Consider the following 141565-nt stretch of genomic DNA (forward strand, 5'->3'; position numbering starts at 1 on the left):
GGAGGAGAACAGCAAGCATAGCCTGGAGCATTGAAGTCGGGCTCTTGCATTGCAACAGAGGCGCTGCCATGGGGCTGCTCTTTCCTTTTGCTGTCTCGGAGCAGGAGAAGCAAGATGTTCTGGGCCATCCTGTGGGAGGAAGCCGGACAGCAGCTCCTGCCCACGTCAGCGCTGACCTTCCAGAAAACTCAATGGGGAAGTTTGGGAAGGGAGAACGTATTGTAGTCAATAAACTCTTTGCTGCTTCGCCCGTTTTGTTCAGATTGCATTTTAAGGAGCGGGATTAAAGGTTTTAGGACCCGCTTCTCACAGGGTATCCGGCTGCTTTGGGACTACAATTCCCATCATTCCTGACTGCTGGCATTGATGGCTATTCCACAGCTTCGCTCTGCCCTGGGGATCCCACCCAGGGTCACCTCATCCGCGTGGCCTCTCTCCTACGCCATACTGTCTGGCTCTCCTCTAACTTTCACAGGTTGCGTGGCCAGCAGTCAGGGACGATGGGAGTTGTAGTTCACAAAATCTGTGGGTGGGCTAGTATTGCCACTAGACAAAGTTTCAATAATTTCCGGTGAGCTGCTTTTCCAACTTGCTTGTTGGACTCTGTATACCGGAGAGACTGGAAAATCAGTATACAAAATCCTTGCTATGATATTGTTTTTATTTATTACATTTATATCCCATCCGCAATGGTTACTGTTAAGTTGTGGGTGAACGTATCAGACGACACAGCGATTCTTCAAACAGCTCTTGTTTATTCATAGGCCAGAACAGAACTGCTATATAAGCAGACAGCCTGCTTATATAGAGCTCCACTACAACGCAACAGTAACCACTTTCTGTAACTATCCAATCACTTAACGCACTTTCAATCCCTTATTTGCATATGTGGACCTGAGTGAAAACTATCTACAGTATCCCCCTGCTGGCCCAGGCTGAGAACTTCAGTACATAACAGTTACTAGCCATGACAGCTATGCATTACGCCCCTGAATACAAGTTGCTGGGAACTACAAGCGAGGAAGTGTTAGTTTTGCACTCAGGTCCTGCTTACGGGTTTTGCACACGCATCTGGTTGGCCACTGTGGTCTAGGCAGGTTTTTGGCCTGATCCAACATGGCTGCCCTTATGCTAAATGTTCAACTGATAAACCTGTCCTTGGAAGAGAGAGCTTCCCTCACCCTTTGAATAATATGTTTATAGAAATGTTGTTGTTCACATTAATGACTTTATGGTATGTGGGGTGGGTAGGCCAGGTAGTTAACTTAGTTAGCCTAAGTTAATTAACTCAGAGCTCCGGGGAGGGGCCTCCTTTTTGTGCGGTCTAACCGCCAGCTGAGGCAACATCCCTTCGCCCTGAGGTAAAAAGAAGCGCAAAAGGCCTGTTGGGCGGGAAACCTCGTCAGAGGCTCATTGGGCCGCCCATCCCCACCAATCCCCGCCCATTTTTCCCCTCCTGAAGAACATGACGTCAAAGAGACCCCGCCCCCTCCCCCCCGCCGCCGGTGGTAGGGAACACTTTATATCGATCGCGCCCCGCCCTTCATGACGTACATCCCCTTCAGCCAACCCGCTGCCGAATTTCAGGAGCCACCGCCCACGTCCCCGCCCAGAAGGGGCGTGTCCTCCTCCCCGAAAAGAGAAGAGCCGCATGGGCACTGCCCCGGCACTTCCCGCGTGGCGGAGAGCGGAGCCGGGTCCGTTCAGGGGGGGATCAGGACGGCCACGTGGAAATCGGAGCCGGCAGTGGTTTAAAGGAACTTCCCTGGGGAGAGGACTGGAGCAGCAGGAGCAGCAGCACGAGGAATCCACTGGATCCCGCTTGACCCACCTGATCTGGCCGAGGGAACCCCCCACCTGGTTCCGCGTGGCGCTTATTCCATTGTGCGCCAAATCGCATCCTGATTTTGGGAGCTTTACGCGTGGGAACTTGGCCGCAGCTGCAGCTTCTTCCTTAAGAAATTCCTTATTTGGTGCATTTTTACCAGATCTCTTTCCATTTCCGCCCTCCCTTCTTATTTTTCGTGTGCTTTTAATTGCTCCGCGATGGCGGCGGAGAAATTCCCCGGCGCCTCCAACGGGAGCATCGGGGCTCCGGCGCACGTCGGAGTGGAGGTCCCCGAGGGCGGCGGCAAGAGCAACCTGGGCGCGTCCCGCCTGCGGGGCTGCCTGCGGGCCAACCTGCTGGTGCTGCTGACGGTGGCCGGGGTGGTGGCGGGCGTGGTGGTGGGGCTCGGGGTGCGGCAGCTGCCGGGCGGCGGGCTGAGCCGCGTGGACATCCTGCTCTTCTCCTTCCCCGGGGAGCTGCTGCTGCGCTTGCTGAAGATGATCATCTTGCCCCTGGTGGTCTGCAGCCTGGTGGCGGGCGCCGCCAGCCTGGACCCGGCTGCCTTGGGGCGCTTGGGCGGCTGGGCGATGCTCTTCTTCCTGCTCACCACCCTGCTGGCGTCCTCCATCGGCGTCGCCCTGGCCTTCATCATCAAGCCCGGGGAGGGGGCGTCGGCCCCCAAGCTCTTCGGCGAAGAGGCGGCCGTGCCCGAGGCCAAGCAAGTGGTCGACTCCTTCCTCGACCTCATCAGGTGAGCGGGGAAGGGGAATTCCGGTTTCTGCAGGCGTCGCATGCTCAGAGGCACTCTTGGAATCGTAGAATTGGAAGGGATCCCCTGCAAAACAGGAACCCTGCGCACAACTGCCCCTGGCTGGGCTCGATCCGTCAACCTTCTGGTTAACAGCCAGACGTACACCTTGTTGCTGTTTTTTCAAAGTATGCTCTGCATTTTATACTTTGTACAATTGCACATTTCAGCAAACCAAAGCAGTCAGGTAACTCTGGAAAGGAGCAATTAATTTTAAAGGGAATATCACCTGTACATCTATGGCCAGAAGGCAGCAATGTATAAGGATTGAAAACCCAGTGTGAGGAACGGGATAGCGCTTCCACATAGGCACTCCTGTTTGTCCAGTGTTGCTGCTGTTGCCTACCCTCCAGGAGGAACTCCATCAAGGCTGAACCCTGGGGTTAAAGCCACACGTGGCAGGAGCAGTTAACTGCATCTTAATGTGGCGGTTCATTTCTGCCACCTAGGCGGATCCTCCTGAGAAAGCCATGCCCCATGGGTAGTGTATTCTGAAAGCGGATAGTCGAGGTTGCTTTGCAGGCTGACTGGCTGTGAATACCAAAGGTTTTTTTTTAGGCCTTTGCGTGTTAATCACTAGCCATAAAATCTTGACCATATAGTAGCTCGTGCACTTAGCCATCAAACCTTACAGTGGGTAGCTAGTTATACAATTTGTAATTTGGATGCGTTCAGGGCACCGTCTCTTTATTGCTTAAAATGCGCCACCTCTTGCTCAGATAAAGACTGGGGGAAGAGAAGAGCAACCCCCTTGAGGCTCATGTATGAGGTGTGCTGGAGGGGGGGGAGCTTCTGTGACCCTTAGATCCCTGCCTAAAGCAATAGGTGCTTCCTTTGCAGGGCAGGCGGTTAAAAAAAAGGGTACTGTATTCCAACTGCAGTGGTACCTCGGGTTACATACGCTTCAGGTTACATATGCTTCGGGTTACATACTCCGCAAACCCAGAAATAGTGCTTCAGGTTAAGAAATTTGCTTCAGGATGAGAACAGAAATCGTGCTCTGGCAGTGCGGCGGCAGCAGGAGGCCCCATTAGCTAAAGTGGTGCTTCAGGTTAAGAAGTTTCAGGTTAAGAACGGACCTCTGGAACGAATTAAGTACTTAACCCGAGGTACCACTGTATTCCTGTTGGCCAAAATATGCATTACATTAGTGGAAACAGAAGGAGCATGTGTTCATGCGTCTCCTCCCTCTTGTTTGTGGGACATGGCCCTGGAATGCTTCTTTTTTTAAAAAACCCTGGGATGGTGTGTCATGCGAGGACAAACATTGCCTCTCTCTCTTCTCGCATTTTCTTGGATCTGTTTATTCCACCCTCCGTGTCACGCATGCCTTTATGAGCTGGAATATAATCCGGTGTAAGAGGATCGCATTTCTCCCAACCAACGGGAAAGCCTCCCCTGCCCCCTTCAGAGAACCAGAGAAAAGGGCTGAAATGTCTCAATCCAGGCTAAAATACGCCCTTCCAGAAAGGCTGTTGGTCACAGGGTGTAGAGTCCTCTCCCCCCCCTCCACCGATGGGGGTACAGAATGTTCTAAGATGGTCATCCTGCTCCATTGTGGCTCTTTTCCCGTTCCCTTCCTGGCAGTTTTTGAAATAATGTCATCCTTTCTGACGAAAATGGAAATTTCGGACGGGTGCAGGCGTGGGAGGCCTGGAATGTGCCGGGATTAGGGTGGCGTCTGCATCTTCTTGCTGAATCCAGGGTGGTTGTGGTGGGCCGGCCGGCCTTCTCTGGGCAGTGTGAAAAGCATGAAAAACACGTTGGCAGCGCAGAGAGGGCTGTGGCAAGGAACAGCTGCTTCTGTAGCAGAGGGATGCGGAGACCTTGCGCCAGGTTTCTCTTCCCCTCATGCCCTCCAGATGTTTTCATCTACAACTCCCTTTGAGGCCCCAACCAGCACAGTGAGTTGTAGTCCAAAACATCTGGAGTAGCACCAGCTTAAGAGACTGCTGGTAGACGGTTTTATTGGGTGGCAGAAAACATCTCATTATACACAATTGCCTGGCAGCCCCACTTGGAAAAGGAACTTGAAGGTATCGAATCGCCATTTCTGATTACGGGCCACTTCAGCAAAACTGGATGGCAATCTTAGTAGTCTTCAACAGATGCAGGCCTTGTATTTGTGGACCCCATTCTTATTCTTTTAGCATACGGTGCTCCTGTTAGAAAGAAACTCGGATATATAAGCTAGGTGCCTTAGACCAAGGTTACAGTCACCAAAATGGAATGTCTAGCTGCCATTTTTGGGCGGCTCTTGAGTCTTATTTTTCCAAGGAAAGCCAGACTGCGGTTGATTCTCAGTTAAACATCTGGCTAGTTCAGAGGACAACCTTGAGCTAGGTTAAGACCTTTGAGAACTTAAAAGAAGAAAAGTCACTTGATCCCAAGATAGTCTACGTATATATTGGCCTGTTCCTGATCTCTTCTTCTTAATAGTGACTGCTCCTGCTACCCAGGCATCTTCCCTTGGTCGCAAGTACAGTGGTACCTCGGGTTAAGAACTTAATTCGTTCTGGAGGTCCATTCTTAACCTGAAACTGTGTTCTTAACCTGAAGCACCACTTTAGCTAATGGGGCCTCCTTCTGCCGCCGCGCCGCTGCCGCACAATTTCTGTTCTCATCCTGAAGCAAAGTTCTTGACCCAAGGTATTATTTCTGGGTTAGCGGAGTCTGTAACCTGAAGTGTCTGTAACCCGAGGTACCACTGTAGTTGAAAGCCAGATGCAAAATGTGCCTGGTTGAAAAGTCCTACGTCTCCATCACTGCTGCTCATTTGCAGGTCAAGAGAGCTGGTGGACTGAAGATGTCATCACCCGGACCTTGCCAGCTTTGTACTGAGTACTTTGTGGGGTTAGTCCAAAGATCCATTGACTGGTTAAATGCCTCCTAGGAGTAAAAGCAATCACCCAAAAGCCTTTCCCTCTTGGGCTCAACCTGCCGAAGCAGCGCTATCTTTGACTGCGTCTCCCCTGGGGAGGTGATTCTGGTCCACGTTGCTGTGGCTGCAGATCGCCTTTTATTGAAAATGCTCCCCCCCCCCCCGCTGCCCAATGCTAGTTGTGCTGCTGGTTGCTGTAGCAACCATGCAACGCTCATTTCCGCAGGTTTAATGATAGCTGTGCAAAGATAATACAGGGCTGTAATCTAATCTACGGGTCCTCTAGACAGATTTCCTCTTGTGGGAACCTGACAGGCAGAGGGGCGAGCATCTCCTGGGATGCTTGCCGACATTAACACTCACCTGGCAGGTAGCTGTGGCATGTCCAAGGCCTCTGCCAACAGGGCTGGCAGCAACAAATGTATAAATTACAAGAAAATGTTATTGTAGTTACCGAGACCATAACCTAATACAGTATTTATATAACAGGTTTTTTTGGCTACAGAGTACTTGAGAACTTGTGTAGAAACCCCTGCTCCCAGACTAGCCTACCAGCTGGAACTGACACCCCATGTGATGCATGGCCCAATGTTTTGTGATCATGTGGGTGGTTCTCTTCCAGTTTTCCTCGCACTGTTGCAACCTCTGGGCACCTGCCACGGCAAAGCACTTGCCCGGGCGCTGTGCCCCTGAGACACAAAGTTCCAAGGAGCTGGGGAAAGCTAAGAAATAGCAAGAACCAGTTCCCCCACTTCCTCTGCCCAGACACATGCTCCCAGTCCAGGAACTGTTGCAAGACCTTTTTTCCGCATAGCTTGGAGTTGTGGGTGCCACGTCGAGATAATTTCTACCCTCTCCTAGATGGGAATCTTTAATTTCAGGGCTAGCTGGGTTTTAACATTCCCCCCACCGGGGGGGTATAGAAGCCTTTTTATACACCTGCCCATTGCCAAATTTGGTATTCTGGTAACCCTTGCCCCCTACTTTCTTCCACCTCCCCCCCCAAAAAAAACCCCCTCTGTGCGTGTAACAACCTTCAGGATAATGGGGTTTTAGCTCATTTTCCACAACTGTTGGTTCTTTGGGCAGGGGCTGGAGTCCAAAGCATCTGGAAGGCAGGGTGATCTACATCATCGAGCTATTGCCTCCGCAAGCAGTGTCTTAATGCCAAAGAGAGAAAAAATAATAAAATTGTACCTTGGCTAAATTGTACCTTGGAAAATCTAATAAAATTGTACCTTGCAGCTCCCACATACAACCAGTGTTAGAAATTAGGCAGACGTGATTTGTGACCACGTGGAGGTCTCTGGACAGGGGAAAGCCAACCGTCACACAGAGAAGGATCTGAAACATTTCCCTCGAAGCTTGAATTTGTTTTGTTCTGGATTGTTTGGCTTGACATTTCAATGTGCTGTAAGTCTCTTCGAGATCTGTTCTTTACAATATAAAGCAGCATAGAAACGGAGTTAAGAATAAGAATAAATTCCATTGTTTTTTTAAAAAACGAAAAACGAAAGACGCCCAGACGTTTGGTTGTGGTGACTGTAACCTAGGTTTAAGGTGCCGTTTGGCCATTGGTTTATATATCTGAGTTTCTAACACTGCATATGATACTTGTTATATCTGCCTTTGCCAACTTGGTGCCCTCTGGGTATTACAAGTCCCATCAACTGGAGTCCAGCAACATTTGGAGGGCACCAGGTTGAGGATGCCTGGGTGGGAGCTCAACTGCATTCTTTACTGTTATGTACTGAAGTTCTCACCCTGGGCCAGGAGGGGGATACTGTAGATAGTTATGCAAATGAAGGATCAAAAGTGACGTTCAGTGATTGGATAGTTTGTATGCAAATGAAGGATCAAAAGTGACGTTCAGTGATTGGATAGTTTTAGAAAGTTGTTCCAGTAACAAGGTACTGGAGCTCTATATAAGCAGGTTGACTGAGGCCTTCAAGTTCAGTTCTGTTCCAGCTTGCAAATAAAGAGCTGCTTTTGAAGAATCGCTGTGTCGTCTGATATGTTCACCCACAACTTAACATTTACTGTGTGTGCTTCTCTCCCCCCCCCCCCCCCCGCCCCAGCTTTAAAAAATTGCACTACGTAATCCATTTCTGATGCTCTAGCAATCACAAGCCTTGAGGGGGGAGTTCCCCTGTTTTCATCAATTTACCTGGCATTGCACACAAGTGGGGTAGCTTCCTCTCCCTGCCTAGATGGAGTCTCTCTACCTTTGCTCAGCCTTGGCCAAGTCAAAGATGTGACCCATGTCCAGCTTTTTCCATTTGGACCATTTCCAGTTGAAGGAGAGACGATCTCATAAAACGGTTGCCCTACCTGCTTGCAAATGGGCTATTGACTTCGCCTTGCCTTAAGACCAGAGAGGTCATGCAGTTTCAATTGTTATATTGGCCACAATCCGATTGGTGTGTCCACCCTCCGAAACAACTGCTTGCATCACCCCGATGATAAGCCCAGAAAAACAGTTTAGTTCAGAATTTTGCCAAAATTCTGTATGGGGGAAGCTCTGCTCCCCATTTCTTTTAGTAATATTTTTAAAATTAACTTTCCCCTAACATTTTCACATCAAATAGTTTCGTAAATTGACCTCCCACTCCCACTTCAGCAGTTTTCTTACTCAAACCTTTTCTACAGCACTATATCTTTATTACACAAAGTTTCTCTATTACAGTTTTGTCATTTTGCTTCCGTTGCTTCTGTCTCCTACCCTGACTGCGATTTCGTTTGACTATAGTATTTTTTTTAATAGTCCAAGAAAGGCCTCCATTCTTCTGCGAAATGTTCATCATTTTGATCTCTTAATTTCCCCGTCAGCTTTGCCATTTCTGCGTAGCCCCTGCTGTTTCTGAGCTCGAACGCTGCAGCTCTTTCAAAATAATTTGCCGCCATCAGATTTGGAAACTTGTCCTGTAAGAGCTTCCAGAAGAGGAGCCCCGATGCAGTCGTACCTTGGTTTTCAAACACCGCAGTTCTCAAACGTTTTGGCTTCCAAGCGCCACAAACCTGGAAATGACTGTTCATTTGTGAACTACAGTGGTACCTCGAGTTAAGTACTTAATTTGTTCCGGAGGTCCATACTTAACCTGAAACTGTTCTTAACCTGAAGCACCACTTTAGCTAATGGGGCCTCCAGCTGCTGCCGCGCCACCGGAGCACAATTTCTGTTCTCATCCTGAAGCAAAGTTCTTAACCTGAAGCACTATTTCTGGGTTAGTGGAGTCTGTAACCTGAAGCGTATGTAACCCAAGGTACCACTGTATTTTGGGAAGCTGAATGTCCCAGCGGGGCTTCCACAGCCAATCAGAAGCCGCACTTTGGTTTCTGAATGTTTTGGAAGTCGAACGGACTTCCGGAACGGATTCCGTTCGACTTCCAAGGTACCACTGTAGTCTCTTGCATCAGAAGCGGCGGAGGGTTTTGTGGTGCATCGAAGCAAATTTCTTATGGTACAAGCTTACCACTTAATTAGAGATGCATGGAGTTAAACTTCTGCAAATAAAGTTACTTTGGCCTTGGGTTCACTTTTGGTCTAAGCTGGTGATAAAGCAGAATAATAGAATTGTCACTTGTGCTTTTGATAAGCTTGAGCTCCAGGAGAGCTAAACCCCTCGCTATACGAGGCAGAGATGGGAGGGAGAGCTTTATTAATGCTGACATTGAGCTTGAGCCAGGTTAGTCCTCTGCCTCTGCCACTCTGGGGGAACAAAGAGGGTGTCTTTCAGGTTGACCTCAATCTGGGGCTCCCTGTTTGTGGGTGGAGCTGTATCGACTGATTACTGCTGTGGGTGGAAATCCAGTTTTCCGCTGTGACCTACCAGTGGAAATCCAGTTTTCTGCTGTGACCTTCCAGAACCTGGGGTAATGCTGAGCGACTCTGAATCGAGCCATTGTGGACGGATGGAGCAAGCAGGCAGTGGTTACGTAAAGGCTCTGGCTGCAGAGAAACAGGATCTTTCCGGGGGCAGAGAAGACTGCTCAGCGAAAGGGGTGGGTTTCTCCAGGCATTCCTGGGAGCAGGAATGCTTTTGGGAGATCCTAACGCAGCCTAGTGCCCTCTGGTGCAGCTGGCTGAAAACGATGGGAGTTGTACCCCAAAAACATCTGCAGAGCAACAAGTTGATGAAGACTGTGATAAAACTCTTTCCCCCCCATGTCTCTGGAAGGGTCGTGGTTTTGGGTTGGTTTTTTTTTTGCATACAATAAAGACAGTGGATGCTCGGGTTGCGAACGTGATCCATGTGGGATGCACGTTCGCAACCCGCAGCGTCGCTTCTGTGTACGCGCGGGTTGTGCTTCTGCGCATGCGCAAAGTGTGATTTAGCGCTTCTGCACATGCGTGACCGCCGAAATCCGGAAGTAACCCGTTCCGGTACTTCCAGTTTTTGCCGGTTTGTAACCCAAAAAAACACAACCTGAAGCATCTGTAACCCAAGGTATGACTGTATCAGAAAATGGAATGCACACACGGTTTAAGAGTTGCTGAGTCACCACACAACAAAAGTTGCTGAGTCACGCTCAAAGGAAGGCCCTTTAAGAAGATAAGTTTTCGGTTGCTGCCTAAAGGCAAGAATGCTTGGAGCTTGCTTAATTTCAGCCGGGAGCTGATTCCAGAGAACTGGAGCTGCAATTCTCCCGGAAAACTGTACTGTTACACCCAAATTTGGCGAACAACGCTGTGCTTTGCCCTCCAAGTCGGAACCAGGGCATTGGTTCATCTTGCTTATGCTGACTGGCGGCTTTCCCCCTCTCCATCCTTACATGGAAATAGCACAGACTGACCTTGGGACCTTTTTGCATTTAATTTCTCTGCTCTCCCACTGAGCTCTGGGACTTCCCTAAAGAGGCAGGTCCCACTGCTGCTCTTGCACAACAGCCTTGAACTTGCAACCTTCAGTGGCTCTGAGCAGCCGGCCGGCCTCCAGCTGGCGAAGTGTGCCTCCTTTTTCCATTTGGGAGGCAAGCAGCAAACTGTCTTCCCGAACCAGGAAATTGGATTGAACTGGAGTGTATTTGGGGATGAAGGGAGCAGCAGGCAAGTCTGAGGCTGGGTGCTGGTGCTCAAGCCATGGTTGTAGCTGTTGCATTTGAATTTCACTAGACTTTTAAAACCCCCATCTATGGTGGGTTGTGTCAGCCTCCATTGGCCAAGTCCTTTTCTTGCTGAGCTTAAAGGTAAAGGGACCCCTGACCATTAGGTCCAGTCGTGACCGACTCGGGGGTTGTGGTGCTCATCTCGCTTTATTGGCCGAGGGAGCCGGCGTACAGCTTCCGGGTCATGTGGCCAGCATGACTAAGCCGCTTCTGGCGAACCAGAGCAGCACATGGAAACGCCGTTTACCTTCCCGCTGGAGTGGTACCTATTTATCTACTTGCACTTTGTTTGTTTTTTTTATAAAATATTTATTGAAGTTTTCAAAAAGTTTAAGAAAAAACAAAACACACACAAAAAAAGAAAAAAACCCAAAACAAACATATACCTTTCAATAACATTTTTCCTTGACTTCCCCACATCTCCTCTTCTTGTATTCCAATTCAATTTTTAGTTCAACAAGTTCCTGTCCCCAAATTTTACCTTATTATATTTAAATCCTTTTTGTTTAACCAATTTTAACATAAATCTCAATCTTAATACATCAAATCTTATTCTTAATACCTTTTTCTAAAGTCGACCCCAATTCCATTTCACGATTTCCCCATTTTAATCTAAAATAGCAAAACAGATTATTTACAAGAAAGAAAAAAAAAAAGAATATATTTATACCGCCTTTGGATAGCCAAAACCCCACTCCCCGCTTTTCCCGGTTTCAATCTCCAACCACTGTCCATCAGTCCATCTGGTATCAGCCTGGTGATCTCACATCCGAGGCCCTTAAGTCTCTCTCCTTTCCTCTCTGCCGGTTTTTTTGATAGTCCTTTGTGTTAAACGCCAGATCTCGGAGAAGCTCTGTCCCCATAAGGTCCATACTTCTTCCTGCCAGGCCACCATATTTAAAATTGTAATCCAAATCTTGTTTTTTACTTCTTTTAAGTCCAAATGTCCCAGAAACTCCTGCTTCCACTTTGGTCAAATTTGTCTTTCCCTTTAAGTCCATCTTTACAGGCCTCTGGCCTGCCAGGTCTCCATATTTATAATTGTAATCCAGATCTTGTTTTTTGCTTCTTTCTTCAATCCTCTGCTGCATTATAGCTCCTCCTTCCTTTCCCTCTAAGTTGTCATATGTAGCTTCTTCAAATTTCTCAAATTCCTTTTCTTGTTCAGCTGCAAGAGTTTTTAGTTCAAGGGCACAGTCTTTTTGTTCTGGTACAGAGACTTGAGTCAAGTCCCTTCCAATTTCCACAGGTTTGTTTGCTTTTTCATTCAATATTATGACATTTTTAGACAAAATAATGCTTTGTTCATGAAGTTTTCCCAGGCTACGAAAGATCTTCTCAAGTGCCGTCTGTATTTTTCCACTTACAGCCATTCTGTAATGTCCCAGAGCCCCCTCTAGGGGAGTACTGGTTACTTAGTATTCCTTCCAGTTGTAAATCCAAAAGTCCTTTATTTTCCTTGATTTTCAACAATTTGTTACCTAAATGTAACAAATATGACCAGCCGAGGCAATAGAAACAAAGTTCTCTCTCTTTTTTTTCCCTCTCAGCTTTGACAGCTAATTTGACAGCTGTCAAAGTCTTTTAAATCTCTCCAACAGGCTCCCTCGCGGATCGCTCCCGGGTCCTGGGGGAGGGGTAACAATCCACTTTCAAAATTAATTCTTATCCTCCAGCACATTCACTTATACTGCCAAAACGTGAAATTAGTTACTTTTGACTTCCCACGAAGAAGATGTTCTTTTCAACCTTAGTTATCTAGTCCTTGCTTTAAGATGTTTACAAAAGGGGGAGACGGACTTCCTCTTTGCGCCTTCCCCACTCGTGCCGAATCAAAAAAGGTGATTTTTAATATCCAATTTCCATAATACTCACGGGTTGTTACTTTTAGTCCAAATTTCAAAGGAAGAAGTCAGCGCTCTCCAACCATGGCATGCGGCTTCGCTTCGCGGAGACGGGTAGACAGCTCTCAGCTCCGCGCCGCTCACCCCCGGTATGTTCCGGAGCCTTTAAAAAGGCTCCTTTGCAGCGGGGGGGGGGGGGACGCAAATGGAGCCCGCCGAGCCTTCAGTTCACAGGCTTCCCCGCCTGTGATTTTTTTCGGGTCCCCGCTTCGCCGTAGCGGTAGAACCCTGGCTCCACGAAGCAGATTTCCTCCGGAGATCGGAGGAAATCCGCCATTACAGTTGCTGGCGCTGACCGGAAGTCTATCTACTTGCACTTTGATGTGCTTTCGACCTGCTAGGTTGGCAGGAGTAGGGACTGAGCAACGGGAGCTCACCCCGTCGCAGGGATTCGAACTGCCGACCTTCTGATTGGCAAGTCCTAGGCTCTGTGGTTTAACCCACAGTGCCACCCTTGTCCCTTCTTGCTGAGTTTATGCACCCCCTAATCCTCATTCAGTAGAGCACGGGGGTTTCAATCTCAGGGTTGTGGGTTTGAGCCCCCCGTTGGGCAAAAGATTCCTGCATTGCAGGGGGTTGGTCTAGATGATCGTTTGTGGTCCCTTCCAACTCTGCAATTCTTTGTTTATCTTATCCATAACAGCCATAGCGGCCCATTCACAAAAACAGTCAGGAGATAGCCATGTGGTCATTGGAGGATAGGCTATTCCACTTCTTAGAATTGTGAGATTCGGCTGGCCTTCTGCGAACACGATAACAAATCTAGCGTCCTTTGCCTACTGTGTTTTGGTTTTTTTAGACAAAAAGCAAATGGTTCTTGAATACCATGAGAATTCAAGAAAGGCAGAGTGGTCCATTTCCCTCTCGTTGTTCACAATGTGTCATCACCCCTCATTTCTCTCCTCCCCACAAAAAATTGGTTTAAAAAGAGCCTGATGGGCTGGAAAAACAGATAGGCAGAGAACACGTTGCTGAATTTCATCAACCCTGGGAATAAACCTCTCTGCTTATTTCCAGACAGTTCACTACCACGAGATCCTTGCGGTGGCGATGATTTTTACACGCAGAGTCAGAAGTGCCTGTAGTTTATGAGTCGCATGGAATCCTGAGTCATGAAAGCTGACATTTAAACATCTGCCATTAGACGGAAGGTGCTTTGAAAAGAGGTGGGGGAGAGGAGCTAATTCTGAGAGCTTTGTGCAGGGGGTATTTTGCGCAGGGTCTTCCAGCAATTCGGCTGCTCATAATGGAACTTGAGCACTGTCGCGGTAGGAAGGAGAGACAGTTTGCCACGATGCTTTCGTGCAGTTATTTCTGTACACCGTCTGTTTCTTTGACTCGGTTCGTTCTGAAAAGGGGGTGGGACAAGGGTGGTTTTGTCCTCCTAAATCTGATGCAACATGCGCCGGGTGTTGAGTTTCCTTGCTGATGTCGTGAGGTTGGGTTTTTGGTGTGTGTTTCCCCCCCTTAAAAAAAAAGCTAAATAACACTTCATTTAGGCTAAAAAGATGACTTATTTCTGGGCTGAGAGCAAAAGGAAAATTCCAAATTCCTGAGAACTAGGGGTGGGTGGAAATCCTCAAGAGCCCCAGGTGGCATTCAGCCAAGTTTTACTATGTGTTGAAATGAATGGGCCTAACTTAGTCATGCTCATGAATTTAAATGCATCTACTCTGAGTAAAACTTAGTTGAACACACACACTATTTTTTAGATCGGGGGTCCAAAATCCTGGGAGCCCCAGGCTGACATACAGCAGTACCTCAGGTTAAGTACTTAATTCATTCCGGAGGTCTGTTCTTAACCTGAAACTGTTCTTAACCTGAAGCACCACTTTAGCTAATGGGGCCTCCTGCTGCCGCTGCGCTGCCGGAACCCGATTTCTGTTCTCATCCTGAAGCAAAGTTCTTAACCTGAAGCACTATTTCTGGGTTAGTGGATTGTGTAACCTGAAGCGTATGTAACCTGAAGCGTATGTAACCGAGGTAACACTGTATATAAGTCTTAAGAAGCTTACATGTGCACCACAGAATGCATTCAGACCTTGGAAGTCAAACACCTTGCCAGTCGAATGTTTTGGCTCCTGAACGTCGCAAACCCGAAAGTGATTGTTCCGGTTTGCGAATGTTCTTTGGAACCTGAACGTCCGTCGCAGCTTCCGATTGGCTGCAGGAGCTTCCTGCAGCCAATCGGAAGCCACACCTTGGTTCCCAAACGTTTTGGAAGTCGAACGGACTTCCGGAATGGATTCTGTTCAACTTCCAAGGTGTCACTGTACCCTGAGCACAGAAGAAAACCTGGTGAGGCTTAGACACTCCCCCCCCCGACAAATAAAAAAGGCAAAACACTTACACTGCCCCTCCTGGTGCAAAAGGAGATGGGAACCCTCAAACATTTAGGATAAAAACCACCTCCCAGTTATAAGAAAATTAAGAGGTGAAAATTAAGAGGGAACAGAGGCCTTGATAGACATTGGGGGGGTGCTATCTTGTGGGTTGCATGGACCCCAGTTTTACAGTATGGCAATGACATTTATTCGTGCCTTGAAAGGGGTTGGACTAGATGATCCTTGGGACCCCCTCCAACTATGATTCTATGGAATGCATTATGCTGGTGGTCAACAAAAGAGGTTTAAAGACTGTCTCAAGGCAAATCTTTAAAAATGTAGTACAGTGGTATCTTGGCTTAAGAACTTAATTCGTTCTGGAGGTCCGTTCTTAACCTGAAACTGTTGTTAACCTGAGGCACCACTTTAGCCTCCCTCTGCCACCACGCTGCTGGTGCGCGATTTCTGTTCTCATCCTGAAGCAAAGTTCTTAACCCGAGGTACTATTTCTGGGTTAGCGGAGTCTGTAACCTGAAGCATTCGTAACCCGAGGTACCACTGTATAAACACCGACAACTGGGAAACACTGGCCTGCGAGCGATCCAGTTGGAGAACAGCCTTTACCAAAGGTGTCAAGGACGTTGAAGACACTCGAACTCAGAACGCAAGGGAGAAATGTGCTAAGAGGAAGGCATGCTTGGCAAATCCACACCGTGATCAACTCCTGCCCGGAAACCAATGTCCCCACTGTGGAAGGACGTGTGGATCCAGAACTGGCCTCCACAGTCACTTACGGACTCATTGTTAAAACCGTGTTTATGGAAGACAATCTTTCTCTGCTACGAGGGATCACCAAAGATGATGATTCTATGATCTAAACCAGCGGTTCTGAAATGAGGACTGCTGCTCTCTTGCTTGATGTCTTTGGGTTCCCGAGCTTTCTAAAATGATAGTCATTATACGGGAGGGTGCTTGGAAGGTTTTGGAATTCAAACCTTTCTGCTCTTTGTCCCTTGTAGCCACAATCTAACAAAGGTTTACTTGTTCTGAACTGGGGCGGAAGGTGATTTTGGAGAGCTTGTGCCAGGAGTTTCTTCGGAGAAGCTGCCTCAGACCTTGCTGGCTTTATTTTTTATATACATTTTTATTAGGTTGTTTTTTTTTTACATATCATTTCCAACAATCATATAACATAACTTCTTATCTTATACAGTGTTTTAGACTTCCGTCAACACCTGATGATTTTCCGTTCTTTATCACTTATTCTGCATTTCTTAATTTCTCTATTACTCTTAATTATCATTAACTAATAATTCCCCTCATAGTCTTTCTTGCAATATTTTCAAATAGTCCTCTTACAAAACTTCTTGCAGTCCTACTAGCGTAATCTGTTCATTACAATTGCTTTTCAAATATTTCGTATATTTACTCCAGTCTTCTAAGAATCTCTGGTCCCGCAGGTTTCGAATCCTTCCTGTTAATTTATCCAGTTCTGCATAGTCCATCAATTTCATCCACCATCTGAAAGACATTGCTGGCTTTATGCAGGCATAACCACGGTCAAATGCAAACCGCTTTAAATTGTGGTTCCCTGTGTCGGTTGATCACCAGCCTTCGGCCACGGTTCAGGCATACGGCTTAACCATGGTTAAAGCAACGGGAACCGTGTCTGTTTTGCTAGTGATTGAGACCGTCCAAATCTGGGTGGGCGAGCTGGAATGCCTGAGATCCCAGAATGTGGAATGGGTGAGATTCAATAGGATATAAAAACTACAGAAAGGGGGTGGTGCTACTTTAAATCGTCTTTCTCCAACCTGGTGCCCTCCAAATGTTTCGAACTGCCATTCCCACCAGTCCTAGTCATCAATAGGGGTTTGTAGCCTAAAACATCTGGGAGGCATGTGGAAAGGTTAATGGAGGCATTGGGAGCAATAATTTGGAAGACTTAGGCAGGAGCAAGTGCAGTTAGTTTTGTCCTCTTCCCTAAAGCTGTAAGGGTGATAACTGAGGAGGAGAAAGATGATCAGGAGATTGCTGGAAGAGGAAATGGGAGACTTCATCCCAGGGTAAATAGCTGCTCAGTTATAATAACAGACAACATTTCAGATACAATTGTGCCTTTCGGAAAGAGATAAGAAGAGACTCGACCCTTCATTCAATAATGAGCACTGTGTAGGGCAGGGCCGTAACCTGCTTTCCTCAAACGTAACATACCTGCAAGTAGAAAATAGCCTGGTTAGTGCAGAGCAGTCGCCTTGGGTTTCCGAAGAAAGAATTTCTCATAGATGGAGGCATGAGATAAAAGGGAGCGACGAGTCAGGAAGGTCAAATTCCTTTAGGTGACGGCTCAGATTCTCTGTAAGAGAGGTTCAGATGAAATCTCCATGTGGGTTGTATCCAGCTATGTTAGACGTGTACACACACACACACACACACACACACATATATATATATATATATATATATATATATATATATATATATATATATATCAGTGTTGGAAATTAGCCAGGCGCATTTTGCCAGGTTGCAGTCAGCTGGTGTGCTGGGCACCAAGGTAGCAGAAGATAGCACATTGGTTTTCTTTCTGATCTGGTATCCAGTTTCTCCCCTTTTGTGTTTCTCAGTAATATCCTGCCCCCCCCCAAATAAAATAAAATAATCTTATCACAGGATGCTTCTGTCAAGTTCTTTGCTGGAACTGCGATATCTCACCCTGGCATCTTTGCAGCATTCAGTCAATGTAACGGCCCAGTTCTCTGCATAATTTTTTTGCTCCTCTAAGTTTAGCGTCTAGTGCTGCACCCATGGGTGGCCACCCATGTCTTCTGAGCATGAAACAGAATGGCGCGTGTCCCGCAGAGTGCGCAGAATTCTGAGAAGTTCGATCGTGGTCTGATAACCCGTTTGCCTGTGGTTGATATCCTGCAGTTCTGTTTTCATGTGAAATAAAAAAAATTAAGGTTATACACACGCACACACACACATACACATATATATGTTCATAACTGCATATATAAACCACATGTCTGAAACCCCACAGAAAAAGTCCTGAAACCATTTTGTCCCTTCCACATTGACCTCAAATATTTCTCTGCAAGGTCAAAAGAAAATGGAAACGCCTCCCCATTATCTTTTTGTTCACAAATCCTGTCTTAAGGGTATGTCTGTGTATGAATAGGGTGAACCTGTGACCTGGCTCAGGAATAAGTATTTATCATTACAAAGACTGCCCAGGCTCCCCACTGGGAGTTGTTTATCAGACGAGATAAACAATGCACTCAGATTTCTGCTGTAGACCGCCTTTTCTGTGATGTAGGTATGATGTATCTGGGGGGTGCTCTTGGGTTACACCCCTTCTGTGATGTATGTATGATGTATGGAGGGGTGGTCTGGAGCTCCAGGGCAGGGAATTGAAAATGTCTATATAAGGGCAGGCACACCTTGGTTCTTTCCTGCGTGCAAGGAGAGCACCCTGTTACAACAGTTCAATAAAGATCAGGCTTATGAGCTGCTTAGCTTCTCAGTATTCTCTGGTTGGCCCCTGTTATTTTCTCCTACCAATGGAGAACCTACAAAGGACTCTATAACGGCTTGTGTTCCCCATAAGGAAATAAGGGCAGATTTTTGTTTATTACACATGACAGCCATGAAGAATTGAAAAATTATGTTTCGGATGTGAGGCCTTGGCCCACTAATGCTCTTCTCATGTGAGGTGGGGTCTGCCAATGTGGGGCACCCGGCAGAACGTCCAGTGAAAGGTCTTAGTAAATTCTCCCCCCTGAAATCCACAGCAGGCGAGAGTCCATCACACTTTCCTCTCAGTTCCCGAGGCTCAGCCTCTCCTTCTCAGGAACATCTCTCCCTGAAACATGCCCACATTTCTCTTGAGGCCAGGATTTGACATGCCCACCTGCCCATCTGTTCAGGCTGAGGAGAGATTGCAGAGCGCTTCTCTATGCGCAAACATGGCAGTGGCTCATGCAGGTGCATTTCCCTCACTGTTTGATGCGGGCGTGAGGTGCACCCACGTCCTTTTTGCGGCCCTCTTTTCTGCATTTTTAGATGGGGCGGCCATTTTGTGATATGCAGCGGCCCCCTCCCCAAATGGCGGCCATTTTGCAACTTTCTCAAAATTCCAAATGCTCCCACCGGCCCCCCAAAATGGGAAGGGCTGCTCTTCCCTTGCGGCAAATTTGGGAGAGTGCGGGAGTGAAAAAGTCCACTAAAAGCAGGATTGTTGGCGCTGGGAAAGAGCAGTATGAGGAAAGGGAAGAGATCTAGCGAAGAAGGAAATTGGGGGCGAGGGGAGAGAAAAGGAGACGCTTAAAAGCTTGAAAGAAACTGCCACAGCCGTCTGACATAATGGCTTAACCAACATAGTTGACTTGGGAATCCAGTAAATTTGGCTGCCCAGGAGCCAGTCACTGATTTCCCAGCCTGGCCTACCTCGCATGGTCGTTGTGGGCTGGCTGATAATTTAATCTATGCTAATATTGTTCAATTATGGGTTAGGTTCCTTCAATTTATGAAGTAATGATGCACTTTTATGCTCCTCAGATCTCGAGTGATGGCTGCCCAGCTCTCCTCACGCCCTGTAGCAAACCACTATTGCATCTGGCGTCCTAAAAGACAGCTAAATAGCCTTTGGGCGCCAGGTTTAACAGCCCACCTCTTTATGGAGGCTTTAGGAGGCTATATAACCTTGTTATTTCTGTCTCTGTTCCTGATCTGGATTGTTTCCTGCTTTTCTTTGCTTTCCACCGCTCCTGATGTGATTATAGGGTGCTGATTTGATTGCTTTTCCTCTGCTGATGGGTTGGTGCTTTGGCTCCTTGTAGTGAGCCGCACCTGTTGAATTCCTGTCAGGTGGCTATTGAAAAACGACGGAGAAATAACAATGCTGGCGATGTGGATTGCTGCTCCTTGATTTTGTTTTCCTTGCGCCGGGGTGACTGGGGTTGTGCTTGTGCTGAAATAGAATTTGGGGTGCAGGGAGATGGAACAAAATTCGCCGTAATGCTGCATTGCATAAAACTGCATCCGAAGTCACTTGTTCCAAATAGCAGAAGACAGCCCTGTTTAGGGAAGCTTTTAATGTTTAATAGATTATTGTATTTTAATATTCTGTTGGAAGCCGCCCAGAGTGGCTGGGGAAACCCAACCAGATGGGTGGGGTATAAATAATAAATTATTATTATTATTATTATTATTATTATTATTATTATTATTATTATTATTGCAGGACGAGTTGGGAAAGTGAGGGGCTGGTCTGCATGTGCGTAGCTCCCTGTGGGCTGGGGGGTGGGGCTTCTTGATCTGGCATGCCACTCCCTGGACCCCCCTTTCTGTGCTGCAAGAGCATAAAGTAGGGCTGCCCCCCTAAGTGCTGACGGGGTCTCCGCTCTCCAAAGTGGGTCAGTATTCTGTTCTATGGAGCCAGCCCCTCACTCCCGGGATTGGAGTCTTAATCTTGTTTGTGCTGCCCAGTTAATCCTTTGGCAGTTCCAAGCCCTGAATTGATGGCGTGGGGAGAAAAGTGGTAACCAGAGGGGATTAGGGTGCGAGGAAATTCAGGAGCCTAGTGAGCAAAGGCGAAGACTGTGATATCTGATCTATCCAGGAGTTACGGCAACGCAGCAGGTTATTCTCGGCCAAGGCTTGGATGACCCAGAGAGGCAGGGAGAATGGAGGTACACAGGCTCTGAAATGAACTGTAGCTTGTGAGCGAAGTGAGCGACTCAGCAGTGGGGAGCCTGGAAGTCCCCTTGGGGTTATGGGCTTTCTGGGTAGCCCTAGGTAGACACTGGCTACAAAATGTGGGGATAATAAGCACACTGGCACGTAATAATAATAATAAATTTAATTTATATCCCACCCTCCCCCACCAGGTATAAAAACAATGGATTAAAATACAACTTAAAAACAAGATTAAAATACAACATTAAAATGCAGCCTCATTTCAGTAGAAACTCGAACTTTTGGGGGATGAAAACGTCAAATCTTCACCAGGGCCAACTATCCAGACTGGTCCTACGTAGGCCAGAAAAAAGCCAGGGAAGTCCCCAAATAGGAGTTCCATCACAGAAGGAGAAAGGATAGAGGGGAAGGGGATCAAGTTGATTCCAAGCCAAAGGCCAGGCGGAACAACTCTGTCTTACAGGCCCTGCGGAAAGAAATCAGATCCCGCAGGGCCCTGGTCTCATGAGACAGAGCGTTCCACCAGGTCGGAGCCAGTGTTGTTCAATTATGGGTTAAGTTCCTACAATTTATGAAGTAATGATGCACTTTTATGCTTCTCAGATCTCGAGTGATGGCTGCCCAGCTCTCCTCATGCCCCGTAGCAAAAAGCCCTGGCTCTGGTTGAGGCTAATCTGACTTCCTTAGGGCCCGGGACCTCCAGGGTGTTGCTATTTATGGACCTTAAGCTCCTCCGTGGCGCATACCGGGAGAAGTGATCCCGTAGGACACAGGGGAAACTGTGACCCCATATCTTTGCTGCCTTATGGGAAATCTTTGGGAAAAGAAAAGGCTTAGGAGCAAACCCTGCACAAATCCGGAGGGGGGGTCCCTAAGGCAGTTGGATGGTGCCTTGCATTCCTCCTTCAGGCAACTCCTGCAGCCAGGCTGGGGCGAAACGTCTTGTTCTGCTTTCCTTTGGCCACATCAGTGAGGTCAAGAGGGGAGTCTTGTTGTCTGGGCAGCCCAGGACCTCCAGATACTCTGCCCAGGCTTGCATCCCAGAGAGGTCACTTCCGTGCTGCTAATGGAGTAGTTTGACTTCACCCTCAGAGGTGCACTCCATTGTGTCTCAAGACAGATGGATGCTACCTGGAAGGATCGGGTTAACCAGCAGTGAAACAGCATACTGGAATAAAAGGAGCCACTCTGGTTTGACCCAGTGGAGCCCGGACATTCCTATTAGAGGCAGTGTGGTGTAGTGGTTACTGTTGGGCTAGGAGCTGGGAGGCTAGGGTTCGAATCCCCCCTCAGGCATGAAGCTCACTGGGTGACCTTGGGCCAGCCAGTGTTTCTCAGCCTAACCTACCTCACAGGGTTGTAGTAGGGATTCATTGAGGAGAAGGGAGAAGCATGTACATCGTCTTGAACTCCTTGGAAGAAAAGGTGTCATTATATAGCTAATGGTATAAAATTAATGCATTTGGGGAAGCGTTGTGGAGGTAACGTCCTGGAGGGCTCTGTAGAAGGCTGGCGTTTTTGTCACCATCATCGAGCTTGCAAGTGGTCACCTGTCAGGGAGGAGTCGGAATTTGCTTGCAGGCAAATCAGCCTTGCAAACAAGTCTCCAAAAACCGCAATCCCAAACACATGCATGAGTACACACACACAATGTTTACAAGAAAAAAATTTTTCCTTCCAGTAGCACCTTAAAGACCAACTAAGTTAGTTCTTGGTATGAGCTTTCGTGTGCATGCACACTTCTTCAGATACACTGAAACAGAAGTTGCCAGATCCTTCTATATAGTGAGAAGGTGGGGAGGGGTATTACTCAGAAGGGTGGTGGGAATGGGTGGTTGGCAGATAGCTGTGATGAGCCTGTTGACGACTCTTAACGACTGCAATAGGTCTTACAGGAAATGTTTACAAGCTTTGCCATCGATACGCAAGACCGCGCAGCTAGTCAACACTTGTGTGTATGTGTGGATTTTCAGCTTCTGATTTGTGTGCTTTGGTCTCGATAACAGTTTTTGAGAGCACCCTTTAAGTTGGGAGAAGTTATTTTTGGAGGTCTGCAACTAGTGCATGGGGGAACCAACTTGTGGGACCCTCCAGATTAGCCTTTCTCAACCTGTGGGTCCCCAGATATTGTTGAACTACAACTCCCATCACCCCTAGCCAGCAAGGCCAGAGCTTAGGGATGATGGGAGTTGCAGTCCAACAACATCTGGGGACCCACAGGTTGAGAACCGCTGCTCCAGATGCTTCCATCAGCCACAGTCAACATGGCCAGTTGTTAGGGAGAATGATGAGTCCAGCAACATCTGGAGTACCACAGAAGGGCCACCCTTGAACCCCTAGCTGCCTTTGGGGTCTATGCAGGACACTGAAAATAGAAACTGCTGAGGGCGAAGGTTGGACTTGGGCTACAAGGGTTTGGGGAATGTGAAGAGGGTGGGTTGAGAGTACCCTGTCGATTGAGAGAGGCTATTTCCCTCTGGAACCCTGTTTTTCATGTTTGCTTTTCTCTTTTTCCACGCAGGAACATCTTCCCCTCCAACTTGGTGTCAGCTGCATTCCGATCGGTGAGTTGCTTAACTCCTCCCGACCTCCCCCATCCCCCAATTCTCCCCCTTCCATTGAACCCAAGGCAGGCAGTGCTGGATTTTGCACCAAACACTACATCTCACAAAGCAAAGCATTTGGTTACTTGTGATCCCAGAAGGGGCTTTCACAATCAATTGATTGGCTTTTTCTAACAAAGCTTGACCATTTGCATTGTGAGCACAGTGGCCTGCTGGATGGGGCCAGTGGCCCATCTAGGCCCACATCCTGTTCTCAGTGGCCAACCAGATGTCTGGAAACAGGATTTGGGCACCGGAGTGCTCTCCATCTGGTGGTTTCCTGCGACTGGTATTCAGAAGCAGTGGAGGCAGAGCCTAGCCATGGCTAGTAGCCCTCCATGAATTTGCCAAATCTTCTTCTAAAGTCATCCTTCTTAGTGGCCCTCACTGACTCCTGTGGACAGTGATGACAACCAATCTAGATAGCTTAATTCGTCTACTCCTCTTCTAAAGCCCTTTCAGGAGTTGTGATTCTCCAGAAAAGGGAGTGGGAGGCTAAGAAAACCGGGGAGCCGGTGCTTCTTTCCAGAGTGGAGGAAGCTAGAACAGGCAACTGCTTCGGTTACAAAACAGCCCGTGCTGCTCAGTTGCCAGGATACGCAATCGCTTTGGGACACAAAGCGTACCTTTGCTTTGTAAACCTGAAAGAATTTCCACGGGGAGAAGTGCAACGTGCTGGCCAGATCTCAAAGGAACCCTTCCCAGCGTTCAGCATAATATGGCATTGCTACAGAGCTATAAAACTCCTTAACCAAACCTTCCCCAACCTGCGGACAGACCTAGCCAATGCGGCTGGTTGATGAAGGCGGCCCAATACTGCTTTCTGTTGCAAGCAGCTGTCCAGGAAACGTGGGGTCAATTTTTGTAAGAGGCACCTGGCTGGACCTTCTCATCTCATCCCGCTGGACTCTTCTTGCATTCTTACGATTTCCCTGTAAACACCTTGCCCTGACTGCTGCTGCTACTACTACTACTAAACTAACAATAGCAATAATTTTATTATTTATACCCCACCCATCTGACTGGGTTGCCCTAGCTGCTCTGGGCAGCTTCCAGCAGATATAAAAACATTGTAAAACATCAAACATTAAAAACTTTCCTGTACAGTGCTGCCTTCAGATTTCTTCTAAAAGTTGTGTAGTTCTTTATCTCCTTGACATCCGATAGGAGGGTGATTCTCAGGGAGGGTGCCACTACCGAGAAGGCCCTCTGCCTGGTTCCCTGTAACTTCACTTCTCACAGTGAGGGAACCACCATAAGGCCCTCAGAGCTGGACCTCTGTGTCCAGGTTGAACGATGAAGATGCTCCTTCAGGTATACTGGGCCATTTAGGGCTATAAAGATCAGCACCAACACTTTGAATTGTGCTCGGAAACTTACTGGGAGCCAATGTAGATCCTTTAGGACTGGCATTGAATGGTCCCAGCAGCTGCTCCCGGTCACTAGTCTGGCAGCCGTGTTCCAGATTAGTTGTAGTTTCTGGGTCACCTTCAAAGGTAGCCCCACATAGAGCGCAAGGCAGTAGTCTAAGCAGGAGCTAACCAGTGCATGGACCACTCTGGCGAGACCGTCTGCAGGCAGGAGGACATTGATTTTCAAATCTGGGTTTGCAATGAGTGCCTAATTCCCGAGACTGCAAATGTATTTTGAGCAGGGAACATGAACGGGGAGAGAGAACATCAGGCGTGAGTCTGGAGAGACTCCGTTTCAGATCCCCTCCAGCCACAAATCTCACTGGGTGACCTTGGGCTAGTCACCACCTCCTGGCTTAGCCTTCCTCCCAATGATGCTTTTAACAACACCAGTAGAGCCCCACAGCTCCATCAGTCTAAAAGCCCATCTCTGGTCCAGCCCCCTGTTCTCAGTGGCCAGGGAGATGCCTCTAGGAAGCCTGCAAGCAAATTATTCGTTTCGAGCTGCATTGGAGAATTGGTATGTCTGGCAGGAGGTCTCTGGGGTCTCTCCCAGACTTGTAAATCAATATGCCTCTGGCTCCTCTGCTTGCCGCTTCGAAGACAGTGACCGAGAAGTTACGAGATTCCCTATCTGCAGTGAGCAGTTGCTTGCTACTTACTCTCACATGCTGCTGTCTTAGCAATGTGCTAATTAAACATCTTCCTTTCCACCAGAGGCTTAAAAAAAAGAGAGAGGCCTTTTGTGTGTGGTTACAAAACAATACCCTACATTAATGTTCCCCTGCTTTTTATTGACTGTTCTTTGTGATGCATTAATCCTCTTTAGGACGCAGGCAGGGTATGGGCAACGAAGCAAGCTTGGCTTAATTTTTAATAGCCTTGTTAAAGGAACAAAGGTGAATTCCCAGGTCAGATCGCAGGGGACAGATCCAGGCAGCACATGCGGAAGGACGGCTTCTGCCTGCATCTCCCACCCGTTCAGCTTGGAACTGTTGGCACATCCCTGTAAGGTCTGCTTCCCCATGGCTGAACGTCTAGTGGATAAATAATCTGAATTCTTAACAGATAAATCGATCGGTTAATCTTCCCACTTGTCGAAAAACTCCATACTGGTGCCTTTTTGAGATAATTGGCCAGTTGTTCATCCCCTTTACCCAAGTGGCCTCGGTAGGGTTCAATGAGAAGCCCCCTTTAAGAAATCATTTTCTAACTCCCCAGGACAGTAACACTCCCAGAACCATTGTCTCCAAAGGGTGCCCTTAATATCTCAGCTCCACTGAGCAATTAATCAACACCCACTGTTGATTGATTTACCGAGCAAATCGTGCCACCGAACCATCATCTTGCCAGTTGGATTGGGATTGCGGTGGGATATATTGATAATCTGTTCTTCCCCAGTCGCAGGGGAGCGACCAGGGTTTGCACCTTCTGAAAGAGGAGGTGGATGAACTAACAGCCTGCAATTTTCCTGTCTGTTTTGGAAGCATCCACAGAACCCCATGCAAGTACGAAGTGAATTTATTTTCAGCCACAGCTGACATTGTCTTTCCCTCTTTGTGTTTCTCCCCAGTATGCAACCAGTTATAAACTGGTGATAGAGAAGAAGAACAGGACAGGAGTCAGCGAGAATATCACCTTTGGTCAAAACGTAACAGTTGGTGAAACCATCGTGGAGATGAAGGTAAGAGGAATGGGAAGCTTGTTGGGCTAATTTTCAAGCACCATCCTTAGCAAACAGCTCCCAGAATCCTTTGGGGGGAAACCATGACAGTTTAAAGTGGTATCATAGCACTTTCAAAGTATGGTATGAATGGGGACTTGCTGTTCCACTTGTTCCTATTTACCCGTGGCTCACGAAAGTTAGCGATGAACACTGGCTTGCTTTCGTTTCCGCCGTGCCTTTAGCAGGTGGCACCCCTGCTTGTCTGAACTGCGCAAGAATTTCCCACACAGGCCGTTTTATGGGTCTCCTCTTTGCTATTGGCCACGGGACCAGCCACAAAGGCTTGTCCCCTCGTTGCCACTGGGTCTCTCGGCTGCCACTGTGCCTCTTCTGGCTTGGTGACCACGTGCTGCCAGGTTCTCTGAGGAGTTTGAAGCCGGGAGAAGTATGGATGTCCTTTATCTTAGCTGTTTGAAGAAGGGGAATCAGGGCTGTGTTGAGTAGGGGGGACCATTTGATTCTTTTAGCTGCGGATATGCCAAGATTTGCATTAGGGATATATTGCGGTTTTACGATAGAATTGTTGAGGAGCGGACCTGCAAAAGCCAGAGTTAAGGGTAAGTGGTCGCTTTCAATGTTAGAGCCCACTTGGAACTCCGTGACCAACTTGTATGCAAATCTTGAGATTAGGATATAATCTATGACACTACCGCCAAACTTTCTGGAGTGGGTGTATTCCCCAGGGCGATCTCCCTCTATATTGCCGTTTAATATCAGCAGGTCCCTCCATGGCCTGGGCTAAGCAAAGCCCTGGGTAGTTGCATCTAAGATCTTTAGAAAGGTGGGCAGTGCCTCTATCTAAATGGATGTCAGAGTCCAGAAACTGGTTGTAGTGGGTGTATAAGCTGTCATCATTAGCACCCATGCGTGCGTTGAAATCTCCACCAATAATGAGCAGAACAGCAGGATGGATGGATTCGAGAGACTCTATTTAGGACTCTAAATCTGCCCAAGTGGCCTTAATTGTTGATTTTTTTCTGGCAAGGAGATATATAGACGCTGACCAGCAATAAAGAGGCTCTCCTTCTTCCGGGAGAAGTATTCCCTTTCTGAAAAGCACTTGCTGGGCCTTGTTTTCCTGTGGCCCAGGGAGTTGTCGTGGAAGGATACAGAAGAGGCACTCCCTGTGGGTGAGGTGGCAGCTGGTGCTGTTACACCTCAATCGGTGGTGCCACAGATAGAGAAAAGGGTGGCAGGAGCAGTTTCGGGGGGGGGGGTAACAGTTGCTGCTGTCCTCCAGTTGTTGCTGACTCGGTGTCAGGGACTGGACTGAGGAGGAATGGTGGAGACCGGCCTCTCCCTCCTGCTGCACTTCCCAGAGAAGAGGAGACAGTATAGATTTAGAACAGTGGTTAGCAGAAGGTCACAGATCAGAGGCTGCAGAGGGGAGAAGCTGGAAAATACTGGGAGAGGAGCAGGAGGAAGAAGCAGTAGGGGAAATTCAGCTAACAGACTCAGTGTCTTTGGAAAGCGTGCCAGACTGGTGGGCATTGAGTGTAGGAGAGCAGAAAGCTAAGAGGCAGAAAGCACAGATTAGCTGATGTAGGAATGGCGTATAATAGGAGAGACACGGAGGGGGTGGGATTTGACTCGGAGAAATGCCACTGTCCAAGAGGCGACATCTCTACATCTCTCTCTGTGAATATTGAATAAAATACTTTGGTAAGAACGTCTTGTTTTCCCATTTCTGCAAACCTTCCCCCAACCGCTGTAACCTCAGGACAAAGGGCAAATTATTTGCTTGCTTATAATCTCAATGATATGGCTGTTGTGTGCAGACGTCTGCCTTGAGGGCAGGGAAACCCTCAACCGCTTTTCAAATCCCTGGCTGTTTTTGTGACGGAAGCCTTTCCTCCCTCTTGCCGTCCCCTTAGATCCCCACAGGCACAGAGGTGGAAGGGATGAACATCCTGGGCCTGGTGGTCTTCGCCATCGTCTTTGGGATTGCTCTGCGGAAGCTCGGGCCGGAAGGCGAGAACCTGATCAAGTTCTTCAACTCCTTCAACGAAGCCACGATGGTGCTCGTCTCCTGGATCATGTGGTAAGGAGGCCTCCTGGTCCACATTTCCCCAGGAGTCTCACAGGGGAACAGTGCAGGTGGAGATGTTAACACAGAAGAAGAAGAAGAAGAAGAAGAGTTTGGATTTGATATCCCGCCTTTCACTCCCTTTAAGGAGTCTCAAAGCGGCTAACATTCTCCTTTCCCTTCCTCCCCCACAACAAACACTCTGTGAGGTGAGTGGGGCTGAGAGACTTCAGAGAAGTGAGACTGGCCCAAGGTCACCCAGCAGCTGCATGTGGAGGAGCGGAGACGCGAACCCGGTTCCCCAGATTACGAGACTACCGCTCTTAACCACTACACCACACAGAAGAGTTGGTTGCAAGGCCTCTCTGGTCTGGGTTTTGTGCATTCCTGTGAAGTTCTCTGCCAAACTGAGGTAGCAAAAGCTGATTTCTGATACAGTGGTACCTCGGGTTGAGAACTTAATTCATTCTGGAGGTCTGTTCTTAACCTGAAACTGTTCTTAACCTGATCGCCGCCACACAATTTCTGTTCTCATCCTGCAGCAAAGTTCTTAAACCGAGGTACTATTTCTGGGCTAGTGGAGTAACCCGAGGTACCACTGTACACATATGTGGTGCAATCACATCTTACGCGGAAGTTTGTTTCTAAGGGTTCCATGTATACATGAAAATATCATCTACCCAAAGCCTTGGAGCCACCCCATTGCTAGCCGGTGGGGGGGGGGGGGAGAAAAAGAAGCTCCAGTATCCCCAGAGTCTGCACATCAAGCAGGCTTTGCCCTCCAGGCAAGACGGACTGTTAAAAAACTCTTTTTACACCGGGAAACCCCAAGCAAACCTGGCACAAAAAGGATTTTCAAGCTCTCCGCTTCGCTTGAATTTAACTTGTGAAATTTCAGCCTTCAGTTGCAAATGGTTGAAATCTCGTGAGTTAAACGCTTGTAAGATGCAATCGTACTGTACAGTCATACCTTGGAAGTCGAACGGAATGCGTTCCGGAAGTCCATTCCACTTCCAAAATGTTCGAAAACCAAAGTGCGGCTTCTGATTGGCTGCAGGGAGCTCCTGCAGCCAATCAGAAGCTGTGGAAGCCCTGTTGGATATTCAGCTTCCAAAAATAGTTCGCAAACTGAAACAGTCACTTCCAGGTTTGCGATGTTCGGGAGCCAAAACTTTTGGGAGCTAAGCAGTTTGAAAACCAAGGTATGACTGTATATATGTTAGGCAGACTAAGGAAATTGGAAAGATGCATCAATTATTTTGGATTTGCTAGTGGCAGTGGAGGGGCAGGTGTTGAAGTCCTGCCTCATGACTCCTAGAACTTCTCCAGCTTCTGAAATCTTGTCAGGTGTTGCTCGTGGCCATAAAGGCCACTTGGCAAGTGTTGTAGCTGAGTGGGGATTTTCTTATTTTTCTCTCCTGTGCCTGCTGTTCTGCATCACATTCACCCGGTGCTATACCAGCTGCACTGGCTCCCGGTGGAGTACAGGATCAGGTTCAAGGTGCTGGTTTTAACCTTTAAAGCCCTATATGGCCTAGGCCTCTCGTACCTACAGGACTGCCTCTCCTGGCATGTCCCACGGAGGACCTTACGGTCTTCAAACAAAAACATCTTGGAAATCCCGGGCCACAGGGAGGTTAGGCTGGCCTCAACCAGAGCCAGGGCTTTTTCGGCTGTGGCTCCAATCTGGTGGAACGCTCTGTCACAAGAGACAAGGGCTCTGCGGGACTTGACATCTTTCTGCAGGGCCTGCAAGACAGAGCTGTTCCACCAGGCCTTTGGCCAGGGCACAGCCTCACCCTCTCCTTCAGTAATCCTCACAGAAGTCTAGCCCAATGGTTGCCATTAATTTGATTTTGAACTGATTTTAGAATGAACTGGTTTTAGAATGTTGTATTATTTTACTGTTGTTAGCCGCTCTGAGCCTGGCTTCGGCTGGGGAGGGCAGGATATAAATAAAATTTATTATTATTATTATTATTATTATCATTATCATTATCATTATCATTATTATTTTATTATTAGCAGAGGTCTCGGTGGTGTTCTTGCTGATCCTCCTCTCTCTCTCCTTCCAGGTATGCCCCCCTGGGTATCATGTTCCTGGTAGCTGGCAAGATTGTGGAAATGGAGGACGTGGTTGTCCTCTTCACCAGCCTGGGCAAGTACATCTGCTGCTGCCTGGTGGGCCATGCCATCCACGGTCTCATCGTCCTGCCGGCCATCTACTTCATCTTCACCCGCAAGAATCCTTACCGGTTCCTTTGGGGCATCTTCACTGCCCTGGCCACCGCCTTCGGCACTTCCTCCAGGTATTTATGAGCTGGTTGCGGCTCCAGAAAGCCAGGAGAATGGGGTGGGGGTTTAAAAGGACACCTGTTGCATAGCCAGAGGCGGGGAATTTGCTTAGAGTGAATGGTACTCAAATGCCAGGCAGGGAGGTTGGCTGAATCTCTGCTTCATTCCCACCTCCCCGCCCCCTTAAATCCTTTATTGGAATTCATAGATATCATACAGTGTCTTAAATCCACACATACAAAGAAGAAAAAAATAACCTTACATAAATCTACAGTTAAATATTAAATTATTAGTATTATTATTGCCACCAATCTTTCTGTTTCCTGTTTTACAGTCTGTTTAAATGTCCTTAACATTGCCTATGAGTCCATTCCTCATGTTGCTTCCCTGCTTTTGTGCTTCCCGCATTCTACTTCTGCCACACATGCCCTTCATATCCCTAGAGCAGGCATCCCCAAACTCGGCCCTCCAGCTGTTTTGGGACTACAACTCCCATCATCCCTAGCTAACAAGACCGGTGGTCAGGGATGTGTGAACTCTCCATGGGGCTCACAGCAGCAGCCAATGCGCGGAGGGTAGTGTGCGCAAGAAAGCGAATGAATGAAAGAGAACATTATACTTTTCTTCCACAGACCAGCATTTACTTTAGAAAATGGGATTTAAAGTGATTTGGCAGGCAGTTTTGTCACATAGCCCCCACCCCCCAATGTAGTGGATAGTGACACCTGCCTCATGGAACGCCCTCCCATCAGATGTCAATGAAATATACTATCTGACTTTTAGAAGATATCTGAAGGCAGCCCTTTTTAGGGAAGTTTTTACTGTTTGATGTTTTATCGCCATTATTATTATTATTATTATTATTATTATTATTATTATTCTATTGGGAGCCACCCAGAGTGGCTGGGGAAACCTAGGCAGATGGGCGGGGTATAAATAATAAATTATTATTATTATTTTTTATTATTAAAATGTTTACTTACTAAAATATCTACTTACTTTTCTGTTCCCTTGCAAAATGGACCCTCGAAGGGCTACCAGCCATAAAAAAAAAATGACAATCACTGAAACAATGTCAGGAAACAGTTTCAGCAATAATAATAAAAAAGCATAGGCATATAAAGTCTGTGTGAACCCTCCCCTGGAAAGCTCATGGGCACAGACTTAATGGGGGGGGGAGCGCTCTTGAAGGCAAGGAACTGTGCAGCTTGGGTGCCACCACTGAGAAGGCTCAACTTTGCATGTGGACGGAGACAGCCCTTAGGGGGTCCTGCACAGTGATTTATTCCATGTTGGAACCGGTGGCAGTTGTGCTGCGCCTGTGAGCTGTTTCAGGAGCACTCTCTCTCTGCCCACGTTCTCAAGCCGCCTCTTCCTCCTGGCAGCTCTGCCACCCTGCCCCTGATGATGAAGTGCGTCGAGGAGAAGAACGGCGTCTCGAAGCACATCAGCCGCTTCATCCTGCCCATCGGGGCCACGGTCAACATGGATGGGGCTGCCCTCTTCCAGTGTGTGGCTGCCGTCTTCATCGCTCAGCTCAACAACAAGTCTCTCAACTTCATCCAAGTCATCACCATCCTGTGAGTATTCCGACCAGTCTCCCTTCGGACTCAAAGCATGGTCCTTAGAAGCCCACGCACCTTGCACAACCTGTTCCCTTCCCTTTCCCCAAACAGACAAAGCCCACCACCCATAGACTGTGGCCCACCTTGCCAAGCTCCAGCAGGCTGCCTTCGCTGTGTGTGCTTAATAATAATAATACTACTAATAATAATTAATAATAATTTATTATTTGTACCCCGCCCATCTGGCTGGGTTTCCCCAGCCACTCTGGGCGGCTTCCACAAAGACCAAAAATACACTAAGATATCACACATTAAAAACTTCCCTGAACAGGGCTGCCTTAAGATGTCTTCTGAATGTCAGGTAGTTGTTTATCTCCTTGACATCTGATGGGAGGGTGTTCCACAGGGCGGGTGCCACTACAGAGAAGGCCCTCTGTCTGGTTCCCTGTAGCTTTGCTTCTCGCAATGAGGGAACCGCCAGAAGGCCCTCGGCGCTGGACCAAAGTGTCCAGGCAGAACGATGGGGGTGGAGACGCTCCTTCAGATATACTGGACCAATGCCATTTAGGGCTTTAAAGGTCAACACCAACACTTTGAATTGTGCTTGGAAACATAGTGGGAGCCACTGTAGGTCTTTCAAGACCGGTATTATGTGGTTTTGGCGGCTGCCTCCAGTCACCAGTCTAGCTGCTGCATTCTGGATTAGTTGTAGTTTCCGGGTCACCTTCAAAGGTAGCCCCACGTAGAGCGCATTGCAGTAGTCCAAGCGGGAGATAACTAGAGCATGCACCACTCTGGCAAGACAGTCCGCTTTGCGTTCTTCCTCTCACTGTTCGCCGTGGGGTTGCTCAAACACCCACATTCTCCTAAGACCTTTCTGCAAAACCAGCCCACCTGATCTGCACCAGGTGGGCCTTCCAATTCCTTGGGCATTGGGTGGGGAAGAGAAGCTAGACAAGCCACAAGCAAACAGCAAGCACATTTAAGTCATTGAGCATGAGCATCAGGGCAAATATTCCTCTACATCAGCACGGTTTAATATTGTGGAATTTTGAAAGACGGAGGGCGGGTGGCCGGTAGCCCCTGCCACATCCTGGGAATTAAGGGGAAGCAAGAGGGCAGGTTGAAGAAAACAAAGAGGAGATTCCCTTTCCAAAAACGATGGTTCCCGCACAAATTTCTCGCGGTGGTTTCCTGTCCTGGAGCTCCAACAGAATTAATTTTGCAGAATTTTGAGAGGTGAATAGCTGGTGGTTTGTGGAGCTGTACATCTCTAGCTCCGCTCCCCAAATATCTCTCACACACTCTAGGCCCTGCTTGATTTTAATAATAATAAAAAAACACTCTCAACGCAGTTTACAAAAGATTAAACAGCAAAACCTAGAAAAATGTACAACCCTGCTTTAAAACTTACAAATATATCTTTAAATTCATTCAGGGAGCATCTAGAGACGCGCCCAGCAGCTAGTGTAGAGTCCTGAGCCATTGCCGCTTTTGTCAGTGACAAAGTTCTAGTCCTCAAGACTAGAAGAGATGCACTCAGCAAGGCTGCTTGAGCTGCTTGGATTTGCCACTCAAGCCCTTCTGCGCTTCTCATCCTCTTCCTCCCCCTATCAGAATGATAACTCTTCTTTAAAACTCCTCTATCAAGGTTGGAATAAAATAGGGGTCAGCAGTTAGATTGACCAAGGAAAGGCTAGAGACTTTTCTTGGCACAGGATTTTGCTTTTTTTTAACAGACGTGTCGAGGGCAGAAAACCTTTGCAGACTGTTTTTTTTGGGTGCATTTTTTTTAAAAAAGCAATTGCAAGTAAAATATTGTTTTCTCCAGTTCAGGAGGTGGACCTGTCCCTTCTGGCCTCGAGGTGCTTAATCATCAACTGTGTCTGAGGCCCTTTGTTGCGGCATAGGGCAGTAAGAAAACTGCAGGCTTAGGCAGAACTTGCGACCAGAAGGGGTCCGGGGGGCAGCTGGGAGGTTCTGCTCAAGTGACCTCTGCTCTGCTGGAGGCAGGATTTCAGCTGGGGCTGTTTTTGCTCCTGGCTGGTCATCCGTCCATGTTTGTTCCTCTGTCTTGGGTTAAAAGTGCAGGCCCCCTCCACCCCCCCCCCAAGATCCAGCTCTGCGTTCTGCAAACCAAGTTCCAGTCCAGTTTGTGTGTCTCGGTCAACAGCATCACGTGCCGCAGATGTGGCAAGCTGCTTTTGGACCCTGAGGGGATTCTCAAGAATGCTTTTGTCACTGCGTGCCAGCCATGAGGAACCCAAGCAATTCGTTGGGGCTGCCATGTGGTTTTTTTTAAGGGGTGCTGAGGAAGAGAGGGAGTGCTGTGCCCCTCTCATCACCCTCCGTTGCATTGCAAAGGATCCCACAGCAGATGAACCTCTCAGTATTGCCCCCCCCTTAACAAGACTGCTGTCTGAAATGGGTGGGGGACACACAATACCTAAGAGATTAAATAATAATAATAATAGTGTGTGTTTACCCTAAACTAGTTCTTTGGAGTCTAGACCAGTGTGATTTTCTTTTTCATTCATTCTTTATACAGTCATACCTCGGGTTACAGACGCTTCGGGTTGCGCAGTTTCGGGTTGCGCACCACGCCGAACCCGGAGGTACCAGAACGAGTTACTTCTGGGTTTCGGCGCGTGCGCAGAAGTGCTGAATCGCAACCCGCGTGTGCGCAGATGCAGCACTGAAGGTTGCAAACGTGCTTCCCGCATGGATCACTTTCGCGACCTGAACGTCCACTGTACAGTGCCATAAATGCGGGGGGGGGGGGGGAGAGGCTTTCAATTTATCATTTGATGCAGGGAGACAACTGCAGTGGAATTCCCTCCCTTAACAGGCCAGACTAGCCCCATCACTGATGGTCTTGAGGCAGGCAGTTAAAACCGAAATTTCATCTGTGTTGCAGACTACTTTAGGGGTCTTTGTTAGGATGGAAAAGTGCTCTCAGAAGCAGATTACAAATTGGTGATGAGGAGGCCTCTGGGTCTCCTTTATTCTGCTCTGTGGACTTAGGTTTGGCTATTGCAGAGCAGCCTTCGCCAACCTGGTGCCCTCCAGATGTTTGGGACTACAGCTCCCATCAGCCCCAGCCAGCAAGGCCACGCTCCCACCCACCTCTGCATCATACAGCTGTACTAGAGGGGGCTAATGGCAGTCATAGTCCAGAACATCTGGAGAGCCCTGAATTGGTGAAGGTGGCTGTTGAGCATGGGGTGAGAGTGCACCACTGCTACCCAGCTGGCTTGGGTAGGAAGACGTGTAAGAGGCGCCACAGAGGAGATCGCCTTGTTAGGGAGGAGCTGAAGGCAGCCTTGGCCAGGCTTGTGGCTTTATGGGAGACAGTGCCACTGGTTTTCTCATGCCTAGGGTGAAGAGACCGACTCTTTAATGCAGGGTGTGGTGCCTGATTCATTCTTGACCCTGCCTAGTGGTGTGTGTTTGTATTCCCCAGCTAATCTGGTTAATACCTGAAGGAGCGTCTCCACCCCCATCGTTCTTCCCATACACTGAGGTCCCGCTCCAAGGGCCTTCTGGTGTTTCCCTCCCTGCGAGCAAGTGAGGTTACAGGGGACCAGGCAGAGGGCCTTCTTGGTGGTGGCGCCTGCCCTGTGGAACGCCCTCCCTTCAGATGTCAAGGAAATAAACAACTACAGTGGTACCTCGGGTTAAGTACTTAATTCATTCCGGAGGTCCGTACTTAACCTGAAACTGTTCTTAACCTGAAGCACCACTTTAGCTAATGGGGCCTCCTGCTGCCGCCATGCCGCCGGAGCACAATTTCTGTTCTCATCCTGAAGCAAAGTTCTTAACCTGAGGTACTATTTCTGGGTTAGCGGAGTCTGTAACCTGAAGCATATATAACCTGAAGCGTATGTAACCCGAGCCACCACTGTATCTGACTTTTAGAAGACATCTGAAGGCAGCCCTGCTTTGGGAAGTTTTTAATGTTTGATTCTATTTTTAGGGTTCTGTTGGGAGCTGCCCAGATGGGCGGGGTATAAATTATTATTATTATTATTATTATTATTAGGCATGATTCTCCAGAATGCCAAGAAACGATAAATTGTGAGGGTTAGGGTGGTGCAGAGAGGAACTCGGGTGCACAAACAGGTCATAGTTTGAATAAGGAACCTAGGAGGAGGGAGATGAGGAAATCTTTGGCCAAGGGTCCAAAAACCCAGGCACCCAGTTGCCGCTGGTTACTCAAATTGGGAGTAATGCTTGAGTTTCCAGAAGGTGGTTGATCTCTCCCTACCCATCACTGACTGAATTTATGCTGGTCTGCCTAGGATCTGGCTGCTGCCTTGTCCTGTTCTCAACCAGTAGCCACTTCCTGGAGAAAGGGTTTCCCAGTTAGAGCTCTGACCTCTCTTGGCTAAGCTGTGTGTGGAAGGAAGGAAGGGAGGGAGGGAGGGAGGGAGGGAGGGTGATGAGGCCCACTTGGGGCTCTGCTATCCTTCCAAACCAGCTGCCACAAAATCTGGCTGGTGCCTTCGGCTTTGCAAAAGTTACCGTATTTTTTGCTCCATAAGACACACTTTTTTCTTCCTAAAAAGTAAGGAGAAATGTCTGTGCGTCTTATGGAGCAAATGCGTGGTCCCTGGAGACGAATTGTCCAGGGGCAAAAAGCAGATCATGCTTTTTTTTTTTTTAAAGAGGGAAGTGGGTGTTGAAACAAAGCCGCTGATCGTTTGCCGATTGGCGAGAGAGATAAGGGACGCTAGAGATGAAGGAGGCTGCCTGGGAGGGGGGAGGTAAAGACAGCAAACTTGCAAAGGGGGGAAACAGGAAGACTAAAGCAATAAGGAGAGAAATTAGAAGAAAAGGGGGAGCAAAAAACTGCTCTAGCTAAGGAAAAGACACTAAGGCAAACAAGAGGGAGGGAGTGTTGAAAGGAAACAGCTGATCGGTGGGATTGGAAGAGAGATAAGGGACGCTAGGGGAGGCTGCCTGGGAGGGGGGAGGTAAAAGCCCATGGATCATCAGGATTTTTACATTGGGTCACCCCAAATTCACCATCAGATCACATAGCATGTCCATGGCTACAGCCTGCACCGAAAAAATCACGCATCCATTGTTTCCTGAGGCTGCAATGGTGCTAAAATGTGGTTACAAAGCACGGATCCACATGGATCCTCAGGATTTTTGCATTGGGCCACCCCAAATTCACCATCAGATCACATGTCTGTGGCCACAGCATGAGCCACAAAAATCACACAACTATTTCGTTCAGCATATTTTTTTCCCTTGTTTTACTCCTCTAAAAACTAGGTGCGTCTTATGGTCAGGTGCGTCTTATGTCGCAAAAAATACGGTGCCCTCCTCTCTCCCTGCTGCTTTGGGTTTCCCCCCGCACTCTCCAGATAAAGACCAAATCCTGCACTTCAGCATCGAGAAGGACACGTCTCTTAACCTGCCCCCTTCCATCCCACAGAATTACTGCGACGGCGTCCAGCGTCGGAGCTGCTGGGATTCCTGCGGGTGGCGTCCTCACCCTCGCCATCATCTTGGAAGCTGTCGGGCTGCCCACCAACGACATCTCCCTCATTCTGGCGGTGGACTGGCTTGTGTAAGTACCGCGAGGGCAAAGTTTGAGGGAGAGGCTCAGCGACCGGCAATTTCCCTGACTGATGTTCACAGCGTCGCAGGGTTGGCAGGCTGGCTAGTCCCAACTTCCCCGCCAAAAGACGGGATCTTTTCCCCTCCCGCCTCCTTGCTAGTCCCCCTTCAGGTCCTCTTCCTCTTGGGTTGGCCTCATCCTGCAAGCAGAGAGGAGGGACTTTTGCAGCAAGTGGCTCAAGGAAAAGGCCCCAGGTTCCCATAGGTGAAGCAGAAGCCATTGCAGAGAGTCGCTGCCTTGAAAGGAGGTGGTTAGGTAACCAGTTGAATCTTCTGCAAATACCGTATTTTTTGCTCTCTAAGACTCACTTTTTCCCTCCTAAAAAGTAAGGGGAAATGTGTGTGCGTCTTATGGAGCGAATGCAGGCTGCGCAGCTATCCCAGAAGCCAGAACAGCAAGAGGGATCGCTGCTTTCACTGCGCAGCGATCCCTCTTGCTGTTTTGGCTTCTGAGATTCAGAATTTTTTTTTTCTTGTTTTCCTCCTCCAAAAACTAGGTGCGTCTTATAGAGCGAAAAATAGGGTAATCCTCCAAGGACAATTTTTTGGGGTGAGGCATTTGACTGGACAAAGCTGCCGTGGGCCAAGGCCACATTTGCACCATACACTGTTAAAAGATGCCATATAATGCCCATTCTGCATTTATAAGAATTCAATCTTTTAGCGTGGCAACAACTAAACTTGAACTCGCTGCCTGTTGACATCACCCGTGCTTCCACACTGTTCTCTTTTTGTCACCTTCCGAATTTTGTTTTATTGATCAGACAAGGCTACCCAGATGCATAGAAGGTTGATGTGCGTTTTGATCTGTTTTTAGTTTATTGATAATTTTAATTCTTATTTTTTTAGCTGTTTTTCCATTAATTTTACTGTTTCCTCCTTCTTGTAAACCACTTTGAAGTTTTTTTAAAAAATTTACAAACATGCGGTGTATAGGCTTTATGAATAAAAATCAATACATTTAAAGGGTTATGATTCCGCTTTAAACAACGGCTTTGCCCGGAAAATCCTGGGAGCCGTAGTTTATTCAGGGTGCAGAGAGTTGTTAGGAGACACTCCTATTCCCCTTCACAGCTACAATCCCCAGAGTTTCCTGTAAAGAAGGACTGATCATTAAACTACTCTGGGAATTGTAGTTCTGGGAGGGGAACAGAGTCTCCTGACAACACTCTGTACAAACCAAAGCTCCCAGAATTCTTCAGGGGAAGCCATTCCTGTTGAAAGTGGTATCATTGCGCTTTCTATGGATGGTGCAGATGTGGCCAAAGTCAGGCCGTTGGTCTGTCCAGCCCTGTAATCAGAGTGGAAGTAGCAGCTCTCCAAAGATTCAAGCAGGGATCTTTTCCAGTTTCGCTGCCTGATGAGGTCCTTTCAAGCACAGAAGCAGTGTTGAATGGGGAACCTTCTGACTCAGAGCCATTTTTCTTGCGTTTATTTTTTTTTAACCCAGTCGCTCTGGGGAGGAATCAAGCAGGCCTCTTCTCCAGCTCTCCTTCAATATGTCCCCGGGATGCCCATCCCCCCCCCCACTGAGCGGTGTGTTTTGTTCGTGGCGGCCAGAGGGTGTATTTGTCCAACTGACTTGTCCAGTATGGCTGGCTGGGCCAGGTGTGCTGAGGGTCCCTGGGGGGCCTCAGAGGAAAGGTTAAAAGCAGCTGAGCATTTAGCTTTTCCTCCTGTCGCTTGGGGGAATCTGCACATGGCGCAAGAATACAGGAAGGGCCCGGCTGGATCTGGCCCAAAGGTCTTGCCTGGTTCAGCAGCCACATGCCTCTGTGTGTTCTTAAGCGGGGCACAAAGGTCTCAGCCTTTCCCTGCTGTTTGTCTGGTTCTCACAGATAGATTGCTCCTGAACATGGAGGCTCTGTGTCCAGTGAATGTTGCTAACAACCCCTGTTGCTTAACCCCGAGCACCTCAGTCATTGCCTCTTTCTTTTGCACCAGGGATCGCACCTGCACGGTCCTAAATGTGGAAGGCGATGCTTTTGGCGCTGGGCTGCTGCAGGTGTACACCGAAAGGACGGAAGGCAAGGCAGAGGCAGAGGAGCTGATGGAGATCAAGACGGACGCCGGCAAGGAAGTGGGGGCGGAAGAAGGCTCCCCCCTGATCAAGAGGGACGGGCCTGCCCCCTTGGAGGGCATCAACTCCTGCGAAAAAGAATCTGTGATGTAAAGCAGCCTGCGAAGAGGCTAGACTTCGTTTTTTTAAAGTTAGGGTTCCATTTTTAAGGACAGCTCCCGAATCTGCTCCACCTCTGAAAGACTTCTGTTTCCCATAAGAAGCAAGGGCAGATGCTTAGGTGATGGGGAACTTCTTCGATTTTCACCCAGCACACTCCTTTCCACCTTTTTTTAATGACTGATTTTTCACACAGTGCTTTTAAAATTTCAAACGGGGCTTTCCCCCCTGAAAAACGTCAATGTTGGGGGCTTGATGCTGCCTGGAAATAGCTCTGCTTGGCTGGAAGCCTCTCCCTCTTTAAGGAGATGAGGGTGGGGGGTGCTGTTGCTCAGGAGAAAGGGCACTCTGGATATTCTCAGAGGCACAATACTTTGCACGTTCCAGGCTGAACCCTTAAGTTTTTAAATCTGCAATGTGGAAACTGGTAGCAGTGACTTTGGAGGTCTCTTAATATCACTCTTTTCCTTCTTCCAGATCTCTAGCTACCTTTGCTGCTTTTTATTTTATTTTATTTTGTGTTTTGGACCAAGCAAGGGGGGTGGGTGTTGTCCTTTCCATGTCTAGTATCTTTGACTCCCTCCCATTGTCATCACCCCCCTTTTTAGTTACATTTCATTGCAGGAAGAGGAAGCAGACTGCTTTATTTCCGGACAGATTTATTCTCCCCTGGCCCACCCCACAATTCAATAACTTGAGCAGTGCACCGCTTGAACCTATAAATACCTATCGTCAAACAGGAATGGGGGGAGAGAGAATTTCTTTCTGCCTTTTACAATTTCTTTGCCTTGCAACTTCTCTTCAAATCCTCATGGCAAGGTTGTGCGATGTGCAATTGAACATTGAGAGTCACCGCTGGGTTGCTGGAATTTCTGCCATTCCCTGCAAAGCCAGCTTTCCTTCAACTGCTTAAAACCTACGTATTTTCCTCCCTTCTTCCCTGCTTGGGTCATCACGTGCAAGAACTAGACAGCACTCCAGTGCTTTCTTGAAGTGGCAACTCCTGGTTCCAACAGCTGCGATGTAATTTAATTTATTTCTGGAACTTAAAAGGATCCGAATGGTGTTTTTTCTCTCCACACTGGAATTAAAGGGGCAGGGCAGCGTTAGGAGGTTAAAGTGAGTGAGAGAGTGGAGTAGCTTCAGAGGTGAGAGTTAACCTCTGGGGCTCCGTTTCCCATCACTTTTATTCCATTCTTGTGCCGAGCAGCCGCTGATGTGCAAGTGGGGAGGCTTTGCAGAAGGAGCTGGTGAGTGGTGGCCCCCCTGGACCAAATTTTCAGCGCTGCCTGGCCTGTCCAAAGCCCAGCAGATGCTGAAGCAGACATTGGCAGTGAGGAAGAAAGGGAGGAAGTACCACCGGCGATGGGACAGAGTAGGAAAAGTGGTGGAATCTTTGGATAGGTGTGCGTGCAGGAGGTGAACCTCCAGGGCCCTTCTGTCTTCCTTGCAGTGACTGACAAAGGCCTGGCAGCACCCCCACAGAGAACTGCAGGGCCTTAACTTAAAGCAAATATATGCTTATGCACACACAGGGTCACTTGGAAACCGTGGCCGGGCCTGCAGCCTTGTCCTTGTCTCACAGGCAGGCTTAGACTTTGACCAGTGGAATCTTTTGTATGTTTTCAAGTGTCTCTGCAATCTTGAGGACTGGGAACTTAGCTGAGAATCGTCTGATTCTCCCATACGGCCGCGGTCCAGTATACCTGAAGGAGCGTCTCCACCCCATTATTCTGCCTGGACACTGAGGTCCAACGCCGAGGGCCTTCTCGGTAGTGGCGCCCGCCCTGTGGAACGCCCTCCCACCAGATGTCAAAGAGAAAAACAACTACCAGACTTTTAGAAGACATCTGAAGGCTGCCCTGTTTAGGGAAGCTTTTAATGTTTAATAATCATTGTATTTTAATCTGTTGGAAGCTGCCCAGAGTGGCTGGGGAAACGCAGCAAGATGGGTGGGGTATAAATTAATAATAATAATAATTAATAATTGGCATTGGATTCTACCCGGGCATATCTACTTCCATACCTTGTAGCTTCCGGAGCCTGTAGATCGGAATCCAGATGCTGATGCCTTATCCCTCCACAATGCCCTGTGCAGATCCAGAATGCATACTATAATAATAATAATAATTCATTATTTATACCCCAGCCACTCTGGATGGCTCCCAACCAGAATATTAAAAACACTATAAAAGATCAAAGATTAAAAACTTCCCTTAACAGGGCTGCTTTCAGATGTCTTCTAAAAGTCAGAGAGCTGTTTATTTCCTTAACATCTGATGGGAGGGTGTTCCACAGGCCGGGCGCCACTACCTTTTGCTGATGCAAATGTGGGTTTGGCCGCAGGCGCTCATGACCTGGCCAATAGCTGCCTGAAGCATATCAGTGGACATCAGTAGAATGTCAGAGCTTTTAAATCCAACTTCAGTGTTTTGAACTGTAGATCTTATTGATTAGTTGGCTGCAGTCTCTTCCATTTTGGCCATGCAGGACTCCTTAGTAGGCTTTGTGTGTCAAAATTCGGAGGGAGGCTTCAAGTGAGGTCTAGGCAAACACCAATTGCTGCATGGGGCAATTAGGTTTTGGTCTCACAATGCACTGGAAGCAGATATTCTGGTAATGTTCCTTTAAGATCTTCCTGCTGCTGAAATGTTACTTGATGGAAGTGCTAGAGAAAGGGCTGCCTAGTCCCCTTCTTTAGTTACTCTTCTAAAGCATATAAGTTAGGGAGAGCCATCTGTTGGCAAAATTGATCAACCTGTTGTTAACCGCCCTGTGATCTTTGGATGAAGAGCAGTATACAAATTTAAATAATAATCATAATCTCTGACGGGTTTATGCTCCTCCATCTAGCAACTTTCTCCTTCAGAAGTTCTTGTGGTTGTGCAAAGGAGACTTAAGGAAGTGGTGAACAGGGCTGTGTGCACCCTGCAGAGAAACTCATTTCTGCACAGCAGAAAATGCTGAATTGGTAGACGATGTGTGAATTAAATATACCGCATTTTTCGCTTCATAAGACGCACCAGACCACAAGACGCACCTAGTTTTTGGAGGAGGAAAACAAGAAAAAAAATATTCTGAATCTCAGAAGCCAGAACAACAAGAGGGATCACTGCACAGCGAAAGCAGTTCTGTTCTTGCTGTTCTGGCTTCTGGGATAGCTGCGCAGCCTGCATTTGCTCCATAAGATGCACACACATTTCCCCTTACTTTTTAGGAGGGAAAAAGTGAGTCTTCTAGAGCAAAAAATACGGTATTTACTTTGTGAACATCATAATAATGTTGCAAGGACGGCACAAGTAGGTATTTTCACCTCTGACTGCTGAAAGTTGTAGATTCTGAAATACTTATACAGTGGTACCTCGGGTTACATACGCTTCAGGCTACAGACTCCGCTAACCCAGAAATAGTACCTCGGGTTAAGAACTTTGCTTCAGGATGAGAACAGAAATCGTGCTCCGACGGCACGGTGGCAGCAGGAGGCCTCTTTAGCTAAAGTGGTGCTTCAGGTTAAGAACAGTTTCAGGTTAAGAACGGACCTCCAGAACAGATTAAGTACTTAACCCAAGGTACCACTGTATAAGCAATAAGAGTTAGGAGCTTCCCTTTTCTCCAAAATAAAAGCTACTCATTTGTGACTGGTTCACCACCTGCATGCAATAGCACATAATGTCCAAATATGTGCAAAGTTCTCCTGGTGAGAATTCTGGAGTTCTCCCTTCGTGCCAACAGAGCTCCCCACCTGTTTGGGCAGGAATGGTGTTTTAAGTGTTCTCTGAGTGGGCGGAGATCGCTGGCATTAAACAGGAGCTCTCTAGATTGCACCTCCGCACGGGTTTGTGCCAAGGCTTCCCCTGCCAAAGCAACTTTTATGATAATGCCTGTTGAGATCAGACCTCCAGATGAGGGTTGGAAACATCTGCCATCACTTTTGGGGGCACAGGCTGTATTACATCAAAGCCCAGAGCATGCAAGTTTCAGGGTTTGAACTTTTGGTTCTAGCAAGTCCAGGTGTGACTTAACGGAGAGAGAGAGAAAAGTGTGGGACTCTGGGATGGGGGAAAGAAGCAGAGGCTTCTGACAGGGCTGTGTGTTCTATCCCTCATTGGCTCAACAATATAATTCAAAGCGGATAAGTGGTTAAGGTTCACAGCCCTTCGGTGTGGGGATCCAGGGTCTTCCTCCTTTCTGTGGCTAGCAAAGCCAAAATAAAATTGTGCACAGACTGCAAAATAAATTGTACAAAACATGAAACGACGCCAGTTTTATCCGTGTGCCTGATTTATATACAGGATGTGGTTTTCCTTGGTACGTGATTTTTCACTTTTAGCGCAGTACGCATGCATTCCCTGGCGTTGGGTGATCATAGGAGGCTGGCTCCTGTACCCCTCGTTCCACATGCCACTTTGGGTAAACCTTCAAATGCCAGTGACTGGTATCCAGCTGGCACTTCAAAATAAACATGGGTTTTGTTTTAGTGCCAAATATACCACCCTCTGTATTCTGACAGGAGGTGGCAGTTCCTAATACAAGCTGTGTTGAGAGCCAATGCAGGTGGGTTGTTCCAAGTGGGAAGCTGAAGGTGCAACCTCCTGTTGCTTAAAAGTACCCTCCGTTGCTGAACGCCGTTCAGAATTGCCCTCAACCCACAAAGAGGGAAAGTGCGGACGATCATTGTTGCTCTCTCAGCACCCATCTGCAAAGGGGTTTGGGTGCACATGACAGTGGACACTTCGGTCATCCTGAGCCACAAAATTTGGGAAGGGAACCTACGGGGTTACCTGGTCTTGCTGCTTGCCCAGAGAGAGGATCGTCTACTTGCTGCTAAGTCTTCTCAGCTGCTCAGTGAAAACAGGAGATGGACATGGTCTCTCTCTGTCATACCTTCTGCTTCTGCTGCTATTGTAGTTCTCCCGCCCTCAGTCCCGATCCTGTATGGAAGAGAGCCTAGCCTGGAGGCTGCCTATACCACTAAGTGCTATTGGGTGGTGCACTTGCTTTAGCTTCTGTTTCACAGTCAACAGAGATGCAGAATGGCACCGTCTCTGTATGTCGGGGGCGTATTTGACGCCTGGGTTAAGAGCTGGCTTCCCTAGGAAGCAGCTATGTTAACTTCCTTCCCAATATCGGAACAGGTGAGCCAGGTGGGCTGTTGTGCCAGCTGGCATTTTTCTCCCATGTTGAACCTGCTGGGCTTTGGCAGGGGCAGAGGGGTGGCGGTGGGCTTGCATTTCTTCAACCAGGCCCTGCTCTTCTGTCTTTAGTAACAGCCTGATCTGCAGGGAGCTGCTGCTTTCCATTCTTTTAAAGTTGGACCTGAAATCAAGCTGCTCTTAAAAAGATGCAGGCAAGGAATGTCATGTTTCTGGTGAGCTAGCGACCCCCCAAAGTGGTGGCGAGACTGATTTTTTGGGGGTGGGGGAGATAAATCAGGTTGGTTGTTATTTGCACACAGTCTCCTTCCTACATTGGGGTGGGGTGGGGGAAGGAAATGTGCAATTGCCACATCGCACAAGATAATAAAAACAGATTTGGAAGCAACGTGTGTCGCTTTGTTTTCTTCATTAATATTAAATTGTTTTTGTGGCACTTCCCCCGCGGAAGGTGATTGCGTTATCACTTTTTACGCTTGAGGCTCCCGATGTAATGTGTGGCGCAGCAGTTGCCAGCAGGTTGCCTGCAGCTTCCCAGGTTTCCACAGGCCTCTGCTGATGAAATTAGGTTTCAAAGCAGCACAGTCTGTAGTCAATAGAATCTTCTGCAGTGTCTAAGAAGGGTGTCTGCAATAGTTTTTTCTGCCCATTAGTCCAAAAGCAACCCCTGCCAGTGATGCTGACCACTGCAAGCAATGGCTTGTTGTTGTTGTTGTTTAGTCATTTAGTCGTGTCCGACTCTTCGTGACCCCATGGACCAGAGCATGCCAGGCCCTCCTGTCTTCCACTGCCTCCCGCAGTTTGGTCAAACTCATGTTTGTAGCTTCGAGAACACTGTCCAACCATCTCGTCCTCTGCCATCCCCTTCTCCTTGTGCCCTCCATCTTTCCCAACATCAGGGTCTTTTCCAGGGAGTCTTCTCTTCTCATGAGGTGGCCAAAGTATTGGAGTCTCAGCTTCAGGATCTATATGGACCTTTGTTGGCAAGGTGATGTCTCTGCTTTTTAAAAAAAGCAGAGACAATCCAGGAGAGATACAGATGCCCAAGTCTGGGTTCTGATGCAACAAGAAAAGCAAGCCCCTCGCTGCAGGCAGGCAGCTTTGAAGCACACAATTAAAAGCCTGCCAGATCAGGTGGGCACCTATTCCAGAATCCTGGGCTCACCATGGCCAACCACTTGTCTGTGGGAAACCCACAAGTAGGACCCGAGTGCAGGAACACTCTCTCCCTTCCACGGTGGCATCCAGTCCAAGGGCCTCAGTTTGACGGCAGAGCATCTCTCTGCCTGACACTTTGGAGAAGGTAAAGGTAAAGGACCCCTTGACAGTTAAGTTCATTCAAAGGCAGCTATGGGGTTGTCCGTATAGTTAAAGCTATGGTTTTCCCAGTAGTGATGTATGGAAGTGAGAGCTGGACCATAAAGAAGGCTGATCGCCGAAGAATGGATGCTTTTGAATTATGGTACTGGAGGAGACACTTGAGAGACCCATGGACTGCAAGAAGATCAAACCTCTCCATTCTGAAGGAAATCAGCCCTGAGTGCTCACTGGAAGGACAGATCCTGAAGCTGAGGCTCCAATACTTTGGCCACCTCAGGAGAAGACTCCCTGGAAAAGACCCTGATGTTGGGAAAGATGGAGGGCACAAGGAGAAGGGGACGACAGAGGACGAGATGGTTGGACAGTGTTTCTCGAGGCTACGAACATGACCAAACTGCAGGAGGCAGTGGAAGACAGGAGTCCCTGGCGTGCTCTGGTCCATGGGGTCACGAAGAGTCGGACACGACTAAACGACTAAACAACAATCTCTCCTGTATCTTCATTCCAAATACTGAAGGGGAACATTGCAAGCCACATCATGTACTCTTGACTGTAGCTACATTTTTCCGGTGGCAGGTTGGAAGCCGGAACCACAGTCAACTCTGCACGAAAGCCAAGGGGCGCCTGCTGTCTCTGCGGGCTGCATTAGGCTCAAGGCAAGTTCGGGTATCCTGCAAATCCTGGCCTGCCCCGGCAAACTCTGAGAAGCTGCTCGTGCCTGGGCTGAATAGCTGCGTGGGTGCAGCTCCTGGGTGCTCGCCAGCCTCTGAACAAAGGAACGCCGGGCTTGAGGTACAAGGAAAAACAGACCTTAAGGGAACGCGGTCTTCTGTCCTCTGTTGACTTGCTGCAGCTTGCTTCCCACTCGGCCCTTTCGGTACCTGGCAAGGTTGAAGCACCTGGCACATACACGACACACCCAAACGGCTGGGTGTGTAACAAGGGGAAGCTGTGTGCACAAAGGGAGAGGGAGGCTTGGCTGGGGAGGCACAGGCCCGACACTGCTTGGCTGCGGGGCTGCAGTTTTTATTTCCCATTAAATAAAAAATTAAGGTCATATATATATATAATAAATGTTCATGGATTAGCCAGGCAAACACGTACATAAATGTATGGGCCACATGTTTGACGCAGCACAGGAGGGCAGTCCTGGATCCATTTTGGCTCCCAAGCTGACCAAATGTTTTCTCTGCAAGGTCAAAGGAAAATGGAAAAGCCTCCCCATTGTCTTTTCATTCACAAAAGCTGTCTTAAGGGTATGTCTGTGTATGAATAGGGTGAGCCTGTGACCTGGCTCAGGAACTGTTTGTCACTACAGAAGACTGGCCAGGCTCCCCAGGGTATCCAATCAAGTAAGCATTAACAGGTAACCTGCCAGACAGGAGGTAAAGAATGCGCTCAGATTTCTGTTGTAGACCGCCTTTTCTGTGACGTAGGTATGATGTTTCTGGGGGTGGTCTTGGACTCTAGGGCGGGCAATTTAAAATATATAAGGGCGGGCACACCTGGGTTCTGGGTCCTCCTCCTTTCCTGCGTGTGAGGGGAGCACCCTGTTGCAACAGTTCAATAAAGATCAGGCTTATGAGCTGCTTTGCTTCTAAATATTCTCTGGTTGGCCTCTGTTCTTTTCTCCAACCAATGGAGAACCTGCAAAGGACTCTATAAGGGTTCTTGTGTCCCCCATAAGGGAATAAGGGCAGATTTTCGTTTATTGCTCCCAAGAGAAGAGCCTAGTTAAAGCAAAGACAGACCTCTGTGCCAGAGCTTGGGAATGATAGGAAGCTGCCTTATATTGTCAGACTGTTGGGTCTATTTAGCTTAGTATTGTCTTCACTGACTGGCAGCATCTCTGGAGGGAGGGATCTCCCAACCCTATCTGGGGATACAGAGGATTAAACCTGCATGCAAAACAGTTGCTCTGAGCCATAGGCCTTCACTTGTTGACAGCCAGACATCAAGAGTGCTGGGCTAGGAGGAATAATAGTTTTACATGAGAGACTCCCTGTTGTTTTGTACCCATTTCCTAGACTGTCCGTAGGGGATGATGAGAGCTGGATTCCAATGGCATTGGGAGGGCCATGCTATAAGCTACCCTGTAAAAGGTAAGGGACCCCTGACCATTAGGTCCAGTCGTGGCCGACTCTGGGCTTGTGGTGCTCATTTCGCTTTACTGGCCGAGGGAGCCGGCGTGCAGCTTCCGGGTCATGTGGCCAGCATGACTAAGCTGCTTCTGGCGAACCAGAGCAGCGCACGGAAACGCCGTTTACCTTCCCGCCAGAGCAGTACCTATTTATCTACTTGAACTTTGAAGTGCTTTCGAACTGCTAGGTTGGCAGGAGCAGGGACCGAGCAACGGGAGCTCACCCCGTCGTGGGGATTCGAACCGCCGACCTTCTGATCGGCAAGTCCTAGGCTCTGTGGTTTGAGTGTCATACAAAACAAAACAAACACATTGAGGCAATGCATTTATTGTGCCTTTGGCAATTGCGTGACCGTCGCCCAGAAAGGGGGCTTAGCTGTTGATTTGTGTTGAAATACTCAGAAGAACAAAAGCTCCCGTGGATAGTTTTACATAAACCATAAAACTGATGCAAAATCTGCCGCCGGAGAACAATCGCATAAGGTTTTGCCTCATTTAAGTGTGGCCCAATCCCATGCATGTTTGCTCCGAATTATATCCCGCCCCCTGACAGCAAGAGGACTTATTCACAAGCTAAATTAATCCCGAAAACAGCGCTGTGTGGCTTTCCAAACAAGATTCAGGAATTTAGTGCCTGTCCCAGCAGTGACTCACTACAATTTGCCTCGTGTGCAGCTGCGAGGGGCATAAAGAATTTCACTGATCGAGCTGAAACTCAGCCCCTCTCATTTTAGAAATCTGGAGTCTCATGCAAATTCTGAAGACAAGAACAGCCAAGCTGGATCAGGCCAGAGGCCCATCTAGGGCAGTATCCTGTTCTCACAGTGGCCAAGCAGATGGCTGTGGAAAGCCTACAAGCAGGACTCTGATAAAACAGCCCTTCCCCCTTCTGCAGTTTCCAGCTACTGATATTCAGAAGCCGAACAGCTCTCACTGCTAATGCAGAGCATAGCCGTTGTGACTAGTAGCCATTGATGGCAAAAGATCCTCCATTAATTTCTCTGACCCTCCTTTAAAGCCATCCAGCCATCACTACCTCTTTAACTAGGCATGGACAGACTTTTTTGTCTGTCCTTAATCTTAGGCCCATCCAGTGAAACTGGATCTTGCAAGGGTGGCGGCAGCTGGCAGGCTGGAAGAGTGGAGGTTTGTAGCTTGGGTGTTTTGGGACGCTGTCTTATAAGGAAGTTTGAGGGCAGGCTGCTGCTGCCCTCTTCTGGCAAAAAGTTCACACAACCTAGCAAAAAGCTGGGCAACAGGTACTGGAAGAAATTCAAAGATATAAGATAATAAGATAATAAGAAAATTCTTGGAAGTAACAAATAGGCCTAGGGGTAGAATAAGAATACGTGGTAGTAAATATTAAGGATTAGAATATCAATAAAGGAGAAGTTAGTAAATGAAAGGAGTTAATTTTATTAGAATCATGAACTTGGAGAACTGTTATACAGGAGATACAACGAAATTCAGTTAGAGGGGACTCGAGGAAGTCAGTTATCAATGTGATGAGAGTTGGATATTTGAAGAGATAATTTTTTTGTGTGTATTAAGTTTGTTGTAGTGTCGTGTGTTTTTCTTTGTTGTGTGTATTGTTATGTTATTTTTGTGATAAATCTTGAAAATCAATAAAAAAATTGGGGGGGGGGGAAGCTGGGCAACAGGTGAGGTAGAGACGTTCTAATAATAATAATAATAATAATAATAATAATAATAATAATAATAATTATTATTATTATTATTTATTATTTATACCCCGCCCATCTGGCTGGGTTTCCCCAGCCACTCTGGGCGGCTTCCATAGAAAACCAAAAATACATTAAAATATCACAGATTAAAAACTTCCCTGAACAGGGCTGCCTTAAGATGTCTTCTGAATGTCAGGTAGTTATTTATCACTTTGACATCCGATGGGAGGGCGTTCCACAGGGCAGGCGCCACTACCGAGAAGGCCCTCTGCCTGGTTCCCTGTAGCTTTGCTTCTCGCAATGAGGGAACCGCCAGAAGGCCCTCGGCGCTGGACCTCAGCATCCGGGCAGAACGATGGGGGTGGAGACGCTCCTTCAGGTATACTGGGCCGAGGCCATTTAGGGCTTTAAAGGTCAACACCAGCACTTTGAATTGTGCTCGGAAACGTACTGGGAGCCAATGTAGGTCTTTCAAGACCGGTGTTATGTGGTCTCGGCGGCCGCCCCCAGTCACCAGTCTAGCTGCCGCATTCTGGATTAGTTGTAGTTTCCGAGTCACCTTCAAAGGTAGCCCCACGTAGAGCGCATTGCAGTAGTCCAAGCGGGAGATAACCAGAGCATGCACCACTCTGGTGAGACAGTCCGCGGGCAGGTAGGGTCTCAGCCTGCGTACCAGGTGGAGTTGGTAGACAGCTGCCCTGGACACAGAATTGACCTGCGCCTCCATGGACAGCTGTGAGTCCAAAATGACTCCCAGGCTGCGCACCTGGTCCTTCAGGGGCACAGTTACCCCATTCAGGACCAGGGAATCCTCCACACCAGCCCGCCCCCTGTCCCCCAAAAACAGTACTTCTGTCTTGTCAGGATTCAACCTCAATCCATTAGCCGCCATCCATCCTCCAACTGCCTCCAGGCACTCACACAGGACCTTCACCGCCTTCACTGGTTCTGATTTGAAAGAGAGGTGGAGCTGGGTATCATCTGCATATTGATGGACACCCAGTCCAAACCCCCTGATGATCTCTCCCAGTGGCTTCATATAGATGTTAAAAAGCATGGGGGAGAGGACGGAACCCTGAGGCACCCCACAAGTGAGGGCCCAGGGGTCTGAGCACTCATCCCCCACCACCACTTTCTGAACACGGCCCAGGAGGAAGGAGCGAAACCACTGCATAACAGTGCCCCCAGCTCCCAGCCCCTCTAGACGGTCCAGAAGGATGTTATGGTCGATTGTATCAAAGGCCGCTGAGAGATCCAGCAGAACTAGGAAACAACTCTCCCCTTTGTCCCTAGCTCGCCGGAGATCATCAACCAGCGCGACCAAGGCAGTTTCAGTCCCATGATGAGGCCTGAATCCTGATTGGAAGGGATCCAAATGGTCCGCATCCTCCAGGCGTGCCTGGAGTTGTTCAGCAACCACGCGCTCAATCACCTTGCCCAAGAATGGAAGATTTGAGACTGGGCGATAGTTGGCCATACTGGCTGGGTCTAAAGATGGTTTTTTAAGAAGCGGTTTAATGACTGCCTCTTTCAGCGGATCTGGGAATGTTCCCTCACAGAGGGAAGCATTCACCACCCCGCAGAGCCCATCGCCCAGCCATTCCCGGCTTGCTTTTATTAGCCAGGATGGGCAAGGATCAAGGAGACAGGTGGTTGGTTTCACGCGTCCAAGCAGCCTGTCCACATCCTCGGGGGTAACGGATTGAAATTGATTCCATGCAACTTGACCAGACAGAGCTCTAGCACTCTCCCGCCCCAGCCCTGCTCCCACGGTGGTGTCTAGCTCCTTCCGAATATGAGTGATTTTATCTGCAAAAAACTTTGCAAAATCGTTGCAGGAGATCTTGGGGTCTTTACAAGGCCCCGGTGGTAAAGGTGGTTCCGTTAAATTGCGAACCACCTGAAAGAGTCTCCTGCTACTATTTTCTGCAGATGCAATAGAGGCGGTGAAGAAAGTCTTCTTCGCCGTCGCTATCGCCACTTGGTAGGCTCGAAGTTGAGCTCTAACCTGTGTCCGGTCAGATTCGGAGTGAGTTTTTTGCCACCGACGCTCTAGCCGTCTCAGCGATTGTTTCATCGCCCTCAGCTCCGAAGAAAACCACGGGGCTGTCCGGGCTCCATGCAATTGGAGAGGGCGCTTCGGAGCCAGACAGTCAATAGCCCTGGTTAACTCCGCATTCCAGCGGGCCACCAGGGCATCAGCTGAAAGGCCATCAACATGGGATAAAGCATCCCCTACCACTCTCTGGAAACCATTTGGATCCATTAAGTGGCGGGGGGCGGACCATCCGAATTGGTCCCACCTCCCTGCAGAGGGGAAGGGTCGCGGAGAAGTCCAGTTGCACCAGGAAGTGATCTGACCATGGCACTTCTTTTGTTTCACTTTTACTTAGTGTCAGATCACCCACGTCACTAGAGGTGAACACCAGGTCTAAGGCATGTCCATGACTATGAGTTGGGCCAAACTTATTCAGGGACAGCCCCATGGAGGCCATGCTTTCCACGAAGTCCCGAGCGGCCCCTTGTAAGGTCGTGTCGGCATGGATGTTAAAATCCCCTAGGACAACCAAACTAGGTGTCTCCAGGAGAAAATCCGCCACGACCTGAAGCAGCTCAGACAGGGAATCCTTGGTGCAGCGGGGAGGCCGGTACACCAAAAGGAATCCTGTACTGCCCCTATTGCCCAACTTCCAGAACATGCACTCAGAAAACTGGATCTTCCCAGTAGGACGCCTGGTGCAAGCTAGTGACTTCCTAAAAATCACTGCAACCCCCCCTCCCCGCCCACATGACCTGGGTTGCTGTGCGTAAGAGAAACCTGGTGGGCAAGCAGCGGCAAGGACAGGCCCATCTGCTTCCTCCAACCAGGTCTCTGTCACACATGCCAGGTCAAATCCTCCATCCACAATCAGGTCGTGGATGGCAGTGGTTTTATTCATCATTGACCTGGCATTACACAGCAACACCTTCAGGTCATGTAGGTTTCCCCTGTTGATTCCAGTATCCATCCGGTCAAGGCCAGACCCGGAGGCAGGGATAGTCTTCAAACAACGACTAAACCTGCCTCCTCGGTAATGACATGGTCTGGTCTTAGCGTAACTCCGCCTCCTGCCCATGATCACCGAGATCGGATGTCCCAGTGCTTCCCCCCCTGTGGAACTTGTCCCAGCCATCGTGTTGGCTGGGGCCCCACTCCCAGGCAGCCCTGATCCCGCCCCTTAAAAACAAAACGCAAACTATACAGAACCAATAAAACAACAACAACAAAAAAGAACAGAACAATTATAATAAAATTAATCCCCAACCAAATATCCATCCCACCCACCCCCAACAAAGGAAAAAAGGGAAAAAAGAAATAAAAATTTAAATTGCCACCGACTGCTTGAGGACATTTTAAAGCACATTAACCCCCTGGAACAGGGAAGCAATGGCAGAACACTTCCCACCCTTCCCAAAAAGTTTGTTCCAAAAAGGGCCTGGGCCACGCCCCCTGGGCCAGTTGGAAAAGGCCCTGGAAGGGAGCAGGCCCTGCAGTCCTCACCCAGCCGATGGTCCCTAGATCAGGCTTCCTCAACCTCGGCCCTCCAGATGTTTTGGACTACAATTCCCATCATCCCTGACCACTGCTCCTGCTAGGGATCATGGGAGTTGTAGGCCAAAAACATCTGGAAGGCCGAGGTTGAGGAAGCCTGTTCTAGATCTACCCCTAGTTAACTCTGAGCTGTGACGTTTAGCTAAGGATTAGATCCCAGATTGTGTTTGTAGAAATCTCTTGCATGCACCAAGTCCTTGGCTGGAAAGGAACTGCGGCCCTCCCTGCCCATTTTCACTTCCAGCTCAGGGAAAACCTTCAAAATATCTCTTCCGCTTTCTGAAGAACATCAGGCGAGCATCATTAAGATGAATAAACCAAACGCCCACAAGGCATTAGAGCCTCGTGATGCCAGAATTACTGACACCCAAACGTGTGCAAAAAGAAAATTTCAAAGTGCAGGATTGTCAATACCATAAACTGGGTCTATAATAGTTTCACTGCCGTGGCCCTTCATCCAAGATATCCTGGGAAATCCAGTTTGGGGCAGGTAATAATTCTACATTGGTGTTCTCTGTTCCCCTTCTGTTCAAGTTACACGAAAGGAGATTTCAACTAAGCATCTGGAAGAGCTTTCTGACAGAGCTGTTTGACCGAAACATAGACTCCCAAAAGAAGTGATGGACTCTCCTTCCTTGGAGGTGTGGAGATTCCTTGGAGAATCTAGATGATTCTAGAATATTCTAGAATATGTGTTCTAGAATAGATGATTTTGGGTCCCTTCCTGCTCTACAATTCTATGATTCCACCTTTTCAACCCCAATCCTCAGTGTTGTTTAGGGAAAAGGTGGAAGAGAAACAGAGGACATAAAGAGGGGCAGAGGCATTTTAAGAATTAAATCTGGGTGCCGTGGGTTCGGGTTGTGAGTTTGAAAATCTGAAGACTGGCTCTTTCTTTCATCTTCGGGGCAGTCAGGATACGGGCTCTTGCTTTCATGCCGAAGGTCTGCAATTAGCTACAAAGCCTCTCCTCAAGTGACCCTGGAGATTGAAGGCTGCCAAGCTGTGCATGTGAAATTGTAATTGTGCTTGTGACGATGCATTCACGGCTATAAGGAAACTGCTTGCAGGGAGGTGAAACAAGGTGACCATTGTCTGCACGAAAACCTTTGGTACACTAGCACACAGCCGGAGAGGGAGAAAGAAACAGGCAGCTTTGCACCCGTACTAAGTGAGACACCTGCCACAGACGCTGCGTGGCCCCAGACAAGCCCACGATTGCTATGACTATGCTGTGGAAGAGTGGGCTGGGGTCACGTGGGCAGGTGGGGCAGAGAGCCCCAAAGTGCACACCTGTATACCTGAAGGAGCGTCTCCATCCCCATCGTTCAGCCCGGACGCTGAGGTCCAGCTCCGAGGGCCTTCTGGTGGTTCCCTCATTGCGAGAAGCAAAGCTACAGGGAACCAGGCAGAGGGCCTTCCCGGTAGTGGCTCCCGCCCTGTGGAACGCCCTCCTGTCTGATGTCAAGGAGATAAACAACTACCTGACATTCAGAAGACATCTTAAGGCAGCCCTGTTCAGGGAAGTTTTTAATGTGTGACATTTTAGTGTATTTTTTGTCTCTATGGAAGCCACCCAGAGTGGCTGGGGAAACCCAGCCAGATGGGAGGGGTACAAATAATAAATTATTATTATTATTATTATTATTATTATTATTATTATTATTACCTGACCACCTTCAAAACCGCTAGCCACCCTCCCCAGGCAGTTCAAGTGGGCTGGAACAAAAGCAAAAACACAATGGGACTCTTTATGTTATTTCTCCTTCCTTTAGAGTTTTCCTACATTTCTGGTATTTTCTTTGGCTTAATCCAACAACCCCTGAGGAGGGTTAATTTTTTTTTTACTTTTTACAATGCTGTTAAATATAAGAAGCAAACCAACAGAAGCATTGCCAAGTTAAACACGAGTGGCACAAGGTTTTTCTTTTTCTTTCTTTTAAAAAATTTAATAACACTGCAATCATAAAATGCATCCCCGAGGCGAAATTTATGCAACACCCAGCTCCCACCCACCCCAGCCCTGTCAACGACTTTCAGCGAGGGGAAGTGAGGTGTCTGCACAAATGACAGCAGAATGAGTCTTATTTCCTATGGGAGTTGGTGGGTTGCAACTCTGCCACCAACCAACCTGCCAGGCAAGGGTATACAGGCAACCCCACATTTATGCACGCTCAATATATGTGTGATCACATATATGCGCTGAACGCAGAATTGACCTGAAAACGCCACAAAAACGTTGTGGAAAGGGGCAAGAAGAAAGGGGTACTTGCGGGCTTTTTCAATGTGTTTCAAATATACGTGATTTCACTTACCGTATTTTTCACCCCATAGGGCGCACCGGCCCATAGGACGCACCTAGTTTTTTGGGGGGGAAATAAAGAGAGAAAAAAATATTTCTCCCCCCAGGCACAGGGCTGGGGCGGGGGAAGCTAGAGCACCCAGAACAGGCTGCTCTCCGCAAGCCATGGCAGCCCTCCCGCGGCTTGCGCAGAGCTACCCGAAGCCCCGGCGCGACTGCTCAGCGTGCCCGGGCTTCGGGATAAGAGGCAGCTCTGCGCAAGCCATGGAAGGGCTCCCGCGGCTTGCGCAGAGGTACCTGAAGCCCCGGCGCGACTGCTCAGCGCGCCCAGGCTTCGGGGTGCAGGCAGCTCTGCACAAGCCGTGGGAGCCCGGCGGGAACTCCCACGGGCTCCCAAGGCTTGTGGATAGCTTCCTGAAGCCTGCATTTGTCCCATAGGACACACACACTTTCCCCCTTCATTTTTGGAGGGGAAGAAGTGCGTCCTATAGGGTGAAAAATACGGTATTAAAGGCGCGATGCCTCAGAACGTAACCCCCACATAAATGGAGAGTTGCCTTTATGTCTTTGCAACGGCCCCTTGTCTCTAGAATATCTGGCCACCATTGGAGGCCTGGCAAATCCCATCACCAGAGGCCCTTTAGAAAGCTCCGAAGATGCACCTAGGAACATAACAAAGGTGCCTTATCAGACGACTGGTCCATGTAGCTCAGCCTTGTCTACACTGACTGGCAGCAGCGGGTCTTCTGGGTTTCAGGCAAGGGTCTGAATTCCCTTGGGGATTGAACCTGGGACCTTCTGCATGCAAGGCAAATGCTCTCCCACTAGGCCACGGCCCATCCCCATTTCCTTGGCCTTCTCTTGAGGAGTGCTTGGTGGACTGAAGGCTTTAGCCATATCTTGTCGTCAGATTTTAACATTTGGAGGCCGGTATTTTATAGTGCATTGCTGGTTTTATTTATTACAGTGGTTCCGCTCCTTCCTCCTGGGCCGTGTCCAGAAAGTGGTGTTGGGGGAGAGTGTTCAGACCCCTGGGCTCTCACTTGTGGGGTGCCCCAGGGTTCTGTCCTCTCCCCCATGCTTTTTAATATCTATATGAAGCCACTAGGAGAGAGCATCAGGGGGTTTGGGCTGGGTGTTTATCAGTATGCAGATGATACCCAGCTCTACCTCTCTTTCAAATCGGAACCAGTGAAGGCGGTGAAGGTCCTGTGAATGCCTGGAGGCGGTTGGAGGATGGATGGCGGCTAACAGATTGAGGCTGAATCCTGACAAGACAGAAGTACTATTTTGGGGGACAGGGGGCGGGCAGGTGTGGGGGACTCCCTGGTCCTGAATGGGGTAACTGTGCCCCTGAAGGACCAGGTGCGCAGCCTGGGAGTCATTTTGGACTTGCAGCTGTCCATGGAGGCGCAGGTCAATTCTGTGTCCAGGGCAGCTGTCTGCCAGCTCCATCTGGTATGCAGGCTGAGACCCTACCTGCCCGCAGACTGTCTCGCCAGAGTGGTGCATGCTCTGGTTATCTCCCGCTTGGACCACTGCAATGCGCTCAACGTGGGGCTACCTTTGAAGGTGACCCGGAAACTGCAATTAATCCAGAATGCGGCAGCTAGACTGGTGACTGGGAGTGGCCACTGGGACTATATAACACCGGTCCTGAGAGATCTGCATTGGCTCCCAGTATGTTTCTGAGCACAATTCAAAGTGTTGGTGCTGACCTTTAAAGCCCTAAACAGCCTCTGCCCTGTATACCTGAAGGAGCGTCTCCACCCCCATCGTTCAGATCCAGCACCAACAGCCTTCTGGCGGTTCCCTCATTGCGAGAAGTGAGCTTACAGGGAACCAGACAAAGGGCCTTCTTGGTAGTGGCGCCCGTCCTGTGGAACGCCCTCCCATCCTATGTCAAGGAAAGAAGCAGGTATCCTATTTTTAAAAGACATCTGAAGGCAGCCCTGTTTAGGGAAGTTTTTAATATTTAATGCTGTTTTGTTTTTAACACTCGATTGGGAGCCGCCCAGAGTGGCTGGGGAAACTCAGCCAGATGGGCAGGGTATAAATAATAAATTATTATTATTATTAAGTATGTTTTGCTGTGTTCTGTTTTATAAGCTGCTCTGAGGTGGCTTTTCCTTGTCAAGGCGGTTTAAACGTATGTTAGATAAAATTCAATTAATCCATCCAATAAATATCAGTTTGCAGCAGCAGAACCAAGCAGTGGTAAAAGAGGGATAGCCCCCCCCCAAGTTCTGAATTCTACAAGGCAAGATCCTCGCATCTATGCTGCAGTTGTCTCCTTGCTGCATTTGCACCAATGACATCTTTTCAGGAAGGCTGCCAGAGCGCGGCTGCAATCCTCAGCTTACCTCCTTTGGGGTATGCCCAGCTGATTTCACTTGAGCATTCAAAACAGTGTGATCTAGTCCCCCACATCCTGTTTGAAATAAAAGTCTACTGGTGCCCCATAAAACCTGACCCCCTCGTGCTACAGCCAGCCTAGCTTCAGTGAGGAGCAGCAGCTGCAGTGAGGCAGGCGCTTCCTGCATTCCAATCTACCAGTAAATGGGCAGAATATGAGGACTTAGAATCTGCAATTCATGACTCTGTGAATGCTTTCTGTCTGACTTCAAAGGGTGTATCACACCAGCAGTGCTAATTCTTTTCCCTTCCTGAAGTCCTGGCCATTTATTTTCTACCTACTTTCTGCCTGCTTCCCAGGGGGATCTTGATGGCCTTGACCACTGTGGTACAAATAGGATGCAGGGCTCTTCATATACAGTGGTACCTCGGGTTAAGAACTTAATTCGTTCCGGAGGTCTGTTCTTAACCTGAAACTGTTCTTAACCTGAGGTACCACTTTACCTAATGGGACCTCCCGCTGCCCCCCCCCGCCGAATTTCTGTTCTCATCCTGAAGCAAAGTTCTTAACCCAAGGTACTATTTCTGGGTTCGCGGAGTCTGTAAGCTGAAGCGTATGTAACCTGAAGCGTCTGTAACCCGAGGTACCAATGTACTCATAGAAGCTGCCTGTCCAATTCTCAGCATCTGACTTTCTCCCCTAGAACCTACTTCTAACGCTTTCCTTATTTGGCTGGCGGTATGATCTCCTTATCAAATTCTTCCTGGAGAGTTTTGAGGAAGCGGGACGCTGAATCCTAAGCAGTCTCATTTTTCAGTCACAGAATAACTGACAGCACTGAATTTGCTAGTCCTTGAGGTGCCACAAGACTCACTGGGTTTTTTTGCAACACCAGTCTAACACAGCTACCTCTCTGGAAAATGACTGATTTGTGAAAGCCACTGCAGCTGCTTGCTCTGTTGCATGACTCTTGCTGGAACAACCAGCTGTCGACAGCGGGGGGATTTTTCCTCCTGGGGTGACGTAACAGATCCTTGTATTTTGAAAGGCAACGCTGCAACTCACTGCAACAATGGTCCTCCCTAGCCTTTCCGTTTTCAAAGGGTTCTGTTTACTATGGATCAGCAAAACGAAACCTTCAAGCACCAAGGTAGTCTACGTCTGAGTACCTGCTGCTGGGAACCAACAGCAGCAAAGAGCCATTACCTCCATGCCCTGACTGTGATCTTCCCAGACGCACCTGTCCGGCTGCCATCAGAAACAAAATGCTGGACTTGATGGGCCTTTGATCTGATCCAGAAAGGCAGAATGTACATTCAGTGCTGCTACCTTGAAACAATTCCCTGTTGCAAACATCTCCTCCAGTATGGACAAGACACCGAGGTACCTGTAACAGGCAGGTAAATCACCTGACTGCATAATCATTTGCATGGCATTAAGTGTTCAAGGAAGGAAAGCTCTCGGCTCAGAGATACTCGAAAACCTCTCCTTTTAAGGCTTGGGCCTTCACGAGGGCTCCTTCAGTTTCCCTTCTCCATGCTCTTCACAGCTGGGTTTGGATATTCTGGGTTTTCAATCACCCCTTCTCCAAACTTCAGCTCCAGGAAGCTCCAGTAATCATTGGGCGCCATAGCCAGGAAGCCGGCAAATGGGATGGGGACCAAGGGCTTCAGGAAATGCTCCGGGAACTCAATGTCCTGCCGGTGGTCCATCCACGTGTCCTTGGTCATCACGCCGTTCTTGGGGTAGAAGGGCCACAGGTCGACGTGCAAGTGGTTGCGCTCGCTGTACTGCACCCGGTAGAAGTCCCCCTCGATGGCTTTCTCCCAGACAAAGCCCTTCTCGTCCACGATGGAGCCGGAATCTGCACTCCGGAGCAGCTCACAGTTGGGGATGTCTTCCAGGTAGACGCCGAGATCCACGTCGTAATCCCACGGGATGATGTCTTGGTGGCGGGCGGCTCCGAGGAGCGTCCCCCCTTCCAGCCAGTAGCGTACCCCGGACGCCTCCAGGATGCCGATGACGTACTTGGCCGTCTCCCTCAGGGCTCGGAGGCAGCAAGGCGGCGTCCACCGGTTCTGGTAGAGGTATTCCGGCGTGTCATCGCGGATGGTGCCAAAGCACCGGGACGTCTCCTTGCTGCAGCCAAACCACTGCTCCTTGCCGTCCTCCAGGACCACCCGCTTGATGCCAAAGTCGCGGAAGAGCTGCAGGCGGTTGGCCTTGGCCAGGTTGTCGGCCTTCCACTGGTTGTGGGAGGAGGTGAGCAGAGGCTGGTGGAGCGCCGAGAAGGAAACGTCGAGCAGGCGGACGGCCCATCCTCGCAGAGAGGCCTGGATGAAGAGGGAAGTCAGCAAGGGCTTGGCCAGGGGCATGGAGAGGTTGAAGAGGTCCCTGGTGTGCAGGAGAATGACGGCCTCGCCTTTCAAGGCCGTACACACCTTGGAGGAAGGCGGAGCTGCTGTGTAGTCAGCCGTCCATTCTTTAAGGTTCACCTTGAGGTTCAGGCACTGGAGGGGAGCTAGCGACTGCACTGGAGCCGCCACCATCTGCACCTGAGCTTGGCTGGCCTTGAACTCCTCCAGCATTTGCTCCAGCTGGGATGCGGAATCCACCCTCACCCCATCCGGCACCAGCGCCACATATTCCGTCTTCACGTAGGTCTCGGGCCTGGAGACGTGGGCAGGCTGGTCAGGGGACGGCTTGAGAACGACGACCTGGATGTTGGGAGCGCCAGGGAGAACCATAGGAGGATAAGGCAATCGGTCTGCCGCCACCACAACGGGCACCTCGGGTTTGTGCTTCACGAAGAGACGCACCACGTCAGGGACGTAGTTTTCAAAGTCTTCAAACTCCCTGATGAGGATGGTCACCCCTGACCTCAGCAGGCCACGGGGCTGGTGGGCACTGGGGTGCGGGTGGTCCCTGTGGCGGTGCAAGACACGCTGCTGCAGCCTCGAGATGTAGAAAAGGATCAGCAAATTTATGGCGATGGCAACAGCAAGCACGCCCTGGCAGAAGGTGATGCGCATCTTGCGAGCGCAGGGCGAGTTTGGAAGAGCTCTTGTCTCTGGCCCACGGAGAGTCTCGCAGTTCCAGATTCATCCATCCAAATTTAGTTCACCTGGAAACCAGGGAGAAGAAATAATCAAAAGATCGTACATTTAGGAAATACCATTTTACCATCAGCTATAGATCACTCCAATCTTCTGAGACCAAAACCAAACTATTTACCTAAAATGATTTCCTTTTAGAGAGTCTTACTGTCTTCCTGCAGAGAAACCCACCTCTCTCTTTCTGCAAGAGTCATGGCACTGGGGCGTATGTCAAGATGGAGACACATTTAGGGCAGGCTGTTTTGAGAGCAAGTCATTCTGTGGTTTCTCCTTACGAGGCATGACCAATGATCCAATTGCACCTGGTGCATAGCTGAAACGGAATTCCGCTGCACCGTAGAACAACAAATGTTTGGTAGGAGGCAAGTCCAGAACAACAATTCATGCAGAGAAGCAACGGGCAGCCAATTCTGCAGGTACACAGCAGCCTTTCATTACTGAATTAGTTTAGCTCCTCTCTCTCTCTCTCTCTCACACACACACACACACACACTGTTGCGCCCCAGAACGCAGTGCTCTAGGCAATCCAGACTCTGGCGTGCCACCAGCACAAAGAAGAAGTGTTCTTGAATGAAGGATGGGGAACCTGTAGAGCCATTATATCCAGAAAAACGTAAGAACAACAGAGGACCCTGCTGAATCAGGCCATCATAGTCCAACGTCCTGTTCTCACACAGGCCAGCCAGATGCCTATGGGAAGCACATAATCACGACCCAAGAAAAAAACACTCTCCCCTCGTGATGTTTCCAGAAGCATACTGCCTCCAACAGTAGAACATAGCCATTCATAGGAGACAACTTCTAGCCCCCCAATAAAGTATTTGGAGGGGTTGAACTCCCCGCCAAGTTGATCTAATCAATTATACGGAGTGGGGCTTACCTGCCCTCCCATATTTTATTCAAGTTGGCACCCCTGTCCATTAGGCTCAATGGCCATGAACTGCTATTAAAAATATGGAGGGACCATCACTCAGTAGCAGAGCCCATGCTCTGGAAGTCCGAGATTCAAACCCTGGCAACTCTAGTGGGAGTTGGGAAATGACTTTGCCCGAGACTTTGGAGTGTTTCTGCTGGCCAGAGAATGCAGTGCTTATCTAGACTCTGGCTTCATACAGCGGTACCTCGGGTTAAGAACTTAATTCATTTTGGAGGTCTGTTCTTAACCTGAAGCACCACTTTAGCTAATGGGGCCTCCTGGTGCCGCTGCGCTGCCGCTGCACGATTTCTGTTCTCATCCTGAAGCAAAGTTCTTAACCTGAGGTAATATTTCTGGGTTAGTGGAGTCTGTAACCTGAAGCGTATGTAACCTGAAGCGTCTGTAACCCGAGGTACCACTGTATATGGATTCAAGTGACTTGGCATGAGATGGAACACATTCAGATCTCATGGATGAGGGCTGGTGAATTGCACAGCCAGTCTTTGCAAATGAATGGCAACCACCCTTCCAAAAGAACTGCAAAACGCCAGAAGTAGAATTCACAAGCTGGGTAAACGGTGAGGTGTGCTGGGAACAGCGCCGCCTGGAGAACGGTAGCGCCACCAGAAAATGCCAACATGCTTTCAGGCGTGTGCAAGCATCAAGGCTCGTGCTGGGCATTAACCACCAGCAGCAGGGAAGTCAACAAAAGAGAGCGCTAATGAGTGCAACCCCTCAACATATGTCTTTTTTATTTATTTTTAAACCCACTAATCTTCCTGGCGTGGCAGATGGGGCAGGAGAACAGGAGGGGGCTGCCTTATTTAATCTTATTTAGATCAAGCTTGCTCATTTCCCTGGAGGGATCAAGGCTTGTGTTTGTAAAGGGACAATCGTTGCTCTGTAACCCTCCTCCCTCTGTAGACAAATGAAGGGGGGGGGCTGGAACAAGAAAGCTTCGTTTGGGGGAAGGCCGCTTACTCAGGAGGAGAAAAAACACTAACAAAAAAGATCAGGTTTCTTTTCCATAATAGCAGAGTTAACACTCATCACCACCTTGCTATGCTGTGCAGACGGGGGCTTGATTCTCAATGAATGGGGTGCAGGGAACAAATTTGGTCACTGGCCCAATGCTAGCCCCAAGAGTATACCCCTTCACTTTCTCCCACATTGGTAAATAATTGCCATTTTATTTTATGTCCTCCAAGGAAATCAAGGGGCAGCAAAGATGGTCCTTCCCACCCCCATTTTATCAAGCTCAGGTACTATTCCTGTGTACTGGAAGTGTGTAGTAATGACTTTTTAAAAAGACACACACATATGAAATTCAGATCAGGCTGCACCCTTAGCAAATTGTGGGGGTCCCCAGAATAATAAGATTCCCCCATTGCAGGAGTGGTTCCTTGAGCTTAGTTTGTTCTAAGCCTTGAGCCCAGCTCCTGTTTTCTACACAAAGCCAGAGGAAGCAGGAAGATAATGTCTCTGAGTATGTGCAGAGTGTCATCACACCCTACTGCCCCCGGCATCTGGGAGTCGTTCAGGCACACTTGAGCCTTGACATCTATCATTTTGAAAGCAGACATGGAAAGCATAGAGGGTTATAGGCATTTTAAAGTTATTTTGACGGTAGCCTTTTTGACAAACCATTCTTTAAGAAGGGAACGGGACTTGCAGCACTCATCAATTCACGTAGAATTGCAGAGCTGGAAGGGAACCTAAGGGTCATCCAGCCCAACCCTCTGCAAGGCAAGAATCTCAACGTAAGTACCACTTCTGAAGGACGGCTGTTGTTACGTTATGGTGGTGCTGGTGGGGCGTCTAATCGTTGTCACAATGCAATGGAGACCAGAGAGGAAGGGGCAGGATTAGGCAATGAATTCAGCCTGAGGGAGTAGGAGACCTTTGGGGCATGTCCCTGCCCTTTTCTAGTCTGCAAAGCGCTGTGCGCATGGATGTTGCTTTAAAAGATAACAATAATGGCAATGATGATGACAACATTTAATACAGTGGCAACAGCAGAAATAACCACCCCTGACCACAGGCCCTTCTGAGAGGACACCTTGGCTGAACTTGCACACCTTCCTCACTCCCTTGGCAACAACCTGCTTATTTATTATATGGCTTATTTATTGCATGCGGGGGGGCGCTGTGGGTTAAACCACAGAGCCTAGGACTTGCCGATCAGAAGGTCAGCGGTTCGAATCCCCGTGACGGGGTGAGCTCCCGTTGCTCAGTCCCTGCTTCTGCCCACCTAGCAGTTCGAAAGCACGTCAAAGTGCAAGTAGATAAATAGGTACCGCTCTGGCGGGAAGGTAAATGGCGTTTCCGTGCGCTGCTCTGGTTCGCCAGAAGCGGCTTAGTCATGCTGGCCACATGACCCAGAAGCTGTACGCCGGCTCCCTTGGCCAATAAAGCGAGATGAGCGCTGCAACCCCAGAGTCAGCCACGACTGGACCTAATGGTCAGGGGTCCCTTTACCTTTACCTATTGCAACTTCACCCCAGCTTTCCTCCAAGGTGCTCAAGGCGGAACTCACAGCCCTCCTCCTCCCCGTTTCATCCTCACAAGACCCCTGCGAGGTAGGCTGAGAGGGGCACCGCCTCAGTCGCCAGGCCTCTCCCAGTGAACCCTGGTCTCCCATGCCACAGTCCGGGTCCTCTAACCACTACACCACACCGTTCCTCTTCTACTTTTCCCTTCACACCCACCCTCCCCGCACCCCAAATAGGCTTCTGCGTGCCCCCAATGCAATCCCACTCAGATCTGTCACGTCCTTTTAAATTTAATTTCACTTCATGGGGCGGGGGGGGGTGTATGTTGCCACCCTGTCTATCCTCCCGAGGAGGAGGAGGAGGAGGAGAGATGACGGCAGCCGGTTGCTAAGGTGCTGGCGGTGGGCGCCCTGCTCGGGGGCGGCTTTTCCCGAAGGCCCCGAGGTAGCAGGCCGCGTTGCCATGGTGACTTCGCCCGCTCTCTTTCGAACGGGCGGGCGGTTAGATTCGGGGCCCCGCGCGCGGACGTTGCACGAGGGTGGGGAGCAGCCTGCGCGCGCAGGGAAGGATAGAGCGGCGCGCGCTCCCCCCACCCTACTCCGGTTACCACGGCAACGCCCCCCCCCAAATTCTGCGAGAGGAGCAGGAATAGGAGGCGGCGGAGATCAGAGAGAGGGAGGATGCGGCCCACCCCTCCAGTCACCATGGAAACGCCTCCCCTCCCTCTTCTCTCTCTCTCTCCCTCCGGCTTCAGACGCTTCTGCGGCGTAGTAGCCGCGAGCGCCTCCCGAGCCGAGCTAGGCCGCATTTCCTGGCCGGCTCCCTATTTGGCAGGAAGTGGCCCCCGCTCCTCCCTCCCGCACGTCCTCTCTGTCCCCCGCTCTCGCTCTCCTCCTCCGCCTCCTCCCCTCGCAGACCGGGACCCGCTTCCCGCCGCCCGCCCTCCTCCTCCCTCCCCCCGCGCGCGGCGGGCTCACTATGTGGCAGCAGCAGCCGCCGCCGCCACCACCTCCGCCGCCGCCGCCCTCCTCCTCCTCGTCGTCGTCGTCGTGCTCCTCCTCCTCCTCCCCGCCGCCGCCTCCTCAGCCGCAGCCGGCCGGATCCCCGATGGAGGCCGAGCGGGTGGCGGCGCGGGCCCAGCAGCTGCACCAGCAGGCGCTGGCCGCGGCGGCGGGAGACCAGCCGCCTCAGCCGCCCCCTCCGCCGCCGCCTCAGCAAGGCACGGCGGCGGCCTCTCAGGGCGGCCCCGGCCGCGGCGAGCTGAGCCTGCCGGGCATCCTGCACTTCATCCAGCACGAGTGGGCGCGCTTCGAGGCCGAGAAGAGCCGCTGGGAGGCCGAGAGGGCCGAGCTGCAGGTGAGAGGGGCCGGCGGTTACCGGGAGCCGAGGGCGCGGGGGCGGCGGGGACAGCCGCGGGGTCGCCTCTTCTTTCCTCCTCCTCCTCCCGCCGCTGCTGCTGCTCCTGCCACTGCCGTCGCCATCTTGGTGGGAAATGGTGGCCGACGGGACTGGCGGGGTGGGGGTGGGGGCAGGCGCGGCGCCCCCCAAGCTCCGGGGGTCACGGCTGCGGCCACGAAACGGGGGACTCCCTGCCAGAGGAAGGCACTCTTACCCCCCATGGCATAGCCCCGCAAGGGGGCCTGGCAACACCGCCCCCAGCCACCCCAGTGCCCTGCAAGATTTCTCCGTTGAAAACAGGGGCTTCCTATCCCATCATCGTTATATATGATAAATATATAAATTTGTGACCGGCTTGCCCCAACATATATAGAAACACTGAACATTTAAAAACTTCCCTGTACAGAGCTGCCTTCAAATGTCTTCTAAAGGTTGCATAGTTACTTATCTCCTTGGCTCTGGGGTCACATAACTCCATACCCTCCAACATTTCTCCCATGAAAAGTGATGAAAAATGGGACATTCCGGGATCAAATCAGAAACTGGGGCGGCTTTTGTAATTCCGGGCCTTTCCCTGGAAATAGGGACACTTGGAGGGTCTGCGCCCATCAAGAAGGCTGTGGGGGTTATTCCTGTAGAAGGTGGATCTGGGGATAAACCCCAAAGAGTGTTTTGGGCTCCTTTCGTGTAGCAGTTAAAATTATGGTTTGGCGGGGAGGGGAAGAGAGACTTCCCCTCCTTCCCAAAGGTGTTCATTCTAAGCTTTTCCATCTAATCTCACTCTGGACACCTTCTCAAGTACTACTCGGTGGAGAAGGCGGCTGCTTCCACTTCAAGGCCCAGGATGCCAAGGCGGAAGATGTGCTTAAATCAATGGGAAAGAGAGACTGTAATTCCAGAAGGACTCTTGTCGTCGGTTGCCCGGACAATACTGAGCTAGATGGTCTGTGTCCGCTTCCTGTGCTCCTGAGGCCTTCCTTTCCATTCTTCAGTCCAACAGGAATATCCCTATGCAAATAGGATGCTTCTCCTACTGTACTCTGTTAAAAAGGGAAATTTGAGGGGGCTGGATTCCGCCTCCCTCCCCCAATTTTGCCGCCCTTCTAGAGATGCCGTATGTTGCGATGGTGGGCTGATTCCCACAGAAGAGGGCTTAGGAACTGCTAGTTGTGGATTTTTTTTGCATGTAGTAAGTGGACTCATACCAGGTCAGACCATTGGTCCACCCAGCTCAGGCAGTGGTTCTGCAGGGTTTCCACTAGGGGTCTCTCCCTGCCTTACCTGGGGACACCAGGCATTGAACTTTCCATATGCAAAGCAGGTTCTCCCCTTCTGAACTATGGACTTAAACACCCATCCTACGAGGTGAGGGTAGCAGGGAGAATATGTTCAGTGCTGTCTCAGCCACCGTCAGTGATGCATAGTCAGTGGGGAAGATTTGCATAGGGAGAGTGAGCCTCTGGGGATGGAGTCAGCGAACCCTCAAACCCAAAGCAATTTATGATTATGGTCTAGAATTCTGTTTGTCTCAAAGAACACGAGAGCAGTAGCATCCCCCACTGACTTCAGTGAAACTTGCTTCATATTGTTTAGTGTTTAGAGAGTATTAATCACTTCAGGTCAGTGTTATCTGGCTGCCAGAGATTTAGCACAGGAAATGGGGAAAGGGAGATGGATGGTAAATCTCAGTTCAAATAACCCCTTATAGTGAAATGGGTGAAATCGATGAGAGCAGGGAGGCGCATTATTCTAAAGTTGTCTTGGGTGTTGAGTAGGTTTGAGGCTGGATGTACTAAAGGGGGTGGATAGTTGGTCCCTTCCCCTTGTAGGGATGTGGAAAGAAATGAGTGACCTGGGCAATATATCTACATTACCTCAGAAAGGCAAAAGGGTGAAAGTAACTGATGTATTGCCAACTGTGAGTGGAAGCCTGTGAAAGGATTTCATCTCTACCTTCTGTGGTGACAGAGTGGGGGGTGAGTGGGTGGATATTGCTGCCACCTGTTCCATAGCAAATGGGGAGTGTATGGGAAGAGGAAGGAGAAAGCTGACACCTATGGCTCCCAGGTGGTTGGGAAGCAGCTGTCCCTACTGCCATAGTAACTGGCACAAAGGGAGGTGGAACAACATAGTGTATTTTAGCATGGATGCAAAGGCGGTAGAGCAGGGGACTGAACAGAGGTTGTGTTAAGAGATGGTCAGTGTGCTCTTACTTACTTATTTATTTATTTCGTTTACATCCTGCCTTATTATCCCACAAGCTCAGGGTGCTGTATATGGTTCTCTCTCCCTCATTTAATCTGCACAACTGCCCTGCAAGATAGGATAATAATAATAATAATAATAATAATAATAATAATAATAATTATTATTATTATTATTATTATTATTATTATTATTTATACCCTGCCCTCCCCAGCCAAGGCCGGGCTCAGGGCGGCTAACAAGCAATAATAAAAACAAGTTGAATGATTACAACTTGAAAACAAAATTAAAATACAACATTAAAATATTGAAAACATTAAAATATTAAAATGTAGCCTCATCGCAGGAGGAGAAGGAAAAGAAAAAAGAAAGAGAGGGAGGGAATCAAATTGGCTCCAAGCCAAAGGCCAGGCGGAACAACTCTGTCTTACAGGTCCTGCGGAAAGAGATCAGATCCTCCAGGGCCCTGGTCTCATGAGGCAGAGTGTTCCACCAGGCCGGAGCCAGAGTTGAAAAGGCCCTGGCTCTGGTTGAAGCTAATCTAACTTCCTTAGGGCCCAGGACCTTAGGATAAGCTGAGAGGTAGTGACTGGCGCCATGGCCACCCAGTGAGCCAAGTGGGGATTTGAGCCTTGGTCTCCTAGCTCCTAGTCCGACCCTTTTAAGAACTGCACCACACTGGCTATCTTTTGAAAGGGCTGTAGCCAGAAGTTACTGCTCATAGTATAAGTGCCCATCCTTCTTTTTCCCTCTGGTGAACCACTGTTTGTTTTGTGCTGAAAACCTGTTTGACCAGAGGTAGCATGCAGCACCTGAAATCACAGTGCATGTCCCATGGGAAGCTCTGCCTCTCACGAATCGTGTTGGTTTTCTTAAAAACCGAATGGTTATCTGCCACCAGAACGATAAGGGAGCGTAAATCGGAAGCAATCGTTCACTCTTAAAAACTGGCACTTGGGGTCATCTAGTAGAACCAATCGGCAGTATGTTGAAACTCTGCAAAATGAAATTACGTTCAGCTGACCGGCTAGCAGCCAGGATCCAAGTGCACATACCCCCTTGGCTGTGATGCTCAGCCTAACCTACTTCGCAGGATTGGTGTGAGGATAAAACTAGGAGGGAAGAACCACACATGCTACCTTGAGCTCCTTGGAGGAAAGGCAGAATAGAGATGTAATCATAATCGGCAGCTTTAAAGATAGATTAGGCATGTTCACAGAGAGATTTAGGTGGCTAGCCATAATTAGCTTAAAATGGTATTCAGAGGCAGTAAACAGCTGATTTGTAAATGCTGGAGACAAAGGCAAGAGCCACCCACTGTTGCTCGTTTGTGAGCTTCCCTGGGGTGCACGCAGCTGATCCTGTCAAGGGCAAATTTCAGATAATCTGTTCAACAAGAACTGATTCCGTGCGGTTGGGAATTGTGTTAAGGGAAGCTGTTTAAAGTCAGCATGTGACTTTCCTACCAGTGGGGACATTTGACGGTCTTAATATCGCACCTGAGAAATGGAGACTGAGGATGAGAAATGGATCTTGAGTGAATCGAAGTGTTTTTGTTTCCCATGATGAGCACGGTCTCCTCCTGTCTTGCTGCTACCTCTCATCAAACAGGTTTTGCAAGTTTTTGGAACAATACGAAAACTTGCAAAATCTGTTTACCTGCGGGGAAAGTGGGATGAGTTGTGTGCACTGTGGGCAGCAACCAAACCCACTTGAAGTCCTAGTGCTGGGAAAGCAGCAGAGAAATGGAAATACTAAAGGGAATCTCCCTTTCAATCCATCTTCAGTTCTGGAAAAGAGCATATTTTTTGTCTCCCGTTTGAGGTGTTCTTACTACTGTAGTGGAAACTAGTTGCCCAGTCCAAGCAATATGTACAGAAGCAAACTCCTGGGAATTTCAGCTGCATGTTTAATTACATACTTAGTGCAGTCCAGCTTTTTCAAAAGCGCTCTGTAAACATGAACTTGTTAAACCTGTGAGGTTGTGGCTGGATTTTCCTGCGGTGCTGTCAAACCATGTACTGATGGAGGCAAGTCAGTGAGCCTTTGACATGGCTTTGTATCAGTGAAATGCCCCAATTTGCAACCCCTTACAATTTTCTACCCTCTCATGACAGATTCCGCTGCTGTTTAGCTAAGACAGAATATCAAACCTGCTTATCGTACCGGGAGTGTGTCTCCTGCAATTTACAAACCATGTCGCTTTTGCAGCCATGTGCAGCTTATCACATCAATGTTGTAAAGTTGTTATAGCAGTTAAACAGGGCAGCAAGGGCAGGACTTCTGCATATTATTTTGAATTCATGGTCTGCTGAGAGAAAACATGGAATAGGATGGAGTAACCTAGTTCCCAGTCTTTTCCACTTGGTCACTGTTGCGGATGAAGGGAGGATTGGGATTTGGTTTAGTAAGGGAGCTGTCATATAAAATCCTGCCCCTCTTCGCACTATCAACACACAACCCTTGTCCCTAGAGGGTTTCCCTCCCCTTTCTTTTGCCGCCTTATCTGTTTTGTTTCTCAAACCTCCCTGCAGCATGCAGCCCCTCCTGTTCATGGGCCCTCTGTAACCAGATGCCTTTTCCTGTTCCCTTCAAGCTGTCGCAATGACATTTATTAATCCTGTGACCTCAGAGCAGTTCAACCAATGAGACGAGGGAACTCAGCATCAGGGGAAGACTTATTTACATACATCAAGTTGTGTGTGTGTACTTCTGTTAATATTTTTTGAGATGGGTTTTAGCAGGGGTCAGCAACCTTTTTCAGCCATGGGCCGGTCCGCCATCCCTCAGACCATGTGGGGGGCCGGACTATATTTTAGAAAAAATATGAACAAATTCCTATGCCCCACAAATAACCCAGAGATCCATTTTAAATAAAATGACACATTCTACTCATGTAAAAACACGCTGATTCCCGGACCATCCGTGGGCTGGATTGAGAAGGCAGTTGGGCCGCATCTGGCCCACGGGGCTTAGGTTGCCTACCCCTGGGTTTTAGCCTATAATTCCCTCATAATCCTGGGTTGGGCAGGAATGGGGTTGTTGTGTGCTGTCAGAATTCAATGCCTCTGACTTCCACTTCTTAACCCTCCAGGCGCAAGTGGCCTTTCTTCAGGGAGAAAGGAAGGGCCAAGAGAACCTCAAGACAGATCTTGTACGGAGGATAAAGATGCTGGAATACGCTTTGAAGCAGGAGAGGTGAGCCATGCCACACACCAGTGTGCCCCCCTTGTGGTGGCAGAGTGGGCACCTCTGGGTTGCTGCCGCTGCTGGGCTCTCATTTGGGGAGAGGGTGGAGTTTCCCTCATGGTGCAGTGGGGAGAGACAGTCTGGATTCTTCTTTCCGCTCCTGGTATCCTTGTGCGACAGTCACCTCACCGTTGCATTCTGCACCCATCACCCGCTGTAAGGAACATGACACGTGCTCATTTGCTCCCAGTGTTTTGCTCCTAAGGTTTCTTCTGCTTCTTCCAGGTCAAAGTACCACAAGCTGAAATTTGGCACTGAACTGAACCAGGGGGAAAAGAAAGCAGATATGTCAGAACCAGGTATTGTGCTCCCCGCCCCACCCTCGGGTGTCTGGGCATCTGCTCACTTGCACCTGTGATGTTCCTTTATCCTTCGCTGAGCCACCTGCCAGGGCCTAAACAGGTGCTTCCACTGTTGTTCACCTGGAATGGCAATGACATCCTCTCACAATGAGAGACATCCAGGAACCTGCTCCTGCAGTTGTCTTCTGATGTGTCCACTGCTCTTTTAGGTTCAGGCGGCTGGTGAATGAGAGCTGGGCATTCCTACTTAAGTAGTATCTTGCACAGACTCCCTCACCTTCCAGACATTCTAGGCTATGTCCAGTGAAATCTTACTCTTCCAACTTTTGGAGCTTCCATTGTTTGTTTGCTGTCTGGAAGTTGCCACAGGTGCCAAAACAAATGGAAGGGCGGCCCATAAGTATTTAAATAAATGTTGAGGCCGGTGCTTCGTTAGCAATTGACTCCCTTTTGCGTTGAGGGGAAGGAGGAAAAGGGCAGGAGGGTAGAGGCTCTAGCTCAGTGGCAAAGCTCAGGCTTGGCTTTGCATACTGAAGTTCACTCCCAGACTCTGTGCTTCGTGTGCACAGGAAAAGCTATCAATAAATAATTTAATTAAAGCATTTTGTTAACCATCTCTCTAGCCAAAGATATTCCTACAGTGGCCTTCAGATCAGTTAAGAATACGAGACAATCCCTGCCTTCAGGCTTTCAGTTGAAAAGACACTGCACAAAATGGCAGAGGGATTGGGAGGAGGAAAATAGTTATTGTTTAAAAGGCATAGCAGGTCTGTGAGAGGAAAACCTCCCTGAGGCCCTGGAGCTGTCCTAGTGGTAGTCAGAGGAGACTGGGCCTGAATGGGCCAAAAGATCAGAGAACCTGGAAGAGGAGGGGGAAATTGCTCTCCTTGACCGCTGGAAGACTTTCCTAGTCCCGCTCTAGGCCGTCCATATGGTTTGAGTTTTTCTGGGTTTTTAAATAGCAAATTCTGGCCTTACCATTTGCAAGGCTGAGAACATCTCGTTCGCAACGTGAAAAGAGTGCAACCCGCAGCGGCACGTCTGCGCACATGCGGGTTGCGATTCGCCGCTTCTGCGCATGCGCATGATGTCATTTTGCGCTTCTGCGCATGCGTGAGCAGCGAAACCCGGAAGTAACCTTTTCCGGAACTTCCGGGTCGCCGCGGGACGTAACCTGAAAGAACGTAACATGAAGCATACGTAACGTGAGGTATGACTGTAGTTTCCTTGTCAGCTGCTGATGGAAAGCTTTCCTCCTTTCGCCCCTAGTCTCCAACGGGCCAGCGGAACCGATCTCCTTGGAGAGCAACCAGTTCATGTGGAAGGAAGGGCGCCAACTCCTCCGCCAGTGAGTAGGAACTGAGCTCCTGGGGGTGAGCGAAGAGGCCCTGCTCTGTTGGTGGCCTCCCTCTAAGGCAGGCTTGTCCTGGGGCCTGCCAAGTTGCTGAGCCCTATACTGAAGGCCCCTTTTGATCGGCCTCCCCAGGTACCTGGAGGAAGTGGGCTACACGGACACCATCCTAGACATGCGATCCAAGCGAGTCCGCTCTCTGCTCGGCCGCTGCTCCATGGAAGTGAACGGTGCTGCCGAGCCCAGCGGCCTGGGGACTGGGCCTGCGCCGGGACCTGCTGGGCTGAATGGGGGCGAGTCTCTTCTCGTCAAGCAGATAGAGGAGCAGATCAAAAGGTACGTTATCAGTCACTTTGGCCATGGGGCAGCGAGGAAGAGAAGCTTCTCCATGTGTCTTGCCCCCCCCCCTTCACAGTAGAGGGCCACCTTGACCCGCTGTCAACCCTCTGGGAGCCACACGCCTAGAGTATGCATGGCCAATTGTAACTTCCCCCCCTTTTTAATACAGTTTTTAATGGGGGAGGGTTTTCACAAAAAACCTTCTGGCACACAGAGGATCTGTGGTCAGTGATTATTTTTTTAAAATGGCACATTTTCCACAAAAAAACCTTTTGGCATCACAGCAGAGGAAATATAAGAGCAGTAAAAAAAAAGTCAATGTTTACATTTTTCAAAAGAAGGAGCACATTGGGGGGTGGCTTCAGCCTTTGAATGAGCCACCCCTACTGCACTGGGTGTGATTGTTCCATCTGGTGCCCGGTCTTGCTCCTCTCCTTGGCAAATGTCCTGAAGGAACGAACTGTGGTCCAAGCTCTGGAAGGGCAGGTACAGTCCTGCTGCAGGCCTTACTGGTGTCTTCTGTATTATAGCGCTGCTCTGATTGCCAGCGCAGGGTACATAGGACTTTCACCACAGAGCTGCAAGGAGGGGGTGGCGCCCGTATCTACATTCATTGAGGGTCATGGCCAGTGTTCTTTTTTCAGAGTTTGCATTTTTAAAAACCAGATGTTCAGACTCTGCGTTACTCTAATATTTTCCTACTTCCGTGGTCTGTGGCTAGCAGTAGGGAATGAGACACCCATGGGATGTACAGAGGCGACCTTTCGAAGAGCAGGTGCCTTAAGGCCAGGGGATGAGACTGGGCTGGCAGTGGCCCCTGTACAGGACAAAGGGTGTAGTTCTGATGCCTGTGGAAGGGACTTTTCAGTGGTGGCCCCACATCTGTATTCTTTTAAGGAAGCGCGTGTAGATGACCCTTTTTGCCAGGCTTTTGGAAGAGGGAAATTTGTCAGACTGCATTTATTAACAGTTTGATGAGGTTGTTTCAATTCTGAGTTGTATTTGTGTCATGTTGTTGCTTCTGCTGCTGCTGCTGCATGTAGTTACATTGTTCAATATGCCGTCAACCTCCCTCTGGCCTCTTGCAAAAGGTGGGAAATAAATAAATGAAATAAAAATCCTGGTCAGGGAAGGTTGTGCACTGTGGAGGTGCATAAAGTCACAAGTGACTGTGCTGATGGCTGTCAGTTGATCCAGGAATGGATCTACACAAATCAGATTAGAGGAGGGCGTGTGGAATCCCTCAGTGAATATATATCCAGCCTGTTTTGGAGCTGAGTTCATACTCCCCATACAACAATTTTCTGCTTCTTTTCTCCTGATAATGAGCATGCTTTTCTGTTTTCACATGAGGCAACCCTGGACCCCAGTGTCTGTTCTTCTACCTTACCCTTCTTACTTGCAGGAATGCTGGGAAGGAGGCAAAAGACCGGACCGGCGGCTCCGTGATGGAGAAGATTCCCTTCTTGCAGGGCTGCGAGGAAGAAGACGACAGTGATGAGGAGAAGGACTTGGAAAGCCTGCCCCTGGAGACGCAGCGGCAACACAAGAAGCAGCGAGTAAAGGTATCCTCCCCTCCATGAACCTAGCAAAGAGATGGAGGACTTAGTTTAGCATCATGGAGGCAAGGGGGCTGAGCTTAGGTTTCTTGAAGGGAATTGGTTTTTTTTTAGCAATATAGAACAGGGCAGGGAGTCAGAATCATAGAACTGCATAGTTGAGAGGGGCCCTTGAGAGCCATCTAGTTCAACCCCCTGCAATGCAGGAATATGCACCTGTCCTATACGGGGATAGGACCTGCAACCTTAGTGTTATCAGCATCATGCTCTAACCAACTGAGCTATCTGCAGCTGCAAATATTTTATTTACAGTGGTACCTCGGGTTACATACGCTTCAGGTTACAGACTCCACTAACCCAGAAATAGTGCTTCAGATTAAGAACTTTGCTTCAGGATGAGAACAGAAATTGTGCTCCGGCGGCACAGCAGCAGCAGGAGGCCCCATTAGCTAAAGTGGTGCTTCAGGTTAAGAACAGTTTCAGGTTAAGTACAGACCTCCGGAACGAATTAAGTACTTTACCTGAGGTATCACTGTATTTCTTAAACTTTTTAGCTTAGTTCTCCAAGTGACTTTCAGCAATTTATATATCACGTGTGTGTGTGTGTGTGTGTTTATGTATGTACATATGTACCCACACACCCACAGAGTATAAGAAAAGGGGGTGTCGTACAATGCAGCAATCTATTGTTTAATATAACATTCATGGAAACAAACAAGCATTAACTATGCTCAAATAATAAACAGAGAATACTCCCACTCACTAATACCCCCCTTATAACCGCACCCACCCAGAAGTCTAGTATCAGGCCAGCTATTCTAAATCAGCATACTCCTCCAGGGATGGTCCGTCATCTCCTCTCCCTTTGTGGGAAGCAAGAGCAAGGCAAAACAGGCGTTTGGATTGTAGCTTCTATCCCCGGCTCTGCCAGGCCAGTGAAATCTCATCCATTAGTCTATTGGTTTCCCCCCTTTAGGCTTGTGGCTCCCATTCACAGTTGAGGCTGTTGTGTTGGCATTTTGCCACACTTTAAATACTCTTTATTATTGTATTCAAGTGGAAAAAGCAAAGCGCAAATCCTCTCCTGCCAGTCTTTGCCCAGTGACATGCTCACAAAGGACTTGTAAGTCCACAGTGGTCTCAGGAATCTCTTTGTTAGGAATGGTGGGCCTGGGGTTGGGCCTTTTCATTCTGTGATTTCCAACCTGCTACTGTTCTGAGGACACAAAGGGACATGGATACTTACAGAACCCACCTGCAGCAGGCCATAAACTGGCCCGGTCGTGCTCCTTAGTTTCAGGCAGGGAGGTTCTCTTGTCGGGCTGGTGCTTGCCCATGCAGATGTGGCCACAAGGCACATCCAAGCTCTGATTTGCCCCTGTCCCTCTCGGCAGCTCACCAACAAGCCCCTGATGCCAGAAGTGGAGGATGAAGACGACGACGAGGACTCTGAGGATGCACTGAGCGAGTTCGACTTCCTCGGCTCGGGGGAGAACGGCGAGGGGTCCGGGGACATGCGGCGAGCCGGAGATGGCAATGAACTTGGTAGTTACAGAGCTGCATCTAAGTTTCCTCTGCATCTCAAATGCCCCCTTGGCTGCATGGGGGTTTCCTGATTAATTCCTCCTGATTGTGTCTCAGTCAGCTATCGGGGTGGGGATATGGGGGAAACGCCTGGGCACTTTTACCGCGATTGACCAAGGTTCAGCAGCTGGGTCGTCACCAGTTGCAGTGGCCAGAGGCTGGCTTGACCTTCCCCTAACTCCCCCCCTTCCTCTTCTGCAGAAAGCCGCCGGGTGAAGCTGCAGGGCATGCTAGCCGACCTCCAAGATGTGGATGGGCTTCCCCCGAAACCTTCCATGCCGGCAGCCATCTCCAGTCAACCCAGATCTCACGAAGGTGCAAAGGCTTGGTTTGTCCTTTATGCCCTGCCCCTTTTCCTTTGGGCTTTGTTTTTTGATTTTATTAAATTCGTCCAACATTATCACAGCACCATGCAGGTCAAGAAATACCCCACCCCTAACCCAGAAACTGGTGTTCGGGCAATGCATGCAAAATAACAACCAAACAAGTTATTATCCCAGGCTGTTATTTGTATAGAAAGCAACGAACATTTTAAGTTACCCAGTGAAAGTTTTCTAATGTGTGGGGAAGTCCTCTATTTTCAGTTTTAGCCTTGTGGGTAATAAAGTCGTGCCATTCAGTCTGCTTCAAGCCTTGTGCCAATTTTATTTTATTTTAATTTCCCCACAAGCGCTGTTTGCCACACTTCCCTGTTGCCATCCAAAACAACCTACACCCTGCCCCATTTCCTTTGTCCTGTAGCTGGCGCGTTGCCACACTCGTAAGCTTTCCTCTCCCCTCCCCGGAACAGGTTCCCTGGGCTTCTCCTCGGATGTTTTTATAATGGACACCATTGGCGGAGGAGAGGTCAGCCTGGGAGACCTCGCGGACCTGACCGTCACCAACGACAATGAGCTAAGTTGCGATGTGAGTTGCGATGCGAGTTCCGTCGGTTTCCATTCCCGCCCCCCCGCTGCCTCCTCAAGCCCTCTTCTGCTCCTCTGGCTACTGCCACGGGGGCAGCCTGAGCTGGGAAATAATCTTCCATGAGTGGGAGGTGGTGAGGAAGCAGCTCTGTAGCAGCAGGGGAGGTTCGGGCTGGGGAGGGGCACCTGACTAAGCAGCCCCTCTATTCTTTCTCCTCCTCCTCTCCTCCACCCCTGCCTCAGCTCTCGGACAGCAAAGATGCCTTTAAGAAGACGTGGAACCCCAAGTTCACCCTACGGAGTCACTACGATGGCATCCGGGCCTTGGTCTTCCATCACTCCGAGTCCGCGCTGGTCACCGCCTCGGAGGACGGCACGCTGAAGCTGTGGAACCTCCAGAAGACGGTGGCCGCCAAAAAGTGAGCGCAGAGAGGACCTGTTGTCTTTAGAGCTGGAAAAAGGCACACCAAGAACTCAGGCCAAAATAATTTTCAATAGTGAGAGTGGCCCCTACTCGCAAATCAACAGTCAATTGTAACAAAAACTAATCCATTCAAAAGTATGTATTCTGACAAGGATTACAAACTCAAACAGAGACTACAAACTCAAACTCATAAGGATATGTATATCCAATTATGGATCAGAAACCAGTAAGTTCATGTTAGTCCATAGTCAGATTCGACGTGAATGTCTTAGTTTCAATCATTGAGCAGAAGTCAATTATGGATCAGAAACCATTGACTACTGATTTGCGCGTAGGGACCACTCCCAGCTATTGAAACTTATATTGGCCTGAGTTCTTGGTGTGCTTTTTTCTTGGCATATTTAATAACAAGAACTCCAACTTATTTAATGTCTTTAGAGCTGGAGCTAGCTGGCTCCCTCCCTGGAGAAGGCAAGGTGGCTTAGCTTGCCTTCGATCGCCAGTTACTGAGGAGTAGCGGCAGGGAAGGGTCCTTGCCCTTGCAGGCTCCTGTAGTCATCTGGTTGGTGACTGTGGGAAATGCCATGCTGGAGGAGGAGGTCGCTCTGTGATCCGGCCCAGCAGGTCTCTCATTACAGGGAAGAAACCGCTTTAGGCATTTCTGTGTGCCAGATGGATGCCCGTTTTTTGTCTCCGCCTGCCATGGCTCCCAGTCAAGGAATGCTGTAGGGCTGTGGAGAGTTGCACAGTCTTGTAACCCTCCCATTTCCCAGAGTTCTTGTGGGGATGGGGGAGAGATGGGATCCACAAAGTGGTTTAAACTTTAGCGTCCCTGTGGGAGAGATGCCCCCAGGAGATGGTTCGTGGATTGCAAGAGATTGGACTAGATCACCCCCGCGGGTCCCTTCCAACTCCCTCCGGATCTGTTACCATTACAGTGGTACCTCGGGTTAAGTACTTAATTCGTTACGGAGGTCTGTTTTTAACCTGAAACTGTTTTTAACCTGAAGCACCACTTTAGTTAATGGGGCCTCCCGCTGCCGCCGCGCTGCCAAAGCACGATTTCTGTTCTCATCCTGAAGCAAAGTTCTTAACCTGAAGCACTATTTCTGGGCTAGCGGAGTCTGTAACCTGAAGCATATTTAACCTGAAGCATGTGTAACCTGAGGTACCACTGTATTATTAATAAAAAATTGTATACCGCCCTTTATCCATAGACCTCCAGGCAGTTCACAACGTAAAAACACAAAATGCATAATAAAAACAAGAACGAAAAGAAAGCAATAATCCCTAGTGATAGATTCTGTGAATCTGTATGAGGAAAGCATACAAAAATAACCAGTCACAGGCGATGAAAAGAGCTGCGGCAAAATGCGAGTTGGAGCCCCCAACCTTCCCTTGACTTCAGTTCAACCCCCGAAAGTCGGAAGTCAGTAGTGCTTCCCCAAATCTTTGAAAATTAACCCCCAGAGCTCTCCCTCTCCCGTTCCCTTTGGTTCCGCATCCTTGTCTATGGGACTGTGTGCATTTGCTGTTTTTGCAAAATATGACGCTGCCTTGTAGCAAGTCGGAGCACTGGTCGATCTCGCTTCCTAGTGACTGGCAGCACTTGCCTGGGAAGAGAATTTTGCTCAGCTCTGCTACCCGAGGCCCTTTGATTGGAGCTGTCAGGGCCTCCTGCACCACACTTTGCAGGTATCTTCCCATCCACTCCCCAAAGTCAGAGGTTTTGATATATCCTGTATACCTGAAGGAGCGTCTCCACCCCCATCGTTCAGCCCGGACACTGAGATCCAGCGCCGAGGGCCTTCTGGCGGTTCCCTCATTGCGTGAAGTGAGGCTACAGGGAACCAGGCAGAGGGCCTTCTCGGTAATGGCACCTGCCCTGTGGAACGCCCTCCCATCAGATGTCAAAGAGATAAACAATTACCTGATATTCAGAAGACATCTTAAGGCAGCCCTGTTCAGGGAAGTTTTTAATACGTAACGCTGTACTGTTTTTAACACTTGATTGGGAGCCCTGTTCAGGGAAGTTTTTAATACGTAACGCTGTACTGTTTTTAACACTTGATTGGGGAAACTCAGCCAGATGGGCGGGGTATAATTAATAAATTATTATTATTATTATTATTATCATCATCATCATCATCATCATCATCATTTGAAATAACTACACTAGGGTCCCCACCCCATGCATAGAGCTTAGGGGAGTGAACATGACACTCTCCTGTTTTTATCACTATAGTGGCCTTAAGGTGTGGGGGGGGGGGCGGAAACCACAGCCCTCCATAAGCTGGTAATCTGAAGGAATGCTACTGAGAGTTGCACGTAAGCGCAGCCTGCAAGTGAGAAAAGCAAAGACGACCTGTAGATGTGTAGGCCACCCATCTGACTCTTTTGTCATCCCTCTTTGCTGTTACAGGAATGCAGCGCTCGACGTGGAGCCAGTCTATGCATTCAGGGCACACAGGTGTGTATAGGAGCCGAGCAGGCGCAAGGGGAAGCCATTGATCCCTAGCTAACCTGTCAGCTGCCCTAAAGCAGAACTGCCTGTTGGATTCCCCCTGGTGGGTGTCGGGGGAGCATTAGCGGGTACAGCCCCACCCTCGTTCCTTCCACTCCTTCTCATGCACCTATTGCTGTTCCCTGCTAGGGGCCCGGTGCTTTCTGTTGCCATGGGCTGCAACAGCGAATATTGCTACAGTGGAGGCGCAGACACGAGGATCCGTTGCTGGAGGATCCCGGAACTTGGCATGGACCCCTACGATGGCTATGGTAGGGACAGGCAAGGGCTGCTCCAACTCTGCTGCATCTTGTCTCCTTGCTTGCATTCTTTGATCTAGGGATGACTGCTGTTTTCAGCACAGTGACATTACATGGACAGGATTTGGGGGTGCCTCGCCGCACCCTGCAAGTTTAGAATTGGGGACCAGGTTGGGTGGGGTGGCAGTATTGCTGACTGCTGGTTTTTGCAAGGCTGGAGCCTCCACAAACTATTCACTGCCGAGTTGCGACGGTAACTCCCTGCATGTTTTGCGTCTTGGAGGGCAGAGCGTTTGTGGGGTCTGGCCTTCTCGTGTGCATGGACCAGGAGGCAAAGCTCATGCTCTTCTCTATCCCTTGCCCTCCATTTGGCCAGAGGGCTAAATCCAATGTACCTATTGTGGTGACGCACGCAGAGAGAGCTTCCCCAGTTGTGGAGCTCCATCCCAGCACAGGGAGGCTCACCTGGCGCCTGCTCTGGCACGGGCATTTAAAGTTTCCAGGCTCTCTCTCTTTTATTTATGTTACTTGGATGTTTGCTGCGTGATGCTCCTGCTTTTGAGCGTCGGGTTCTGTTTGCAGTTCTATTAGCCTCCCCTAGAAATACACGTGTCGAAGGGGGAAATATTAAATGCATGAAATAAATAACTTTGTTTGGGCCTTGGCTCTGAAGTATATGTGATGATCTAGGCCATCTGTCACTGCTGCGCGAAGCTTGAAAGGGAGGCAGGCAGCGCTAGGTTTTGCTTTTGTTCTTGTTCCTGGCCCAGACCCAAGTGTGCTCGGCAACGTCTTGGACGGACACACAGACGCCGTTTGGGGCCTGGCCTTCAGCCCCTCGAAGAACCGCTTGGCTTCGTGCTCTGCAGATGGCACGGTGAGGATATGGGACCCCAGCAGCAGCAACTCCTCCTGCCTCAGCACCTACACTGCGGACAGTGGTGAGCCTCTGCCTCTTTTTGATCACGCTGGGCCCTTGGGTCCTGCCGAAGGGCTTCTCATTCGTTCGTGGTGTGAACTTGCTCTGCCTTTCCCTCTCAAGCTCAGACCCCAAAGTGTTGGTGCTGACCTTTAAAGCCCTAAATGGCCTCGGTCCAGTATACCTGAAGGAGTGTCTCCACCTCCATCGTTCTACCCAGACACTGAGGTCCAGTGCCGAGGGCCTTCTGGCGGTTCCCTTACTGCGAGAAGCCAAGTTACAGGGAACCAGGCAGAGGGCCTTCTCGGTAGTGGCACCCGCCCTGTGGAATGCCTCCCACCAGATTTCAAAGAGAAAAACAACTACCAGACTTTTAGAAGACGTCTGAAGGCAGCCCTGTTTAGGGAAGCTTTTAATGTTTAATAGGGAGGGACGTGGGTGGCACTGTGGGTTAAACCACAGAGCCTAGGACTTGCCGATCAGAAGGTCGGCGGTTCGAATCCCCACGACGGGGTGAGCTCCTGTTGCTCGGTCCCTGCTCCTGCCAATCTAGCAGTTCGAAAGCACATCAAAGTGCAAGTAGATAAATAGGTACCCCTCTGGCGGGAAGGTAAGCAGCGTTTCCGTGCGCTGGTCTGGTTTGCCAGAAGCGGCTTAGTCATGCTGGCCACATGACCCGGAAGCTGTACACCGGCTCCCTCGGCCAGTAAAGCGAGATGAGCACCGCAACCCCAGAGTCAGCCATGACTGGACCTAATGGTCAGGGGTCCCTTTACCTTTATTTTAATATTCTGATGGAAGCCGCCCAGAGTGGCTGGAGAAACCCAGCCAGATGGATGGGGTATAAATAAATTATTATTATTATTATTATTATTATTATTATTATTATTATTATGGCGCTCAATCTCTCGTAGCAGCTAGAAGTTAATAACATCTGGAGCATTGAAACCTCACATACCCTCAGCAGATAATTCAGGGCTTCTCCAAAAAGGGAGGGAGGGCTTCTTAAGAGGGATAAAGGTGCAGTGGCTCAGAGAAGAGTCAAAACAAAGATTAGAGATGTATAAATCCCCAAGGTTAGGTGGAGATTCATCAACTCTGTGCAGTATGGCTTGGGCAGAGCAACTTCCAGTTCTCTCCAAATCCTTCCGACTGCTGTGGTCACCCTTGGACCATAGCCAGAACCCAGTGCCCAGATGCTTGTCTCTACCATCTTCTGCAGAGAACGGAATCCCTACCTCCATCACCTTCTCTGGTACCGACCCTGCACACGTCGTGGCAGCCTTCCAGACAGGATGCACAGTTCTCTATGATGTGGAAGCCAACTGCTCTGTCCTGACCCTGGAATCCAGGCCAGCCAGCGGTGAGTTGGGACTGAGAGTGGGGTGGGGCTAGCAAAAAAAAAGCGTAAACAGAACAAAAACAGAGAATCAAAAATGTTTACCATAAAGCATCACAGCATGAAAGGACAAAATTACAACAACCAACAACAAGAACGCATCACAGCTCCAAAGGAATAATAAAGCATAGGCTCATACAAAGATTCCCTTTATAAATAAACACGATGTAGAAAAATAAAAGTCCATCTGTGAGTTTCTGCCATTATTGAGAATAAAATGCAGAGAATACTTCACAAAACACATACGTAAAATACATACCTGGACTTGTTTCGATTAATGTCTGCAGGAGACTTTGTGGATATTTAAGGTATAATTAGAAAAATCTTAATAATTATTCATAAAGGAAACAGTTTATAAGAAGTAAATAAGGAGGCCAGATACAGGATAATGGAAGTCTTTTATTTGGTTGTTGGTATTGTTGTATGTTATGTTTACTGTATGTTATGTTCACGTCTAATGAAGGTGGATTTGTATAGTGGGGGTGGGGGGGTTTGTGTTATGTTGTAAATAAAATTCCAATAAAATTTTAAAAAGAAATAGAAAAAAGAAGAGAATAAAGGTTCTGTTTAGTCTGAAATGAGTCAGACACCTGCCTATATTGGTGGCATTTCTGTTCTCTTGCACAAAGTGGGACATTTCCCCAAGCCAGGAGTGTCATCCTAGCGAGTTAGATTAGGTTGCTTAGGACCAGGGGTTATGATGATAAACCAGCAACAGCGTTTACAGGTCCCTTGTTTAGAGGCTCCCCAAGAGTGGGTTTGTTTCTTGCTGGGGTGTAGTTTGGTGTGTGTGTGTGTTACCATTGGAATACTGTACACAATTTCAAGGTAACATTACACTTCATTTCCACTTTATCTCACTTGGGGGCCGAACCCACAACCCTGAGATTAAGAAGCTCACGCTCTACCGACTGAGCTCTTGCCGGGGTGTAGTTGTGGACAGGACAGAGGTGGGGTAGGCAAGGGGATCTCTGAGGAATCTGGAAGAGGAGAGAGGGGGCCATGCTAATCTTCTCTGTATCGTTCCAATTTTAGTATATGTGCTGCCGAAGCTGAAGGTACTTTCTACCACCTTTGGTGGACGTGCCCAAGGATTAAGGTCTTCTGGGAAATGATTTATAATGAAATGAAAAAGGTGCTTAAATGCACTTTCGTGAAGAAACCAGAAGCTTTCCTCCTGGGCATGGTAGGCCAATTGGTGTCAAGGAAAGACAGGACGTTTTTTATGTATGCTACAACAGCAGCAAGAGTACTCTTAGCTAAGTATTGGAAGACACAAGAACTACCCTCACTGGAAGAATGGCAGACCAAGGTGATCGACTACATGGGACTGGCGGAGATGACTGGCAGAATCCGTGACCAAGGGAAAGAGACGGTGGAAGAAGATTGGAAGAAATTTAAAGTTTATCTTAAGAATTGTTGTAAAATTAATGAATGTTAAAATGTCTTGGGTAATGCAAAATAGAATTGCAGTGACAAACAATTGGATATGAGAAAAAAGATTTAAAGAAAGTGCTATAAGAAATTGAAATTGAAATTAGGGGTTGCTGGAATGATTTAAAACAGGGATGCAAAAAGGGGAGGTATGGGGAAGTCGTTGAAAGAAGGTTTAAGGAAAGAAAGATCAAGAAATTATACGTGTTTATGTTTGTTTGTTTATGTATTGTGTTGTTTTGTCTTTTAATATGTGTTGAAAAACCAATAAAAAATTTATGGAAGAGGAGAGAGGGGGGAAACCAAAGTGCCTCGACAAAATTCAGAGAAGATAAAATTTTGGAATTGGAGCTGTGCTATAAGGGGCTTTTGGGTCCAAGAAGAGAAGGTGCTGGCGGTGAAATGCACTTGCTGTCAATTTTATTTCCACTGACAAGTGAAATACATAAAGTGATTGTAGCATTAACTAAGTGAATGAGTTTGGGCTGGTTAAGTTTACAAATGAGCTGAAGCAAAAAAAAATAAAAAATTAGGTGCAATTGTGTGCATAATCTTGGGAACAGCACCCCCTCCTGAGTCATAGAAGGTTATTTTTTTTAATTTAGAACTCTGTCCAGTTAATTCTGGGCGCATTTTTATGTCAAGCCAAAATAAATAAATCATTCATACAATGCAGCTTTGTGCTGGCTTAGGCTGATGGGAATTGTATTCTGAAAACCTCTGGAAGGCCCCAGGTGTGGGAAGGGCTGGTATAGTGTTTAGTCTGTTTAAAAACTTGGCAGAAATAAGTAACATGTGGCACCTGGCCCTCACATTCTCTTTCAGGGTCTCTCGAGTGCAAATTCAGCAAAAGTTTGAGGCAGCCTCCTTGGAGAAGTTTCTCCTTTTCAACATCTCCGCTCCTATCCAAGCAAAGATTTGCTTGTCCGAGGACTGTCCTTAAACTCTCCTTTCTTCCTGTCTGAACAGGATCCAGTCAGATCAACCAAGTTGTGAGCCACCCAACCCAGCCGATCACTATCACAGCCCATGACGACCGAGGGATCCGCTTCCTGGACAATCGCACAGGTGGGGCTGTTGTTTGGGGTCCAGAATGGATGAGTTGGCAGAAACCTGTAGCCTCTGCCTCCTTCGCAATGATTGGAAGAGCACTTGCTTCTCAAACACAGTTTTAAGTCAGCAGGTTTCCTCTGAACACGATTTTCCAAATAACCCAGAAACAGGAGTTGCGTATATGTCTACATTTTGTAACTCGGGGAAAATGTTCTCCTCTCTGTGCAGGGAAAGCTGTGCACTCCATGGTGGCACACCTGGACGCTGTTACCTGTCTCGCTGTAGATCCCAACGGAGTGTTCCTTATATCAGGAAGTAAGTGCTGCCTCCTTCATCTCCATATGTGGTGTTGTTGTTGTTTAGTCATTTAGTCGTGTCCGACTCTTCATGACCCCCTGGACCAGAGGACGCCAGGCACTCCTGTCTTCCACTGCCTCCCAAAGTTTGGTCAAACTCATGCTGGTGGCTTCGAGAACACTGTCCCACCATCTCGTCCTCTGTCGTCCCCTTCTCCTTGTGCCCTCCATCTTTCCCAACATCAGGGTCTTTTCCAGGGAGTTTTCTCTTCTCATGAGATGGCCAAAGTCTTGGAGCCTCAGCTTCAGGACCTGTCCTTCCAGGGAGCACTCAGGGCTGATTTCCTTCAGAATGGATAGGTTTTGTTTTCTTGCAGTCCTTGGGACTCTCAAGAGTCTCCTCCAGCACCAGAATTCAAAAGCATCCATTCTTCAGCAATCAGCCTTCTTACTGGGAGCTTTCTCTTATGTGCACAGTAGAACCCCAGTCTGCAAGGTAGGTCCCCCCCGCCCAGTGGCAGAGCAGAATGTCAGGCTCCTCCCGTGAATGTACTCAGCTTTATTCTAGACAGTCTTGACCTTGGCATCAGGAACTGGCAGTTGCTGGGTTTTAATCCATCCTTTGTGAAGGGCGTGAGTTGGCCTTCCAATCTCACCCCTTAAAGGTGCAAATTCAGGTCTGTAAATGTCGCGGAGCCAGCCAGTCAGTAAATCACACCATTTTCAATGCTGGGGTTAACATTTTATCAGCAAAACATGATCTTCACAGATTGGACAGACTTTCAGGCCTCACGAGCACAGCAGTTCATGCCCTGTGGCTCTTACTCCATGAAACCAGTTGCTGAAATTCCCCACTTCCCCGCAGCCTATTTGTCCTCCTCCTCAGGGCATCTTTCCAGCAACTGGATACTGTGCCCGCATGCACAGTCTGTCTTTGCTCCTCCTTTTTCATACCTCTTTCTGGGAGTCGGGGAGGGGAGCCTGCCACATCAGGAGGGGGAGACCAGTGTGACTCTTCACCAGCCTGAACTCACCTCTGCCTCTTGGCCTCTGCTTCTGCCTCTGATTCTGGACTGCTCTCTGCCACAGACTCTCCCAGCTCACTAAGCCCTGTCACCTCTCCAGCTTCCAACACTTCCTCCTCCCAGTTTTCTCCCTCTGATCACTCGTCATCCCACCATCATTCCCCAGGCTCATGAGCCTTCTTCCCTTGGGGATTGCCCAGCCAGCTCCTCCCACCACTCCTCTGTGACCTCCCAGTCCCTGTGGCCCTGGGACTTTGGCAACTGGCCCAGTTTGCGTGCTTGTGGGATGGACGGGCCTTTAGCCCAACACCCTATTTCCTCGCCATAGTGGCTTCGCACCGTCCCCTCCTCCGACAGCTTAGAGGTCTGCCTGTCCCCCTTAACAAAGCCTCTTGCGTGCCCGGGCACGTGGGCTTCCTTGCTTAACACCCGTGGCCCTTCCGCCTCTCCTAGGCCACGACTGCTCCCTCCGGCTGTGGAACCTCGACAACAAGACCTGTACGCAGGAGATCACAGCTCACCGCAAGAAGCACGAAGAGGCCATCCACGACGTGGCCTTCCATCCCAGCAAGGCCCTGATTGCCAGTGCTGGGGCTGATGCCCTTGCCAAGGTCTTTGTATGAAAAGAGGGCGGGGCCTGCAGGTAAGGCGTGCCCAGGAGGGGGCGGGGCAGGAGGAAGCAGCCTTGTGGGGCCCGGCCTTGCACCTCCTTGTCATTTCATAGTGCCTCTCTCTTTCTTTCCCCCCCAACAGGTGCGTCCCCAGGAGCCCCCTCTTTTCTCGTTTCCCTTGTTCTCTCTTTCTTTCTCTGGCCCAGCCAGTGGTGCTAACAACTCTTCTCTTCGCCACGGGCCCCTCCTGCCATCCCCACCCAAGCTCAGGACTGACCCCTGCTGGACAGCGGTGGCCGGGGCATTGCAACTGGGGGAAGAGACAGCTGCTTCCCTGACCTTGGGACTCACCTTCACCAGCACTGAAACAGTTTCCCCGCTCCTTTCAAGGTCGTCTGGTTTTTCTTTCCCAGCTCAGGGAGCGGAAACGTTTTCCCCAGTTTGGGAGCAGAGAGAGGGAGCACGGGCCTGGACTGGGATGCTCTGCTGTGTCTGGGAAGGGCTTTTCTGGCAAGCTCTGCCTCCTTGCCATCTTGGGCAAGGGTTTTCGAAACCTACCCTCCTGCCGCCTTGGACCTGCGACTTCGACGTCAGAACTCCTTTGGGGAGAAAGAACCTCCTGGGGTGTGAAAAGGACACACAGCAGCGTTCCTGACCAGAGCAGCCCTGGACCAAGCAACTTTCTCTCTCTCCTGGCCAAGATCCCTTGTCCCAAGCCAAAAGAGGAGCGAGACGCAAGCAGAAGAGCACCCACCCACTACTCTCGCACCAGCCGGTTGCAGCCACAAAAGGCTTTCACACTGCTTCGCTAACTGTTAAAGACTTCTTTGGGGGGGGGGTGGCAAATCACATGCCAGCTGTGTGTGGTTCAGCAGGTTCTCCCCCCATCCCTCGTGCTTCCTTCAATTTCACATTCCCCCTGCCCTTTCCTGACTCCAAACACACAGGCGATGAGGACTTCCCGCCGTTAACGCTCCCCACGTAGGCGGACCCAGCAGAGGAGCAATGGGCCAGGAGGGGAGGGCACGTGAAGTCCTTCCTTCTCTGCCCCTTGTTGCTTTCAGATACTGTAGACGCAAGGCCACAGGTAAGAGGAGGGGGGGAGAGGCAAAAGGATACAGAAGGAAAGGACCGCAGGTAAGCAAACAGGGATGGTTGGGCGGGAGTCGTGTCGATTTGGGAAGCCAGCCAGTTGTCGCCCGCAGGCCGGACAGGGACCAGTGGGCCCATAGTTGCTGACGCTCATTCAGGGAAGAGAAACGTGTCTGTGAATGTGGGAGGAGGGTCTGGGGGGGGGATGAAGGAGCCAGAGAAAGGGGAGCAGAAGGATGAGCCGTGGGGCGGTGGTTAGTTTCTGGTTAAATTAGGAAGAAGGGAGGCCCCCCGCTCTGTGACAACCTGAATCACCTTGTTTAAGCTGGGCAGGATTTTTGAGCCTGAGCCTGTGGAAGATCTAACATTCAGATTGCTCACACTCTGAGCAAGAGGTGGACAGGTTCTATTAACCACTCAATGAAGCAGTCTGGTCTGTTGGATAACTGGCAGTTCTACAATTCACCCTTTTTTTTTAAGAAAAAGCCATCAACCCTTAGAAGCCTGTTCATAGATGCTAGCCCTGGGCGGGGTGGAGCTTTCATCTCAGCAATAAGCCCCACAACAGTTGGGTCCCTTGCTTCCCTATTTCCCAGGCGAGACTGAATCGCAGCCGTTGTTTCCCTGGGGGATAGGGAGCGAACTCGCTTCCTGCAGCCAGAAAAAGCCAGGGCTAAAAACCAACGGGCACGGCTTTTCTCCCATCACTCTGGCAGGGCAGGTAATGCTTGGACCAGCGTGGCAGAACAGTTATGGGAAGGTTCTGCCTGGTCCTGCACCCAAGTAGACTCCTCGGAAGCGGGTTTCAAAGGCCAGGCAAGAGAGGGGCTTGCTTGTCAGGTGAAGGGGCCAAATCCAGGAAGGGGACCAAACCTTTAGATCCAGGGGCTTGGAGACCGGACCCTCCTGGCCCTGCTGGCTGGGGCTGATGGGAGTTGGAGCCTCTGGGGCGTCTCAAGTTAACCACCCTGCGTCCGGGGGGGCTGCTTCTTTGCTTTTATTTCACTCTTTTTCTTCTTACGTGTGTTGTAACTTGACCCAAGCAGTTGGCAATCCTTACTAAAAAAAAGAGAAAAGAAAAAAAACACTAAAAAAAGAGATCCTTGCTGAATTTGGGAATCTGTTGCATGGGAGCTTGGAGAGCGACGCCTTCCTTGGGACGCTGGTTTTGTTTCTTTTACGTTGCCCCCCTCCCTCTCCTAGGAGGGCTCTTTGGGGAAGGGTCTGCTGTGCCCCCCCTCAGCAGCCAGCTGGGGCAGCTCTTAGCACAAATAGGATCGGGGGCGTGGGGTTTGGGGCTCCACGACACTGTTCCTTGCAGACCCTGGCTGTACCTGATCCTACCTTAGCCGGCTCGCTGTTGCAGCCTTTAAACACTACCGAGGGGGCTTGGGCAAGGAGACGGGGGTCCAAGCTGCAGCCGCTCAGCAACAGTCGGCTCTCCCTGGCATCTTGCAAGGTGGTGACTTCTGGACTCGCCCTCCAGCCTGAATCAGCCAGTCGGAGAGCGCAGGGTTGGTCTCTCTCCTCTTCCACATGGGTTGCCTCCGCCTTCTGGGCCAGCGAGGCCTTTGGGGAGGCTCTGTCCGCATCTGTGGAGCAGGGTGAGAGGGGGCAAGTCCACGTTGCGCCAGAACCTGCCTGCACGAGCTCAGCAGCAAACAGGGAGTGGCTGTCCTGGAAAGCAGCGGGAGCTCCCGAGCTCCCTTTGGGGTAATTGTATTTTATTTTTTGCAGCTAAGGCTGCATTGGATCTCCCTGTCTAGCACCTTGCATCCTTCCCCACCCCAATTCCCCCTTCCCCCCTTTTTTTGTACATTCTGTATAGTATTTGAAAAAAAGAAACGAAACCCAAGACATACCCAAAGGGCTGATGCTGAAGTAACCACGATCACGTTATCACTGTGTGATAGTTTCTACGAGCCATGGTCTTCTTTTTTAAAAAACAGTGTGGAGTTTGAGCCTAAAGCAAAGGGGGAGAGGGCGAGGAAAGGACGCTGTTTTCCAAAAGACTGGTGCTCTCTCCGAATCTCATGAGCATATTGGGTGGCTCACGCCCACCCGTCCTGCACCACCGATCACAAGGCACTTCTGAAACTTTGGCCTATTCCTCTCCCTGCCCCACTGAACCCATCCCCTTTGTCCCCAAACATATCTGTGTGCTGTATTTATCCAGACTTGAGAGCACTCCTGCCTTTTTAAATGCCGGTTAGCTTTTTATTGTATATTTATTTGAACTCCATCTTCTCTTTTTATTTGTAATTTTTTTTTGTCCTGTTTAATCACAAGACTGAATTGTATGTGGGACAAAAAAAAAAAAAACAACCTGTCTCGGTGGTAATAATAATAATAAGAATAATAAAAAAATCCTTTGGCATAAATGTGGGTTTCTTGACAAAGTTGAACTAGAACTAGTTATCGTCTTGTGGTTTAAAAAACCAACAACCGTGAAGTTTTATTTATTTTGCGAATCTGCACGTCACCAGCACTCAGGAGAAAATGGCAGACTGGGCCGTGAAGAGCATAAAATCAGTTGAGGAAACGGCATTCATGAAACAAGCATAAAATACAGCACGAATCAGTAGATTCGCTTAATATAGCAACGATCGCTAGATCACTCCTCGGGGAAAGCCTGGGTGAACAGGTGAGTCTTGAAGCTTAAGTGCTGGCGATGTCAGCTGCAGCCTTGTGTTCACTGGGAACGCATTCCAGTGATTGGGTGCCACCACACAGAAGGCCCTGGTCTTGTTGGATGTATGGCAAAAAATGGGAGCATGCCACTGTTAAGGAACGAAGTGACTGGGCAGGAGTGGGCAAGTTTAAGGCGTTGCCAGAGGTAACTCGGTCCCACATTGGCAGCTGCCCCTCACCCAAATTTGCTATGGGGGGTGGTCTTTCAAGGGTAACTCTGAGAAGTGTGTGTATGTGTGCTTGCAGCCTCTTTCACGATCACTGACTGCCTCCTGGCATTAAGGGTGGTGGGAAGAGGAAAGTTTCAAAACCGAACTTCCTCTCTGGGGCGCAACATCCTTAACTTTTGAAGAGAAAGGTACTGAGGTCTGTCCCTGCTATCTGCCTTGAAGGGAGACCTGCTGGTTCATTCTAAACGTGTTGGGGACAGGTTGCAACTGGGCTGCTCCAGGAGCTCAGGGCAGCACTCTGCACGAGCCCCAGGGTGCTTTTTAAAAGGAATGAGGGCAAGGGGTGTAGCAGCAGGCCTGGCGCTAAACGGGTGCCTTTGAAGGGGTGCAGTTGTGGAAGCGATGCCTGGGCACAATCCATGGGGGAAATTTTTTCCTTTCTCCTAACTGAGCATCAGGACGCGGGTGGCGCTGTGGGTTAAACCACAGAGCCTAGGACTTTCTGATCAGAAGGTCGGCGGTTCGAATCCCCGTGACGGGGTGAGCTCCCGTTGCTCAGTCCCTGCTCCTGCCAACCTAACAGTTTGAAAGCACGTCAAAGTGCAAGTAGATCAATAGGTACCGCTCCGGCGGGAAGGTAAAGGGCGTTTCCATGCACTGCTCTGGTTCGCCAGAAGTGGCTTAGTCATGCTGGCCACATGACCCGGAAGCTGTACACCTGCTCCCTTGGCCAATAAAGCGAGATGAGCACCGCAACCCCAGAGTCGGCCACGACTGGACCTAATGGTCAGGGGTCCCTTTAACTGAACATCAGAGGGCCATGCAAGTTATTTGGTACCAATTCTGTCCCTGGATAGGAACTCTGGATTGAGAACCTGCTGGATGTAATGAATGGCCCAGCCAGTCAAGCAGTTTGTTCCCATAGTGGCCAACCTGTAGGAAAACCCACAAGCAGGGCCCTCTCCCTTCCTGCAGTTTCCAGCAACGGGTATTTGGAAGCCTTCCAGCCATCGATATGCCTCTATGAATTTGTCTAATCTTTTAAAGCCATTTAGGCCAATGGGCATCACTCTCTCCTATGGGAGCAACAGGCTGAATTGACTGGGGAATCACTACACTGGCTTCCTGTTCGTAAACGCGTGCAGAGAAGTGGAACACAGGCTCCACTCTGCAGAGGACTGCCTCCCATCGCCTCTCTCCTCGGCCTAGCTCCTTGCTCTTCTTCCTTCTAGACCCCAGGGAGCTGCTCAGTTACAGCGGTGGCTGTTGCCGAGTGAAGTTCTCTGTTTGCACAGGGTTGCGAGTGCGGAAAGAGAGCCGGGAACGAGAAAGCGCCTGCCAGGGCCAACACCTGCAGCTTCAGCTTTGAACAAAGCTCTTCTTGTGCCGAGAGACACAACAGGTCTTTTCACCACGGCTGCTCTGTGCTCCAAGGATGTGGAGCAGAGAGAGCCAGGCCCCACAGCAGTTCTAGGGCACAGGGAGGGGAAGCCCCGGAGCACAATAGCCGGCCCAGGTGCTACCTTTCTGAACACAGGAACCCAAAGTTCATGCACTCTTCCCACTTTGGGTAGTGGTTTAGCTAGCAGCTGGCCGAGCAATGCCATTGACTTTTACTGATCAAATTACGCTGAAAATGAACTAATCCCAGGGCACGCTTTGTTCTCGCTTTGTTAAAGGATGGCTTATTCTCCCAAGAAAGTGACATAAACGAGGACGTAGTAATGTGCAGCTTCATTTAAAAGGCACTACTGTAGTTTTGGGGGGACACGGGTGGCGCTGTGGGTTAAACCCCAGAGCCTAGGACTTGTCGATCAGAAGGTTGGTGGTTCGAATCCCCGCCACGGGGTGAGCTCCCGTTGCTCAGTCCCTGCTCCTGCCAACCTAGCAGTTCGAAAGCATGTCAAAGTGCAAGTAGATAAATAGGTACTGCTCTGGCGGGAAGGTAAACGGCGTTTCTGTGCGCTGCTCTGGTTCTCCAGAAGCGGCTTAGTCATGCTGGCCACATGACCCGGAAGTTGTACGCCGGCTCCCTCGGCCAGTAAAGCGAGATGAGCGCCGCAACCCCAGAGTCGTCCACAACTAGACCTAACGGTCAGGGGTCCCTTTACCTTTACTTTACCGTATTTTTAAGAGGGAACAGCCTCATATGCAGCTGCTATTCTTTTTTTTTTAATTTCCTTCCTACAATCTCCTTTTTAAAAAAAAAATAAAAATTGATACAACAAGAAAAGAAGAAAGAGAAAACACAAATACCAAATTACACACAGGAATAACCATAGACACATAATTTTCTTAACAAACGATAATACAGAAAGTGGTCTTAACACTAAAGACCCAACCTCCCCTCTATTCCATATTTCGATTTCATATTACTTATTGCCAATAGACACTTTTATCTTAATTAAACTTTTTCTTAATATATCTTAATTGTTATATCTACCTTGCAACTATTACTGAAGTTCCTTGAATGCTGCAACAGAGTTTAAACTACTATATGTTTCAAATATTCTTTGAAAACCTCCCATTTTGAGACAAATTCCTGTTTTGATTTATTCTTTATTTTTTCTGATAGACTGTCTAATTCGGCATATTCTGTCAGCTTTTGGATCCAATCTTGTATAGAGGGGATTTCATTACTCTTCCATTTTGCCACGATAAGAACTCTTGCTGCCGCCTTAGCGTATAAAAAGATACCCTCTCTCTTTTGCGGAATATCCAGATCTGTAATTCCCAGGAGGTAGGCCTCTGTTTTTAATAAAAAGAGATCTTTAGCATTTTTTGCAATTCTGCATGAATACTCTCCCTATGCAGCCGCTATTCAATGCGGCACGAGCCTATGGAATTCAGCTGCCTCTGACCATTTTTAAAATTAAAGATTTAAGGTTCCATTCCTTAAAAGATTGCAAAGGAAAGTCTTTCGCACTTCTCCATAGGTAAAAGAAGCAGGTTTGCAGTACAATCCTCTGCACCGTTTGGTGGTAAGTAAATTATATTCAGTGCAGCTTAATCACAGGCCAGCGTGAAAACTGCCCTGGAGTGGAGGCAATTTTTACGAAGGGCGATGATATTTTTTAATAAGTGTTTGAAATAAAAATGTGGTCCTTTGGTTTGGCTGGTCGAGATGATGTGGCACAAAACTTGGGCTTTTGGAGTTAGGGCATTCAAGCAACCTTGCTCTGGATGCATTTATGTAAGAGAACTTGCTATTTCCCACACAATGCAGATAAGGTATATAAGGCTTGCTCTTTTGTACGGCTTTGCTGTCACCAATTGTTCTTCCTTATCGTGCCGCAGCCTGCTTCCTCTTAAGAGGGACTCTGCTCGGCAGGCCATAAAAACAGCCCCCAACGAAAAACGTCCCCAAGTCCTCTGGCTTCTCTCCATCCCTCCCATCAAAAGGTCAGGCCCTAAAAGCATTTGTATGCCCACCTCTTCTCCTTGAAGGTCCATTGATTTCTGATTCTCTTTGGCTAGGCTCCCCCACACACAAACGCGGGAAAATTGTAGCTTCTGAGAGTCTTTGCAGGGGCGCAATGACCTAATTCCCTTTATCTGGTTGCAGTAAACGAGCTTGAGCAAAGCTATGAGGGGCCACCCCCTAGATATAATATATAATATAATTTATTATTTGTACCCCGTCCATCTGGCTGGGTTTCCCCAGCCACTCTGGGCGGCTTCCACAAAGACCAAAAATACACTAATATGTCATACATTAAAAACTTCCCTGAACAGGGCTGCCTTAAGATGTCTTCTGAATGTCAGGGTGTTGTTTATCTCTTTGACATCTGATGGGAGGGTGTTCCACAGGGAGGGTGCCACTACCGAGAAGGCCCTCTGCCTGGTTCCCTGTAGCTTTGCTTCTCGCAATGAGGGAACCGCCAGAAGGCCCTCGGCGCTGGGCCTCAGCGTCTGGGCAGAACGATGGGGGTGGAGACGCTCCTTCAGGTATACTGGGCCGAGGCAGATCACTCGCACATCAACCAAGAGACAGACAAAGGGCGATCCTTTATATGGCACCTTGACTGCTCGTTCTTATTTGCACGAGGGAAGAATTCTGTCTGTTTCTGCTGCTCCCCCCAGGAGGATGAGCATTAGTTTTCCTCGACACTGGCTCATGCAGAAGAAAGTGTTGTGTATGCCAAATTGATTGGGGAAGGGCAATGAATTGAGTGTCCCTAATTTCATAATCAAGCCTCCGCCTTACTGTTATGTCTAAAAATATTTGCATAGACAATTCATTATTATTATTTTTTAAAAAGAATAATTCAAAGTGGCTTACAAACGCGTGAAAATTTACATGAGATCAACAATTCCAGAAAGACGTCTTAATTGCTTGCGTAAGCTTGGCAGCATAGAAAAGTTTTTGGCAGTTGTTTGAAGGTTAGAAAATACGGTACGGCATGAGACTCTCGATTTCAGGACTGTGGGCTCGAGCCCCACGTTGGGCCAAAAGATTCCTGCATTGCAAGGGGTTGGTCTAGAGGACCTTCAAGGGTCCCAACTCCCTGATTCTAAAACAGAAGGTAGCTGCTGGGGCTGGGATATAAGGGTTCAGGTGGTCCCTATAAACCTAACTTGTTCAAGGCATTGGCAATTAATACAAGCACCTTGAACCTGGTTCGGTATCAGGTGGGCAGCCGCTGCAAATGCTTTTAAGGGGGCGCCCCATTTTGCCACCTGGGTCTCGCCAGTTACCTCCTCCTTCCTCCAAGCGCAGTTGGCAAGCCATCGGCTTAAGTGCCAGCAGCTCTCTCTCAACAAGCCAAGCCTTTTGCGGCCCAACTTGGCGCGACCTCGGTGTCAACAATGCCCACACCTGCCGTCCTGCTTGCTTGGGCATGGGACCAGAAACCAAGTTGTGCCCCAGGGCTCCAGGAGATGCTGGGTGGCACAGCAACTGTTCTGCATGGGCAGCCCGTGGTGAAATGTTGTCGGTCCAGCCAGGTCTTCTCAGCATCACAGAACTAGGTGGGGGCATGAGGGGCAGGCAAAGGGGGGCATTGCTCTGGCTTCTTTGGGGCCAAGAGGCGGGCATCTCTGCTGCCCTCCTGTAAAGGAGCCCTCTGGGGAGCAGCCAGAGCCATCTGCCTCCTGCCATTGCTTCTCAAATGAAACTCGCTTCCTGACAATTTTTAAGTATCTGCATCCTGTTTGCGGACGTGGGTGGTGCTGTGGGTTAAACCACAGAGCCTAGGACTTGCTGATCAGAAGGTCGGTGGTTCCAATCCCCACGACGGGGTGAGCTCCCGTTGCTCAGTCCCAGCTCCTGCCAACCTAGCAGTTCGAAAGCACATCAAAGTGCAAGTAGATAAATAGGTACCGCTCTGGCAGGAGGGTAAACGGCGTTTCCGTGTGCTGCTCTGGTTCGCCAGAAGCAGCTTAGGCATGCTGGCCACACGACCCGGAAGCTGTACGCCGGCTCCCTCGGCCAATAAAGCGAGATGAGCACCGCAACCCCAGAGTCGTCCGCGACTGGGCCTAATGGTCAGGGGTCCCTTTACCTTTATCCTGTTTGCCTATCCTACTGGCTCACATGAGCATTGAAGCTCTAAACAACTTGGAGCCCAAATATCTGAAGGAAAGCAATTTTCTGTACAGAGACCTTCTTGGATCTTAAGAACAGCAGAAGGTGTTGGTAGTTTATTATGCACGTTAATAGTTACCGCTCAAGGTAAGGTAAGGTAAAGGACCCCTGGATGGTTAAGTTAGACTATGGGGTGCAGCGCTCACCCCTGCTTTGAGGCCGAGGGAGCCGGCGTTTGTCCGCAGACAAGTTTCAGGGTCATGTGGCCAGCATGACTAAACCGCTGCTGGCACACAGAGAACCGTGACGGAAGCTGGAGTGCCATTTACCTTCCCGCTGCACTGGTACCTATTTATCTACTTGTGCTGGCGTGCTTTTGAACTGCTATGTTGGCAGGAGCTGGGACAAAGCAACGGGAGCAAGTCCAATAGGCTCAGCGGTTTATACAGTGGTACCTCAGGTTACAGACGCTTCAGGTTACAGACTCCGCTAACCCAGAAATAGTACCTCGGGTTAAGAACTTTGCTTCAGGATGAGAACAGAAATTGCACAGCGGCGGCAGCGGGAGGCTCCATTAGCTAAAGTGGTACCTCAGGTTAAGAACAGTTTCAGGTTAAGAACGGACCTCCATAACGAATTAAGTTCTTAACCACTTTATGTGCTACCTGCGTTCCGATTACCTGGTTACTGCTCTCTTCTGCCTTGGTCAGACCACACCTGGAATACTATGTCCAGTTCTGGATACCACAATTTAAGAAGGAAGTTGACAAGTTGGAAGGTGGACAGAGGAGGGCAATCAAGATGATTGGGGTCTGGAAACCAAGCCTTATGAGGAACAGTTGAGGGAGCTGGGTATGTTTAGCCTGGAAAGGAAGAGACTGAGGGGAGATAGGATAGCCCCAGTCAAATATCTCAAGGGCTGTCACATGGATGATGGAGCAAGATGGTTTTCTCCTGCTCTGGAGGGTAGGACTCGAACCCATGGCTTCAAGTGACAAGAAAGGAGATTCCGAATAAACATCAGGAACTTTCTGATAAGAAGAGCTGTTTGACAGTGGACTCGGGAGGTGGTGGACTCTCCTTCATTTGAGGTTTCTAAGCAGAGATGGGATGGCCATCTATCAGGTACAGCTGAGATCCCTGAACGGCAGGGGGTTGGACTAGATAACCCTCATGTTCCTTTCCAACTCTTTGCTTCTATCATAAGTAACAATGGTTCCAGCTGAGCCTCCCTGTGGGGAGCATTCCACATGTGGGAAGCCACCACCGAAAAGGCCCTGTTCTCATGTTGCCACTCTCTGGACCTCCCAAGGCGGGGACACATGTAGAAAGGTCACAGATGACCATTGCACAGTCTGGGTCAGTTCACATGGGGAGAGGCTTAGCTTTGTACAGCTTTCTTCAGTTGCTGAAGATACAACCCGAACCCTGACATAGATTTTTTTTTAAGGACCCATTGCAAATTGTTTTAACAATAATCTTGTATTTTTACATTGCTGTAGCCCACTGTCAGGGGCTCGGGAGCAGGAGCACAGGGGAGAGAGGAAATGGAGAGCGAAGGGGAAAAATCCGAGGGCAGCGTAGGGGAGTATGACAGTGACCCGAGAGATTCCATGAGCTTCTCCAGCGAATCAGAAGATTCCCAGAAGGGGGCGTCTATGGTCAGGGCAAGGGGGGTCCCAGGGGGGACGCACCAGAAACAAGGAGCCAGAGGGGAACCCCAAAGCAGCAGTGGAGGATCGGGACCAGTTTCCCCACCAGAACGTAGTGGGGGAGAAGAGTCACAGGTGTCAGGACCAGCGTCTCCTCCAGCGGCGAGAGAAGATGAGTCAGGGCTGACCACGCCTCCATCGGAGAGTGGGGGAACGGAGGGGAGGTCAGTTGCAGCTAGCCTCCCCGAAGGGGGAAGCAGTGACAGCAGCAGTGAAACGGTCAGGAGGAAAGTTGCTGGCTGGGCGCGCACGCCAAGTTCAAATGTACAGGCGCGAGGGACAGCAGGAGACCCGGATTGGGAACCAGCTCCTAAAGCCCGCCGGAGGGAGGGGGAAGACTCAGGGGATTCAGCGTCAGAAGAGTCTAGAAAGGGCGAGACCCCGACGGACAGGCGAAACCAGAGGAGGAAAGAGCAGAGGAAGAGGTGGAGCAAGGCTAGAGTCTTAAACTGGTGTCTGGGGGGAGGAGATTCAGACGGAGCTTCAGCGGTCTAGACTTTGAGACGTAGAGCTGCACGCTGCGGCTCTGGAAGTGAAACTGAACTTCAATAAAGACTTTCGTACTTAACAACGAAGCGGCGTTGGTCCTTTGTGAGCTGGGACCTCGGGCAGCTCTGACACCCACTCTTTGTGGTGAAAGCTGGATAAGAAATGTACATATAATGGGCTGCCGTGCAGAGAACTGCGGCGACAAATTGAGCGTCATTCCATGGGGCTTACTCCCAGGGAAGTAGTTGCAGCCTTACGGCCATAGCGCTCCCTAGGAATCCACCTTGGTATATCTTCAAATCCTGGATTTTCAGAAATACTGATGGGCCTTGAACTTCTGTAACAAAAGAGGTTGGGCGCTATTGTGACTCTGGCGTGTGAGCACAATCGGAACTATTCCACATTCCCTAATTAGATGGGAATTTTTTAGAGAGACACTGCCTTTCCACAGTAGCTCATTCCTTACGTCGATTCTGGGTCAGCTATGTTTTGCACGCCGACGAGACTCTGCGCTGCCTCAAAACCTCAAGGAAGGGCCCTCTGCTGAACCTTTTCAGTTAGGTAAATGTACTTTAATTTCATTCATTAATCAGACAAAAGCCAGGCAGTTAATTAAAAGCTTTTGACAGCCCTGATTAACACAGGCATGGGTATGTTATTAATCACTTCTACAGCGCTAGTACAAATTGCCTTCTGGGTTGCTAACCCATTCATCAACTCTCCAGAAGGCCCATCATCTGTCAAGCAGAGAAGCAAGTTAGTTTGACTAAGTGAGTGACGTAGGCATTTTGAGACTGCATTTGAGGTGGGGGTACACTAGCCTTCAGCCCCAACACCCCAGTTCTCAGGGCCAGGATACATAAAAGAGTAATGGCAGGTAAGATTGTCTCGCCACTGAGCCTCTGCTGGCATCCGTCTGTCTCAGGAGGCAAGAGGCAGAGGCTGATGCAGGAAAGACATGTTTCATTGCAGCCGGGGCAGAGGAAGGTGTCCGGTTGTGCTGCTGCAGATGCACCATGGCATTTCTTCTCTGTGTGCTCCTCCCAGAGGTCATTCCTCCTCTAGTGGCTGCTATGGATGCGCAACCTGACAGTCTGTCTCCGGGCACTGTGGTCGTCTGCAAGGGATTCTCACATGGCGGGGTTGGCGCTGCCAGCCTTGGCGTCATGTTTGCATACATCTTTGTAGCGCAGAGTTGGCTGGTGCTGGAAGCCCCACGTCCTCAGGGATCTTAGCTGGTTTTGTATGTCACTTATGAGGACGCTTTCGCTGAAAGGTAGGGTGTAAATAGAAGTTAATAATAGACAATATGTGATGGCCTGGGAATCTGATTCAGAGGCTGAACCTGAGGAATCCCAGCCTGCACAGGAGTCCCCGCCTCCTGGGCCGGCTGAGCCGGGACTGGGGCTTGAATCTGAAGGGCCCTCACCTGTGCCGGATCCTCAGGAGCAGACACCAGCTGAGTCTGGACCCATTGCCTGCAGGTGCTCCTCTCCCAGCCCTGTCAGGGGAAGGTGAGGTTGCCTCTGGGTCCGGTAACCCTCCAGCCTCTCCTGAGCTGCAGAGGCTCAGGGCAGAGAGGCGGAGGGAACTAAGTTCCCGCAGGAGGAGTGCTTGTCTCCAGGCCAGGAGAGGCGAGTCACCAGAGGATCGGGGCAGCCCTGTGCCTCGGGGCAGATAAAAGCTGGCCGGCCCCAGTCCCAGGTTGCGAGAGCAACAACGTTGGTAACCTGTTCCTGCCGGCACCCTGTCCTGCTCTCCTGAGTTCCTGACCACGCCCGACTCCTCGCTTTGGACCTTGCTTCGCCCCTGACGGACAGCCTCCTTACCCTCGACCTAGGACCAGACTTAGACCACGCCGCACGGTAACACACCCCCCCCCGGGACCAGCACACAATAGCTTTATGCCTGTTGTCTTTGTCCATGGAGTTTTCTTGGCAGGGATACTGGAGTGGCTTGCCAGTTCCTGCTCCAGCTGGATCACGTCTGGTCAAAACTCTCCACTATGACCTGTCCATCTTGGGTGGCCCTGCACGGCATAGCTCATAGCTTCTCTGAGTTATTCAAGCCACTTTGCCACGGCAAGGCAGTGATCCATGAAGGGGTTTTCCCAGTAGTGATGTATGGAAGTGAGAGCTGGACCATAAAGAAGGCTGATCACCAAAGAATCGATGCTTTTGAATTCTGGTGCTGGAGGAGACTCTTGAGAATCCCATGGACTGCAAGAAGATCAAACCTCTCCATTCTGAAGGAAATCAGCCCTGAGTGCTCACTGGAAGGACAGATCCTGAAGCTGAGGCTCCAATACTTTGGCCACCTCATGAGAAAAGAAGACTCCCTGGAAAAGACCCTGATGTTGGGAAAGATGGAGGGCACAAGGAGAAGGGGATGACAGAGGACAAGATGGTTGGACAGTGTTCTTGAAGCTACCAGCATGAGTTTGACCAAACTGCGGGAGGCAGTGGAAGACAGGAGTGCCTGGCGTGCTCTGGTCCAGGGGGTCGCGAAGAGTCGGACACGACTAAACGACTAAACAACGACAACAAATAGCTTTATGGAACTTTCAGGTTCAGAGGGGTCCTACCTGGTTGGTTATTTGCAAAAAGATGCTAAGGCAATACCCACCTTGGTCCTCTCAACTTAGTGCATCCTTTCAGAATAAGCATTTAATGATCCCTGAGGACTGCGACGCCTGGGCTCTCTATGTGCTTGTGCATCTACACCAAGGGTCAGCAAACTTTTTCAGTAGGGGGCCGGTCCACTGTCCCTCAGTCCTTGTGGGGGGCTGGACTATATTCTGGAGGGGAAAAAAGAACGAATTCCTGTGCCCCCCCAAATAACCCAGAGGTGCATTTTAAATAAAAAGGACACATTCTATTCATGTAAAAACACCAGGCAGGCGCCAAAAATAACCCAGAGATGCATTTAAAATAAAAGGACACATTCTACTCATGTAAAAACACGCTGATTCCCGGACCATCCGCAGGCCGGATTTAGATGGCGATTGGGCCGGATCCGGCCCCCGGGCCTTACTTTGCCTACCCATGGTCTACACCAAGGGGGAAGTTGTGGCTGGCTTATCCTGGAGTGCCTTTCCCTTCCAACAGGATGTTTCTGCAAGGCGCAAGCAACAGGAAGGCGGGAGCGAATCGGCCCCTCCTAGGGGAGCCGTGAGAGGATATGCTTCTTGCGACTCCACCTGCTTTCTGCATTTGTGCCAGCCGAGGTAGGGGAGAGGAGTGCAGCTCAGAGAGGGCTGGAGTACTGGAACACCTGGTTTGCATGCCAGAGGTTCCACGTTCGAACCCGCTCATCGCTCCAGCACAGCTGGAAGAAAGACTTTCATGCCTGAGACCCTGGAGAGCTGTTACTAGACGAGTGGAAATACAAAGCAGCGAGCTCAGTAGTAGGTTGGTGCCAAATCCAAAAGTGCAGGGTTCCTTTAGGACAGTCGCAGCCACACTGTTTTCTAAGATAACACCATAGTGATCTCTCTCTCTCTCGATCTCTCTTGTTTTGAGTTTTATTTATTTATTAAAGTTCTTATGTTATATCGGTAAACATTATCATATTACATCACAAGGCTTATTATACTATAATTTTCAACATGTATACAAAATTTATATACTAAAAGGGAAAAAAAACCAAGGACAAAAAACTACTCCAAAATCATGTATGTACCAACACTTTGGACTTCCTGTCTATCCCGTTGTATATTCCTTTTTTTTTTAACAAATGAATGTACTCTTATTATTGTATATTTCTTTACATTTTATCTAATACATTCCTGTATCAATATGTACCCTTGGTCTTATTTCTCAACTCAGTCTCTCTCCAACGTCAATCGAATGCTAGCATAGCGAACCTTTACTGTCTTTTTGAACATATATCTTCTATCTATCCCACTTTTCCATACATTTTTGTTTTGAATTGCCTCTCAGGCTATTTGTCAACTGCGCCATTTCAGCAAATTCTTGTAGCTTGTTCTGCCAATCCGCTATTGTCGGGACTTCTTCCTTCCACCCCTTTGCCACCAAAGTCCAAGCTGTAGCCGTTGCATAGAAAAATACCTCTTTCTCTGAAGCCAAGCTGTCTAAAACCCTGGAGACGGCATGGAAATCCACACAGCAAAAAAATACATTAATTAACAAGGGTTGTCAACTTTCTAAGTAATTGCTTAATTCAATTGCTTAAATGTCCGCCACCAGATTAATCCAGGCTTGTAAACAGCCACTAGCCTGGTCGCCGCTGGGTGGGTAGCAAGCGTTGCCCACCAGGCAGCTAGGCAAAAAATTGGAAGAGAGTTGGGTCGTTGTCTTCCCCTCACAAGTGGATAACTGAGATCGACGGGGGCATCTGGCACACTCAACGCTTTTGAGGGTGAGTTCCTTGTAGACTTATTTGGAAAAAAATGGAGGTTGCAATCCTTTAGTATGCTTCAGATGGGAGGTAAGCCCCATCAGGAATATAAAACCCATGAAAGTGGCTTGCTGAAGGAGCGTCTCCTTCCCATCGTTCAGCCTGGACACTGAGGTCCAGCGCCGAGGGCCTTCTGGCAGTTCCCTCACTACGAGAAGCCAAGTTACAGGGAACCAGGCAGAGGGCCTTCTCAGTAGTGGCGCCCGCCCTGTGTAACGCCCTCCCTTCAGATGTCAAAGAGAACAACAACTACCAGACTTTTAGAAGACATCTGAAGGCAGCCCTGTTTAGGGAAGCTTTTAATGTTTGATGTATTACTGTATTTTAATATTTTGTTGGAAGCTGCCCAGAGTGGCTGGGGAAACCCAGCTAGATGGGCGGGGTATTATTATTATGATTAATAATAATAATTCTGGCAAGGGAGCCCCTCCGCTGGGATCCTCTTCAGTTAGAGCCGCCAAGGGACTGAAACCAAGAGTCTCCTGCATGCAGAATGTGTACTCTGCTTCCGCAGCCCCTCCTTAAAGCAGTGGGGGAAATAGGATTGTGCCCCGTGTTACTCATACACGAAGTGGATTCATCAAAATGAACAGGCACGACTAGCTTAGCACGGGTTTCGTTCGGTCTACTCTAAGCATGACTAATGTTGGATAAATCCCTTCGTGCTTCCGAGTTCCTTGATGTGGCAGCCACAAGCCTGGGCTGAACTGTGTGTCATTGTCCCCATTTTGCAGATCTGAGAGAGGAAGAGGCCTGCCTGAAGGGAATTCCAGGCTTTCCAAATCACGGCAGGCTCCTAGCCCCTACACCACACCAGCCTCCTGAATAACTCTGCCAGTTTTTAAGGAAAAGGAGAGGGGAGGAGGAGGAGGAGGAAAAAGCCAAGAAGCGAGAGAGTAAAAGAGGTCGCCATCGGGGTGAAATAAAAAATGTAAGGTCTTATATATATAATAAATGTTCATAAATGTACCAAGCAAACACGTACATAAATATATAAACCACATGTCTGAAGCAGCACAGGAAAACAGCCCTGAAACCATTTTGACTCCCAAACTGACCAAATGATTTCTCTGCAAGGTCAAGGAAAATGGAAAAGCCTCCCCATTGTCTTTTCATTCACAAATCCTGTCTTAAGGGTATGTCTGTGTATGAACAGGGGGAGGCTGTGACCTGGCTCAGGAACTAAGTATTTATCATTACAAAAGACTGGTCAGGCTCCCCAGAGTATCCAATCAAGTAAGCATTAACAGGTTGCCTACCACACAGGAGATAAACAAGGCACTCAGATTTCTGTTGTAGACCGCCTTTTCTGTGATGTAGGTATGATGTTTCTGGGGGTGGTCTTGGACTCCAAGGCAGGCAATTTAAAATGTCTATATAAGGGCGGGCACACCTGGGTTCTGGGTCCTCCTCCTTTCCTGCGTGTGAAGGGGGCACCCTGTTGCAACAGTTCAATAAAGATCAGGCTTACCAGCTGCTTTGCTTCTCAATATTCTCTGGTTGGCCTCTGTTCTTTTCTCCGACCGATGGAGAACCTGCAAAGGACTCTATAAGGGCTCTTGTGTCCCCCATAAGGGAATAAGGGCAGATTTTCGTTTATTACAGGGGAAACCCTTTCTCCTGCAGCATCTCCACTGCAAGGAAGTGGGCTGCCAAGACTTCCTCAAACCCCAGGAGAACTCTCCACTGTGTCTCGCCGCAAAAGGAAGAGTGTGTTGGAAAACAGGAAGCGTTTCTTGGCACAAATGGGCATTGCTACGTGTAAATGACCGGCTGCCAGATCAAGAGGTGGGCATTGCTGCTAGGTACTTGGTATGTGGGTGGCGCTGTGGGTTAAACCACAGAGCCTAGGACTTGCCGATCAGAAGGTCAGCGGTTCGAATCCCCGTAACGGGGTGAGCTCCTGTTGCTCGGTCCTAGCTCCTGCCAACCTAGCAGTTCGAAAGCACAAAGTGCAGGTAGCTAAATAGGTACCCTCTGGTGGGAAGGTAAACGATGTTTCCGTGCGCTGCTCTGGTTTGCCAGAAGCGGCGTAGTCATGCAGGCCACATGACCCGGAAGCTGTACGCCGGCTCCCTCAGCCAATAAAGCGAGATGAGTGCCGCACCCCCAGAGTCGGTCACAACTGGACCTAATGGTCAGGGGTCCCTTTACCTTTACTTACTTGGGACACAGCCCCCCCCCAATTTGCACATGCCAATTATAAACTTGGGATGACTTTCAGAGTGGGTGGGGGGAACAAACTCTTAACCATGGGTAGGCAAACTAAGGCCCAGGGGCCGGATCCAGCCCAATCGCCTTCTAAATCCAGCCCATAGACAGTCCAGGAATCAGTGTGTTTTTACATGAGTAGAATGTGTGCTTTTATTTAAAATGCATCTCTGGGTTATTTGTGGGGCATAGGAATTCGTTCATTCCCCCCCCCCCCAAAAAAATATAGTCTGGCCCCCCACAAGGTCTGAGGGACAGTGGACCGGCCCCCTGCTGAAATAATTTGCTGACCCCTGCTCTTAACTATCAAGGCTTTCTTCTGAGCTCTAAGGGGCCAGGAAGATTTTCTGGGCCCAGGACACTGCATATAAACATAATTCAAGTCCTGCTGGATCACACCAATGGCGCATCAGCATCCTGTTCTCACAGTGGCCAACAGATGCCTGTGAGAACCCTCTCCCTTCCTATGTTGTTGTTGTTCAGTCGTTTAGTCGTGTCCAACTCTTCGTGACCCCCTGGACCAGAGCACGCCAGGCACTCCTGTCCTCCACTGCCTCCCACAGTTTGGTCAAACTCATGCTGGTGACTTTGAGAACACTATCCAACCATCTCGTCCTCTGCCGTCCCCTTCTCCTTGTGCCCTCCATCGTTCCCAACATCAGGGTCTTTTCCAGGGAGTCTTCTCTTCTCATGAGGTGGCCAAAGTATTGGAGCCTCAGCTTCAGGATCTGTCCTTCCAGTGAGCACTCAGGACTTCCTATAGCTTGCAGCAACTGAGATTCAGAAGTATTGCTGCTTCCATCCAGCCATGGAGGCAGTGTTAGCAGCATGTGAGAGCTTTAATGCTCTCCGTGAATTTGACTAATCCTCTTTTGAAGCCACCCAGGTTGGGGGAGCCCTCCGTGCCTCCTGTGGCTGTGAGTTCCATAGTTTAACTACACATTGCATGAATAAGAACTTCCTTTCATCTGTCCTGAATCTTCCAAGATTCAATTTTATTGGATGCCTAGAGGTTTATAAAGTGGAGAGAGAGAAGAGGAATACAGTATGCAGCTGCCTCATATGGAGATCGAACCTGCAACTCTGGTGTGATCAGCGCTGCACGCTCTAACCACCTGAGCTCCCTTTGCCATTACATCGCCAAGCACTTAGGAACACAGGAATACAGAAAGTTGCCTTAATGAAGGACCAGGTGTGCAGCCTGGGAGTCATTCTGGACTTACAGCTGTCCATGGAGGCGCAGGTCAATTCTGTGTCCAGGGCAGCTGTCTCCCAGCTCCATCTGGTACGCAGGCTGAGACCCTCCCTGCCCGCAGACTGCCTCGCCAGAGTGGCGCATGCTCTGGTTATCTCTCGCTTGGACTACTGCAATGCGCTCTACGTTGGGGCTACCTTTGAAGGTGACCCGGAAACTACAACTAATCCAGAATGCGGCAGCTAGACTGGTGACTGGGAGCGGCCGCCGAGGCCACATAACACCGGTCTTGAAAGACCTACACTGGCTCCCAGTACATTTCCGAGCACAATTCAAAGTGTTGGTGCTGACCTTTAAAGCCTTAAACGGCCTCAGTCCAGTATACCCGAAGGAGCATCTCCACCCCCATCATTCTGCCCGGACACTGAGGTCCAGCGCTGAGGGCCTTCTGGCGGTTCCCTTGCTACGAGAAGCCAAGTTACAGAGAACCAGGCAGAGGGCCTTCTCAGTAGTGGCACCCACCCTGTGGAACACCCTCCCGCCAGATGTCAAAGAGAAAAATAACTACCAAACTTTTAGAAGACATCTGAAGGCAGCCCTGTTTAGGGAAGCTTTTAATGTTTAACAGGTTATTGTATTTTAGTGTTTTGTTGGAAGCCGCCCAGCAGTGGCGTAGCGTGGGGGGTGCAGGGGGGGCCGGCTGCACCGGGCGCAACATCTGGGGGTTAGGGTTAGGGGTCGCAAATCCACGGGTTAGGGGGTGCAAATTACTTGCCTTGCCCCGGGTGCTGACAACCCACGCTACGCCACTGCAGCCCAGAGTGGCTGGGGAAACCCAGCCAGATGGGCGGGGTATAAATAATAAATTATTATTATTAATCGTGGACCATCTTTCTCATTATTGTCCACACTGATTGGCAGCAGCTCTCGAGGGTTTTGGGTGAGGGTTTTGGGCAGGGGGTCTCTCTTAATACCTGCAGATGGCAGGGATTAAACCTGAGAACCATATGATCACAGGCTCTCTATCCCGGTGCAGAATGAGTGCATCGAAGAGAGAAAGAGAGAGAGAGAGAGAGAGAGAGAGAGAGAGAGAGAGAGAGAATCTTGGACTTCCGGAGGCGGCGCGACCGGTAATGGCTGCCTTCTCCGAGTAAGGAGAAGGGAGCTCCGCTGTAAACGGGTCGTCCGCTACGGCGAAGCGGAGACCCATCCAGGAAAACCACAGGTGGCAGAAGCCTGTGGTCTCGGGACCCGGCGGGCGCCAGAAGCAGCCCCCAAAACGTTGAAGGGACCCCGTAAGGGGCTCCGGATCGCGGAGGGGGTAGCGGCGCTGTGGGTCGTTGCGCAAACAGCGAAGTGAAGCCGCATTGCTGTTGCCGGTCAGCGCTGTCCTTTCTTCCTGCAACTTTTCTGAACTTTGGAAACTACAACCCGTGAGTAAATTTGGACATTGAAAACTTTCTGAAACTTTCGTCAACTTTCTGAAACTTTTTGAGAACTTTATGGAACTTTTAAAACTTTTTAAAAAAAAAGTTGAAATTTGGCTGAAAACGGAGTGAGAATAAGCAGGAAGCCCATCTCCCGCGATACTGAACTTTAAGCAAAGAGCAGGAGGAGTGGAGACAAAAAGTTATGCTTTAACTAAATGCTGGCACCCTGTTAAAGCAGTTTTCTGAGAGAAAGACTTTGAGCTATTGACTTTTGCTGGTCATATGTGGGATGCACTGATATTCTTCTTCTGTGGTACCAGTGGATTATAAAATAAATAAGAATCTCTGGTGCTGGAGCTGCCTGAATGAGCACCAGTTTGCAACTTTGGATATATTGAATTCAGGTTTTGAAACATTCTGAGCTGGAACTGGATACTTTGAAACTGTTGCAGTCAAGGCACTGTAAGAAACACTGTTTTGCTTTAAGTTTTACTCTGCTAAAAATAACACACTGTGGAGGCGATAGACATGGATTTAAATTTATAAGTTTAACTTGGATTTGATCTTTTCCCTGAAGACGTATTAAGCTCCCTCTAGAGGATTTTGGGCTTACAGCAGTGACTTTGTTTTACTTTCCCTTTCCCGGCCTCTGTTTGACTATTGCATCTGGGACTCTGCTTTCTCATGGGAACAACTTGGATTGACCTTGGATTACAGATAACTTTGGAATGAGTGGCGCAAGGAGAAGAGGAAGGACTAAACAAACAACTTTAACTTTATCTGCAGCCTCACAGCGTAGATCTTCTGTGCCGGCCTTGCCTTCCACTTTGCCTCCAGACATAGAGGCGGCCTCCCTAATACAGGCAGGGGAGGGTGAGACAGAGGAGCTGCACCTGGGAGATATGGCTTCAGGGACAAGTAGCTCTGTCTTGGAGAAAATTTTGGAGAAACTGGAGGCTCTGGACAAGAAGGCTGATTTGCATACAGCTAAAATTGAACAGAACACAGAAAGTTTGAATAAGCTGACTGGACAAGTTGCACAGAATGCCCAATCCATTGGAGAATTAAAGGAGGCTGTAGGTGAAAATCGTAAACTGGCTGAAGATACTAGTCAAAGATTGGAAGAACTTGAGAAAGAAGTAAGACCACTCAGCAAACAAGTTGGAGAACATCAGATTTACTTTTTGATGACAGAACTGCGAAACAGGGAGACCAACTTGAGGATACGGTCAATACCAGAGGTGGAAGAAGATAATCTTATTGAATTTCTAACTAAGGAATTTGCCAAGTTTTGGGAGTTAGAGGAAAAAGACTTTAAAATTGCATCTGCTTTCAGGCTTGGCAGAGTCAGAAGGACAGAGAAGCCCAGAGATTGTTTGATAACATTGAGATCAAAGGAGGAAAGGGACAAGATTTTGGGCCTGCACTACGAAAAGTCACTAGACATCTTGGGCAAGAGAATTGAAATCTACAAGGACATTCCTAAGCAGTTGCTGGACCTTAGATCTAATTACACGGAATTGGCAAGACTGTTGAGAAGCAACGCAATTATCTTCAGGTGGGAGTTTCCACAAGGATTATCCTTTACCTACAGAGGGAGAAAGATCAAAATCAAAACAGTGGAAGATAGAGACAAGTTTTTGGGAGCACACGGAGAAGACCTCCACAAAGGACTTGGATTGCCAGCGCCAGAACCTCCAGGGGAGCCCGCCCCCTCGGATCCTCAAGGACCGGAGAACAAGGTACCACCCCAGAAAGAATAACCAGATCTATCCAGGATGTCTCTGCAGCTTTTGAGTTGGAACATAAATGGCTGTAACAGTCCCGAAAAAAGGTCTAAAATTTTTCATATTTTAAAAAAGGAACAATTGGACATTATATGCTTACAAGAAACGCATGTGATTAGGCTCCATAGAAAGGTGTTAATAAATAAAAGGCTTGGTCAAGAATTTATATCATCGGATACAGTTAAAAAGAGAGGTGTAGTGATCTATGCAAAAGAGAGCCTTTCACCAAAATTTCTCTTTAAAGACGAAAGTGGAAGAATCCTCGCAATAGAAATACAGTATCAAGGAGAAAAAATTTTGATATTAGGAATTTATGCTCCAAATGAAGGAAAATCGGATTTTTATAAGAAGTTGCACGAGATCATGCTGGACTATCTGGATTACAACAACGTCATCATGATGGGGGACATGAATGGGGTCGTATCAACAAATATGGATAAGTCACAGAACCAGAACATTACTAAAGAGGGAAGACTACCTAAGACCTTTTTTGAAATGACTGACAATATGGACTGGGTTGACATCTGGAGAGTTAGAAACCCCTTGGGAAGAGAAGGAACATTCTTTTCTGAAGCTCAACTGACTTGGACACGAATCGACCAAATATGGATAACTAGAAGTCTGGCACCTAAGGTGAGGAAGGTGGAAATCTGCCCCAAAACATGCTCCGACCATAACGCCTTGAGAATGGATATGACATTGATCCCAATCGGCTCCTTTAGATGGAAGATGAATGATGGCCTGTTTAGAGATCAAAGAATTGTAAAGAAGGCCCAAAAAACCTTAAAGGACTATTTTGAGATTAATTTGAACACTACGGTGGAAAAAAGAACTATCTGGGATGCAAGTAAAGCTGTGATGAGAGGGTTCTTGATCCAACAGAATTCCTTAAAGAAAAGACTGCAAAATGAAAAGAAAGATAAAATTCTGGAAAGTATCAAAGAGTTGGAGAAGAAGTTAAGATCTAACCCGAAGTCCCAACCGATTCTGAGAGAAATTAAATTTTATCAGGCGCAATATTCCAAGCTGATAAATCAGGAAATAGAATGGAAGATTAAAACAATGAAACAAAAAACTTTTGAATCGGCAAATAAATGTGGGAAACTGCTAGCTTGGCAGTTGAAAAGGAGACAAAGATTAAATACAGTAACAAACTTAGAGGTTGAAGGAAGGAACATTCAGAACCCGGGAGAGATTAGAAAGTGCTTCCAGAGGTATTTTAAAAAGTTATATACTCAAGGGCCACAAGATGAAATAGAGATTACACAATTTTTGGAGAGAAATGGATTAGCAAAGCTGTCAGAAGAAAACAGAACAATTTTAAATGGCAAAATAACACAACAAGAGATTGAACAGGCCATCCTGAGTCTGAAACAGGGCAAATCACCAGGGCCAGATGGACTGACCTCTAACTACTATAAGACATTGAAGGATTATTTGATACAACCTTTGTTGGAGGTCAGTAATGAAATAATGGAGGGGAAGAAGGCGCCTGAATCGTGGAAAGAAGCATTTATCACATTGATTCCAAAGTCAGAAACTGAAAAGACACAACTTAAGAATTACCGTCCCATCTCCCTTTTAAATGTGGATTACAAAATATTTGCAGATGTTTTGGCACGAAGATTTAAGAAAGTTTTAAGTGAGATAATCCATAAAGACCAGGCAGGCTTTCTCCCGGGCAGACATATGTTTACTAACACAAGGAACATTATAGACATATTGGAACTTTTACAAACAAACATAAACACCAAAGCAGCTTTAATTTTTATAGACGCGGAGAAAGCCTTTGACAACATTTCTTGGAAATTTATGAAGGGGAACTTAAAAGAAATGGGAGTGGGACGGGGGTTTGAGAACGGGATTGAGGCAATATATTCAGAACAAAAGGCTAAACTGATAGTTAACAATGTGGTTACAGAAGAGTTTAAAATTGAAAAAGGTACACGACAAGGCTGCCCGATTTCCCCATTACTGTTTATTTCGGTTCTGGAAGTGCTCCTGAATATGATTAGGGGGGACCGGTTGGTGGAAGGGATTCAGGTCGGAGCGAAACAATATAAACTTAAAGCTTTTGCAGATGACCTAGTTCTGACATTACAGGAGCCGGAGTCTAGTTTGAAAAGAGTACTACAACTGATTCAAAACTTTGGTCGAGTGGCAGGATTTAAGTTAAATAAGCAAAAAACTAAAGTTCTGGGGAAAAACATGACAGATATTGAGTTGGAACAGCTTCAGAAAGAGACAGAACTAAATGTGGTTAAAAAAGTTAAATACCTAGGGGTAAACATAACAGCAAAAAATCTGAGTTTATTTAAAGATAATTATGAAAAATGTTGGTCAGAGATTAAGAGAGACTTGGATAGTTGGTCAAGATTAAAACTTTCATTGCTAGGCCGAATAGCTGCCATCAAGATGAATGTATTGCCAAAAATGTTATTTTTGTTTCAGACACTGCAGATTGTAGACAAGACAGAGTGCTTCCGGAAGTGGCAGAAAGATATCTCTAAATTTGTCTGGCAGGGCAAAAAGCCCAGAATCAAATTTAAAATATTAACAGATGCGAAAGAAAGAGGGGGCTTTGCCCTGCCAGACTTAAAGTTGTATTATGAAGCTGCAGCTTTCTGCTGGTTAAAAGATTGGTTACTTCTTGAAGATACGGATGTCTTGGATTTGGAAGGTTTTAATAATGCGTTTGGATGGCATGCATATTTATGGTATGATAAAGCTAAGATAAATAAGGCCTTCAAGAACCATATTGTCAGAAAATCAGTTTTTAATGTCTGGACAAAATATAAAGACTTACTGGAGAATAAAACTCCGAGGTGGCTGTCACCCCTGGAGGCTAAGGCTCGGAAAAGAGCCAATATGGAGGCCAATTGGCCAAAATATTGGGAGATAATAGAAAAGGATGGTGACAACTGGAAATTGCAGAGTTTAGAAAAGATGAGAGACAAAGTGCGAGACTGGTTACACTATGCTCAGATTAAAGAAGTGTTTAAAAACGACAAAAAGTTAGGATTCCAAGTGGAAAAGTCAAAGTTAGAAACTGAACTGTTAGAACCTAAGACTAAGGTACTTTCAAGAATGTATAACTTGCTGCTGAAATGGAACACACATGACGAAATGGTAAAATCAACAATGATAAAATGGGCGCAGGATATTGGGTATAATATTATGTTTGAAGATTGGGAAAGGTTGTGGACCTCTGGGCTGAACTTCACTGCATGTAATGCGTTGAAGGAAAATGTGATGAAAATGATGTATAGATGGTACATGACCCCTGTCAAACTGGCTAAAATATACCATTCGTCTGATAGCAAATGTTGGAAGTGTAAGGAAAATGAAGGAACATTTTTTCACCTCTGGTGGACCTGCCCTAGAGTGAAGGCCTTTTGGGAGAAAATATATAATGAATTAAAAAAGGTGTTTAAATACACCTTTACTAAGAAAGCAGAGGCCTTTCTCCTGGGTATTGTCGGCCAGAGTGTGTTAAAAGAGGACAGAACATTCTTTTTGTACGCAACAACAGCAGCAAGAATATTAATTGCCAAGAATTGGAAAACTCAGGAGCTACCCACTGTGGAAGAATGGCAGATGCAACTGATGGACTATATGCAACTAGCCGAGATGACCGGCAGAATTCGAGACCAGGGAGAAGAAAGGATGGAAGAAGACTGGAGGAAATTCAAGACTTATTTACAAAAATATTGTAATCTGGCTGAGTGCTGAATAGGATGCCAGTGCAGACAATTGTCTACCATTAAAATAGATTTAAAGTCGAATTATATGTCAAACCAAATTAAGATTATTAATTAAGATGAGTTAAATGATAATTTGCTTGAAAATAATTTAATAATGATGTAAGTGTATGCGGGAGGTGTGGGGGAGTCCCATGTAACAATTGAAAGATGTTAAATGGACAACGATAAGTGCTTATTTGATATATGTTTTATTTGAAAACTTTAATAAATATATTATAAAAAAAAAAAAAAAAAAAAAAAAAAGAGAGAGAGAGAATCTTGACTGCAAAGGTACCTCTGGTTAACTTGGTGGCAGCATTGTACATTAAAATAATAATAATAATAATAATAATAATAATAATAATAATACAACAATCTTTATTATGGTCCAGAGACCCAACAAATCATTACAAAGCAATGCACAATTCAGACAGCCTACCTCCAGGTTAAACAAGCATTTTGTTCAGAATATAGGGATCATTGGTTCTTGCAACCACCGATAAAAACTTTGCCACTGCTAATGTTCTAGCGTTTGTCCGGTCTTCCAATAGGAACCTGACACAGTGAGCCTCTGATTTTCCCGGGAAAGGTACCAGCAAGGGTAATATCAGTTCAGCCCTGGCTTGCTCATATTTCGCACAATGCAACAAAATATGTTTTATGGAATCAATGTCTTGAGCACACGAGCAAAGTCTGTCCTGGTAGGGAACTCCTCTCAACCTGCCATCCAACACTGCAGAAGGAAAGACGTTTAGTCTGGCTTTGGTGAAAAGCCTTCGATAGTTTGGTACTGTCAGGTAATAATAATAATAATAATAATAATAATAATAATAATAATAATAATACTTTCCCCCCTGCAAACTGCAAGCTTCTAGACCTCTGCGACTTCTTTCTCTAAGGCAGCCTCTACCTTGCTCTGAGGCCCTGTCATTATGCAGATTGGCGTAGTGAAAATCTACCTGGAAATTCCTCGCTGGGTGGGGACCAGGTGAGGTTAACTCAGGTGAAATGTGAGCACTTTGTCCAGGCTCAGAGGTTCCCTTGGTTTTTTTTAAAATCCCCGCCTTCCCACGCGGGTTGGGTTTTGGCATAAAGAACCGAAACAGGAGAGGCTGGAGGCCGGGGATTGCCAGCAGGGAGCGCTCTTGCACGACGTGCTGATCGAATGAGTGTAGCCGGCGGAGAAAACAGGGAGTCGTCTCCAGCAGCGAGGGAATTTTGGGATTTTCCTCATCCCCGCTGTCGTCGTCTCCCAATTAGGTTTGACACCTGCTGGCACGGTGTCGAAAGACAGGAAGAGGCTTCCACGCCCTTACCCACAGCTGGAGAGGTTTGTAATGGCTACGGGGCAGAGACTCCGCTCAGCCTTTCCCGAATCCTGGAGAGAGGAGTCCTGATCTTCCTGGAAACCAACTATGAGCAAAGAGGGTCTGCGTCCAGCCCCGATACCCACCCAGCGCACTGCAAGTCAAACTGGAAGGATCTGCAACCCCTGCGGGGCAGAGACCGTCGCCTTTCTCTCCAACTTCTTAAACGGCGAACAAAATAAAGGCAGCAGCTATTCGCCTTTTAAAGAGAGGCGAGCCAGGGGTTCAAACTAACCTGCAAACCAAATCTTCCCCCCCCCGAATGAGTTGACTAAGAGACGGCCGAAATGCACTCTGCACGCGCTCAGGGGCACTCTTTCTCACATGCGCCCAAGGCTGGTTTTCCCGGACGCCGCCCCCAGCGCGCGCTGAGCCCCCGTTTCGCTCGCCAGCGCCGCATCTCGCCTCCTTCCTCCCGGCGCGCTCCCCGGTGCCTCTCCAGCCGTTCCGGATCCACTCCGGAGCGGCGGGGCGGGGTGTCGTGACTTCATCGCCGCCGCCCGCCATTGGCGCCCTGCCTTGTCACTCAAGGCACTTCCTTTTCGGGGTGGAGGGGGGGGGGGAAGGCGAGGGGAAAGAAAAGCGAGAGAGGGAGAGAAAAGTTTGTTGGCGCATCAGGAGCGCACGGTTTCGCCGGTGGCCTTTGGAGACGCGCGCGCAGAGCGCACGAAGGCGCACCGTCGGGCAGGCAAGCGGGCGCTCCAGCCTCCATCCATGTGAGACCCTCCCCGTTTTGCGGGGTGGGAGGTGGCGGGGAGACTCCGGCGACCGCCGCCCCGACGCCACCACCACCACGATGGCCTCTCCTCCCGGCCGCTCCTCGTCCTGCTCTCCAGCCCCAATGTCCCCGGCAGCGGGAGCAGCAACAGCCCCCGAGCCGGCGCCGGCTCCGTCGTGCGCCCTGGCCGGCGCCTCGCCTTGCCACGGCGTCTCCTTCCAGATCCAGATCGGGCTGACCCGCGAGTTCGTCCTGTTACCCGCATCTTCCGATCTCGCCCACGTCAAGCAACTGGCGTGCTCCATCGTGGATCAGAAGGTGCGCAAGGCGGGGGGGGGGTTGGCGGCAGGGGGTTCGCCATGGGGCTGTGGTCGGGGGACAGCTAGAGACCTCCGTCGGGGGAAGTCTCTAAAGCCTGGGGGGCTGGGCTCGTGGATGCGTAACTCGTGCCTTTGTTGTTGTTTTATCTTTACTCCGGGTTAATAACTCCGGATTAACTAGAAAGGCGAGCCTATCGCGGCTGCGTGGATGCTTTGGGTTTTGTATTTGGTCAAAAGCTGTGCGCAGCTCAGTCGGTAGAGCACGCTTGAGTTCAGGGTTGGGGGTTCTAGCCCCATGTTGGGTGAGAGATTCCTGCAATTCAGGGGGTTAGACTAGATGACCGTGGTCCCTTCCAACTCAGCAATTCTATGATTCTATTGCAATGGTCTAAGGCAATATTTTGGATAACGCGTTATCCACGTGCTCCCTTGTTGGGTCATGTATGCAAGATAATGGGCTGCTTTGCTTATTATAGTGTAACAAATTTTGAAAAAACCTGAAAGAACGCCAGGTTAGTTACTGCAGTTTTCGGCCACGAATGCCTTCCATTCCTGAAGTTTTGTGCTGGTAGAAAGGGCCATGAGCAGGATGTGGGGACCTTTTATTCCTCTCCAGTCAGTGAGCACTGAAGCGTGGTAAGAATTACGTGGTACTTTGGCATCAAAAGGGAAGCGTGGTACATGTCATGGAATCTGTTTGCAGTTCCTCCCTCGCTGCAGATTCTCCTGGCGCTAGTCAAAGCCAGTTTGCTGGGTGGGAGCTGCCTCCACTTTGAAAAAAATAAATAAAGTGGTACCTCGGGTTACAAATGCTTCGGGTTACAGACTCCGCTAACCCAGAAATAGTACCTCGGGTTAAGAACTTTGCTTCAGGATGAGAACAGAAATTGCGGTGCGGTGGCAGCGGGAGACCCCATTAGCTAAAGTGGTACCTCAGGTTAAGAACAGTTTCAGGTTAAGAACGGACCTCCGGAACGAATTAAGTTCTTAACCCGAGGAACCACTGTAAACCCATCCCTGCTTTGATACAGGTGCCACAGAACATCATCACCACCAAGCCTGTGGCAAAGCCTCGTGAGACTGGATGAAGTCTCACGAGATTTCTTTCTGCACCTTCTGAAGACTAGGGGGGAGCCTTGCCACTTATGGGGCAGCCCTCCCCTCTCGGTCTGTGAGCGGTTCCTGCCTGGCTTCGGGCTCTGGCCAGCTCAGCCGAGTGCCAGTGGCCAGGGAGTGGCCGGTTGACCGGTAGCCACTGCCCTCTTTCATTTCCATTCCAAGCACAGCCTTAGAAGCCATTGGTGTTCCCTGGTCCAGCTGGCAGAGTGCCAGCCTGGCTGCAGGGCACCGGGGCGGGCAGAAGCTATAAAGTGCCAAGCTGGAGCTTGGGGGGGGGGGGCACCAGTTTTGCTGCCCTTCCCAACCCACAACCAGAGACACACTGAAATTGCATGGCCTCCACAAGAATCCTGGGAACCGTAGCTCTTCAATTCCGGCAAACTACAGTTTCCAGGGTTGTCTGGGGTAAGCCATGCGCTTTATGCGATTCGATTGTGTCATGCTTCGTGTCTTCCCTCTCATTCGTATTCTTTAGCAGCAAAATTAATTGCAGGCTCCTTGGGGCAGAGACCTTCTGGAGGTGTTTCTTTTTTAAAAAGTGCATTTACTCTGCAAAGGCAGATGTGCTGCGTAAGATGAATAAAAAGTAAGCCTCACATCTGAAGGGCCTCAGTGTGGGTGCTCTGATTTCATTACTCACACGGCAACTGCGGTGTGGTGATTTGTGTGTGCGTTTTATTGTGTGTGTCGTGGGGCCTGCCCAGCCCTTTGTGTATATTGGAGGCTGTTTGTGTACGGTTCATATCCAGCTGTGTGTTTATCTGTAGGTAAACATTGCTGTTTGTATGTGTACGACGTTGGAGGCCTTGTGCACAGACACACTTTATCTGTCCCCGCAAAGGTCTTTCGGGAACAACAGTCGGCATTAGAATCATAGAACCGTAGAGTCGCAAGGGAAACTGAGGGTCATCCAGACCAACCCCCGGCGATGCAGGAATCTGGGCTAAAGCAGCCATGACAGATGGCCGTCCAACCTCTGCTTAGAAACTTCCAACGAAGGAGAGTCCACAACCTCCTGAGGGAGACTCTTACTGTCAGTAAGTTCTTCCTGGTGTTTAGTCGGAATCTCCTTTCTTGTAACTTGAAGCCATGGGTTCGAGTCCTGCCCTCCAGAGCAGGAGAAAACACTGCAGGTGGCATTGGACTCCCATCATGACTGGCCATGCTGACTTTTTTTGAGGGGGAGGGGTGTCACCGGCTTCCCCCTGCCTCATACACTAATGTCTGCCTATCAAGCTGTTTGGCAAGGGCAGGCCGAGTAAAAGAAGAATAATAATATAACAAAATTTTATTTATATCCCGCCCTCCCCAGCCGAAGAGTGGCTAACAACGATAAAGCAACACAGCATTCTAAAACCAATTCATTCTAAAATCAATTCAAAATCAAATTAATGGCAACTATTGGGCTAGAGTTCTGTGAGGATTACCGAAGGAGGGGGTCAGACTGTGCCCTGGCCAAAGGCCTGGTGGAACAGCTCTGTCTTGCAGGCCCTGCGGAAAGATTTCAAGCCCCGCAGGGCCCTAGTCTCTTGTGGCAGAGCGTTCCACCAGATCGGGGCCGCAACCGATAAAACCCTGGCTCTGGTTGAGGCCAGCTAACATCCCTGTGGCCCGGGACCTCCAAGATGTTTTTGTTTGAAGATTGTAAGGTCCTCTGTGGGACATACCAGGAGAGGCGGTCCTGTAAGTACGAGGGTCCTAGGCTGTATAGGTCTTTAAAGGTTAAAACCAGCACCTTGAACCTGATCCTATACTCCACCAGGAGCCAGTGCAGCTGGTATAGCACCGGGTAAACCCCATAAAGAGTCTCACTGCGGCATTCTGCACCCGCTGGAGTTTCTGGTTCAGTCTCAAGGGCAGCCCCATGTAGAGTGAGTTACAGTAATCAAGTCTAAAAGAAATTTTCTCTCAGCCCTGAAGCCCACCGGATGACTTTCTCCCAGCCCAATCTACTTCGCAGGGTCAACGGGAGGAGAAGCATCTAGGCCACCTTGAGCTCTCTGGAGAAGAAGCGGGATATCGATCCAATAATAAAGAAATAAAATGAAGTTGGCAGCCTTTGGGGGAAACCCAGTTTGGAGTCCTTGACTGGACCTGAATGCCACTAGCTGAACTTCAGGGCAGTCACCCTCTCCTGGCCTGACCTACTTCGCAGGGCTGTTGTAGGTAGAAAATGGAGGAAGGCCTATATTTCTGCCGCCCTGAGCAGTGGGGAGGGGAGGATAAGAACCAATTGATGGTCAACGTGTGTCTTGCTCCAGATTGTATTGGAAGTTTTGTTTGCATGGCATACTGTATTTTTCACTCTATAAGACGCACCAGACCACAAGACGCACCAAGTTTTTGGAGGAGGAAAACAAGAAAAAAAATATTCTGAATCTCAGAAGCCAGAACAGCAAGAGGGATCACTGCGCAGCGAAAGCAGCAATCCCTCTTGCTGTTCTGGCTTCTGGGATAGCTGCGCAGCCTGCATTCGCTCCATAAGATGCACACACATTTCCCCTTACTTTTTAGGAGGGAAAAAGTGAGTCTTATAGAGCAAAAAAATACGGTATATTGAGGCAGCCTCCCCCTGTACACACACACACACACACACACACACACACACACACACACAGTACCTTCCAGATGTTTTGGACTACATTTCCCATCTGGCAGAGCTGTTTGAAGTCCCATTCGCTTCTTAACCCTTCCTTTGACAGCCCTCCTGCCTGGCCAGACTCGCACTGAAGCCATGTTCACACCATACATTCAAAGCGCCCTGATATACCACTTTAAACAGCCCTGGCTTCCCCCAGAGGATCCTGGGAGTTGTAGTTTAAGGGTGCTGAGAGTTGTTAGATCACCCATATTCACAGAGCTGCAGAGCTGCAGAGTTACCCGAGCAGAGGGAATTATTGATAGACCGCTCTGCGAATTGTAGCTCTGCGAACTCCTGACCCATTTCAGCTCCTTTAACAAACTACACTTCCCAGGATCCTTCGGGGCAAGTTGTTAAACTGGCATCGCAGTGCTTTAAATGCATGTGGCCAGAATCTAGCCCAGTTTTTAAAATGAGAGGTGCTGGGGCTTAAGGCCGCGCCTGACAGGCCCTCTTTCAAAATTCAGACAGGCAGAGATTGGTGATAGGTCTCTCTGAGGTAGGTGAGAGGGACCTTAACGCATGCTCAGAGGCACTCTTGTTTTGCATGCTCTCAAGGCAGGATGAGGCGGAAGTTAGTTCTGAGCTGTGTGGGGAATCCTGGCGAACCCATTACATAAATAAATGTAAAATACAAATTTCTAATCTTCAGGGGGTAAGGACCACTAGTTTCCTAGGCCGAAAGAGCACCACCGTTCCATTTGTACGAGGCTGACACCTGCAAATTTGGGGGAACTCCTGGGGTTTGAGCAATCTTTTTATTGCAGGGGGAACCACCCAAAAGAGGGACAAAACCTCAAACTGAGAGGAAGGGAGCAAGCAATGGAGTCGCTGGAATCCTGCAGTAACTCAGCACTGCAACATTCTGTCGCAGTTCCCTTTCGTCGCAGCCGTAATATTTACATAGCTCTTTTTGAGTCCCGCTTTGCATAAACGGTCTGATAATCTTTGCAACGGTCTTGCAAGATAGGGTCAGACGGGCTATCGTTCCCGAAGCGAAGGGGACGTGAGACTCATACCGAGAATAGCGGTTTCTCCAAAGGCCACGTACCGCATCTGTGGCTGAGAGATGGGTGATGTGGCGATGTGGCTGCCTGGACTCTTTCCCCTCCTCTCTCAGTCAGTCCAGGGCCCCTCGTGCTATATATACAAGTATTTTATGTTTCAGCAAAGGAGCGGAAACAGCAGCCAAGACGCTGGCTGCCTCTCTCCCCTCTGAGCAGGAAAGGGAAGTGTCCCTGGTTCCGAGAGGCCGAGCGATAATCTTTGGGATGTCTCCAGGATGGGAGCGTCCCTCGTCCACATCCTTTAGGCCCGGGCTGGAGGAAACTTGGAAGCATCCTTGCCAGGGAGAGTTAAGTCAAGCCGGGTATTAAGAAACAGGCAAGCCTCCTTCTCCGAGTCACACAGACCCCTCTGCCATCCCAAACTGCAGATTTGCAGCTGATAAACTGTGGAACTCCCTGCACCAGTTTTTAGAAACTAGGAGTGGAGATTTGCTTGGGTCCTGCAAGCTCTTCTACGTTCTTAATGTCAAGAGACAGGCAAGCCTCCTTCTCTGAGTCACACAGACCCTTCTGCCATCCCAAACTGCAGATTTGCAGCTGATAAACTGTGGAAGTCCCTGCACCAGTTTCTAGAAACTAGAGGGAGTGGAGATTTGCTTGGGTCTTGCAAGCTCTTCTACATTCTTAATGTCCATTCTGGTCTTTTTGCTCCAAACTATTCCGTAAACTTCATTCCCTAACACCATCTCAAATCAATAATATCAAAGTTCCGCCCTTAGGCAATCTGAACTCTGGGTTATGCAGATTGAGAGCCAATTTGCATAATCTTTTCTATTTTGCATGTTAACTTCCCTTTTTCTCGCTCATTCATTCTGATTGTAGTTGTCATGCGGAGAGCAGAAGGCACCTCCTGCTACTACTAAAACTTGCTCAACCGCCTTCCCGGCTTTTGCAATGTCTATCAGCTTTCCGTGAGGACTAGAAACCTGCTTCTTGTTGGCTTGAATTGAGGCTGAGGTTCTTGGGAAGCTGGATCCTGTCTCCGCTGCCACATTCTGGGCTCGTCTAAAGCCCCGCAGACAACTAAACTTCCTTAGTTCATTCTCTGCGTGGTCCATCTCTGCAATCTCTATTTCAGGGAGGCAAGGCATTCTGTAAATGTGAGCCACCACCAAAAAGGCCCTGTCGCCAGACCTGTCAATCATATCTCCAGCGGAGACGGGGCAGGAAGGAGGGCTTTAGAAGCTCATCTTAAACGCCAGGGCAGGTTCACCCAGGCAAAAGCCAGTCCTCTGTTCTTCATCGCTGATCCGTGCTTTGAAGCAAGCAAAGCGGCAACACAGAAGATGGTGCTTTTGAGCATGTGCAGAATTTTGGAGGGCTCGGCTTTGGGGAAATAGCGAGGGGCAGGAAGAGGTTTACAAACTGTCCTGGTCTGTTATTCTGCCCTCGGCAGCGTCCTTCCCCACACACTTGAATGAGGCAGGCTTATTCAGGGGGTGTCCAACAGGCTATGGAGCATGTGCAGAGCTCTGATCTCCCAACTGATTGGCTGGAGGACTCGGGAGGAACAGCCAGGGAGCTGCAGTCGCTGTGTGCCCACTTCACATCTGTTTGAGCCCTGAGCGTGCGGGAAGCGAATTCGAATCCTGCTTCCCCGGATATCATTTAGGAGGACCGCGTCCCTACCATCCATTTAAAGCACTCTTACCCTGCATTAAACTGTCGTGGAGAATCCTAGGATCCGTATGTGATGACCTTGCAGAGCTACGATTCCCAGCACCCTGAACCTGCAGTTCCCATGATTCTTCATGACGGCTAAAGTGGCGTAAAGGTAAAGGGACCCCTGACCATTAGGTCCAGCCGTGGCTGACTCTGGGGTTGCGGCGCTCATCTCGCTTTATTGGCCGAGGGAGCCGGCGTACAGCTTCCGGATCATGTGGCCAGCATGACTAAGCCGCTTCTGGCGAACCAGAGCAGCGCACGGAAACACCATTTACCTTCCCACCGGAGCGGTACCTATTTATCTACTTGCACTTTGAGGTGCTTTTGAATTGCTAGGTGGACAGGAGCAGGGACCGAGCAACGGGAGCTCACCCCGTCGCGGGGATTCGAACCGCCAACTTTCTGATCGGCAAGTCCTAGGCTCTGTGGTTTAACCCACAGCGCCACCCGCGTCCCTAAAGTGGCATAAGAGGGCTTTAAATCTGAGGTGTGGCTGTCCTCCTTTGGGAAGGCTTTGGGAAACGTTTAAAATCAAAGGGAGATGGCGTCTGCCCACAGCGGTCTCGCTGCTTTTAACGCTGACAGCTTGGCTACGCGTTGAACCTCCATGTTGCGAGGCAGTCTACCTCTGAATTCCAGGTGCTGTCTTGGGAGCAAGAATTCCTGGCGCTGTGGACCTGCAGAGCACATCCGCATCCCACGTTTCAAAGCGTGTAGTCTCCCCTTAGTCCTGGGAACTGTAGCTCACCCATCCCAGAACTACAATCCCCAGCGCCCTTAAGAAACTACAATTCCCAGGATTGGTTGTTTTTTTTGGGGTGGGGAGCTTTAAATGTGTGCTGTAGCTGTGACCCTTTTGCGCCTTTCTCCTCCTGGAGCCTCAGCTTCAGGATCTGTCCTTCCAGTGAGCACTCAGGGCTGATTTCCTTCAGAACGGAGAGGTCTGATCTTCTTGCAGTCCATGGGACTCTCCAGAGTCTCCTCCAGCACCAGAATTCAAAAGCATCAATTCTTTGGCGATCAGCCTTCTTTATGGTCCAGCTCTCACTTCCATACATCACTACTGGCAAAACCATAGCTTTAACTATACGGACCTTTGTTGGCAAGGTGATGTCTCTGCTTTTTAAGATGCTGTCTAGGTTTGTCATTCCTTTTCTCCCAAGAAGCAGGCGTCTTTTAATTTTGTGAGTGCTGTCACCATCTGCAGTGATCATGGAACCCAAGAAAGTAAAATTTCTCACTGCCTCCATTTCTTCCCCTTCTATTTGCCAGGTGGTGATGGGACCAGTGGCCATGATCTTCGTTTTTTTGATGTTGAGCTTCAGACCATATTTTGCGCTCTCCTCTTTTACCCTCATTAAAAGGTTCTTTAATTCCTCCTCACTTTCTGCCATCAAGGCTAAAATAATATGCGTCTTTCCCAGCCAGTTTGTTTCTTAATGTTTCTTGTCTTTCTAGAATTTCAGCTTGAATTGAGGACGGGAATGACCAGAATTGACTTATTAGAATGTTTTCTTCTGTAGAGAATTTGTTGCTGAAATAATAGTGCATGTGAACTCCTTGGGGCAGAGACCTACGTGTCTCTCCCTCTGTTTCCGTTCCTTTGCATTGCTCTGTCCGGTTCCATGTGTGCTGAGGACCCTTCGTCAACAATAATGCAGGGTATTTTTAATTTTGGGGGTGGGCGGTGCAGGAATAACATTGCCCCCTGGCTCTGGGTACCTGTTGCTTCGATGCGGGGAAGGCCTTGGGGTTTTTTCCTCCTCCTCCTCCTCCTCGCACCTGGGGCCTCCTTGTCCTTCTCCATCTTGGCTCTCGCTTTGAATAGAGGGCTGTTCCCTCTTGCGTGACTCACAAACAGGCAGCTCTTTTTCTTGGGCTCACCCTGGCCTGGCTTGGCTGCCTTTATTGCCTGCTATTATTGAGGCCGTTTCCTGCCCGCCAGGAACACTTTGGGCTGCCGGGAGAGGAGGTTCAGGAGGGAAGTGCGTGACTCAGGCCCTTAACTGCTGCCTCGCTGGGCCCGGGTGCCCCAGGGTGGCGGATTCGAGAGCCGCTTCCTTCCAGCCCTTCGCCCTCACCTGGGAAAGCCCGGGGTGGAGTTTCCCTGCCCCTGCTATACCTAAGCATACTGGGTAGACGAGCTCATGCGGAGTTTCATAAAGGCATAGAATTTTAGAGTTGTCGAGCTGGAAGGGGTACCCAAAGGCCATGTAATCTGACCCCTTGCAGGACCTGAATAATAATAATATAATAATAATGATTTATTATTTATACCCTGCCCATCTGGCTGGGTTTCTCCAGCCACTCATGGCGGCTTCCAATGGAATATTAAAATAAAAGAACCTATTAAACATTAAAAGCTTCCCTAAACAGGGCTGCCTTCAGATGTCTTCTAAAAATCTGGTAATTGTTTTTCTCTTTGACATCTGGTGGGAGGGCGTTCCACAGAGAGGGCGCCACTACCGAGAAGGCCCTCTGCCTGGTTCCCTGTAACTTGGCTTCTCGCAGGGAGGGAACCGCCAGAAGGCCCTTGGCGCTGGACCTCAGTGTCTGGGTAGAATGGTGGGGGTGGAGACGCTCCTTCAGGTATACTGGACTGAGGCCGTATAGGGCTTTAAAGGTCAGCACCAACACTTTGAATTGTGCTCGGAAATGTACTGGGAGCCAATGCACATCTCTCAGGACTGGTGTTATATGGTCCCGGCGGCCACTGCAAAAATGCAACAACCCAACAGCGCCGGGACCAGGCACCCCCAACCTTTGGCCCTCCAGATGTTTTGGACTACAATTCCCATCATCCCTGACCACTGGTCCTGCTAGCTAGGAATCATGGGAGTTGTAGGCCAAAACATCTGGAGGGCCGCAGGTTGGGGATGCCTGGCCTAGACATTCTGTCGTGATGACCGCAAAGTAAGCTGATTAGATTATATATCTTGAGTTTCTCACACTACCCCTGTACCTGGAACTTCCATTCCTGGTGGCATAATGAGGCCAGTATCTGAATTTTAGTATATTTGTTTTGCTTCATCCCTTCTCAGTCTGATGAGGGATGTGGTAGGTTGAGGATTAGATTTTCAATATATATAACTCTGTGGGAATCCTTGTGTGTTTTTTCGGAGACAACATCCAGGAGCCCCATTTCCCGCACCCAGGGCACATTAAATTGTGATTAATTTGAAAGGCTAAAAATAATTAGCTTAATTTAAATGCCTGCTGATCACTAAATTCATTCATATGCATGTAGTTTTCCTTCAGAATCAAGCGCTGCACGTTCCTTAAAATTGGAACTTATCTTTTATAAGGGTTTTTTCCGGTAACTATTTTTTAAATTGCAGTTTTAGAAAGGATTAGACAAAAGAGAGAGAATATATATATATATATATATATATATATATATATATATATGGGGCATTTTAAGCAACAAGAGGCAACAAGCGTTTTGTATTGCTGTCTTGTTCTGCATTATTTTAGAAATCATTCCAGGCTTGCATATTTAGAAGTATCTCAGCTCGATTTGATGCTAAGGCTCAGTTATTTGAATTCTAAATCATTATGTCCCTTCTAGCTGATCAGTCGTGGAACAGCTTTGAATTCATTTGCATAATGGAATATATTAGTGTTTCCTTCATGTCAGTGAAATCATGGCGCCGCCTCACGCATCCTCTTATGTTTTGTTGTGAACCTCCCTGTGATCGTTGGATGAGGGTGGTGTACAAATTTAATAAACCGTAGAATTGCCCGGGACATCAGGGACCAGGGGGGTCATCTAGTCCAGCCCCTGCAACGCGGGGACATTTTTGCCCAATATGGGTCTCAGACCCATGACCCTGAGATTAAGAGTCTCATGCTATACCAACTGAGCTATCCCAGCAGGCTGCTGCTGCTGCTGCTAATAATAATAATAATAATAGTAATGTTTTAATACAATTAGACTTTTAAACTATTATCTTCTATGTATTTTTAGCTTTTTTTGCGTTTTATCTGTGTTTAAATTTGCGTAAGCCGCCTTGGGTGACTGGGAAAAGGGCAAGATGTAAATAATAATAATAATAGTGATAGTGGTAAATTAAATTATTATTATTATTATTATTATTATTATTATTATTATTATTCATTTTTTAATATGTCATTTTCAACAGTCATTCAACATAGGTCACATCTTACACAGTTTTTTTTGGACTTCCATCAACCACATCTGAAAATTTTCCAATTTTTTCACTTCAATTACATTTCTTAGTCTCACTATTGCTTTTAATTATCTTATCTATTGACGCTCTCATCATAGCCTTCCTTACAATATTTCCTATATTCCTCCTTACAAAACTTCTTGCAGTCCTGCTAGCGTCGTCTGTTGATTACAGTTGCTTTTCAAATAGTTTGCATATTTATTCAAGTCTTCTGAGAATCTCTGGTCCCGCAGGTTTCGAATCCTTCTTGTCATCTTACCTAATTCTGCGTAGTCCATTCATTTCATCTGCACATTCTCCTTTCGTCGGTAATTCTTCTTGTTTCCATTTCTGTGCCAACAATACTCTTAGTAAATTAAATTATCTTGTGCCTGCTTCGTCAGGGATAGGTGGGATTTGCTTTCTGGGCAAAGAGTGTTTTTTCTGAAATGCCCCCACCAACCCCTCTTTCCTGTAACAAACAGTGCAAGCTGTACTGGGGGATTATTGTGTTCCCTTACTCCACCCTCCGACTGCCTATATGCATTGATTATTATTATTATTATTGGGGATGCAGGATCAATGCTGCTCAACACTCCAGCAGATCAAATAATGGCGGGTGTGTGCCAGCCGGGAGCCTTTGAGGAGCACGTACATCCTCTCTCTACATCCTCTCTTGGCTTATGGCTTGGAAACTGACTTCTGGGAGAGTTTTCCCCCCATGCAATTTTTACAGTGCGGTCTTAAGTGTGTTTATCTGTGCCGCTTGGGCTTGCCGATTAGAAGGTCGGCGGTTTGAATCCCTGCGACGGGGTGAGCTCCCGTTGCTCTGTCCCAGCTCCTGCCAACCTAGCAGTTCGAAAGCACACCAGTGCAAGTGGATAAATAGATACCACCACGACAGGAAGGTAAACGGCGTTTCCGTGCGCTGCTCTGGTTCGCCAGAAGCGGCTTAGTCATGCTTGGCCACATGATCCGGAAAAACTGTCTGCGGACAAACGCCAGCTCCCTCGGCCTGTAAAGCGAGATGAGCACCGCAACCCCAGAGTCGTTCACGACTGGACTTAATTGTCAGAGGTCCTTTACCTCAACAAAGGTCCGTATAGTTAAAGCTATGCTTTTCCCAGTAGTGATGTATGGAAGTGAGAGCTGGACCATAAAGAAGGCTGATCGCCGAAGAATGGATGCTTTTGAATTATGGTGCTGGAGGAGACTCTTGAGAGTCCCATGGACTGCAAGAAGATCATACCTATACATTCTTTTAAGGAAATCAGCCCTGAGTGCTCACTGGAAGGACAGATCCTGAAGGTGAGGCTCCAATACTTTGGCCACCTCATGAGAAGAGAAGACTCCCTGGAAAAGACCCTGGTGTTGGGAAAGATGGAGGGCACAAGGAGAAGGGGACGACAGAGGACGAGATGGTTGGACAGTGTTCTCGAAGCTACCAGCATGAGTTTGACCAAACTGCGGGAGGCAGTGGAAGACAGGAGTGCCTGGCGTGCTCTGGTCCAGGGGGTCACGAAGAGTCGGACACGACTAAACGACTAAACAACAACAACAACAACAACAAAGGCATTTGCCGCTCTTTTAATGACACCCACCCCCCTCCCAAAGCGGCCGCCTGTGGCAGTTGCCTCGCTCTGTCTAATGGTGGGGCTGGCTTCGTGTGGCAGCAAGACATACTGAAATCTGTTGTCAGTCTGTCTAAGGGACCAGACACCTTGGACTACAATTCCCCATCAGCCTCAGCCAGCGCAATTGGAAGTTTTAGCCTGTGGTGGGTGATGGGAGTTGTAGTCCAAAACAGACTGGCAAAAGCCCGAGATCGCACAACTGAGAGTGGACCCCGTGGTTCTTTCTGCATTCACAACTGCAATTTCTGGTGGTGGGTTTTTAAGTTTTAACCCTTTTGTTGGTGCGCCTCTAATAAGTGCCATACCAGTGCAATTTCCCCGTGGCTTTCCCCAAAATGCTCTGGCCTCTAAGGACTCCCTGTTTTAGAGGAACTGGATTTTTGAAAAGTAAAGATCTTGCAGCAGTGGATTCCACAGTTTCCCCGGCACAAGACATGGCTTGTTTGCTTACTTGTTTATTGCATTTCTATCCTGCCTTTTCTTCAAGTAGCTCAAGGTGGTTCTGCCACTCCTCATTTAACCCTCACAACGACCCTGAGAGGTAGGCTAGGCTGAGAGGGATGTTGGTCACCCATCGATCTTCATGGCCAAGTGGGGATTTGAACCCTTGGCTCCCAGGTCCTAGTCAAACCCTCTAACCACTGAACCACCCTGAGTCTCACTCGCACTGTTTCAGAGGACCCGAAGGGAAAATCTTGTGGCAGTGAATTCCATAGGCTCCCCAGGATAAGGCATGAATTAGGGTCATTCTTATGCACATCAATCTTTTTAAAAAATGGTTAGAGGGGAGGGAGCAGGGATAGGAGCCAGTTCCTCTCGCTTGCGATGAAATCATAAAGATCTCTCCGCTTTAAGGAGGAAGGAAGGAGGAGTTCAGAGGTCAACTGGAACGAACAAAGCGTTTCAGATGGGGTACCTTTGAGAGTTAAAAATAACTGCCGGGATTTGCATAGCGTCTCACTACAACCAGAAAACTTGAAAGGCTGAACGTTGCTCCTTCCCTGAGCTTGTGCGAAACGTCTCTTCTCTTCGGCTGCCTTCCCTTAAAAAAAACACAGACGCCATCCATCTTTGCAAGACAGGTGTTTGTCTGTTGTTGTCTGACAGCCTTCTCTATTCAAGATGAGCCACGCCTGAAACATTTTCTTGGTGCCTGAATATATGCCTGCGTGCATGTGTATATATTCCTTGCCGCTAAGAACGAATTACTCCAGGAGAGCAGCAATCTTTTAAGGAAATATGGGTATATTTGGATTTTTGAAGCGATTGCCAGGATTGCCACCCCCTACTCCAGAAAGAGAGAGGGTTAATTGTTAATTGCTCAGCATTACAATAAACAGTGAAAGATCGTAGAAGTTTTCTTAGGCCTACACAGGAGAAGGATGTGTGTGGTTTGGGAGCTGCATGGCCAGGGAAAAAACAATGCTGTCCAGGGTTGTAAAGACTGCGGAGAGAATAATTGGGCGCACTCTTCCCACCTTGGATCAAATTTATGCTTCCAGGTGTCATAAGAAAGCTGCAGAGATAGCGCAGGATAGTGCGCACCCCGGAAATGATCTCTTTCAGCTTCTGCCTTCTGGAAGAAGGTACAGGGTTATAAAGACTAGGACTAGCCGCCTGAGAAAGAGTTTCTACCCAAATGGGATTTTGGTTTTAAACGCAGTGTAAGGTAGTCTCTGTGGGAGTATATTGTATTTAATTATGGGGTATCAGAGTTTTTAGGGGGCTAACCAGGCTGGGATAGCTGGGATAGCAGGCTTGTTGGTTTTTGAATCTCTGATGTAGATTTTTTCAATTTCGTTGTTCTGTATGGGACAATGACCATAAAGATGATATCGTATCTGCCATGGATGCTTTAGCTGAGATTCCTGCTTTTTAGGGGGTTGGACTAGTTGACCCTTGGAGTTCCCTTCTGACTACAGTGGTACCTCCGGTTAAGTACTTAATTCGTTCCGGAGGTCCGTTCTTAACCTGAAACTGTTCTTAACCTGAAGCACCACTTTAGCTCATGGGGCCTCCTGCTGCTGCCGCGCCGCCGGAGCACGAGTTCTGTTCTCATCCTGAAGCAAAGTTCTTAACCTGAAGCACTATTTCTGGGTTAGTGGAGTCTGTAACCTGAAGCGTATGTAACCCGAGGTACCACTGTATATGATTCCATGAGCTGGGGGAAGAAAAGCTCTGTTTTAACAACAGTTTTTCCATGGAAACCGCTTGGTGCCACAGGAGCAGCCCAGTGCCTTGCGCTGCGTTTCCCAGGCGCCCGACAAACCAGCTGGCTGCTGGGTGCTTGGGACGTGCTGCGTAACAGACTTTCACAGGCGGGCGGAACAACCCACCCGTCAATCACGTGGCCTCATAGTGACATTGCGTGACTGGTTGCCCCACTCACCTGTCAAAACCAGCCTGTGGGGCGGCGACAGATGAGGATCCGGCCCACTGGCACAAAATAAAGTTTCTCCACCTAACCAAACTGTCATGCTTTTGACCCGTTGCTTCAGCCGAGCCGCTGCCCAATCGGTGGAGGCCAGGCGAGCTGAAATCTCGTCGGCCCGCATTTTTAAGACCTGCCTCGAGTCCTGACGCATCAGTGACTCGCCCCGAAGAAAGGACCATCTGTCTTTCGGTTTCTGAAAGTTTCACCGCCTGGCTGCCCAGAGCACCTTGTTACTCACTGGGGAGCAACCCTGTTTGTAGCCAGAGTCAGCGCAGAGTATTGCTTTGGATTTTAAAAGTTTGCCGCTGCTGCGATTGACCTCCAGGTACACAAAGGGCTCAAACCTGAAACCACCGCCAACTTGCAGCGACTTGTCTCTCTTTCCCGTCTCCCTGCGGTGTCCCAGGAATGAACCTGCTTCTTTCACCGCAACCCTGTTCAAACAGCATTCCGACTGCGCTGGAGTTAATTGAGCAACGCCCAAGTGCATTGAAATGCATAGAAAGGGGAAGGGTGTCTTATTACACCAGTGAAATTAGCTAAAATGTACAAAACAAGTATTAAATGTTGGAAACGTGAAGAAAAAGAAGGATGTTTTTATTACATGTGGTGGGAATGTAAGAAAGTGAAAAGCTTTTGATATATAATGAGATGAAAAAGATGTTGAAATATACATTTATAAAAAAAACCCCAGAAGCATTTTTACTTGGCATTGTAGGGAAGGATATTAACAGACAGGATAGTAAACTGTTTTTATATGCAATAATGGCAACAAGAGTCTTATTGGCACAGAATTACCAATGAAAGAAGAATGGCAGACGAAACTAATGGACTCTGCAGAATTAGACAAGATGACAGGAAGGATTCAAAACCTACGGGACCAGAGATTCTCAGAGGACTGGAGCAAATATTTGAACAGTTTGAAAAGCAATTGTAATAAACTGATTACGCTAGTAGGACTGCAAGAAGTTTTGTAAGGAGGACTATGCGGAATATTGCAGAGATTATGAAGAGAATTATTAGTTAAGGATTATTAAAAGTAATAATGAAATTAATGAAATGTAGATTAAGTGATAAAGATTGAAAAATCTTCAGATGTGTTTGATGGAAGTCCAAAACATTGTATAAGATAAGAAAATACGTTAAATGATTTTTGGAAATTATATGTAAAAATCAATAAAAATATAATAAAAAGAAAGAAAGGGGAGGGCTGTCTGTTTCGTTGACTGAGTCAGAAGCCTTGCTAATTCTAATACCATTTGCGGACTAAACCCAATCCTGGCGGGACTTCCTAAAGTTGGGAGAGGGATGAACTGGGCTGCAGTCTGTGTGGTGTGGTGTAGTGGTTAAGAGCAGTAGTCTCGTAATCTGGTGAACCGGGTTCGCGTCTTCGCTCCTCCACCTGCAGCTGCTGGGTGACCTTGGGCCAGTCACACTTCTCTGAAGTCTCTCAGCCTCACTCACCTCACAGAGTGTTTGTTGTGGTGGAGGAAGGGAAAAGGAGATTGTTAGCCGCTTTGAGACTCCTTCGGGGAGTGATAAAGCGGGATATCAAATCCAAACTCCTTCTCCTTCTCCTCCTCCTCCTCCTCCTCCTTCTTCATGTGGTTGCCGAGACCATATAACACCAGTCCTGAAAGATCTTCATTGGCTCCCAGTACGTTTCCGAGCACAATTCAAAGTGTTGGTGCTGACCTTTAAAGCCCTAAATGGCCTCAAAGGCCCAGTATACCTGAAGGTATACCTGCCTTAAGATGTCTTCTGAATGTCAGCTAGTTGTTTATCTCTTTGACATCTGATGGGAGGGCGTTCCACAGGGCAGGTGCCACCACGAGAAGGCCCTCTGCCTGGTTCCCTGTAGCTTCGCTTCTCGCAGTGAGGGAACCGCCAGAAGGCCCTCACTGGACCTCAGGGTCCGGGCAGAACGATGGAGGTGGAGACACTCCTTCAGGTATACTGGGCCGAGGCCATTTAGGGTTTTAAAGGTCAGCACCAACACTTTGAATCGTGCTCGGAAACGTACTGGGAACCAAGGTAGGTATTTCAAGACCGGTGTTACGTGGTCTCGGCGGCCGCTCCCAGTCACCAGTCTAGCTGCCGCATTCTGGATTCTTAGAGTTTTTCCCCCCGGCTCTCCCTATCCACCTCTGTCTCTTCCTTTGCAGTTCCCCGAGTGCGGCTTCTACTGTCTCTACGACAAGATTCTGCTCTTCAAGCACGACCCGTCCTCGGCCAACATCCTGCAACTGGTCCGAGCCGCCAGCGACATCCAGGAAGGCGACCTGGTGGAGGTGGTGCTCTCAGGTGAGCTGCCTTAGCGGAATCGTGAACTGGCTCGGCTGCGGGTTCCGTTCGATGGCGGGTTGGGCTAGATGACCTTTGGGGGTCTCCCTTTCCGACTTGAAAATTCTACGATTCGAAGGGAACATGCATTTACTCCTCTCCTCATTTACTCCCCTACCCTGGGAGGTAGGCTAGGCTGAGAGGCAGCGGCTGGCCCCCCAAGGCCGCCTAGTTTTCATCCCCAAAAAGTTTTTGATTTGAGTTTCTACTGAAATGAGGCTGCATGTTGTATTTTAATCTTGTTTTTAAGTTGTATTTGAATCCATTGTTTTTATACCTGGTTTTTGCCGCCCTGAGCCCTTCTTGGCTGGGGAGGGCGAGGTATAAATAATTTATTATTATTATTATTATTATTATTATTATTATTATTATTATTATTATTAGTTAGCTTCATGGCAGGATTTGAACCCTGGTCTCTGCCAAGTCCTCTCCCCCCCCCACTATTGCTTCCATTGGTTCATGGGACTTTCCATTTTTTATTTTTTTAATAAGTTTTTATTGTTAAAATAATTCAGCATTAATACACACATATTGCGAATATACAAGCATACAAACATACATTTCATACAATCCTTAAAAATGTTCAAACATACCTACACTCAATCCCACAGATAATTCCTTTCCCCATCACCATCCACCACCCCTCACCTCACCTTTGTGTTAGACTTCCAATCTACTCAACTGCAATTTCTTTCCACTTCTATTACTTTCTTTCACACACCTTTAACCTAATTTCACGCTTCTTTTTCTATTACACATTGTTATCCATCTTATTTAGTATTTCAGTATTTGAAACGGAACTTGTTTATTCTAATAGGAGCTCTGGTTTTTCAATATGGTTTTGCAAGTATCCTTTAAACACCTTCCAGTTCCTGTCTATCTTCTCTTTTGAGATCCTTCCAATTTCTCCCATTGTTTTGGATATATTGTAGTACTCCAATCATTTGGCAAGCCACTCTATTTTTGTCGGTATAATACCGCTTTTCCAATTTTTCGCAATCAATAGCCTTGCGGCTATTGATGATGATGATGATTATTAGTTAGCTTCATGGCAGGATTTGAACTCTGGTCTCTGCCAAGTCCTGGTGCAGTGCTCCAACCGTTTCGCCACGCTGGTTCCTTCGCAAAGGCCGGCACAGTCCTCTCTGTCTCTCTGTATTTCTCTCCTGGCCTAGATCTCTCGCTCGCTGAAGGCGGCAGGTGATGTTTTTTGAATCCGACGCCCAGGCAACGGAGCAGGATGTGGGTTTTGGGTACAGACAACCCCTTTCCTCCGCTTGGGGGAAGGGCGGTGGAAGGTGCTTCCTGGCGGATCTCCTCTTGCACCCGAGGGACCCGGGGCACTTCCTGCCTACCTGGGTGGGGCTAGGAAAGCCCCCTAGAAACAGCTGCTTCTGCCTGGGGCGAAAAGGGTGGCCACAAGGATCAAAATCAGAGGAGCCCAGGGTCATAGCTGTCAGCTTACAGATTTGAAAATAAGGGACCAGCAGCCAAAATAAGGGATTTTAGTCAACCAGTTAAAAGGGACCAGATAATTTGGGAGAGCAGCGCCGGATTTTAGCCCTTCGTTTCCAGAGGTTGCTGCTCAAGACACCAGCCGATGAAACACTGCAATTAAATAACTACAAGCAGCAACCACTTTTCGCGCAAAACGAAGTCCAAGCTACGAAGATGCTGCTGCAGTTCTGTATCTTTTCTCTCGTGCTCCATCTGCAGCTCTCAGTTCCATCAGGCGGGGCGGGAGGAAGGGGGGGTGGAAATAGCGCCCGAAGTAAACCCGCAGATCAGACCATCTATGCTAGTCTACCACTACAAATCTATGGGAGAAGCGCTTGTGGTCCTTCCCTTGTAGCCCTTGGAACACCTGCCTGCGTCTCCGCCTCCTCCTCTTCCTCCTCTCTCTGAACTGCTTTCTCTATGGTTGCCCTCGCTCTCCTCTCAAGGCTCCTCATCAGTTCAGAGACCATGCCAGGCTCCCCATCTCATCTGGTTCCTTCAGTGGCACAGCCGCAGAACGGCCTAGCGGGAGCGGGCACGGCGGTGACGGGCAGAGGGGAGGCCCCAGGCAGAGACGCTCAGTTTGGCGGCCGCGAGGAGGATGGTGGCGGAAGGGCCCGAGGCTCCCGCCAGTCCTGGCGGGGAGGGGTTCCTGGGGGCCGAGGCTGGTGAGAGGAGGTCGGAGGGGGGCGGGCCAGGCAGCCAAGCAACACAGTTGGAGCCTCCCTCCTCCCTGGCCGGCAGAGAGGGAGGGAGAGGAGCTGCTTCCTTTGAAACCCGGGAAGTTTAAGGGACATCCATCAATAAGGGACAGCAGCGGGACATGGCGCTGGGATAAGGGAGTTTCCCGCCAAATAAGGGACGCTTGACAGCTATGCCTAGGGTGGGTTAGCCTCCAGCTGCTCCCTCATTTCCACTTCACAACAACCCTGCGAGGCAAGCCAGGCTTGAAACATGGCGACTAGGACAAGGTCTCCCAGAGGCTACTTGTTTCTAAACTATTTCAGCTGGGGCATGTGGGATGAGCTCCTAAACAGGGACAGGCTATCCTGAGACAAGAGTGTCTCTGAGAGAGTGCAGAGTGCCTTGTTTCCCTGTCCACTTTTAAATGTCCGGCCTGGCAGCCCTTGATAAAATGATTTAGAACAGCCACGTGAGACACCAGGTTAGACTGGGAGTGGAGTTCAGTCAGTGGCACCCAGCTGGCATTGTTGTGCCTGGAGGCAGGATTTGAATCCGGGTCTCCCACGACGGATGATTTAATGCAATGCCATCAGATGAACTGCACTATTTCAGCCTCTCAATCTAGAATCTCCACTTCCTCAAGGGGGCTAAATCACCCCCTGTGCCTGTTTTCATGCAATGGTAAGTCCTAAAGAAGCCTTCGCCAGATTTGCTGGACTACAATTCCCATCAGCCATAGCCGGTGCAACCGATGGTCAGGGATGATGGGAGTTGTAGTCCAAAAAAATCTGGAGGGCACCAGGCTGCTGACCTAAACAAACCGCATTCAGCTGAGAACAAAACATTGGCTCTTTTGTAGACTTTTATCTTCTCGTTATGTGGCAGATTATCAGAAGACTGATAACTCTGAGGGGAAGAGTCATAGCTCAGCGTTACAGCATCTGCCTTGTGTGCAAAAGCTTTTTCTACCCCGAGGGCCAGATCCCCTCCTGGGGTAGCTCCCAGGGGCCATATGTCAGGTGGGCGGGGCCTGGGACAAAAGTGGGCGGAGCAATTGATGTGACTCCTCCCTTTGCCTCATTCCAAAGCCCTTGCAAAGGGCCGGGGAGGGGTGGTCTGGATAATGTTCTGGGGGCCAGGCAGTGATCATGGGAGGGCTTTATTTCCCCCCTCCCTGCTTTGAAATCCCCTAGCTCCACTGTGCTCCGTTAATCCTTGAAATTGAGTTGCTGCTTCCCTTTTTTTAAAAAACCCCTCTCACTTTCTGAACATGGCAAGAATCAAGGCAAATAAAAGAAGGGGCTTATTCACATATGAACTACGGAACTCCGTCCTGCAGGAGGCTCTGATGGACACCAGCTAAGAAGGCTTTAGAAGATAAATTCATAGCTATCAACTTTCAGATTTGAAAATAAGGGATCAGCAGCCTCACCTGTCCCGGGGACAGTCTGCGGGATATCTAACAATTCGGGATAGCAGCGGGCAGCGGTGCTGGAATAAGGGAATTTCCCACAAAAAAAGGGAAGGTTGACAGCTATGGATAAATTCATGGAGAAGAATTTGTGACTACCATGGATCATGGGATGCGGGTGGCGCTGTGGGTTAAACCACAGAGCCTAGGACTTGCCAAGCAGAAGTTCGGCGGTTCGAATCCCCGGGACGGGGTGAGCTCCCGTTGCTCGGTCCCTGCTCCTGCCAACTTAGCAGTTCGAAAGCACATCAAAGCGCAAGTAGATAAATAGGTACCACTCCGGCGGGAAGGTAAACGGCGTTTCCGTGCGCTGCTCTGGTTCGCCAGAAGCGGCTTAGTCATGCTGGCCACATGACCCAGATGCTGTACGCCGGCTCCCCCGGCCAATAAAGCGAGATGAGCGCCACAACCCCAGAGTCAGCCACAACTGGACCTAATGGTCAGGGGTCCCTTTACTTGCCATGGATCATGAATCATAGAATTCTAGAGTTGAAATGGACCCCTGTGGTCATTTAGTACAACATCCCTGCAATGCAGGGATCTCAACTAAAGCATCCCTGACAGATGGCCATCCGTTCCACTTTCAAAAAGCACCTACTGTCAGAAAGTTCTTCCTGATGTTTGGTCGGAATCTGCTTTCTTGTAATTTGAAGCCATGGATTCGAGTCCTACCCTCCGAAGCAAGAGAAAAGCTTGCTCCCTCATCCATGTGCCAGCCTTCCTCTCTCTCTTTTTTTTAAAAAATATTTTTATTAGCAATTTCAACATAACAAATTATCAAACCATATAATCACATACATTATTTCCCCCCTTCCATCCCTCTCCCCCGCCCAGAGACTTCTCTCAGCTCCTCTCTCTGATTTCTCAGCACGTATTATTCTCTGCATGTTATAAAATTATACATAGCCTTACGTTATCTGTCTATCATGTTATCAACCAATAAATTGTGTGTATGTTTATTCAAAACCTGCCAAGGAGTCCAGTTCCTTTTGTTGCCTTTTTAGATAATTTGTAAAAAGCTCCCATTCTTCCTTAAAGTCACAGTTGTCCTTGTCCTGCAATTTGTATGTCAATTTAGCCAACTCTGCATAACTCAACAATTTTTCTTGCCACTGTTCTTTCGTTAGGATTTCCTCATTCTTCCGTCCTTCTGCTATCAAGACTCTTGCCGCTGTTGTAGCATACCTAAATAGATTCCTGGTTTTTCTTGGCAGGTCTTGTCCTACAATCCCTAACAAAAATGCTTCTGGTTGTTTTTTTTTACAAATGTCATTTTAAAGTGCCAGCCCTCCTCTCAGTCTCCTCTTTCCCCTGCTAAACATCCCCAGCTCCTTCAACCGTTCCTCATCCGGCTTGACTCTGCCCCCACAGTCAGAGGAGGCGAACACTTCTGAATATCAGTTTCTGGAAGTTTTGGGAGAGTTGCTCTACGATACTATATCTTTATTGTCATTGACCCATACAGAACAATGAAATTGAAAAATCTACATAAGACATTCAAAACCCCCTAAAAACTCTGAAACCCCATTTTAAAATACAATATACTCCCATAGAGACTCCCTATACTGTGTTTAGGGACGCAGGTAGCGATGTGGGTTAAACCACAGAGCCTAGGACTTGCCGATCAGAAGGTCGGCGGTTCGAATCCCCGTGACGGGGTGAGCTCCCGTTGCTCGGCCCCTGCTCCTGCCAACCTAGCAGTTCGAAAGCACATCGAAGTGCAAGTAGATAAATAGGTACCGCTCCAGCGGGAAGGTAAACGGCGTTTTGTGTGTGCTGCTCTGGTTCGCCAGAAGCGGCTTAGTCATGCTGGCCACACGACCCGGAAGCCGTCTGCGGACAAATGCCAGCTCCGTCAGCCAATAAACCAAGATGAGCGCCGCAACCCCAGAGTCGGTCACGACTGGACCTAATGGTCAGGGGTCCCTTTACCTTTACCTATACTGTGTTTAAAACCAGAATTACATTTGGGTAGAAACTGTTTCTCAGGCGGCTAGTCCTAGTCTTTATAACCCTGTACCTTCTTCTAGAAGGCAGAAGCTGAAAGAGATCATTTCCGGGGTGCGCACTATCCTGCGCTATCTCTGCAGCTTTCTAATGGCACCTGGAAGCACAGATTTGATCCAAGGTGGGAAGAGTGCACCCAATTATTCTCTCCGCAGTCTTTACAACCCTGGACAGCATTGTTTTTTCCCTGACCGTGCAGCTCCCAAACCACACACACAGACCATAAGTTAATACACTCTCCACAGTACAATGGTAAAATGCCATCAACAGGTCCTTTGAGAGATTGTTTTTCCAGAGGATTCTCAGAAAATATAACCTCTTCTGTGCTCTCTTCATCAGGTCTTTGCTGTTTTCTCCCCAGGTTAGGTCATCTCTCAACTCCATTCCCAGAAATCGAAACACCGAGACCTGTTCCACGCACTTCCCTTCAATAATAAGTGGCCGAATATTCAATTTACAGTTCCTAAAGTCCACAATAATCTCTTTTGTTTTCTTTAAGTGAAGGAGTAAGTTGTTTTTCCTGCACCACTCCCCCAACTGCTGAACTTCCTTCCTATAGGCCGCCTCCCCCTCTCCAGCAGTGATTAAACCAACCACCGCTGTATCATCTGCAAACTTAATTATCTTATTCCTGGGGTATTTGGGGGCACGGTCAGCTGTATAGAGCGTATATAAAAGCGGGCTCAACACGCACCCCTGCGGTGTCCCCGTATTCATGATGAGATCCGCAGAGACCTGGGAACCAATCTGACCCTTTGGGAACGGTTCGATAGAAAATCTAATATCCACCTGCACAAACACGGTGGAAGTCCCAGATCTAATAATTTGGGCACCAATCTATGCGGAAGAATAGTATTAAATGCAGTACTCTAGTACTCTGATCCTGCCATAGCTGTCAACTTACAGATTTGAAAATAAGGGACCAGCAGCCTCAAAAATAAGGGATTAGCAGCCAAAATAAGGGATTTTCTGGGCACAGGTATGCTCAACTTCTGAGCCCCTCCGAGCCAAAGGCAGAAAGCCCAGCCAGCAGCCAAACGAAGCCTCAAGCGGTGGTTCCCACAGCGCAGCAACCCGGCAAAGGGGATGCAGCAAGGAAAACCACCGTCACCTCTCCGCTGGGAAGCGCTAAGCAAAAGCGAGTCCCCAGGCAACGCGGCCGATTTGATCGGCACAAGGCATGCAAGCTCCTCCCCCCAGTCGTTCTTAGACTCCTTATTGGCTGAGCAATGCAGCCAAGCAACACAGTTGGAGCCTCCCTCCTCCCTGGCCAGCAGGGAGGGAGGGAGAGAAGCTGCTCCCTTTGAAACCTGGGAAATTTAAGGGACATCATCAATAAGGGATGGCAGCGGGACACAGCGCTGGGATAAGGGACTTTCCCGCCAAATAAGGGACAGTTGACAGCTATCGATCCTGCTCTGCGTGCTTCCTTTCGGGGCATCTGGCCACTGCGGGGCCAGGATACCGGACTGGATGGGCCAGGGGCCTGATCCTGCAGGCCTCTTCCAGTGTTATTCTAAGCGCCTTCCTCCTCCTCCTCTCCTAGCTTCCGCCACTTTTGAGGACTTCCGGATCCGACCACACGCCCTCAACGTGCACTCCTATCGTGCGCCAGCTTTCTGCGACCACTGCGGTGAGATGCTCTTCGGATTGGTACGCCAAGGGCTCAAGTGTGATGGTAAGGCTCCCTCTTTGATTTGATTTTTTTGCGGGAAGGCGGAGGGTTTTTTGTCTGCCAAGACCTGGCTTGGCATTTCTTCCCAAGGCACAAAGACTTATTTGGATCAATTGCCCATTTTGTCCCTGAAGACCTCTCCCCTGGGGGTGGGGAACATCTGTGCCCTCCCCAGATGTTGCTAGACTACAGTTCCCATCAGGCTCAGCCAGTTTGGCCTATGCCCAATGGTGATGGCATGGGTGTTGCCAAGAGGGGGTAGGAGGGACAGCTGCCCCCCGTAGATCAAGCAAAACAATAGAAATACTTAACTAACTGATCATGTCGGTTTTGCCCCCCCCCCCCAACATAAATCCTGGCTATGTCCTTGGATGATGGGATTTGGAGTCATGGGCTCCCTCAAGAGTAATAC

General features: G+C 48.8%; 4 protein-coding genes across 8 annotated transcripts in view; 3 read left to right on the plus strand and 1 right to left on the minus strand.

Annotated features, from left to right (window-relative positions):
* The first annotated feature begins 1634 nt into the window (after positions 1–1634).
* On the plus strand, positions 1635–44245 carry SLC1A5 (solute carrier family 1 member 5). 4 transcript variants are annotated; one of them, XM_083627409.1, is made up of 10 exons: positions 1635–2579; positions 23073–23115; positions 26140–26250; positions 28167–28333; positions 30394–30627; positions 31999–32193; positions 37625–37759; positions 39754–41852; positions 42287–42981; positions 43241–44245. In XM_083627409.1, the coding sequence occupies exons 1-8, from the start codon at positions 2047–2049 to the stop codon at positions 39980–39982; spliced, it is 1647 nt and encodes a 548-aa protein (XP_083483535.1). In that variant the 5' UTR covers positions 1635–2046; the 3' UTR covers positions 39983–41852; positions 42287–42981; positions 43241–44245. The 4 variants fall into 4 exon arrangements, with proteins under 4 accessions (XP_083483535.1, XP_083483536.1, XP_083483533.1 ...); XM_083627410.1 differs by having other exon boundaries at positions 39754–41702; XM_083627407.1 differs by having other exon boundaries at positions 42287–44245.
* A 13888-nt stretch (positions 44246–58133) lies between these two features.
* Positions 58134–66702, minus strand: FKRP (fukutin related protein). Of its 2 annotated transcripts, none has more exons than XM_083627479.1 (2): positions 66438–66702; positions 58134–61660 (listed from the first exon to the last, which is right to left on the minus strand). In XM_083627479.1, the coding sequence occupies exon 2, from the start codon at positions 61566–61568 to the stop codon at positions 60057–60059; it is 1512 nt and encodes a 503-aa protein (XP_083483605.1). In that variant the 5' UTR covers positions 61569–61660; positions 66438–66702; the 3' UTR covers positions 58134–60056. The 2 variants fall into 2 exon arrangements, with proteins under 2 accessions (XP_083483605.1, XP_083483606.1); XM_083627480.1 differs by lacking the exon at positions 66438–66702 and adding an exon at positions 66038–66121.
* Positions 66016–89442, plus strand: STRN4 (striatin 4). The gene is made up of 18 exons (XM_083627014.1): positions 66016–66416; positions 71758–71861; positions 72138–72211; positions 73484–73562; positions 73701–73901; positions 75310–75469; positions 76858–77008; positions 77249–77362; positions 77838–77953; positions 78196–78371; positions 80799–80846; positions 81030–81151; positions 81910–82080; positions 83281–83421; positions 85861–85959; positions 86173–86259; positions 87719–87908; positions 88019–89442. The coding sequence occupies exons 1-17, from the start codon at positions 66039–66041 to the stop codon at positions 87886–87888; spliced, it is 2391 nt and encodes a 796-aa protein (XP_083483140.1). The 5' UTR covers positions 66016–66038; the 3' UTR covers positions 87889–87908; positions 88019–89442.
* A 26835-nt stretch (positions 89443–116277) lies between these two features.
* The window catches only part of PRKD2 (protein kinase D2), a 52633-nt gene continuing 27345 nt past the window's right edge, over positions 116278–141565 (plus strand). The window contains exons 1-3 of the mRNA XM_083625816.1: positions 116278–116745; positions 133642–133780; positions 141025–141156. Coding sequence (XP_083481942.1) covers positions 116506–116745; positions 133642–133780; positions 141025–141156 — 511 coding nt within the window. The 5' untranslated portion in view covers positions 116278–116505. The remainder of the gene's footprint in view (positions 116746–133641; positions 133781–141024; positions 141157–141565) is intronic.

This window comes from Podarcis filfolensis (assembly GCF_964270895.1).
Source record: "Podarcis filfolensis genome assembly, chromosome: 8".
Classification (NCBI taxonomy): domain Eukaryota; kingdom Metazoa; phylum Chordata; class Lepidosauria; order Squamata; family Lacertidae; genus Podarcis; species Podarcis filfolensis.

Bases quoted from the DNA above. Each gene is read 5' to 3' on its own strand.
- SLC1A5 (XM_083627407.1), top strand. From the start codon at position 2,047: ATGGCGGCGGAGAAATTCCCCGGCGCCTCCAACGGGAGCATCGGGGCT. The intron at 26,251-28,166 runs GTAAGAGGAATG...CCGTCCCCTTAG, and splicing joins AAACCATCGTGGAGATGAAG to ATCCCCACAGGCACAGAGGT. The intron at 37,760-39,753 runs GTAAGTACCGCG...CTTTTGCACCAG, and splicing joins CTGGCGGTGGACTGGCTTGT to GGATCGCACCTGCACGGTCC.
- FKRP (XM_083627479.1), bottom strand. From the start codon at position 61,568: ATGCGCATCACCTTCTGCCAGGGCGTGCTTGCTGTTGCCATCGCCATA.
- STRN4 (XM_083627014.1), top strand. From the start codon at position 66,039: ATGTGGCAGCAGCAGCCGCCGCCGCCACCACCTCCGCCGCCGCCGCCC. The intron at 72,212-73,483 runs GTATTGTGCTCC...TTTCGCCCCTAG, and splicing joins AGCAGATATGTCAGAACCAG to TCTCCAACGGGCCAGCGGAA. The intron at 77,954-78,195 runs GTGAGTTGCGAT...CCCCTGCCTCAG, and splicing joins ACAATGAGCTAAGTTGCGAT to CTCTCGGACAGCAAAGATGC.